Source organism: Scophthalmus maximus, chromosome 5 (genome assembly GCF_022379125.1).
Source record: "Scophthalmus maximus strain ysfricsl-2021 chromosome 5, ASM2237912v1, whole genome shotgun sequence".
Classification (NCBI taxonomy): Eukaryota; Metazoa; Chordata; class Actinopteri; order Pleuronectiformes; family Scophthalmidae; genus Scophthalmus; species Scophthalmus maximus.
In genome coordinates, this window is record NC_061519.1 from 23,118,296 (window position 1) to 23,260,899 (window position 142,604).

General features: G+C 43.6%; 8 protein-coding genes across 18 annotated transcripts in view; 1 reads left to right on the forward strand and 7 right to left on the reverse strand.

The window, feature by feature from the left end:
* Positions 1–2,505: 2,505 nt before the first annotated feature.
* On the reverse strand, positions 2,506–17,673 carry vapal (VAMP (vesicle-associated membrane protein)-associated protein A, like). Its single transcript, XM_035633001.2, has 6 exons — positions 17,504–17,673; positions 10,136–10,288; positions 8,301–8,404; positions 7,104–7,184; positions 4,430–4,636; positions 2,506–3,533 (listed from the first exon to the last, which is right to left on the reverse strand). The coding sequence occupies exons 1-6, from the start codon at positions 17,559–17,561 to the stop codon at positions 3,372–3,374; spliced, it is 765 nt and encodes a 254-aa protein (XP_035488894.2). The 5' UTR covers positions 17,562–17,673; the 3' UTR covers positions 2,506–3,371.
* A 1,558-nt stretch (positions 17,674–19,231) lies between these two features.
* rab31 (RAB31, member RAS oncogene family) lies at positions 19,232–27,091 on the reverse strand. Its single transcript, XM_035633002.2, has 7 exons — positions 26,867–27,091; positions 25,268–25,347; positions 24,410–24,491; positions 23,389–23,460; positions 22,891–22,997; positions 21,446–21,555; positions 19,232–20,954 (listed from the first exon to the last, which is right to left on the reverse strand). Exons 1-7 carry the CDS (start codon positions 26,900–26,902, stop codon positions 20,857–20,859), a joined length of 585 nt encoding a protein of 194 aa, XP_035488895.2. The 5' UTR covers positions 26,903–27,091; the 3' UTR covers positions 19,232–20,856.
* Positions 27,092–28,315: 1,224 nt separating this feature from the next.
* On the reverse strand, positions 28,316–37,240 carry ralbp1 (ralA binding protein 1). 2 transcript variants are annotated; one of them, XM_035632999.2, is made up of 10 exons: positions 37,120–37,240; positions 34,824–35,138; positions 33,446–33,886; positions 33,006–33,355; positions 32,367–32,528; positions 31,445–31,576; positions 31,060–31,170; positions 30,788–30,909; positions 30,581–30,701; positions 28,316–30,156 (listed from the first exon to the last, which is right to left on the reverse strand). In XM_035632999.2, exons 2-10 carry the CDS (start codon positions 35,080–35,082, stop codon positions 29,842–29,844), a joined length of 2,013 nt encoding a protein of 670 aa, XP_035488892.1. In that variant the 5' UTR covers positions 35,083–35,138; positions 37,120–37,240; the 3' UTR covers positions 28,316–29,841. The 2 variants fall into 2 exon arrangements, with proteins under 2 accessions (XP_035488892.1, XP_035488893.1); XM_035633000.2 differs by lacking the exon at positions 37,120–37,240 and adding an exon at positions 36,523–36,544.
* Positions 37,241–39,330: 2,090 nt separating this feature from the next.
* Positions 39,331–55,250, reverse strand: twsg1a (twisted gastrulation BMP signaling modulator 1a). 2 transcript variants are annotated; one of them, XM_035635763.2, is made up of 5 exons: positions 54,732–55,250; positions 53,162–53,326; positions 45,026–45,125; positions 40,586–40,846; positions 39,331–39,801 (listed from the first exon to the last, which is right to left on the reverse strand). In XM_035635763.2, the coding sequence occupies exons 2-5, from the start codon at positions 53,288–53,290 to the stop codon at positions 39,620–39,622; spliced, it is 672 nt and encodes a 223-aa protein (XP_035491656.2). In that variant the 5' UTR covers positions 53,291–53,326; positions 54,732–55,250; the 3' UTR covers positions 39,331–39,619. The 2 variants fall into 2 exon arrangements, with proteins under 2 accessions (XP_035491656.2, XP_035491657.2); XM_035635764.2 differs by lacking the exon at positions 54,732–55,250 and adding an exon at positions 54,432–54,587.
* A 1,437-nt stretch (positions 55,251–56,687) lies between these two features.
* Positions 56,688–87,618, reverse strand: ankrd12 (ankyrin repeat domain 12). 4 transcript variants are annotated; one of them, XM_035635754.2, is made up of 13 exons: positions 87,298–87,618; positions 70,890–71,003; positions 68,830–68,980; positions 67,235–67,306; positions 66,643–66,783; positions 65,485–65,688; positions 65,198–65,340; positions 64,932–65,079; positions 60,211–64,652; positions 59,407–59,505; positions 59,144–59,296; positions 58,953–59,048; positions 56,688–58,064 (listed from the first exon to the last, which is right to left on the reverse strand). In XM_035635754.2, the coding sequence occupies exons 2-13, from the start codon at positions 70,947–70,949 to the stop codon at positions 57,879–57,881; spliced, it is 5,895 nt and encodes a 1,964-aa protein (XP_035491647.2). In that variant the 5' UTR covers positions 70,950–71,003; positions 87,298–87,618; the 3' UTR covers positions 56,688–57,878. The 4 variants fall into 4 exon arrangements, with proteins under 4 accessions (XP_035491647.2, XP_035491648.2, XP_035491649.2 ...); XM_035635755.2 differs by having other exon boundaries at positions 59,153–59,296; positions 87,298–87,613; XM_035635756.2 differs by lacking the exon at positions 67,235–67,306 and having other exon boundaries at positions 87,298–87,615.
* Positions 87,619–89,027: 1,409 nt separating this feature from the next.
* Positions 89,028–94,492, reverse strand: ndufv2 (NADH:ubiquinone oxidoreductase core subunit V2). The gene is made up of 8 exons (XM_047331770.1): positions 94,338–94,492; positions 93,211–93,264; positions 92,046–92,108; positions 91,374–91,490; positions 91,046–91,214; positions 90,501–90,610; positions 89,318–89,394; positions 89,028–89,231 (listed from the first exon to the last, which is right to left on the reverse strand). Exons 1-8 carry the CDS (start codon positions 94,377–94,379, stop codon positions 89,138–89,140), a joined length of 726 nt encoding a protein of 241 aa, XP_047187726.1. The 5' UTR covers positions 94,380–94,492; the 3' UTR covers positions 89,028–89,137.
* acss2l (acyl-CoA synthetase short chain family member 2 like) lies at positions 93,245–108,042 on the forward strand. 3 transcript variants are annotated; one of them, XM_035635760.2, is made up of 19 exons: positions 93,245–93,350; positions 95,660–95,817; positions 95,969–96,164; positions 98,488–98,579; positions 98,996–99,099; positions 100,202–100,274; positions 100,464–100,539; positions 101,307–101,391; positions 102,438–102,575; positions 103,094–103,264; positions 103,373–103,506; positions 104,384–104,516; positions 104,713–104,769; positions 104,934–105,014; positions 105,615–105,723; positions 105,858–105,926; positions 106,076–106,252; positions 107,219–107,293; positions 107,388–108,042. In XM_035635760.2, exons 2-19 carry the CDS (start codon positions 95,694–95,696, stop codon positions 107,513–107,515), a joined length of 2,022 nt encoding a protein of 673 aa, XP_035491653.2. In that variant the 5' UTR covers positions 93,245–93,350; positions 95,660–95,693; the 3' UTR covers positions 107,516–108,042. The 3 variants fall into 3 exon arrangements, with proteins under 3 accessions (XP_035491653.2, XP_035491655.2, XP_047187724.1); XM_047331768.1 differs by lacking the exon at positions 93,245–93,350 and having other exon boundaries at positions 95,437–95,817; XM_035635762.2 differs by lacking the exons at positions 93,245–93,350; positions 107,219–107,293; positions 107,388–108,042 and adding an exon at positions 107,002–107,189 and having other exon boundaries at positions 95,338–95,817.
* Positions 108,043–116,419: 8,377 nt separating this feature from the next.
* Positions 116,420–142,604, reverse strand: part of LOC118310963 (microtubule cross-linking factor 1) — a 54,558-nt gene continuing 28,373 nt past the window's right edge. The window contains exons 6-17 of one of the 4 annotated variants that reach the window (XR_004793873.2): positions 140,183–140,329; positions 137,096–137,200; positions 136,082–136,303; positions 134,831–135,001; positions 132,164–132,331; positions 129,292–129,567; positions 127,431–127,784; positions 126,716–126,792; positions 124,537–126,124; positions 124,298–124,322; positions 122,518–122,575; positions 117,722–117,785 (exon numbers count right to left, since the gene is read on the reverse strand). Coding sequence is in view for 3 of the 4 variants with exons in the window: in XM_035634392.2 (XP_035490285.2) it covers positions 117,564–117,785; positions 124,537–126,124; positions 126,716–126,792; positions 127,431–127,784; positions 129,292–129,567; positions 132,164–132,331; positions 134,831–135,001; positions 136,082–136,303; positions 137,096–137,200; positions 140,183–140,329 (3,330 nt within the window). In the remaining variant the exon portion in view is untranslated. Of the gene's footprint in view, positions 117,786–122,517; positions 122,576–124,297; positions 124,323–124,536; positions 126,125–126,715; positions 126,793–127,430; positions 127,785–129,291; positions 129,568–132,163; positions 132,332–134,830; positions 135,002–136,081; positions 136,304–137,095; positions 137,201–140,182; positions 140,330–142,604 lie in introns of all 4 variants that reach the window. The other 3 variants (XM_035634398.2, XM_035634395.2, XM_035634392.2) reach the window with 3 other exon arrangements.

The following is a 142,604-nucleotide window of genomic DNA, read 5'->3' on the forward strand; positions in this document are numbered from 1 at the left end:
CCTCAGCAAACAAGTGAATTAAGTCTGGGCAGTCAGTATAAAATTTGATTGACGGGTAGATTCTGACAATTAGTAAGACTACACATTCCCTTGTCCCTGATTTCCAGATGCATGAGGCTCCCTCTAAATAAATCTTCCAGTGAGGAATCTGTGAAAAGGCTCTTTGCTCCCACAGGTGGTTTCTGAGTTTGACGGTTGAATAAATTGAAATCACCTCCATTGGGAAGAAGGTCATCACTCAGGATGCGGCCCAGTGTCGCCACCCCGTCCGCCCCCCGGTGGGATCACAGGCGTCTGAAGATGTCTTCACTGCTGAAGTGTAAATAAACTGTGATAACAGAGAAAAGACAAGCAGGCCACAGCAGCATAATCTATTTCTACAATGGAAACATTTAAGGGACAATATTTTCTGAGGGCCAGTTTGTTCAGTCAAAAAAATGTCTTTGTACCTAAATATGTGTGTAAGATTAAAGGTTTGAATCTTCAGGTGCTGTAACGTTCACGTTTCTTTATCGCCATCCATTTTGTACAATATACAATACTTAGGATTCAAAGGGGAACATATTAACTTGGTCCCTTTATGAGATTTTATGTTTCCCAATAGAGCATTTACATTTTTTTTTATGGAATTGGGGAGTAGATGAACGAGAAGCGGAAGACGGGGAAGCTGCCAAGGACAATCGGTCCTGAGCTGCAGACGACTTGAGCAGCTCTGCAGGAGCAGCTGAGGGCGAAATCCCCCTTCATAGGGGTATCACTTACAAATATCCAAAAATATATGTTCACGAGACCCGGGAAGTAAAATGACTTTACTTTCCGGGTGTCTACAACTCTACTTTGCATTGTTTACTCATTTCTAATGTTTTTTTTTTTCATCCAATATGCCACTGTATGTCACGACTGAGTTTACCATTGGTGGATTAGATTAAATCGGCCTGTTGTGATTATTAGCTCAAAAACTAGAAAAGAAAAAGAAAATTGGATGTAAATATTGGAAGAAATAATTAACGGACAAAATATAAGTTAGATGTGTACACATGTATATAAATAAATGTAAAATAAATACATTTCGAAGTGCAAGGGGAGGTAATTCGGGAAAGAGGGATTAAGGATTGTTGATGCACAGTGGTGGTTCATGCAATAAGAAATATCTGCTAATGAAAGTCTGATACAAAACAAACATGTCATTTCTTTTGTAATTATCAAATATATCTACTGCAGCTGCGAGACAATTTAAAATGACAAGACAAAATCAAAATGGTGTGTCCCCCGAATCCAAACACGCACGAACTCGGAGCAGGTTTCGAATGAACCTGTTGGTTTGGAATAGTAACGGATCAATAAATGTGTTCGTCTTTACCAATCTCCAAAGCAGTACACACACAGTATGATATTTGGATTTTGCACATGACTAATATGTGTGATTAATCACATGAAACAACAGAAAACGGCCTATAAATTAAAAAAGCTTTGTTTTTTTCCAGTTCAGTAAATGAGAAGTTTTTGATTTTGAGCTTGAAATTGTAGAAGTATGAACCAACCAACCTTAGATTTCATTTTGATGGAAGATCCCATAAATTCGTGATGGTAAAACTTTTTCTGTACTGTAATTTCTTATTACGTACTGGTCAAATCATAAGTAAACGTTCCGTGTACATCTGTGATAAGTTGACAGTCGCTGAGATTTCTCCCAGTTATCTTCTTGAGATTCAAGAATTCGTCTTCCAATTACAACTCCTCAGTTTCATTATATGCATTTGTCTGAGGCTGCTGCCGTACAGTCACAGTGAGCATGATGATGTCATGCTCGCTCTTTACGGCCCAGAAGGGAAAAAAGAAAAATCCAGTGGTCTTTTTTTCCCACACTGGCCTGTTCTCCAGGAGTCAGTTTGAATCACATTACTTCAGGCTTTAATAAAATGATTGCAGGCTTCGCTTTAGTGGGAAAATCTAGCATCTTGCATAAAAAAAATAAAAAAAGAGTTCTGTGTTTCACCCATCAGGCTGAAATGAATCGAGTTCAGGGGCCAAACGACCGGAGCAGATTTCGTGTCCTGCTGCACGTTGACGTAATGTACCGAAAACCTAATGAATAATAAATTAAATAAATTAAATTAAATCAAGCAGAATCGAGAACAGATTACAAACGTTCACCTCAGTTCATCTGGTCAGTGAAAAAAAAACAAGTGAAACAACAATTTTACACCGAAACAGAGAAGGAACTTGTTTTTGAATTCAGAAAACTTACCTCGATCCATAGCTCATCCCAAGACCTATTTTTTTTTTTTTGCTTGAGTTTAAAAAAAGATTAAGAATGCAGATGTTGAGAGACATTTACTCTTATTGTGACTCTTCGCAACTTTTAACTGAAAGTCTAATAAGAAAAATATTAAGAGTTTTGAATAATTGTGCTTGTCGCACAATCCCTTAACGTTCCTTTTCAAATCAACCATGAGTATTTGAGGTGTATTGAAGAGAGACTCAGGAAAAGACGGCTATCAAAACCACATTTTTTTCATTTTTATTTCTTCAATGCTTAATACCATGGAACAGGATTTTAAGAATGGAGACCTCATTTCAGTCAATATTTGCCTTAGAAGGAATATATGCTTTGTATTATAATAATAATCAAAATAATAATAATAATAATATAAAGTCTGCATCGGTGCTGTCAGGAAAGGGAGAGGACAGACATGGATTTCGGAGGAGGCACCTATAAATCCCCAGCTGGACCTGAACATTCCGCGACGAGAAGTAGAAATTACAAACTGAACAGATTGACTTCAGAGGCGATCCAGCGATAGGTGGCACACGGTCGTCGTGGTGGAAGATCTCTCCTTTTCTTTTTTGTTTAAAAGGATTTAAAACAACATTTACAAGACACCTAACATTCCATTCAATTCCTATTAAAAACAACAGAGAGAGAGAGAGAGAGAGAGAAGAAAATAATAAATCTAATCTTTTGACTGCCTCTGGCCCGTGGTTCGCTCTGGGTTCATCTTCCATGTCGACTGATAGTATAACATCTTTCATTGTCCCGCCACTCTACCTGTACAATCCAGCTATCGAAAAGAAAAAGAAAAAAGAAAAATCAGAAAACCAAAAAAGGAAGCAATCACTTTTTTTTTTGCCGCCTCTCTTTTCTCAGCTCTCTGCGTGTAACTAACCGTGTGAGATTGTAAAAAGGCGACGCCTTCAAAATGATGTTGTACAGATGTGTTCACTGTCGGCCACACTACCAATGATATGGCAAAGTCAACAGAAAGACTTCTGGGGGTTTTCCAGGCCTGTTTTGATTTTTTTTTTTTCCCCGGAGCCGGGGGCGAGGTGATACGGGCTGGCTGGCATGCGTCCCCCCCCCCAACACCAGTCTACAAGATGAACTTCCCTAAGAAGAATCCAATGAAGATGGCTGCTATGACGACGAGGAGGGAGGGCAGGGAGGTGGCGGAGGCTTCTCGGCCGAGGAGGCCGGTCGAGTTCGTTGTCATGTGGTCGGAGCGGGCGACCTTCCTCATTCTCAGACCGTCGTCCTGCAAGAGACAGAGACAATATGAGGAAAGGATTTCACAGATCACAGAGAGACGGTTCTGAAGTGCAGAACGTGCTCGCGGTTCATCGATGAGGATCTACTGAGATCAGATTGCTCAGAGTGCCTCCTCCACTGTTTTCCATTTATTCATTTCCCATTAATTTCATTATGATCCGGGGGAAAAGATGTAAATCCAGATGCATTAGTGATTCATCAGAAATACCATCAAGCTTTTCTCTTCCTTGGCAGGAAGTCAGACATGCACTGATGCCGGACATTTTCCTCCACTTTTTCGGAGGGGCTGGGTGTGGAACACAAACGACCGCAAATTTTGCTATGGGCATTTTCTGGAACTTTTCCTGCCAGCCCCCCCCAAGAAAAATTTCAAGAGTCAGGGGTGTCGGTTAGCTCACTTGGTGGCACCAGCGCCCCATGTTCGGAGGCTCGAGTCCTCCTGCAGCGGCCGTGGGTTCGACCCTTTGCTGCGTGTCGTCCCCACTCTCCCCCCTTTCACACTGAACACTATCCTGTCATTACATGCTTAAAAATGCCCCAAAAACATATCTTTAATAAAAAATGTCAGAGTCAGCCAGCGAGTGGGCCCTCTACCCAACCCTTGAATGTTCCAGAATTGCTGCTGCTGTTGTGAAAACATATGACTTGGACAATCTCCTGCTGCGATCTTCATATGTGAACGACAAAGTGAAATCTTTACAGGAAACATGGACAGGGATATAAATTCTAAACTCAAAAGATTTCTGTCCACAGTTATTCATTCTGCGATGCAATGTGGCCTCTTGCTTCTCACAACTGGTTTTTGGTTTGATCCGGGATGAAATGCATTAGAGTGAAAAGGAAGACAACATTTAATCACATTATTAAATATTATTTTCTGACCTTTAGTTGCCGGTTCTCCTCCACCAGCTTGCTCATCTCAGATTGCAGCCTCTTGCACTTCTCCTGCACTTTCTTCATCTCCGTGTCGTCCAGCCCGGCGGCGGCAGCGGCAGCAGCAGCAGCAGCAGCAGCAGGCACCGAGGCGGCCGTCGGGTCGGCCTTCGCCGAGTTCATCACCGGGGCCGCTTTGGTCGCCTCCACGTCATTCTGCCAGACACGGGACAGAGGGGGCGAGAGAGAGGGAGGCACTGAAGTGAAATCCAGCATGCCCCGAGCTAAGTAGGGAGGTTAGCCTCCAGACCGGAGCCCGTGCCAAAGGAAAGGCAGCGTTTGTCCCGAGGCCCGGAGTCTCACAGTGGAAGATCAAATTGAGACCCGGGAGGAAATGCGTCGCTGCAGAAGTCGTGCTTGATGTGGCTTTTGTTTTGCGGGGCAGACGACGTGACGTCACAGGGGAAACTCGGGGGCTTTGCGATGAAAGTACAACGACTGTATTGTACATGAAGGCTGACGATCAACACAAAGACAGGCTCCAAAACCCAAGGAACTCATTTCTAAACTGTATACAGCGATTAAGTCGCATGTGGTTTTTTAGACTAAATAAAATTAAGCGGTGAGAGCTACAGCAGACGTGTTGGATCAGAAGTAAACAAGACTGTTATGGTGGCAACATTCAGCACTAACACTAAACACTAACACCAATGTTCCTCTGCTGCTCTTAACTGAGCTGTTTTCAGACATGAACTCCGGAATCGAATTGTGCCAATCAGATGTGAAAATGTCCAGAACATTCAGACGAGGGGCGGCACCTGGTTAGAACGCCCCCGCGCTCGCTGGCCCGGAATCTTAAGCAGATTTTCCTACTGTATTCTCACATGGGCTAACTCGGGACATTTGCCGGGAATTTTACTAAGGGGGCTGGGAGGAGAAGTCTGGGGAAATTTGCGTTCCCACAAACAGCCCCCTCTGGAAGAGGTTCAGACAAATTCGTGGACTTCAGTCTGAAAGCAGATTATATTACCGACAGTGTGTTTTGCTATGTTTTCATCCAACCCCTGATTATTCTGTACTCGTGCCAAACCAATGCTTTGATACTTTACTTTGAGGGATATTGACATGTTTTACTTTGAGTCCTGTTCAGTCATTAAACAACAGAGAACTCAACTCAAAAATGGCAAAAGTAGAGTTACAATAATTTGTCAATCGGTCAAACTACTTTGATAACTGATTGTGTAAGTCAACCGGTCCAGGCAGACGTTTGCCTCGTGTCTAGTTCCTGTTGAAGGTTTCTTCAGGTTAAAACGTTTTTCCCCTCCACTGTAGCAAAGTGCTGACTCGTGGTGAGAACTGTTGGCGTTTCTCTCTATAATATTGTTAGATTTTGACCATAATCTGTTAAAGTGGTTTGAGATAATCCATGTTAAGATTTGGTGCTAGATGAATAAAATTGAACAGAATTGAACATTGATATTTTCATACTCAACGGGTAGAGGAAGTGGTCCACCGTGTTCTGCTTTATCGTTCAGTTTCCCGTCATTAAACTATAAGGTCACATACCTTACATGTTACACATCACATGCATTCAACACAGCAGAAAACACACTGTGCTGACTCAGCTGCCAGAGCCACTCTGTAGCAGCTTAGCTTGAGCTGAATCTGGCCGGTCCTGGTGGCATTTCCACCTGAACTGTGGAGGTTCTGCTGAGGAGTTTTCTATCCGATTACACCGAGGGCCCGTTAATACAGACTCCCTGTGCTCACGGTTAACTAGAACCTAACCTCATCCAATTTAATAGTCCCGCAATAAAGACCCTCTTTGTAAGAACGTAATGAATAGAATAAGGTATTTATTGAGCTCCTGTAGAGGGTCACTTTGAGGTCAAGTTGGTAAAACAAACATGTTCTTTTCTCTTGGGGAACAGTGGCCAGAGAACCTCAAACAAGATAAAGTCTAACGAGTCTTAGACAAGTTCAACATATGCAAGAGGGGTGGGCGATATAGCCTCAAAATTATCTCACGATATGTCAAGAAAATTTGCGATAAGGATACTTATGACGATGCAGGAAAAAAATTCTGAACAACATCATATTGGTGATTATGTCTAGATGTTCTCAGACATCTTTGGGCTTTTGTCGTTGTTGAGCGCAAGGAAACGTAAATGTGCGTCATAAACGTCATTGCGTTGCTATATCATTGATATCACTTTATTTTTAATCACGTTAAAATGTATACTGGTACTATTATTATAATATATATATAAATACAGTCCATTTACCATTGCACCGCAACAAGTTTCATAATGGTTTTCCTCCACACCAGCCTGGCAAACTAAAATATTACAGTACGACCCACAGTTGACAATTTATTCTAAAGGTGAGTAAGCGAGAGTAATACACATCCAGAAGAAAAACTTCTTAAGGTATGGTTAATGTATCAGTTCACGAGACAGGAATTGGTTGGCAGCTTTTCACTGGTCCTGCACTTTGTTCTAACTTCACATGATAGTAGTGGATTCTTTCCAATCTTTTGGCTTCCATGGGGAGGGTTTTCTACTCTGGCAATTCTTAAACGTTTTTCGTATTCGACACGAGTCCGTCGGCAAAACGAAACTTCAGGTTACGATTGAGGTTATGTGAAAATAAGCTGTTTTTAATGTGCAGCAGCACCTCTTACCACTTTATCATTTTCAGAAGGCAGCTCGAAGACACATCTCAGCTTGGAATCCATGAGATCATCAGGTTTTGCATCTTTCCACTGTCGGAGATGAGAAATGGGAATGTTATTCATCAACTCAAACTGCTAGCAGCTGGAATCCATCCACAAACACATGATTCATATTCAATGCAGCCATGAATCTATAGGAATTTCATGAACATAGAACATGCGCAGCTTTGTTCAGAAAACACTTATAACCTCAGACATAATTTCCTTCACAAACTGTCCAAAGTAAACATTTTTTTAGGTCACTGGTTTTAGGTTTTGTAGCTTTTTAAATACAGATAAAGAAATTTCCAAGAAGTCAGCTCCTTAACCCCCGAGACATTTGTCTCGTGATTTTATACACAATGAAAAAGGTGTTTTCAACTCAAAGACACAGATTTACTGTATGTCCTCAGTCATTAGTGAGAGATGTAACACAGAAGGCTCAGGAATGAACCTCGCTGCATCCAGTTCAACCATCAGACCTTTTTTCCTCGACACTTCCTGGATTTCTCCTCTCGTTCTAGACAAGCCAGTTCATGAACAAGCTGCAGGGTATGTGCACGTTTTATTGACTGACTGGGCCTCCGGTGCCCTCTGCTGGACGACTGGAGGACTCATGTCAATTTGTTGAATATTATACTTCAACAGGTTTCTCTAAGGGCTTCTTAAGTAACACAGCAGAATGTCAATAAACCTCAAACAGACCCTGATCAATTTCCAATATCTGCTGTGAATTGATATAAACTCATGGATTTCTTTCTATGAGACATCATCATTTATAAATGGGGCTATTTTTTATTCAACAAAATAAGACTAGAAAAGTAATATGTTTGTTTCAAATATCGAAAATAGAAAAATAAAACTCTTTTTTTTTAAATTTCTGTTACCTGAATCACTCTAAGGAGTGTTAATATTTACAGTAAAGTGTATTGAACAGGTTATTTTGCAGAAGGAATGACAGCTTATGGTTCTGAAAATGTATATACATGTGTGTGTGTGTGTGTATATATATATAAACTATGTAGTTGTTGGGGGCAGGGTGAGCAACCACAACAGATGACGTACAATAAAAAAAGACTGTGCCCCCCCCCCCCCCACACACACACACACACTTTAAATCTATTTTTTTTCAGTTAAAGTCAAGTTTTAAAAAAATGTTTTACTTACCAATGCATCCATGTCAGAAACAGCTGATGGCGCAAAAATCGTCTGCACCATGAATTTGTGTTTACTTTTCTCGTTGGGGTCATAGTCAAAGGGCTGCAGCATGACTGGGGATGAAAGAGGAAAAGATTTGTTCAAATGTGTGAGCCAAGGCCTCACTACGGTAGAAGAAACCGACTGAAACATTCAGAATATTGAACCACATAAATCTAGACTCACTGATGACACAGTGAGGGACCGATTAATCGGTGTGACGATTAATCAGGACGATATCTATCATTTTGAAAGGATCAACGTCGGCCAATGCCAATGCCTACAATTGGAACGAGCGTTTGACTTAAAGTATCCGTTTTTACGGCTTTCTCCCAATTAGGCCAATAACCAAAAATACAAGCAAGTTTAGGTAAAATTTAAGTTTGTGTGATTATTGGTGGAAAATTCTAAATAAGTAGAGTGCAGATGCACTTATTTTAAAAGGTTTTTTTCTGTGTTCATGTGAATAATATTCAAGTCTTTATTCATGTATACCAATTTTGTCAATTTTTTTTTATTACTACTCATTTTATTACATGCAAAACAATGACTTAATATCACATTATATAATCTGCCATTCTCTGCCCTGCTCTCTAAATATCAATACCTTGCATAGTTTCACGCTGTTGCTATGGGAAACAGTCACCATTTTTTTTGTAGCTATTTCGACAGACGATTCGTGCGAGGCAAACGTCCTAAATAACAAATCCATTATGAACCAAAAACCAAGTTACAGGAGCCAGATTGAGGCTTATTTGACCTTGAAAACCTAATTTGCCAGCAGCTACATTTACAAAATGTCCACAACTAATCAGAGTAACGCAATTAAGATGTTTAGCTTTGGCGCTTAAAGGGCTGGTTCGTAAATATACCTGTCTGAGACTATGGTCCGTCCATCTACACACTTGATTACATCAACACTTTAATCTATGATGTAGGTTCTACATTATTTTAAACTAACTTGACTTGGGGCAAAGTTAAGTCAAAGGACAACGATTACCTGGTCACCAATTCACCAGCCTGACGAGCTTTAACTGCATTACGGCTCAATCACTGCTTTGCATACACAGTTCATTAGGCAAATAACGCTCGAAAATAGTTTGGTTCGGTATGGACAGATGTTTCCTGTCAAGTCTATTTTGAGAGATAAAGACATCAACTTTACATCATCTTCCTTTTTTGGAATTGAGCCTCGTCTTGACCGTCTCTTTAAAAAGGAGGCGATGTGCAGCGTAAGTTTCCAGAAAGGTTGAAGTTGCTGAATTTGGGAGCATATTTTCGACATGTGTACTCAGGTTACTGGTGCTAAAATGACTGTAGCTCACCTAGCCAGCATACAACTTTGTCTTGAAGTTCAACAAATTGGCGGCAAATCTGTCTCTCTGTGGCCCAGTTGGGTTGTGATCGCTCGGGAGGCATAACCACGCGGCTGTTGTTGAATCATTGGCTATTTTTCAGCGTCACCTACATTTTATTTGCATTCAGGGAAAAGTGACATATTGCGAGTCCGGTCCGTCACGCAGTGCAGCAGCCCAGGTTCACGCGAGTGCTCGCGAGGCGGTCACTTAAGTGACGCGTTATTCTCTAAATTCAGTTTTAGTTTCCAACTCGATTCAATTATCAAATTAAGATCAGAGCTTCAATTTAGCGAAATGTCTGTTGAATTCCAAGCAAACTGCAACAACTTCCCCCACGTCACTCTTGATTCAACAACATATTTGTGTGGGCTAAGGCAAAGACTGTCCACTGACCTTACAGTAAAAAAAAGAGGAAATTATTAAGTTCAAATTTTTTTCTTAACTTACCCGAGATGAAGACAGTTGCTCCGGGATCAATGACGCCGCTGTTCGGTCGTACACAGTACCTGCGCGGCGCTGTCGTCTTCACTTTGAAACACACTCTTCTGTCAGAGGGATTCTTCAGTTTGAGGTTGGTGGTGACTACATCTGTGAAAGGACCTGATGGACAGAATGACAGAATTAAGTGCGTTATTTCTTCATTCCTACACTCCAAGAAACCAATAAATAACTACAATCACGCCTTGTGGCCGTATGCCTCCACCAAACAGTCAGAAAATATCTCCTCTTGTGTTGATAAGTTCTGGTGTCGAATAACAGTGTTATCGCAGAATATCTTTTTGTCGTTTGACCTTTTAGATATAAAAATGTCATCATTTAATCATTTCACCCCATTAGATTTTTATGTTAAATGTTTAGCAACCTTTAAAGTGACATTAAACTTTGACCACCAATACTTAAGTTCATCTTTGACTTCCAGTAAGTTCTTATGAGTGAGTTAATGCGATATCGCATTCACGAAAAAAATGCTGTGCAAGGACAGACGGATGGACGGACAACCGGAAAACTTTGTGCCTCCGGCCATGACTCTTGCAAGCGCGGACGCATAAAATTATAAAAGCAACAAACTAAAATTCCCAGAAGTGATTTTTCTATTAAACCCTTAAAGCATTTCTCTTTTAATGTGACATGTTTTTGTTTTGACTAATCAATGAAAAAATTACATTTTTCTGACAGCAAATCCTGCACGGATTCTAGCACCAGAACCGGGCTGAAGGTTTCATGCCGCTGCATACAATTGCAAAGTAACTACATTTTGTGTAAAGTACAGCTATGGAAGAAAATGCAATTTTTCGTGTGACACCCTTCGTTCTGCGAAGTTGTGATGCCACAGTACAAAAAGAACTAAAATGATTAGTAGAAAACACTGTCAAGGCTGAAACTCAATTTTGGTCGACGTAATTGAGAGTACTAATGCAATAGTGTGATGATCCTTGGCTTGAAGCTGGAGTCCAGTCAATGTTTTACTGTAAATGTTCAAAAAAGAGAATAGATGAGTGGGCCGTACAACACTAATATATTAGCTTTACCTTCCCTAATGCTCTACATGTGATTTAATTGTGACTTGCAATATGTCGAAATTATTTTGTTTATAAAAAATCATGCTTGAGCCAACGACGATCTTTGTTGGAGTATTACTGACTATTCAGCTACTGTCAACAAATTGGACATAGCTTAAGGAGATACGTGACCTCCTTCAAAGTGTCAAGTTTTGTGATATTAAAAAATATATCTTTCTTAATCCGTCCACCCTGATGGAAGGGTATTACTTCCCATAAACCCAAGACTAAGCATGAGACATTCACGGAGATTGGGATCGCCACAAACCTCCCTCGCTCCGTGCAAATGCCTTCCTTCAGCCACGGGCCAAACAACCTGAATCGATTAGGTTTTTCTCCAGACGGCTAATTTCATAAAGATGTCTCATGTTCATATTGGAAATTACGGCTTGCCGTGCCCGTGTCAATCGGGAGTTCAATAGTTAGCTCTCCATCTTGTGACAGAGCTGGCTTCATATTAGGTCCTTAACCATGGTCAGCACCATCCAGCTTTGATGAGCCATGTCATGTGGAGAACAACTGGAAGCCAAATCAAAGATTCCCCAAACTCAATCATCACAATTGGCATGGAGAAGAAAGAAAAAAAAACATCCCATGATATGCTGTTGGCTGATATCACAGCATGGGAGCTCCGGTGACGGCTACAGATTTTTTCCTGCCAATTGTCCATCAAGTATATCTGTCAAAGTCTCGAATTCTACTATGAAAATTGGGTTTGACGAAACTTGTCTCAAATGTCCAGTGGCATTTGCAAATAAGGGTGTTACGAAATCAGATTTCCACAAAACGGTTACTAGGGCCAAAACAATTCACAAGTACAATATAATCACTATATCTTTGGGAGGGTTTGAAAATTATAATAATCAAATTAATAAAACTATCAAGTTGGTTTAATGTATTTATAGCAAATTAATTATGCTCAAAATCCAGATAGACGATCTTGGTGATCAAACGTGGTCAGGGCGATTATAGATAGTGCAGTTTTCCCATTAATGTATTAAATTACTATTGTTATTCATGCAAACACACGCACCACTGTGACTGCATCGATTGAGAGTAGGTGCTCTGTTGAGGAAATCAGACAGATGGAACATACCAGTTACTTAGTCTGCTTCATTTCCATTTTTTCGTGGTTATAAATGAAAGTTTTGATCCAACTTCAAGCAAATGGACAGTCAACAAGAGAGAAAGACGAGTTTTTCTCTGCTAAAAGTGATGAAATAATATTAATATTTAAAACCTACCATGCTGGAGAGTTACTGCTTCACGTCATTAAGAAATATAAATGATTTTAAGAGGCACTCGGTTGATTCACACAATACTATAATACACGTATGATTAAAACAATATCAATAATTCCTTGTTTCAATTATATTTTTGGTAAGTCTCTGAATCGACAGAGCTCTAGTTTTCTATTTGCTGAACAGTGCACGTTTTTGAATCATGAAAACAGTTGGTGTAATAATTTTGGACTAAAATATTAATTTATACTTGCTTCATCTTAGACAGCCCCTATGTGCATTTGAAAACTTTGGGAAAACCGAATAATTTGTAATAAAATGTACGGTACTTAAAAAGAAATGCTTCCATGCTGAATAATTATCAGGTGTGTCTAGTGCCCCAACCTGTAGGACTACTACAAAAAATGTTTTAACTCTTTCACACAATAAATAAAAAAAAATTTAAAATGTCCCATTTCATTTCTATGCTATCTTTTTACAGCTCACTTGGAGCTCTGGGGTGTACAAAGCCTACATTCAGCCGTCCGCCACAACCAGTGCTCTGGAGAGATAAGAAGTAATGCATGACCAGATTGGAGTGGCTCCACCCAGCTAACATGTAGAATTATGGCAGTGACTGAGGCGTTGTTTTCAACATAGTTGCGTCACAAAGGCATTCCAATAAACCTGAAAAACCTCGCCGGTGGTGCTGTGTTTGAAACGTCTGATAATGCCACCAACTTTCATCTTCTTCGAACATGCTTGTTTTTTTTCTCAGACAATGAAGCTATATTTTTTTTATTACCGTCTTGTCTCTAATAAACTCGCAATATTATAAGCTTGTGGAAGGGTAATTTTTATCAGGAACATCATTACATAACTGATTTATCTACAGCCAGACCAGTGGGCTGATTTTATCTACAAATATAAAACTTAGTTGAACCTTTTGACCGGGTCAACGATGCGGCAGGATTTCTCCTGGTGCTGCCGATGGCCATTCTGACTATGACAGACAGGACTGTTTTGTGTGTGTGTGCGTGCGTGCGTGCGTGCGTGCGTGCGGCTGGACAATCAAGCAACGGCACTAAACGATGGCAAGCCAATTCAGTCTAGGTTATAGACGGGAAGCACTGCCAAGTAAACACAAATGTCACCAACTGGCAACGATGCTGATGCATAGTAAATGAAAGACTCTGTGCAGTAATGTCCGTCCAGTAATGATCTTTCACATATTTTCTACAAGTGAGGCAGTAAAAATACGTAAATGTGATTGGGTGTATATCAAAAGTACATGGCAGGCATTATAATTACAGCCTGTCCAAAGTCAGAGCTGGTAAAGTATGCCTCTTGACTTTGGACACGCCTGAAGCCTTTCTGTGTTCCTGTACCTGCTCATACAGTAGGATAAACAGGAAACTGCTCTTTAAATGACAAATACAAATGAGGAAACATCTTCTCTCACAAAGACTCAACAAAGAGAGTCACAGAATCAAGACAACTGAGAAATGACCCATACAAAAATATACCCCCCCCCCACACACACACACACACACACTGTGAGCTTGGGTTTGGGCGAATGGCATCATCAGCGTCGATGGGGTGGGGGAACTTCGGAGCTGATTTGCTTAATTTATTTATTATGTGATGAAGAACAGCACTGGTGTTTGATGTTTTCTACTGTAAGAAAAAGTTAACCTGATCATCCCAACCCTTCGGTGAGCATTGCAAAAACCAAGACCCAAACCGATAAAACACTGGAAAGCATCTTTGCACACATGTGCCTACACCCACATAGCCTGCATCTATCCATCTCTGAGTTGCCACCTTTGCTCAGGCCCAATAGCACCTTCTCTCTCTCTCTCTCTCTCTCTCTCATCTTGTTCCATGTATGCTGAGTTGAGGGTCCCCCAGGCCAGTCGTGTTCTAAAAATATCCGCAAAGGAAAGGAGGGCTGCCCCTTCAGTTTGCTGGAGGAATCCCAGCAGGCGCTCTAAAACAGACCAGCTCTCAGATACACGCAGACCAATTTAGCTCCATCTCTGTGACAGTAAAGGGGCTCTGGTCATCTTCCCTCTCCTCGTATTGCTTCTCAGAGACCAAAGGAGGAACCATTTCCTTTTCCCTCTTGTGTTCCCTGTTCAAACGGCCTGATCCCATCCATTTCAATTTAGCAGTTTTGGTTTCGATTTTATCAATCTCACATTTAATTTCATGCTGGATCAAACCAGGGGTGAACAATAAGTCTGTGCCAAGGGGCAAAACCCAAATTCTTTGCATAATACACTGTACTCAAGACTGCATACATGAGGTTAAACTGGGCACTATTGTACTAGAGCTTGCTAGGATAACTTGCTAGTTATGTTTCTGTTAAGCAGAGACCCATGGGTCATGCTGACAGGCATCAAGGTTGGTACAATCCCATTAAAATATGGTACTTAGTTTTAAACCGCTTTGAATTACAAGGACGCTTTCACACCTACCTGGTTTGGTCCGAACCAAAACCGCAGGTGTGAAAGGTTCAGACTGAACCATGGATGGGTTCGTTAGTAAAGTGAAAACACTATTTGGGATGGTTCAGACTTTCGGACCAATTACAGGAAGTTGAGGCAGCGGGTTAACAGAGGAATAAAAGAACCTAAAAGAAAAGGCTACAAGCCGTATTGTCAACACAGAGGTCAGACACACGCCCATCTACAAACCAATCAAAGTCAAGTGTAGGGAAAAGCAGCGGATGCAGGTGATAATGACAGGACGTCGGTACGTCGTGTAAAGTTATTTAGTGCGCTTGCAAAATTGCAATGTGAAACCAAAACTAACCGGATGAACAAAAAACATTGCTTCGGTTCGGATCTTGGTCATTGGTCATTGGGATTTCTTTCCTCATGCCTAACATTATAAATGTTTTGTTAATAACATTGCAATAGAATTAATGAAATAGTTGACTATTTTCATTTACTGCTTATCAGTATCAGCATTACATTAGTCATTACTTTGCAATTAAGCCTCGCATCCAAATCCAGAACGCAACCGGCTAAAAATGTAACCTGAAGAGGGAAATGAAGCCTGCGTGACGGACCGGTAATCACAATAAGTCAATTTCTTAATCAGGTAAAAAAAAAGGGGGGGGGGGGGGGGGGGGGGGGCAAAGGACAAACATTCGTATATATTTGGTTGGATTATCTCTTGATTGTAATTTAAAACCTCCTTGTATCGATAAAACATACCGACCGGGCCGACCGCTACACAGACATCCACTGTTAGCCATCCGACAACTGACGGGAGACGTGGACTGATAATAAGGCCGGTAACCTGTTGCACAAACTTCAAACTCGAGTGGATTATCAAGTCAGTACAACTTACTGCTACATTTAACTTGACCCAACTCAAAAAAAGGTTTATTCATTTACATTCTTCTTCCAATTCGTACATGCAAAAACTGTCTGCATATTGCTTGTGCGACTCTGTTCACCAGCGCAAGTCCTGCACGCAATAACACAGTCACAGTCCTAACAGAGGAAGAACAAAACACATTTTGATCAAGTTTTTACAAAGTAAGGATACTGTTTTACGGGTTTTTAAGCCTTAGCATTAAATGCCGTCTTGCTCCTGCTGATCTTCAACTGTTAAAGATGTGACAACACATTTTCACACGAGACACCTCATCAGCGAAACCATCTGAATGACTGCGCCCCAGAGCTGGGATTTGACCTGGTGACCTTCCCGACAACTCGGGTCAAGTCCGAGCCACAACTTTTCACCCACTCGTATACCTCGTCTTGGCCGAACAATCAGTGTCCTCGTGGAATCGGCAAGACAATGGGGCCCAGGGATTCTTGGTGCTAAACATTCTGTGACAGTGACAGTGACAACAGTGTCCCGGTGGCAGCACTGCCTGCAGGAGAGACGTGGATTAGCAACCAGGGCCTTTACAGTCAACGCAGAGAAGAATTCGAGAAGTCAAAATGAATAGTGGTGATGATAAATAGATCAGCCGCTGGGGCAGTCCACCAGTAGATCCACTCACCACACTGACGCACATTAGCATAAACTACCACCCGGTCATTTGACAACAGTCGCTTAACTACCAACACGAGCAACAGATGGAATCACATGAACAGACCCCCCCCCCCCCCCCCCAAAAAAAACAAAACACTTTGACTGACTACGCCTGTGAATGTTCTGGCGTGGTGGGGCCTGTCGAATTCCAAAAAAAAAACACCAAACAAAACAAGAGGAAGCGTTTAAGCTAAGACTGTTAGCTCTCAGACGTTAACTTTCGCGTTAGCATGCTAGCCGAGCTAACGTTAGCCAATGGTTACCTGACACATCGCTGGCACGTTATCGCCGCCAGGCAAAAGCAATCGATGGGGATCGAACGAGCGACTTCCTTTGGTTTTGATACTAATGTGGAGACAGTGAAACGATCGGGTCGTTCGAGACACGTCTACGCGGTTCATTTGGTATAAACCGCCAATAAGGAGTTCGGGGGATCGGAACCAACGTCGACGCCGATGTTGCTGGAAAAGAGTTGACGTTAGCGATACGATGGACGGTAGTTAGCCCGAGTTTGGCACCGCACCTGTCGGCTCGTTTGAGCAGCTCGACGCGGGCAAAGTGCCTCAAAGAGGAGTGTCGGGTCGGACGCTTTATTTGTCGCTAAGGGGGGGGGGAGTGAATGTCCTCCCGTTCAACGTCCGGGTTACGAGCGGTGAGCACAGAAGCTAACAGCCCCCAACAGCAGCAGCAACACCAGCGCGTCATTCTGCCGTAAGTGGCCACTTCAATTCCGCCTGTGCAACAACAGGCGGTCGCGTCGCCTCCCTCCGCCACTCGTCCGGGTGTTGTCACGGGGCGGCGAGGCCGTCGAGGGGGCACGCCGCGCCGGCTCATCCACGTCACCACGGCGCGGGGATCCGGCCGGGCCCTCCGGGTCTCCGTCTCCCCCTGGCTGGCTAACTTAAAATGGCGGTGAATGCTAGCTAGCTAGCCCGCTTAGCAGCGACGTTCGCTGGGGGGAACGCGGACTCGAGACCTACCTTTAAACTTGAGGTCGCACGGAGGGTCGAGGACGAGGATCTGGTCCAACTTTGACATTTTTGAAGCCGGTGGGGGGTTCACTTGATGTCGGTGTCGCGGACGGAGCTGACAAGACCTGGATCCCCTGCCACCACCGAGTCAAATGCTGACTGAGCTTCGCGAGCGAGCGAGCCTACAAGTACTTGAACGCGCGCGTGCACGGCGCCTGCGCGCGCCCCCGTGGCTCGGCCGCTGATATGATTATGGAGGAACAGTAAACTAGTTACACTGCGCAGGAAAAAAAACACCTTATGAAATGACACGAATCCCGATTTGACCCTGGTTCAATTCATTTTAACTGTCGTTTGGATCAACAGAACATAGACCCTGTGTTCACAGACTTTTATTCCAGCACGAATATGGGATATGGGGAACATAGTCTTGGAGTTGTGTTTTTATCAAAATTGCTTCCATGTTCTGTCTTTGTTTTAAGGAAGTAACACTGAGGCTGCACCTGACAATAATCTGCATTAATATCAATACATCTGACAATAATAATTTTCCTTAATAATCAAATGAGTTTGAGTGGGATATATTCATTATACTGATTGTAATGAGATTGGTGATTATAGGGTGATGGGTTGTGTATATATATATATATATATACCGAAGCGAGACTGTATAGTATGAGAGATCCATGGTCTCTCAATAAATGAACTACAAAATTTCCGTGTCATGCATGTCAGGCATAGAATATCTGAGATTTTATACAGCATTCATTTACTTGGAATTACTCTCAGCGCCATAAACCGGATTTACCACTTTAGTTTATTTGAATAGGTTTCCTTTTCTGTTCTTCCCTCCCACACTGTGTTTATGTTACCAGTGTTGAGCAGGTCAACTATAAAGATCAGTTTCATATTTTTCTAGATTCCAGTCAGTAACAATCAAACTGCCATGAGACGAAATGCCTCGAGAAAAAAACTGACAGTAATGAAGCAAAATGAAAATTGGTTTGATAAAACTTCAAAGACAAACAAATAAGAGGCCAGTTGACGAGACTCCTGATGTTTCATACAGTGTGTTTTTCTCACTTTGAACTATTTACAGTATGATCCACTGTACTTTCTTTGTTAAATCGATCTGTGACAAAAAAAATTCAGAGGTCGCCTTTTCTGTAAGCTGCTAAAGGGGTAATCTACAACAATGAATAGACACTGGGGAATGCCTCCATTCTGCATGTAATTTGTGCTATTTCCAGATTTTCCAAAGGTCAGGTTAACGACACGTACACAAATAGAACAAAACAAATTTGCTAAGTGTTTCTTATTTTGGGTTTTAAAGCTAAAAGGTCGTGGGAGAGTAATGTGACTTTTTTTTAACCTTTTACATAAGGGGTTAAAAGGAGTTTAGGGTGAGTGATAAAGAGCGAGGCAAACTTCTCGCATAATGACGTTTGCGGTGACTGGAGCAAAGGCATCTTATATACCTTTCTGTAATTTGTCACGTGGACTTCCCGTTTTTTCTGAGGCGTCACGGTGGGCGAGTGGAAATGCATATCCCTGTTTCTCATGATGTCAGAAAGTTTACCAAATCCTGACCTTTTGTTAAATGAGAACCCTCGTCTCTCGGCTCATCTTTCTGGTCTGTATCAACAAACGTTAAAATATTAAGAGAGGCCTTATTTGAACCCTGAAAAGGTCTCAAAACAGATTTCATCTTTCGAGGTAACAGAAACAAAACAGAAATATAGAATAATTACTACTTTATTACATTGATTAATATACAAAAGTTAATCTGGTCTACAGAGGATACAGGGAAGCATGACTAAGGTAAAAAGGATACGGATTGCTGCAGGTGACTGGTAGTTTCAGAGTGGACTTGTTATATGTACAGTTAAGTCTGTACAGATTTAGACGAGTAATTCATGCATGATTTTAGCAGTATGCACTTAGCCATGTCATATAGAAGTTTAGAAAAACTAAAAAAGGCACTTGTGCGGCAACACGTAAGGTACTCATTGGAAATGGCAACATGTAACTTCTAATTAACATTTCTTGACTCAATATGTCAAGTTTATCTCAATCAAAAGTTGTACTTTTTGTTAAACTGACAAAGAACAAATGAAAACAGTTTTTTTAAGGTATAGAAATGAGGAACTAGAATACTAATAACATACAAATCCATGTTGTACGTCCATTACAATCTTTCATCAAATACTACAGTTATGGTGTACTGTGAGTTTCAACATTAACAAAATAGCTCTTAAAATCTAATACTGTGGTCAATGTATGCAAAAGTGCGGTTATAAATTCCTCAAGTGGTCAAATCCAGAGAGCACTCTTGCCAAAGAAACAGCAGCAAAACACAACACGTAATCTCATTTTAGAGAATTAAGGACTATCTTCTTCATTAACATTAATCCACTCTTTTTTGCAGGACTTTGATTAGTAAAAACAACAAAACCTTCTTCTTTTTTAAACTTAAACAGCTGCACAACACTTATTTAAAAAACCTAACGGTATAAATTGAACCCCTCTTTTTCCAGGTAAAAATAATCTTTTTATGTTTGGCAGTTGTAAACAGTCATTTCCCTGTAGTGAAATCTCAGACGATACATTTCAGCATGTAGAAAACGGTCTTTTAACAAATCGCTCTGTAAACAATTCTAGCATTGGTCACAGTGTTTGAACAGGGAGGAATCATACTGCAAATACAATTAAGGCCTCTGAGCTGTTTGTTCTCTGCAGCAATGCAGTCGAACACAGCAAACGTGCGTATACACGTGACTGAGTGGAATGTAAAGCCGCCGCATTGGAGCTCTACAACAGAATACTTGTCTGAGGTTCGATCTTAACAACGTCTAAATCAAATATTCTAGAAAGACACGTGCAAACAAAAAAAGCTCCACGAGAAGGAAAAGTGTAATCTTGATTAAAACAAAATGTATAAAAAAAACCTTTCATTTGATGTGTGTTGTTGAAGAGTCACAGTAAAATGAAAATCTACAGAGCGGCCAGCTCTTGTGTTTAATTTTAAAGTTATTAAATGGGATAAAAATGCGCGTTTGTGTTAAACCACACAGACGGAAATCATAATGTAATTCAGGCCAATGACCACCTGAGGGGGACAAACTGAATATTTTCCTGCTTCCTTGCCTCAGCTGACCCGAAACTGCCACAACTAAAATAAAATAAAACGTCCATCATTGACCCATATAATACTGCTGGCAGGTTTCTGTTGCAGGTGAGCCACATGTGCAAGCTGACATCTGTCTGTCCACAGTCTCGTCTCTTGCCTGGAATTAAGACATTTGTGTGCGTTGTGGACACCGATGTCCCCAATGCTGAAAGGAAGTCACCTCGTCCGCCACCTAGCAGCATCTCCGGGTGGACAGGGCGGGCTGCCGGGTGAGTTTGAAGGACTCGTTGCTGTCCACCTCTGGGTTTTCCAAGGGCGGAATCTGTTTACCTAAACACACACACGCACGCACGCACGCAGAGAGTCATCAACATAGCAGCCGTGCTTCACGCTGTCGAGCAGTTCATAGTGTAAATAATAACATTGAAATTTATTCCATTCATTAAGAATTATAAGAAGTCATTTTATGAAGAAGGAGCAGAGAGGGTCTGATGGAAGATACTACTGAGCAGCAGTAACAGAAATGTGGGATCGAGCATTTTAAGAGTTTGAGCAACTACAGGCAAAAGTAAATACATCTCTGTTTCTGCATCTTCCTTAAGAGTCTGCCACTTTCCTGGAAGCCCATTACCAAACTTCTGGAGAATTATCCATACTTAGTTATTTGAAAACACTTCTTTGAAAGTATACAGGCCTTTTTTTCAGTCCCATGTTTGACAGCATTTCCTCACCAGAAGAGTTAAAACAGTAAATATTTTCTCTTATACGGTTTACTGACACACACGTGATACGGCCCCACAACACAAAGGAATGAAACCTACTGATTTTCTGAAAGAGCTCCTCAACATTGACAGCATTTCTGGCACTAGTCTCGATGAAAATAGCTGTGATCGATTCAGCGAACTCCTTCGCCTCCTTCATTGGAACTTCCCTGTGAAAGACGAGGATACAGAAATGAGTGTGGGGGTTCACAGAATGAGGGCGCAGACTTTAAGATGGAGAAGAGGAGTTCTTAAATCTAAATTTTGAAGTTCCTCAGTGATATAAAAGTTGTGTCACCTTCTGCAGGGAAAGAAATCATACAAAATAATATGTCCCAACAGGAGCCTGTGAACAAATCCACTGCTGTGCTTTTGATTTTACTCAGGGACAATATTGTTAAGAAGAAAAAAAATACACTACTTATGCCAGGTTCAGACTACACGGCTGTCAAAGTCGCCGGCTCGCTGTGCAGTTCGCTCTACACTAGGACTTGCTGTCTTGCAGCCGTGGTGAGTTCATATTACAGTCGTGTGCTTTGATTGGCTGTTGTAGTCGCCAATTCGTTCAGATATTTTTCCTGCTAGAAATCTTTTGAACTGCATCTTTGAAGATTTCACATAAAGCGATTGGCGACTGCAGGTTGCAGATCGAGCCAAGAATCGTGTCGTGTAAACTTGGCATTATGCAAAACAATCGAAGATGATCACCTCAAACAAATAATGTAATGTAAGCTGGTTGACTTATCAATGGACTTTTAGGTGTTGTGTTATACACTACAGTCAAAAGTTTTGTTGGTTGTTGTTTGTTTTTTACATTTTCTGTTTTATTGTGTTTGTGGTCTCACTGGTGCTTTTGAACGTGTGTGTGAATATTTTTTATCAACATTGTGTGAAGAACTAATTGAGTATCATATTTTTCTTAGTACAACAAATCATTTTTGCTCCTTTAGCCTCAGATGATTCGTGTCACCAGCCTTGTTGCACTCTCGTTATAGTCTCATAAACAACCACCATGACCTTGGACACGAGCTACATAACAGGTATAGCATGTCCACATGACACTGAACCTGGAGGAGTTATCTGTGTGGAAAGTCTAGAAGGAAGTGATGCAGTCATACAAAAGTCAAAACTGAGACTAAAGTGAATCTGTGGGAGCAAATAATAAAGCAACAAAGACAAAAAAAAAAAAGTTCAATCAAAATGTTTGATTTGGATTTGAAAAGGAGATAAAAACCAAAACTTGCCAGGGGATTTATTTGGATTGATGCATGATTTGAAATGCTCTGCCTGTCGTCTACTGCGAATTTAAACTACTATCTATCTCTGGTTTTCACCCTGCTGGGTTTGCCGTGTACATGTCGTTTAACTGAGGATGTTTTATGTTTGAAGGTTTGTTTTGCATTGAGAACGCATTTAACATCCGATCACTGAAGCTCCCTAAAAAACAGCTCTCTTTTGTTTTTTCTTACAGCTATGACAGAGCTAAGAGAAGAAAATCCTCCCACCTGATGTCTCCTAAATCATTCTTGTTTCCCGCTATGGCCACGACGATGTCCTCTGGGCCATGTTCCTTCAGCTCCTTCACCCACTTCTTCAGCGTCTGGAAAGAGTCCTGAACAACAAAGAGCACGTCGTCGTGGTCACATTCTGGGGAAAGGTGCGTTTTGTGCGTGTGCCCCACATTTTCTTCAAGTCAGTGACACATATTCATTGGTGTTTTTCAGACAAAGTTTCCATGAACAGACATGGAAAGAATGACATTTGTGGCTCGTGGAAGAAAAAGCATCCCGGAGTGATGGAAAAGTCATTGAATTTTTACGTCACACTTTTAATGTGAAAGCAGCCGCTACAGTTACAACCTTTTAATACAACAGGGAGAACAAAAAAAGGAGTGTTCTTTATTCATTGTCTGGGATTCTGTTAACAGCTCTGACACTTTAAACCTCTGACCATGTCACCACCGCAACAAAGTTTAAATCATTGTCATTCTGTGTTTTTCTTACCAGCTTAGTGATGTCGTAGACAATGACAGCAGCAGCCGACCCTCTGTAGTACATAGGAGCTAAAGAGTGAAACTGAAAAAAAGGGAAAAACAGTTTTTGTGATCAATTTATCACAATAAATCTTATTTCTACAGTCATGCAGCAGTGTCACTCAAGGTGCATTACGAATATTACCTGAACAACACTCCATGACCATTAAACCAATCATACGTGTGAAGCTGACTGACGAAATTAAAAATGCTGTGTTAACCCATAACACCGCGTCTGTACTGTACATACTTATGTGATGAGTGGCTGATTGAAAATGTTTCTTCTAACTGGAGGTTGCTTATAGATGCAACGTGTCACATTACAATCAGTCTTTATTATCTTCACGTTAACGAATCCTCCACAACGATTAATTTCATAAGCGATGAATCTGTCGATTATTTTCTCGATTAATCGATCAGTTTTTTGGTCCATAAAATGTCATAAAATGGTGAAAAATGTTGATCATGGTTCCCCATGGTTACCCAAAAGATGATGTTTTGTTTTGTTTACACAAAAGATATTTGGTTTACTGTCATAGTGGAGCAAAGAAACCAGAAAATATTCACATTTTAAAAACTGAAACCATAGAATTTTGACCTTTTTTTGTCCCACGGATGAAGAGCACATTGAACCCTGGTAACAGAGGTTTCAAGGTGTCTTTTTCACACACCAGCAGGAAATACTTGGCCCTTCTTTTTTTCCACACTGTAAGCAAGTCTAGCAAACCAACCTCCGTCCCACCATCATATGAATCACTATGAGGATATCACAGTCTCATGACCTTTAAACCCTGTGTGAATCATCCTGTCCATGTCATGAGGCCCCCTAACAGAGAGGCGATTGTGTCACTGTTAGCTTCCTGATGCAAAGTGTGACCGAAATACGTAACTTATTGTTGAAAACGTGACTCTGAGTCACGTGTGTGTGTGTGTGTGTAAATGCAGAGCTAAAGAGTAAGCAAAGGTGGAATTTCTGTCATGGATGCACTCACCCGTTCCTGTCCCGCTGTGTCCCAGATTAGAAACTTGTGCAGTTCGTTTCCACTTGGCACAGTCTTGGTCAGGAACGATGCTCTGTGGTGGAAAACACAGGAAACAAATCAGTACAGTCAGCAGGAGGCCAGTAACGCCGAGAACAAAGGTTGACCCCAAACACTAACCAGGCACATATATTCATGTAAATACAACAAGCGTCAAACTAGACTGATGGTGGGATTTACATTTATATGCAATTTCAGTTTTTAACATCTTTTCATGATGACTGTAAAATCTACCTCAGCTTAACGTTTCATTCTGAAGAATCTGATTTGACACAAATCTCATATTAGCAAATTACACTTTTTTTTACCTTTGAGTGTTCAACCTTGACTTTTGTCTCCTGTGCAGTATGATAATTTGTATTTCATATATGTTTACTTTTTTGCATTATACTGCTCCCTACAGGCCAGGTACAGGAGTTTTGTGTCCTTTGGGTTTTAGCGGAAAACAATAAGGCATGAACTGACTGTAAGGGTCAGTTTTAAAAAGAAAAAAAATTACATCATTGTATTAGAAACATACTTTTGTTTTGGGCTAAATGGACCAACGAAACTGAGACAAATTCTATTTGTCTGTTGTAAAAATTGAGTACCGTAATTCTTTTATCTGACAACAGCAAACAGCTTATCTTGATGTGTGACAGGTTTATCTTGTGACTATAATCAATATGTCCACTGACCAACTTGAATTAACATCAAACCTCTTTGTTTATTCATATTCAAATTGGTAAAAGAAACAAACCTAACTTCATGCGACTGATTTTTCTCCTGCTGTTGTAGTATTTCACGATGTGTACTGTGATGCTCTCTCACCCTATCGTGGGACTAATGTTGTGGTCAAAATGATCCTGAACGAACCGGCAAACAATACTGGATTTCCCCACGCCAGTGTCCTGTGCACAGAGGGTTACAACAAGTAAATCACAACACTCTGAACACACACAACACACACAACACACACACACACAACACACACACACACACACACACACACACACACACACACACACACACACACACACACACACACACACACACACACACACACACACACACACACACACACACACACACACACACACACAGAGACAGAGACAGAGACAGTGAGTGCTCACTATTGACCACTAATGATTAAACAACTGTCTGGTCACATGCCTGCACTCCATCAGATAGTTTCCTGTTAGTGCAAGAATTCTGCAACAAGCTCTGTATTTTATTTATCAGTCACTAACAAAACAAGTTAATCAACAAACAGGTTACAAGCTTTCAAACATTTGAAAACCCACACTTAACACACGTGTCCCAATATTCAAAAAAGAAAGAGGAGGGAAAAAACATGAATTAAACGAAACGTAAAACAGCACAAGAATAAGATACACAATAAAGACAATACAGAACAAACTACAAGCACTGTAATAAAGAAAACAAACAATTGAAGCGTGACATGAATGCAATAACTACCTATAATAGGATTTGTCAATTTTTTTTACTTCATCCACCAACAGCAGAATATTGTTTCCATTACAACTAATTTTCTATGATTGCATCCATAAATATTTTAGATTATACTGTTTTAAGATATCATACAAATAAAATGCACTTATTACTATTTTTATGGTGTCATCTTAGAAAAGCCCTGAATAAATGTGTCTCATCATTGCTCGCTGAAGGATTTTCTTATTTTTTAATATAAACTCAGAACTTAGTAGTACAACATCCTTATAAGTTTGATTGTACCGTATTTTATTTTTGACTAAATGTCATGTATGTTGCATGATGTTTTCTGTGACCACAGGCCAGAATGACAGCTCCTTCTTTTGCAAGCAGATAAATTAAAACATGGCTACAATCTACAACGTTTTAGACAAAGCAGGGGGGATATGACCAAACATTAATAAGTACAGTATGTGTTTATTAAAATGTGGTGGTGAGTTGGCACCGGTCTCGTTAGCACGGCGGTTTGTCCTGAGGGGCTCTGATTGGCTAACGCAGCAGGAAGTGAGCGGCTGGCTGGTAGCGGCTCGTCTGACGGTGACGTAATGGCTGATAAACTGTCATGTCAGGACCGTTAAAATAAAATGAGGATAAAACTCAACAAAAGACTGAATGTAGTCGTTCAAAGGGTAAAAATTAATAACTCAGACGCAGACGACACGATAAAAACGAGCCTAAATCGACGGCGCCACCGGTCGATTAGCTCGAGGCGTCTCGGTCAACAAGCTGAAAACCGACGTGAAGTTAGTTTGTTCCTCGTTTTCCGTTCGAACAAAAGGCGCGAGACAAAGTTTTAAAGAAGAAATAAGAGTAAGCGATGGTGTCACTCGACGACGACAACTTTAACATGTTGACATGTTGTTATCGTCAACATGTTTTTTTTGTTTTTTTGCGACGACAGAAACATCTGCATCTTACCCCCAAAAGACAAACTTTGAGCTCCCTTATTGCCATGGCGACTCCTCGTGGAGGTTTTCAGAGAGGTCCGGTCAGTGTCTTCTTCTCGTCATGCTTGAACCTCGAGTTTGTTTCATCCCTTCTTCGTCTCGGATAAAAGAAAAACTCAGATCAACCTTTCTAACAGACGTTCACTCACCGACCAGCGATCTCTCCCTCTGCACTGGTGTCAGGCTGTGGTAATGGAAAACAGAACTTCCGGTGGTGACTTTCAAAATAAAACTCGCATTGCGCTCAACACTCAAAGACCATTCAGATGTATTTATTTGTCACTTCCATAATACACGTTTCAGCAAAATCAGGGTGCAGATCAGTGTGCCGGTCACATTTTAAAACAAACATAAGAAATATTGAAGCACATTATCCATGTAACATAAAAACAATAAGTTAAAAACAACAACAAAAAGCTACAAGAAGTGAAGTTTTCTAAAGTGCTGTACCAAGTTTCAAATTTCAACAAATTTCAGGTGCTTTTACTTAACTTGTATTTCTATTTTATGATACTTAATACTTACACACTGCACTTAATCTAAAGCCCTCCAATTAAGTATGGCTTGTGTTTTATAATATACATTTTTTTTATCATTATTATTTTTCTTACTTTATTTAACATCATTCACCTTTAACTATCTTGGTAATATTTGTTTTGTTTAGTACCTTGTAATTTCATTTTTTACATAATTCACTTTTAACATCTTATGTTTTGCCGCCCACCTGTAAAGCACTTTGATTTGTTTGAAAGTTGCTGTATAAATAAAGTTTGATTGATTGATTAGATTTTTTTTTAATACTGATGCACGTGTAAGCATTTTATTATTGTTGTCTTTATACGGTCATGTTGTCTAACTTTAACCATTTCCTATATTAGTTGAAACTCAATCCTTTAAAAACATTTCACAATTTTTTAATAAATTAATTAATAATAATTGATTTAGTCTCTCTGTAAAAACTAATCATACCAATTAACTACAGAAATAAATAATGTAGGGTAAAAAAAAATTATATTCACACTGAGTATGTGTAATATATTGAGTAGTGATACGGTATAAAGCTTTAATTTTATTTTGAAACATTAGCTTATTTCCGGTGTTTACTGCCTGTGTTTGTCCCACTTGATGGATACTTTCCTAATCGGAAACCAGTTGAAGCAAAGAAGAAGAAAAGGGGTCGGGTGGTTCCACTATCTCATAAACACGGAGTCCTTCACTGTCAGTTAAATCCACAGTTCACTTCCTCAAGACGGATTCAAAACCTTTATTAAGCAACTAAGCCTGATTAGGTTGTGGGAGGGGAAAATATTCAGAGAATGTGTAATGGAAAATGGGAGGCACTAAATCTGGACTACACATCCAGTTAAACATAGTTGAGTAAAAAGGTCCAACGTTAGGCTTTGTGTCAAAGACAGAGACGTAGGTTCAAGATGGTTTATTCGGATTGACACTTTATTCTTCACAGCATTATTCTGTCTGCAACCAAAAAAAGCTACAAAAGCTTGGGAACGATATGAAAATAAAAGTGTGAGAAGAAGCTTCTCACCCTAATCGAGCGCTTTTATCTTTTTCAGTCACAGGATTAAATAAACACGCTTTGAATCATGAGTCCGGGGGGTGAGATCGCTTCGGCTTTGACTCTGACCAAAAGCAGACGCAGTCGCACTAACAAACTTCATACGGATCGTTAATTTAAAAAAAGGACATGACAAAACATAAGAGCTGAAGGTACAGTAAGTTTGCAATTTTACAATAATGTACAGATGCGGCGAGTGAGTCAGCCCATGCTGTTGACAAATACTTGACAACCGTCATGGATCTGCTGCGAAATTAAATGATTGAGTAACGTTGTGTTCACTTTTACTGCCGACTGATGTCATAAATAATAACTCCACGCAACAATAGTTTAAACAAGAAAAACACGCACACACAATCAAATACACAGCAAAACTAAATACATTTCCTGTGTTTGTGTGTGTGTGTCGGCACACAAATTGGAGACAAAAAAGATTTATTATCCCATCGTTACGCTGGAGAAATGCCCTTTCCCACGTTTCCTCGTCTGGAGCATTAAGCGGAAGTGATGACGGTAAAGATATTTTTCACTACGGAGCAAAGTGTTGCCTCCAACTGGTAAGTTTACGTTTTGCAAATGTGACAAATATAGTTTTTCTGCGTATTTGTTTGCCGTCCCGTGTTTTTTTTCACCCACTGGTCACAGCTGTGACGTACAACACCGCCGCCCCTGCTGCTCCAAAAAAAGAAAGCATCTACAATATATTTATACATATATTCATATATTACTAAAAAGCACTAATTTTTTAAAAAGAAAAAAGAAATCTCTTGAATAGTCATTTGTATTCTTCAGAATACTACTTAAATATATAATATATAGATAGACCAATCATAAATTCTTCATTATTCAAAGATCATTTTTTTGTATTAGTGGTTCTCTGGGGGGGAAACATGTCCAGTCTGGCATCTTCAGGTTTGGCACAGTGGTCTCTGTCCTAACATCGGAGATTTTGCATTTAGGTAAGGGACGAAACAAGTTACAGATTAATTCGTAAGACTTTAGCTGTAAAAAAAAACAATAAAAAAAAAAAACTTTCTGTAATCTACTCTATCTTCCCCTCATACAGGCTTGGCACTGTGGATTTGAAAATATACTTCCCCTCCTCGTCTCTCACACTCGTAGCCGTCTGTCCGCTGCAGCAGCTGCTCTATTTCTATTTTGTGTTTGTGTTTAGTGCGGGGGGGGGGCAAACAATGTAATGGATTTGTGCCGAGAGTCATTGGACCTACAAAATATTTTTTTACATGGCTGCCACTTTGTGAACACTGTTACTTAATGAATGCACTGATCCAGCAATGTGAAGTCTCCAGTGGATTAACAAGCGACACTAACCGAGACAACTGACCAGTGGCAGATTTGTCGCCGACCTGTCACATGCTGGAGTCTCTCTTGTCTTTGTTCGGTGAGGGCTTCAAAGGATCCTTCGCTGCCTTGCCCTCGGTCAAGGGAGCCGTGTCGGCGGCGGCGGTGGCAGCGGCCACCACCGCATTTACAGAGCGCTTGGTTTGCTCCTCGCTGCGATGCTCCGGGCTCGGCTGTGCGGGCGGCGCCTGCTCGGCCGGCGGCGGCTGGACAGCCGGTTCCTGCTGCAGTTTTTGGCTGTGCAGGAGGCGAAGCTGGACACGGAGTTCCAAGATGGCTTCCTGCTCCTCGTGGATGGCCTGATTCAGGTGGGTGTTTTTGTTCTGTGGGGCAGAAAAATACACAGACAGTGATTAAGTAATTTACCAGTAACTGTAACATAAATAATGTGCTGACATTCTTAAATGCATCATAACTGAAATACCCACTAGAGATCTATGTGTTTTGAGTTATTTGTACAGGTTAAAAACAAGGGAAATGAATAAAAGGAATAGAACCCACTGAGGCGACAGGACAAGATTTTAATGCTGCGTAATTAAAAATATTACTCTATATTGATGAACATTTAAAAACATCCGCAGAAGGAAAACCACACCTGAAGTGTCATTTATTTATCAACCAAAATCATATTCTTCAGCTGTGTTTCTAGATCTGGTTTCGAGATTATTTTTTTTCCCTCTGTCATAGCTCAACACTACGATGATCATGACACATAACGGCCGGGGATCACCGAGGGGGTTTTCTCACCTCCAGTTCCTCGTTTTGCTTCTGCAGATCTTCCAAAATCATCTGCAGCTCTTCCTCATCTTCACTCTCGCTTTCGCTGTCTGATGAGTATTCCTCCGTCTCACTGCGACCCTGCTGCCGACTGAGGAAAAAACATGAGGATTATACGGGATGGTATGTAATATACAGTATAGTTCATACTCAAGATGATCCTCAGCCTTCTCTCACCTCTGTATGTCCGCGATCTCCGCTCGCAGTCTCTCGATTTCTTCTTTCTCGGTAGCGATCTGTCTACGAAGCACCTGCTCCAGGGAGATCAGCTCCTCCTGCTCGGTCAGGATCTCGTTTTCCTGATTATGAAGAAGAAAATACCAAAATTATTCCCCCTCAGATTGGTATATGAGAAGATTAATGAAGAGTCAAACGTCTATAGGATCGTTTTGCTGGTCTGAGCACATCCTTCGCGAATGTGTATTGTTGGGTTTATTTGAATAACTCACCTGAGCCAAGAGGAGGTTGATGACTTCCTCCTCATTTTCTGTCATTTCCTCTTTGGAAACATCTTCCTTGGACAGGCTCGCTATCTCCTGAGCTATTTTAGTCTCACACTCCTAAAAGGCAAGCAGAGGAAAAGACGGAGGAATACAGCACAGTGGTCAGACATGATGCAAACAATACAAACAGTCCAACAAAAAAGTCCATCTGTTAATCCTTGTACAGTGAGGTGCTAATTCAACTGTGTGGACATTTTTGCGGCTGTGGTTAGTGCTGTTGTTAGTTAGTTTGTGGTATTACACAGGGACCTGCTGTTGACACGTTGTTATGATTTAAATCCGTCCTTAATAAGAAATTTTATAAGGAAAAGAAAATCCTGACACAACCCACCTGACGTTTGGCCTCCCTCAGTTTGCGTTTCAGAGCTGTAAGGATTCGCTGAACTTCCCAGAGTCGCTCCTCTTTGGACAAGTCCTTCACGCCCGCCTGCAGGTCCCTGTGCAGGCAGTTCAGCAGGAACTCCTTAAAAAACAAAAAACAGACGCATTCATGTTACGGGGTGAAACAGTCAAACATGTTTAAACTCCTCCATCTTTAAAAGAGTGGAAAAAATTACAGTTTTCAGAGGCAAAACAAACCATGTGATCCCTGACAAACATCCTACATTACTGGAGTCAACGTCTTTTAATATGCAAATCATCAATTTAATATTTTCACTTAATACTCATATTCAAAACATGTAATCTATACAGTATGTTTTCTTACGAGAGGCACAGAGTCACAAGTCCCGGTGGTATTTAATTTCCTCCAACAAAGATGTAAAGTAAAGTAAAGAACATCTACACCAGTGTAAGCGAAATTTGTTTGTGATGCATGTACTGTACTGGCATATAAACTAAACTAGGTATAAACGTCTGGAACACATGGTGACAACATATCACGTTCTAGCAAACTGAGGCAAAGATAAAGGTTTGTTCTGCTGACGAGACACTGTACAGAAGCTTACTTTGCTAAATTCTTGTTTCTACCATGCAACACTTCAATCCCTGCTTACAGTCATAACAATTTAATAACATCTGCCTACTTAAATGATGATATGCAAAAACCCCAAACTCCAAATGTTCACATATTTTCTGCAGATTTTCTGGCTACTTAAATGACGATATGCAAAAACCCCAAACTCCAAATTTTCACATATTTTCTGCAGGTTTTCAGTAAATGTTTACATATTACGAACGGATACAAAAAGCAGTAGGACCTGAGTAAATGACTGTTTGGGTCCCCAAAATGTCAAAATATTCTTTTAGCCAACCTGACGTCGGATCTCCTCCTTGACGTTCTCCTGGGTCTCGGGCAGCGCCGGCATGGTCGCCATGTTGGACCAGCGGAGGGGACGCACTGCCGGCTTCAGCACCACGTTGCCAAACAGCTCCGTCACGTGTGTGAAGAACATGTAAAGAACTCGGTTCCCGATCTAAACACAAAGTGAAAGACTTAAAGCACCCACTGCATCCGTCGTGTCAATTGTCTGTTTTTATTTATTTTATAAAGTTAGTTATTTTAAACCGACTCTGGTCTAAAACCTGTTTATTTAACATCCTTGTGGCTGCTGCTGTTGTTTATGGTTCAAAATAAGCGGAGCAGCTACAGACTAGATTTTGTTTCCTGTGGGAATAAATTAGCTTCACTAAACTAGGCCAGAGTTTCTGGGATGAACTGACTGTTTGGTCCAATAAAAACCTGATTGGTTTGCTGCTCAGGGAAGGTTTCTTATCTATTAGGAACAGCTGAGTCCGAGCCTAATTCACCAGTTTTCTATTTGATTATTAGTTTGCCTGTTGCTGCTCTCTGCTACATTTCCTCATCTTTTTTTCCCCCTCCACATTTCCTTCTTTTGTTATCTTTTTCCATTCATCTCAAAATTCCCATTTATCTGTCCTCCCTCTCTGACCTGTACGGTCGGGTTGAGGACAATGGAGATGTTCTGAATGTTCATCTTGGTGTCGGCCTCCCGGGCAATGACGTGGTCCATGTGCGTGACAAGCCAGGAGAGGAGGAGCCGGCTCTCAGGCGGCACCTCGGACAGCAGCCTCTGGAACTCCGTCATCTTCTCGGCCTCCACCTGCCGACCGCAGGCGTCCTCGAAGCGCTGGGCCAGGTCTCGGCCCAGCACGTTCTCCGGCAGCTCGCGGAGGTACTGCTTCAGCAGACTGGCGACCGTGTGAGGGTCGTACTCCTCCAAACAGGGGCACTCCTCGCGGTCGTACGCTGCTTTCAGTTCGTCCACCTTGGACTTCATACCTTCATCAATCACACAAACTAATTAGATAAACAAAAATTCAATTTTTTTTGTGTGCAAATTTCAAAATTTGTATATCACAAACTCTATACCTGACACCCGGTAGATTCCCTCACACTTCATTCCGTAGTTCTCGATGTAGTCCACGCACTCTCTGAAGATGGCCGGCAGCTGGATGCCGTCATACAGAGCCGTCCTCTTCACAGCCTCCGTCAGGGGAGCTCCGAAGATCGGCCTGAAGGTGGGGACCTCCACTGGGACAGGCTCTGCCTCCGTTGTCGTCGGCTTCTTCTTCTTCTTCTTCTCTTTCCACTGTTTCACAACGTCGGCGGCCGTCAGGTCCTTGGATTTCTTGTCCTTGGCCTTGTCCTCCTTGGGGCCCTTTTCCTTCTCCTTCACCTTGAAGTCCTTCTCTTTCTTCTTGGAGAAGCTTGGCTTCTTGAACACGTGGATTCCTTTGGAGCGCTTCATCTTTGACGGGCTCTCTGCCTCGTCCGCTGAACTGTCCTCCTGGAAGGCGGCGTAGCCTTCCGCTGCGAGAACAAAGGAGGAGCGAGAAGAGGCAAGAAATAGGGTTAGATCTGAGAGGGGAGAGACACCCCCCTGTTTTCTTATCCTCCTCTCACAACAGAGCTGTGATAGTAGTGAAATAGAAACAGGAAGAGAGATGTGTGAGAGAGCGAAGATAGAGTAGGGGGAGAGTGGGGACTTAGAAAAGAGGTCAACACACCGATTTAGCATCGCTCCCTCTGCACCTTACGGCTCTCCTCTCCACATCCAGCTAAATTTAAATATTTTCCCTCAGAGCATACAACTACAGGATAATGTCCAAGACTTTTTCTTCTTCCATCCTCTTAATTTTCTCTACTCTGGGTTTCCCCCAGAATGGGCACCATGTATCACACACCTCTCCGCTTCTCTCTGGGTGTGCCCTGAAACTGTCCATCTCTTCCCCTCTCTCTCACCATAGCCTGGCGTAGGAGCTAAATACAGGCATGGAAAAATCCTGATACAGAGTGGAAAAAACATTTTCATTAAAGGAGGTTTTCTCCCTGCGACAGGCGACAACAGGATGGAAACGTGGGAACCATCAAGGCATGTTGTTCTCAGCTGCTCTGTTGTAAACAGTGTCACTGTCCTTTGTGAATTAAACCTAAAAATGTAGATTTACCTGGACACTAAAGGCTAAAAAATATTTTTTCCCAAATGTTGCCTGTGAATAAATGACTACTCTTTAGCATAAGCATATATATTGTCACATAATACAATTTTTTTACCTCATAAGTAAAGCATTCCTAAAGTTTGAATCTACAGAAGCCAAAGATATTTATACACATAAGATTATATAACATTTCCTAAAGCCAATATTGTATTTCAATGTCCTGTAAATTATCATTTGTCCTTTTATTGATATTTAAAAAGGGTCAACAATAAACCTTCAAGTTCACATCACAGGCTCATGTGTCTTACTCCTTTTCTCCTTCTTCTTGAACTTGTTCTTCTTCTTGCCGTGCTCCTTGTCGTCGTCAGAGACGTAGACGTCGGGCACCTCGTGGTGGTGATGATGATGGCCATCGTGGGGCGGCGACGGCTCGCCGGTGCGGTACAAGCCGGGGAACTTGGTGGGGCTGATCTCCTCTGAGCTGGGGGTGCGCGCCACGCCCCCCGGGTGCTCCGCCCGGCGCTGCTCGGCGGGGCTGCTGCTGGGCGGCAGGAAGCACTCGGTCATGGCTGCCGTGACCTGGTCACTCGTCCGGCTGCCTGCACATCACCTCTCCGTCACACCTGTGGTTGAATGAAACATGAGATACTGACACAAACCAACATTTCTGAGCTCTCAGGTGATCTTCTGCTTTGATCACAGCAAGACATCTTTTTATAGGTAACCAGGTCTGTGAGTTCATCAGCAGCTTGTATTCTTGTTGTATTCCATTTAATTTTTATGTTAAATTTATAATTATCATATTCTTCTTCTGTTTATTCTCCTGTCTGAACAGAGCCACTGCAGCAGTTCCGTCCACCCACCAGATGGCGCTCACACATCCTCACAAGTCCAAACTTCTGACATCTATATTCAACAAAAAAACAGCAACTACAGTCGACTGTGATTTATAAGAAACAAACCCTCATGAGAGAAGATCAGTAGATATTTGTTCATCTGCTGAGCTGGGTGGCCACACAACCATTTGTCATTTGGAAATTTTAAATAAAACATTTTTTATTCATTCAAATTCAGACTTATTTAAGATACAAGCTTCTTGTAAGTATCTCGCCATATCTTTCACCATCACATTTAATTTGAGATTATTTATTTAATTTAATTGCTACTTTCTTTCTTTCTACTGATGATGTGTCTTATAGATTTGCAAAAGGATATGAGTATATTAGGAGAAAAATTAAAAGAGCATACTTGTAATTATTATCTGTATTATCAATATACCTGTCCATGAATTCCTTGATGTATTATTGATTTATGTTATAGAAGATGGATGGTTGACCACAGAGCCACAAAAAATTAAATCTACCAAAAAAACAAAATGTAAAAAATGTCAAAGACGGTGAGTTTTAAATCACAAACGGTGGGATTACATACAATCTGACTGAACTTTAACTGGACCACTCTCTGTTCATGAAAGAAAGCTGGATGGAAATCTGCACAACTATGCATTATCATATTTTTCCTCTAAGGTGAAGACCATGTAAAAGCCATCAAGAAGACTGTATCATAAACAAACCTTAAATGGCATTAAATTGTGATTTATGGCTCATATTTAAAGTAGTATAGCCTCTGTGCTCCTACTCCATTTAAATATAGTTTACATTGTATTCTACTGTGTCACATTCAGGTGTTTATCACATGGGAAAAGGTGAAAGGATCAGTTTACACCTGACATCACACAGAGCCTGGTGAGCCGACTGATAACACTGTATGATGGTGATCTCTGGGCGTGGCGGCCATTTGTAGGCATTTTTTGACTGGATGAAGAGCCGACTGAGATCTGTGTGCAGGACAGGCATTAACCTTCTTCTTTATAATAATCGATGCTGCTGTTATATGTAGAATAGGGTCAGAGAAAACACGGAACTGCCCCCAGCTATCCGGGTGAACATGACACAAATAGAGTAGATGGGTGTGTTGTGTTTAAAAAGGGGATTAACTTGAATTTACCTTGGTGTTTACGATGACGTGTTTTCGCAAACTGACACTGAACGCCTCCCTTTACATGTTGACACTGGGAACAACATTGACAGTTTTTGACTCTGAATACCAAGAAGATGGATGTGGTAACTGCTGCATTACAACAACAACAACAACAAACACAAGTCTCTACTGAAGTCTGAAAATAAACATATTACGAACGTCTGTCTGTCTGTTTCTTAATCTTCCTTCGCTGTGGGCAGATCAGATTAGCGACTTCACTGCTCTGCTCAGTTTCCAAAATGAAAACTAATCACACACACAACAACTCACATAACATCAAGCTCAGGCTGCTGTCTGTAATATAGAATTGAGGTATTATTGTTTAGGTTTAACCAGAAGAAGAAGATCTGCTCTGAATGGAAAGGGCCCATGTTCTAAACGTAACTCCAGCCAGCTGCCGACCCAGCTAAGCTAGCTGATTAGCCCGCCTGTCCGTCACCATTGAGAGCCGCCGTGTCTTCCGGAGCGAACCAACCCGGCGACCATAGCAAACCACAAGGCGCTAAACTCTCTTTTCCCAACGTCGTCGAACGAACGAAACATGAAAAAGACAAGAAACTTTACCAGGCAACTATCCCCGTTCGGCCAATTTCAGAGAAGAGCTTCCGGCTGCCTGTATACTAAATAAACCCATCTGCGCTTGCGCGGCAGCACGCGTTGCATGCCGGGGATTGAAGTCCTCTCGCAAACCAGACTGCTCCACAATATGCCGGAAACAAGTGACCTTCATATCCCTCAGAAGTTTCGCAAATAAAGTACTGAAACCGTATAACACATTTTTTTTAATGTCTGTTTGTTTTAGTCCAAATAACCGATTACCGACAACCTCACCGATGAGGTGAGTTGCAGCTCATTAATCGCTAAAACAAAAAAAATCTTCTCATTGAATCTTTTTTGGCGGTTGGAAAACAAACAAATTTGAGCATTACCGCCACCAACTGGTGTGGCGTGTGAATCAACAGCGCTATCATTTACTACATCAAAATAATAATAAAAACAAAACAAAAAAATCTCTCATATCTACTCAATTACGTTAGTTTGTCTAAGAAATTGAAAAAGCATTTAATAACACTCATTTGGGTCTCCTTATAGAAATAAAACGAAAAACACCCAGCTACTTCCTCATTGTATGGAGGTCACGTGTTTCCGGTCTAGCTGTGGAGCTCCACAGCTCCAGTGGTCTGCAGACAGACAGACAGATCCTTCTCCTCGAAAGGCCTTTTGACCACAAATGTATAGTCTACTGGGGGTTCCCTCGGCCAAGGATGATCTGGAATTCACTAAGGATGTTTAGGCTGTGGTGATCGTTTTGATCTCAACCTCGAGCCCCCCCCCGCTGCTGTACAAGAGAAACTGTCAAACAATCTCTGGAAAAGTCTCCATATACATCTAAATTTGGTGAAACCGCTTGTTATTCTGACTCATGTGTACTTTCCCAAAACGCTGTGGTTGGACCCGGAGGGACTTGGTGGTCATCCTCAAACACATGCAACACATTAGTCATCTGCAGTCGTGGAGAGTGACTAGGTTCCTCAAGTAGACCATTTTAAGATGTCCTTTTGAGTATATTTTTCCATTTTGTGCAGCATTACACTTATATTTATTTCACGGCTATGTGCACATGAAATTCACCACATTGTGAGGGATTACAACCCGAGTGGTGTCCAACCTTTTGTGGCTTGTGACCCATTACAGAAAATTAGTGTGTATTATGGGGTCCTATTTCAGACGTCTCTCGAGTTGTCCCACCAAACAAAGATTTCTCGTCTAAACCCAGTCGCGTGTGTCATTTCAATAACTGTTTGAAACCCAGAATTAAACATTCAAAATTAAATAAAAACCTAACATTTATTTGTGTATCAGAACTTTTTCTTCTTTCCTCTCCCATTAAATAATCTCACGTCCTCTGCGATTGATCTGGACTAAACTATCCGATGGAAAATGAAGAAGTTAAAACTCCACCTTGAGCACCTGCAACATTAAACTGCTGCTTTCTCCCTGAGGCATCAGCATCGACAAATCAGATAACGTCTGATAGAATCAGCCACAGGAAAAAGGAATACTTTTATTTTGACATGAGAAGTAGGTTTTCTTTGTGCATGCAGGTTATTTCATGCGCGACGTTTCCATGTAAAGGAGTGTTTTTCCATTACCGCGTTAATACTTTTGACTTAATTAAAAGGATCTGAATACAGTGCTTGTTCCACCACTGGTCCCTCTGATCTTTGTTGGCTCCGTCTTGCTCCAAACCCACAGCTGCAGTGGCAAAATGAGGTCATGATTAAAAAAATCATTGGGGGGAAAAAAAACACGAAAACAAACCCCCAGACAAACAAGCTCTCATTGTGCGTCTGGCACATTAGTCTGCGCAAACGGCTGTTGCATGCCAATTGGGAACAGAATCAGTGATATGGCACCCTGCTGCCCTTTGAAAAAAACGCACTGGCCATCACAAAGACTATTTGTGTGCGGCGGGCGAGAGATTGGCATCGAGAAAATGTTCCTCTTTCCCCCCTTCGCTTGCATGAGACGGTCAGTGAGCACCGGGACACCTGTGGACCTGAGGGGTATAATGACAACTTTGTTTCCCCAGGAAATGATGTGTTTCCTGAGTCAGGCAACACTGGGCTAAGATTAGAGCGGGAGACGGGCAACGGAGAAGACAAACATTTACTCTTCCACTCGTGCTTTACACTTTTTTTTTTTTCATACATAACATAATATATAAAGAGAAGATATTCAAAATATGAATCCTAGTTCTCTGACACAAAGCAGTCCACGTCACCAAACTTTTCTTTATTTGGCATGAGACCGGGATGTAGCAGATCACGATTGTAAAAATACATTACTCATATACACCTCTAGTAAAAAAAACACTATTGAAAACATATCTAAAAATATACAGTGAAATATAACAGCAGAATAAAAACAATTTGCAGGGGGTGGGAGGGAGGGTTGTAGGGGGGGTATTTTACAAGATAACACATGATAGTCCTAGCTTTCCTCCGCCCTCAGTCCTCTGGTGTCGCACAGACATTTGGTACCAACGTGTGCCCCAGGGGCTTCAGAAGAGACAGTTCATGCACTTCACGGCCTTGCTGCCGTAGTCCACGCACTCGGGTCCGATGCATTGGCAGCAGGCGTTGTGGAACCAGCGGTACTTGGATCCTCCCATTGACTCGCAGTAAAATTTGCACTGGCGGATGGACACGCAGTCGTCGAAGTACACGACGGTGCACATGTTCTCTGCAACCAAAAAAAGGGGCACAGAGACGTGAGTCACAGAATCCAGTGAATGTGGTTTGTGGAAACAAGCGCCATCTCTCCCAAGTAATTACCTTTAAGCCTCAAGGTTCCTACTTTTACTTCAGGGGTGAAAAGAATTTGCTGCAAATAAGTGCGACCATATGTTTTGGTGGGTTTAATGAGTTAATTGCTCGACTCTGCTTGAAACGCTCCTATTATTATGAGCCTTTATAGCAAATCGGGCTGGTTTAGAGAGGGAGAGAGGGAGAGAGAGAGAGAGAGAAAGAGCCAAAACAGACGCACATGAAAATAGAAAATGGCAGCAAAAAAACCCCCCACTTTCAACCCAAGTTACAGTTCCCTTCTTCTGGCAGCAATGTTGCTCTGAAACGAAGAAAATCTGATCCAAGCTGAATTGGTCTCAGCTCCAAACTTCGTAGTCTGCTATGGGACGGGCCTGATTTTATTAAAATTTGACTGGACCAGAGAGGACCAGAAAACTGTGGATGTGACGCAATGACACAACCGATGTGAGGCAGCAGATTATCGAAGAGCAAGTGACAAAGACATATCACCGATACATTAACGCGTGTTTTAAAGTTGTTGCTACTTAGTTGAAAGTGTAATAATGCCTCATTAGAGGCTGTCATGTGTGTTGTGCGTATTAAATCTGAATCTGCAGTGAAACGAGTGACAAAAGGTGTCAAATACATGTTGCGGGGTAAAAAGTTTAATGTTTTAGACCGGGAATTTTTTCACAATTAACTGACAAGTCTGACGTTACCTTGGGTGTCGTAGCTGGCGTGGATGCTGTTGCCGGGCACGGACACGTTCTGGGGCTGGTTGTCGAGGGACTCCAGGAAGGACACCAGGTTCTCGTGGTGGGAGAGCTCCTCGGCGACGGGGAAGGACACGACCATCATGTTGATCGGCGCGTCGCCCTCCGTGAGGGCGCGGAACAGCGACGGGATCGGGCGGTGGAGCTCCTCCACGGTGCTCTTGGACGTGGCCGGAGAGTCGCTGTAGTTCTTGGGGTTACACATCCCTGACAAAACAAAGACACGGAGGGGGAGGACGTTGAAGAGTCAGTAAGTCCAGAGTGTTAAAAAACTATTTCAGCCAATCGCATGGTTTTGTTTTTGTTGAGCAGGTCTTGGTATTCATCAAATATGTTGAGATTTCAAATACAATGCAGGGGAATAAAATGTGGTTTGTTATGTCATTTAAAAATTTCAAAAAGCAACATCTATATTTCCAGAAATTATGTCACTATTAACACAGGATTCCTATCTAACATATTTCAACAGAACTGAATACTGACATAGTAATTTCACAAACCAAACCAAACCACACTAACCAAGCATTAGGTTACAACCAAAAATATTTTCGAAGTAGAGAAACTTTCAAATCTCTATTAGATTATTTAAAATTAAGATTTATTTTATTTTTTATTATTTTATTATATACAAAAATATGTATATTTGCTTTGCAAATGGCCTCCTCCTGTGCAATTCTGGTGAGAAACACTCAAATTTAAGATATTTAGTCTGAAAAATATGAGACCCAACAAGTGTAATATGTATGTCATTAGTACAAACTAAAAAAGATGTTGTATGGACATAATTGTAAACTTCCACTTCTTCTCAAGTTCAGCAGACTGACCCTTGAAGCGCAGTGGAAAAGCCGGGGGGGTTTATTTGTGAATCATAATTTTACTCAAAATACACATGTTTAACAGTCAAATTGTTCCCCCATGTGATTTGTGGTCACGAGGGCAGTTCTGTGAAACCACACCACAGTCGACGAGTACCCTGACTCCATCAGGGGTCTCTTTTAACACCTCATTTCATTTCCAACTACGGTAGTAATGACTTGACAAAGTCCCCACATCCTCAGATATTATCTCCCTAACCCGTTAAATGAGTCCAAATGAATTACAGCTAATGGTTAAATCATCTAACGAGGAACGGAGTCCGACGGAGGAGTTGGATTACAAACCGATGCTGAACGCCGAGCCGGAGCAGCTGTTTCCGATAAAGCCGTCCACACGGGTCCTCCCTCCGCGTCCTCCCGCCCTCCCTCCATCTAGCAAAATACAAACTGTCCTCTCTCCCCCCGCCGCTCCTCCGCCGGGCTGCCCTAACCACTCGCGGATACACACTTCAAAGTCGCCAGCGTTTGGCGCAGATAACATGTTTAGAGTGGAAACTTACTCAAAATGGTCCTAAGGTTAGCGCTGTACGAAGAGGAAAAATATATATACTTGCTCCGAGCTACAGGGGAGTCAGCAGGGCTTTTGTCAAAAAAGAAACTGTCGGGGAGGACAAACTCCACTGCGTTAACATCTGCGGAGCAGGAGCAGTGAGTTAAACGCTCAGTGTCAGATGCTTGTATTTGTGTTCCACATGAAAGGGCTTTAATAAAGCCTCCTTGTCGGCTCACACAGCAATATCTGTCCGTCATAGCTGATCTGAGAGCAGGCTGGTGTGCAGGAGGAGTATGTGGTGCCAAACCCCCACCAGCCCTCCTCCTTTATCGCAGTCAGAGGGGCCCTGTTCAGACCTGGTATCAACATCTGTCTGTAAGGTGATCTGGTAACAAGCGGACAGCTCACCTCGTATCTGTCTGAGGTGATCTGGCAACAGGCTCTTAGGACGGGTGTGAACGCACCCGAGACACATTTCGAGATCCGATCGCTCGGACCACCTTGGGGGGGGGAGGGGGAGGTCCGGGACGCATGGGGCCGCATTCTTTCGGCAGAGCGGACTACCCAGCTGAGCAGACGTCCTCCGAACCCCAAGACCGTTTCACAATAAACCGAAAAACACTTTCACACACGACTACACTGCATATTGATATACATTGTGTTATATATATATATACACACACACACACATATATATATATATATATATAGTGTAAGACAAAACATGGCTAAGGAGAAATGTGAACCAACCAGGAAAAGTTGTGAGAATTTTTGTACAACACATGAAACTAAAAAGTAGTTGTCCTGGACTATATGGAAATATAAAAAGCGCAAATTCCCTTGGGGCGTTCCTGAGTTATCCGGCTTATGAGAATGGAACTGACGGACAGAAAACCCCAAAACACGCTGCCTCATTAAAGTTCCTGCCCTCCTCACCCTTTGATCCTCCGGAAGACCTCGTCACTCCCCGTCCGCGTGTAGGTGCTACTTAGCCGGGACCATATTCCTTTAATTCCCCGCGCCCTCGATGAGCCGCCTCCCGGCCTCTGCTTGGCATCAACCGCCACATCGTCACCTCCTCAGAGACGCGTGTCTGTATCTGGAGTCACTCACCTCACGCTCATCTTGTATCAGAGCGCCGGCGGCCCCCGAACCAACCGGTTGCTCTTTTAAAACCGTGCGCGTCTCTCAGACTGCCTAGTTGATGGAAGACGCAATCTCGTTTTCTCTCGCCGGCCGCTCACAGAGAGAAAGTGCTCGGCGGTGACGCGACAAGAGAGAACATGACCAGACCCATGAAAACTATAGACAGTAGTGATATGTTATTGATCACTGACATCATACCAAAGATTCTGCGTGTCGGCTTTTCTGACTCCATCGTCTCATTGGTAAATTCTTTATCCGTTCATTCGGCAACACTTTAACTTCCCCTAGATGAAGCATTTATAAGCAGCATATTAAAAAAAACGTATAAGGTGTATAACACACAAGGTTTCCAGAAGTGGAGGCTACTTGTAATCGTGTAAAATAAGTCTGTACGGGTGAGGTCATCATTTTTAAAACAAAAACTTCAAATGTGTTTATAGCTGTGTGCAAATGTATTATCGATTATAAACAAGCTCCTATTCCCATAGAGCTGAGAATGTTTTAAAAAAAGGGCTTCTGTTCATTTTTATGTATATTTATGAGCAATTGGTGGCTGGTTAGATACAATAACGAATTTTAATCTCATCTAATTCAGGGTTATGAGATATGGTTGATATATGAAATGGATGTTAACAAAGGAGATTGGCACCTTTGTACTTGGCATGAACTTTTAGTTCTTGTTTTCAGTGATGTTGTCATTGTGGATGGACGCGATCCACTGGCTGCAAATCAATTTTGGGACAATAAGCCTTGAACAGAACCTGTCACTACGTATCCTTAAAAAAAATAAAAAAAATAAATATATATATATATATATTTTAATTTATATATATATATATATATATATATATATATTTAATGCTGAACAAATGAATCTAGAAATTTGACTTTAGGTCACAGTTACCGAATGAGAAAACAATACCTTGAAATTGAACGTGGATACTAAATGAACTGAGATCGCACGTTCTGCAAACAGGCGCCGGCTCACGTTGCTGCTCATTGTTTGGCCCCGCCCATTTCTGAATCAATTAAAACAACCATCGACCTTTCGCCGCTCACTGCTAACTCTGACCGCTCAACCCCAAAAACATTCCTCTCTTTTAACTCCCAGGGAGTCGCTCTGGTCTTTGCCATCCTAACCGCCAACCGGCGGATTCTCATGGCCTCGGTGAAGTCGGCCCAACCACCTTCTCGTGCGCACTCGCACGAGAGGGTTTAATGTGCTGCCTTGCATCTTGAAAAGATTAGATACACACACAACAAAGCAAGGCAGAGAAATGTAATTTTATTTCAGGGGCCCGCGTATTTCTCTCTGGTCTCATGCCCCGCGTGCTTTCTGCTTTAAATCAATACTCGCTGGCACCGATGTCTTTTACAGATGTTCAGCTCAGCAGTCGTCACCGGTCACGTGACCTGCTGAACCCTATACTGTGTATGAAGGCGGACGACGTCACAGCGCCACAAAAGTGAGGTCAAAACATCTGGATCGGCCCCTGGTGGCTGGCTACGGTGTAGGTCATAAACCCCGCCTCCTCCATTCTAGCGGATGGGACATTGGCCAAACTAAAAAAATGTTTTCCCAATGATTGTTCCTGTCATTTTATTTAGTTCTTATCACACTGATGCATGTCCAAGTTTGGTCAAGTTTGGTTTTAAGAATTTGATCGTATAAAAAAAAGGGGGAAACACGATTCACGATTGACATCTGAGACTGATTCACGATTGACATCTGAGACTGAGTCACGATTGGTCGAGCGCGAGTCACTGTGGAACAGGGGCGTGTTTACGTTTTTTCAAGCGCAAAACAATACAGACTTATCTCACTGTCAGCTCGGAAAAATGTGTTGCCGACAAATGAGTGGCTGCACTCACCCACGCAGTCGCAGCACTCTTCCCAGAGGTTCCCCAGGCACAGCATGCACTCCTTACAGCAGGAGCAGTTCCCGTCGGTCGGACGACACTGGCACAGCTCCTGCAGGACGACAGCACAGAGACGCGTCAGCAAAAAACACAAAGACATAACAACACAGGGATCATCATCGCCGATCCTCAACGCAAAATATAGTGAATAATACCATATGCAGTTTGATAGCCTGAAAATTTGATTCAATCATTTTTGTTTCGCTTCAATTTTTGTTTTAATTGTTGATTAACACAGGAGTTTTGGCAGCAGCACAAAAGTGTAAAGGCAGGAGGACAAGTACATGAAATATGATACTTTCTTGGTATATTCTAGCACATTTAAGCTCTAGACCAGGGAATGAATTTGTTTGATTGACAATGGCCACGAATTTAAAAAAAAATCTAGTTTTTCCTTTAAATATTCTTTTTGTCCTTCCCTAATATGTATATTATTATAGCTGTGGTACAATGATTTGAAGCAATTTGAAAATGACTCTAAAGTTACCACACAACAAATTCAGGAACACCACACCAATAAGTTATATGTATATATATATATATAACTGTTGTTGGAATGGGGTTTTTTTTGTCTGTGAGGCCCCAGGTGTAAAAAGCATGAATTTTCATATTATATTATGTATGTGTGTGTGTATATATAAACCATAATGAGTAAATGAACAATAGGTTGAATACAAGGAAGTAAAAAAATTGTTTCCACAATCTTTTTAATTTAAGTTTTCTCATATACCCTTTCATTAAAATTGTAATCTGTAATCGTGTTGCATTAAAATCACACGGAATAATTATGAAATAAAAGACCCAGATCGGACAGGTGCATCACACATGTAGGCAGAAGACAACATGTAGACTAAACTGTACAAACCAGAGACCTGCCATTAAAACAGCAGGTTTTCTCACACATACAGTAACTATTACACACAAGCCATATTTACACGACAGAGCAACTGTACGCAGCGCCGGTGGTATTTCTCCAAGTATGTCATCGCGTCCACAGAACAGACTCTGTGATAACTCCGCAAAAGAAAAAAAAATACAGTAGACCTCCACTGCACCTCCATCCGTGGCAGGTTCTGACATGTTAACGTTCTAACACATGAATTATTATCTTTCTTTTACGCTGCAGCAGAAGAAGAAGCTCCTGAATGAATGAGCAGGTAGCAAGTCTTTGGAGACCAACGGAAGATTCAAGTCTTTCAGACGATCAGGCTGTCCGGAGCTGTTCTGTTCATGTGTTATCGTTCCTTATCGTTTCACCAGGTCAAAACCAGGTCATGTCTGCAGGGAGTCAAGTGTCACGTGTGCAGCCATGACACACCCGGTACAGCCATTGGCTGGATTAACGTCCTGAGGGGCCCCGGGGCACGAATCTGTGTCTGGGCCCCATTGACCCAACAATGAATCCAGATAACTGTGACCGCAAATCTGGAACTACATTTTGACTCCAGGAGCCTGCTCATGATAAAAGCTACAGTACGGAGGAGTCATCATAGATACTGCAGTTATACTTCAGTGGTGTAAGTGTGTACTACTACGTTTTAGTTTCTAAAAAACTGGGTCTCAAACTGAAACGGTCCTCGTCCAGACGAGCAGTTTCGACTCCGTACCAGTAACAATCTTTGTCTACTCTGCGGTCGGTTGCTGAGTTGCAGAAAATATTAATACGGGAAACATTTATGGTAAAAACCTAAGACGAGGGACTTCTTTTCTTGGACCTACGACAAGGTAGAACTGTCTCTGACACTTAAGGTTTACGAGAAAGACTACATCATTGTTTTTCCTAGCGTCTCCGTTTCTGCCCGTCCATACGACAACGCATCGCCAGAGTTTTCAATCTAAAATGGGACGAGCAGCATTTCCAAACTTCTCCATTTTAGGTGGACGACAGGCGTAACCGTAGCAGCAGAGATGCGTGTTTTAATGTATTTATATTTTTATTATTATATATATCTAGGTGTATGAAGTGTGTATGTATCCCGTGTTCCAGTGGTCTTTTATACTGAAAAGTGTAAATATAAGTGTCACTTGCTTTTTGTAGAAGGACAACTACATTCTTTTCTTTCTGCAAACATCCAAACGCACAGACCTCCGACAACTCCTTCACAAGACGAAACACTACCAAGAAAGAAAACAAGGCCTCATTCCTCGGCTCAGGATCAACTCGTCTCGGGGGGACGGAGAGAGACGGAGAGAGACGGAGAGAGACGGAGAGAGACGAGAGAGACGGAGAGAGACGGAGAGAGACGAGAGAGACGGAGAGAGACGGAGAGACGAGAGAGACGGAGAGGAGACGGAGAGAGACGAGAGAGACGGAGAGAGACGGAGAGAGACGGAGAGAGACGAGAGAGACGAGAGAGACGGAGAGAGACGAGAGAGAGACGGAGAGAGACGGAGAGGAGACGAGAGAGACGGAGAGAGACGAGAGAGACGGAGAGAGACGAGAGAGACGAGAGAGACGGAGAGAGACGAGAGAGACGGAGAGAGACGAGAGAGACGGAGAGAGACGGAGAGAGACGAGAGAGACGAGAGAGATGGAGAGAGACGAGAGAGACGGAGAGAGACGAGAGAGACGGAGAGAGACGAGAGAGAGACGAGAGAGACGGAGAGAGACGGAGAGAGACGGAGAGAGACGAGAGAGACGGAGAGAGACGAGAGAGACGGAGAGAGACGAGAGAGAGACGAGAGAGACGAGAGAGATGGAGAGAGACGAGAGAGACGGAGAGAGACGAGAGAGACGGAGAGAGACGAGAGAGAGACGAGAGAGACGAGAGAGACGGAGAGAGACGGAGAGAGAGAGAGACGAGAGAGACGGAGAGAGACGGAGAGAGACGGAGAGAGAGAGAGACGGAGAGAGACGAGAGAGACGAGAGAGACGGAGAGAGAGAGAGACGGAGAGAGACGAGAGAGACGAGAGAGACGGAGAGAGAGAGACGAGAATTTGAAAAGTGGGTGAGACTGCCAGAGGAGTTCCTCTCTCTCTCTGCACAGGGAGCACATTCCTCCGAGTCAAGGTCACCACGACTGGGGGGGGCGGTGGGGGAGCAACGGGAGGAGGGAGGGAAAAGAAAACACCTGGAGAACAGAACATGGCCACCCCCCCCGAGCCAACTGCACTTTCCCCCCGTCCATTCCTCCCTTGTTTTTCCCCCTCTTACTTTTTAAACTCTCGCCCCCCCCCCCCCCCCCCACATTACACTCATCTTTGATATCTCTGCGGACGTCTTCTCCTGCACACAAACAGTCTCGGCGACGACGGGAGACTCTCGGTGACTCACCGGGGAGGGATTTGCAAAACCGCGCGCGGCTCGACTTAATCACCGGCCTCCCGATCCCCCGAACCTCCGATCGGCGTCTGATCCCGGGAGTAATTATGACTCTCAGAGGTGGAATTATATCGAGCTAAACGGACGCCCGCGGGACAGAAGGAGAACGGGCGTGTCTCGTATTTCACACAGAAAAAAAGAAAAGAAGAAGAAGAAAAGCTTCTTCTTTTTTTGAAACCATCTCATGGAAACAGAATAGGTGTCACATGGAGCAGAGAGGCTGTTCGCCTAGCCTAGCCTAGCCTAGCTTGTCCTAGCATAGCATAGGCTAGCATAGCCGGTGAATACTGCCAATTGTCTGTGATTTGTATGTTTTTGTGAAAGCACGTTGTGAAGCTACTTCTGGAAGGTGCCATATAAATAACATTATTATTATTATTAGTATTAACTGTTACCATGTCCAAAGTTTAGCTTAGCTTAGCATAAATGCTGGAAACAGAGGGGGAAGCTAGCCTGGCTCCATCCAAAGTTAATAAGTTGATATACTCTGCCAACCAACACTTCCTGAAATTCACTTTTTAAAAACTATATTTGTTTAATCAACAATCGTGAACATAGAAATAACACATCGACCTTTAGCCTCTTCTCAGTCGACTTCCTGTGTCGCGTACGTTGGATGGATAAACTGTTGCTAGGTCAAGAAATATTTTGTATTCACATATAATTTTTTACAAATCTGCTTGTGTATCGATTAAAATATGTAAGTTATGATTAAAAAGACACATTGTATTGACCACAAAGACAAAGAACTAATCTATAACACACTGTGGCACAAATTGACCACACAGAGGCGTTTCCTCTGAATCTGTGGGTTTTGGGGTCTTACGTGGAAAGAGTGGGGGTCCTTTCACGTGTCATTCAACTTGTGCCAGACCCGCTGTCGGCCTTTATGCTACGCTAAGCTAACGGTCCCGTGGCGCTAGCTTCATGTTTGTGGGTTTAGCAGTGATGCTCGGTGCATTTCCCATGAAATGGCCAACTTTTCCTTTTCATTTTGAGCGAAACCGAGTGGAAAACTTCTCTTCTTACTTCTTCAGCCGGTCGCCCCCTTAAACTGAATAAATCAACTAAACTAAATTGCACCAGAGGCAAAACCTCAAGTTGCATCCAGAAAAGACGCAAAGGGCCTTCTTCTTGACTTTGCGGCGCCAAATAGAAATGAACGGCGACCTAATCATTTGTTCCAAGCCGCTTGCCGCTCTCCTCCACCTCGCGTGGCCCTGAACTCCACGTGTTTGTCGGTGTGCGAACGGAAGCGTCCCCGGGACACTCGTACTTCCTGACACTTGACAGAATGAACGGCCAATAAAAACGACGCGACGGACAAACTGCGACAACCTTCCGCCGCCGCCTCGAAAACAACTTCCTCGGTCAGATGGATGGGGGCGGCTCTTGTTAGGCTTCTCTCTCTGTCTCTCTGTCTCTCGCTACTTAAAGAAGGAAACCGCTGTCATCAGTCAAATCTCGGCAGCCCAAAGAGACAAAAGCCACTCTGCAGAGGAAGTGGAACATGCGACCGCCGCCGCCGCCGCCGCCGCCGCTGCGTTCTCCATTCGAATGTGCCGCCCCGCCCTGCGGAGCGGCCTCGGTCTGGACACAGAGGATCTCTGCACACTTCACTGTACATTGTACAGACCCCCCCCCTCGCACACCTCCTCCTGACCTTCGCCTCCCCTCCCTCCCTCCCCCTCTTCCTCTCATGTTCTCCTCACCCCTCGGGGGTTTCGGGGGAATTCAGACAAATGACCCGAGATGGCAGCAGAGCGTAAAAGGAGCGAGTGTCGGACGGCAGACCCCACCAATCACGAGCCAACGCGGTGCTTGCAACAAACGAGAGGCGGACAGGAAGTTTCTCCTTCACGGCACACGCACCATCACTCTCGCCGCTGACAGCTAGCGGGCCGGTGTCGGCGGGGTCGCGGAAGCGGCGGAGCCCGTTGTCCCGGGCAGTGATTCATCGGGGGGGCGAAACAAGCCACCCGGAAGTGGAGAAGAAGGACGCCGAGCCGCAGATGTGCCGCTGATAGCAGGATGTTTGAATTGTCTTTTCTTTTCTTTTTTTAAACTGAAATTGAAGCCAGAAGGGACAGATGTTTGTCGTTTGCCAGCAACAAGTTTGTGTCGTCCCCCCCCCTCCCCAAAAATAAGGCAGAAAATAAAGACTCACTAATAGGATTCACTGTGAAAATCCCCCCTGAAGAGAAACTGTAGTTCTCGCACAGACTTAAAGTCTTTTAGGTAAACTTGAAATCTCTGTCTTTTTCTTCAATCTCCAGGTTCAGGATGTCAAATTTGCAGGTTTGTTTGGACAGATGGACTGATCGATCCGCAGATGGATTGACGATTCAATAAACATTCGCTGCAGCTCTGGTTCTGTTGCGTGTCGTCTTTGGGCAACGGGTCCTGCGATAATCCAGATGCATTGTGGTCTCAGCATCAGTTTTCACTCTTCAGACAAAGGTTTCCAAAAATATAAAAATGACAAATTCTTTTGTAACTCTTACTATCTGGTCCCCTGCCTCCGGGTCTTTGGTTGCTTTCGATGGTCAGTTATGTTTAACTGAATAAATAGTGATTAAAAAAAAGTACATTTATGTTTGTGCTCACGAATGAGGTCGTTCATTTGTCAACGGCTGCTGCACAATGAGTTTCTCTTGAAGAGTTTACTTTGTCCAACTTGGACGAAAACAAACTGCATAACCAACTCACTATACAACTGTCAAAGGAGTCACCAAAAGACCCAGGTTCCCTACATCCAAATTGTCTTCTGGTAACTGAATTAAATGCAAATTTATGCCATCAGTCCAATAGTATATAAGTATATAGAATTTACAATCACGCAATTCACGCAACCGATTATCAGAATCGCTGCAGATACATTTTCTGCCAATCGACAAGTTGTTTCAGCTCTACTTCAAATTTGACATCGTTTCCAACATCCAAACTAAACACAAAGTCAACGTCCTGCGCCGAGACTCTCCGAGACTCTCCGGCCTGTTTAAAATGTGGTCGACCTCGACTACCTGCAAAACAGCGACTTGAGGTCACACACACACACACACACACACACACACCCCCACCCCCACCCACCCACCCACCCACCCACACACACACACACACACACACACAAACACACACACACACACACACACACACACACACACACACACACACACACACACACACACACACACACACACACACACACACACACACACACACACACACACACACACACACACACACACACACACACACACACACACACACACACGACAGGCAGCCTCTTTGCTCAAATTTAACTTGACAGGTGGTGGAAAAACCGGCCAACACCTTCGGGGGGGGGGGGGGGTACCACCCCTCACCCCCCGTCACCCCCCGGGCTTCGGACGCGAGGGAAAATGTGACGATAGCAGGTCAAAAAAACAGAACAAGTCTGAAGGGTTATGGTGAAAATAATTCAAAACCTTGCAGAGCCAGACACATAGCGACGAGCCGGCGTCAGGTGGACACGAGAGCAGGTGAGTGTAGGAAACAGGACGGCCACTGGGGATGAATTCACATCGTCCGCAGTGGCTTATCGATGGAATGTATCTGCATTCTTCACCACACAGATTCCATCTTTGTTCCTCGGCTCCAAACGTCCACCTCCTTTCTGAACACGGGCAGATTTTTTTCATTTGACTTCGGCTACTGCTGAACGTTTGCTCTCAGCGTTTGTACAAAACTGGCACACACGCTTAACCAAGTCCGAGCAGCTGAGACTTTTCTCCCCCGCCCTCCAGGTTGCAGTTCCCGGCTCGAGCCGTGTCCTCGGTAGTTTCATGCTGATTTAAAAAGCTTCTTTTTTATTTGTAAAACAAGATTCTGACTGCTCCGCTTCTGTTCTTAGCCTGAACTTGGACTTGGAGCCGTAAACGCCGCTTCATTCGTGTTCTCGTCGGGGAGAAATAACAGTCTGTGTTTACACAAAGCAGCTGCAGCGGCGCTGCGGGACGAGAAGCCCCCGAGCTCGGAGGAGTTCACGTCGAACTGTGCTGTTTTAATCTGCAGAGAAGACGAACGTCATCACACCCGCATGGGCCGAGCTCAGAAAGCGTCAGAGGTTAAAACAGTATGTCTGCGAACGCAGAATATAAATCCACAGGGAACACGGGGAGTCTGTTGTATCCTTTTTTTTGGTTTCGAAGGTGCGCTCCACATTTCCATGTAGTTCAATCACCGTTGGACACCAGAGGACAGGACTCCATTAATCATATTCCAACTTTGAAGGTATCAAAAATGAACACTGGGTTCATTTATAGATCCGACGGGTAAGAAATAAGCTTCAGCTCAGACTTCAAGTCAGAAAACGGGCGTAGCCGCGTGTCAGTAAGAGAAGGAAGGGTGGATTCAACATTCATCGCCCGGAGTATTTACAGTAGCACTTTAGTAATTTCTCAATTAATCGACTTGTTGTTTGGTCCGTAAAATGTCCGAAAAATGTCGTCCGTGTTTCCCAAAACGCCAAGATGATGTTTTGCTTTGTTCACACACCGAAGATATTCAGTTTACTGCCACAGACGAGCAAAGAAACCAGAACATATTCACATTCAAGAAGCTGAAATCAAAGAATTATGACTTTTTTCCCCCGTAAAAAAACTACTAGAACCGATTAATAGATTTTCAAAATAGTTGGCAATTAATTTAGTGTTTGAAGACTAATGGATTAACGGTTGCGGCTCTTAATTCAAAGCGTGAAACCCTCGGCAGAAGTCCCTCTTACCTGAATGAGGCACTTGCTGACGTCGCTGGCGCAGAGGGCCTTGTTGCAGCCGGAGCTCAGGGACAGTCCCGACAGGAGGAGGACGAACGCGGCGGCGGCGGCGGGGAGGATCAGCTGACCGGGCCTCATCCTGACGGCTCACCAGCACCAACACTGGAGAAACACCTACATCAACATCGCAGAAGGACAGGGGGTTTGTCAGAGACCAGGGGGTCGGGGGGGGGTGGGGGTCAAAGACAAATAAACAAAATCCTCATCACTGAAATTCCACAGAAGGAGAAAGTCCAGAGCAGCAAATGATAAACAGAGGGTCAAAAATACAACAAAAAGAGAAAGGATACTATTGTTAGGCCTGTCACGATAACTACTTTTTGTTTGCGTGATGTATTGTCCCAGACATTATGCGATAGATGATATTTTTGTCATTTTCAGAAGCCCTATTTTTGATACTGAATCATGTGAGCTCGCGGTTTGGGCCTATTGGTCGGTCCTCCTACGCGCTTTGTGTTGCTGCCGAGAGAAATGTGATCCAGAGAGTTTCGACTTGTGTTAAGACAAAAATACTAAGAAGTCCACATTTTCTGACACGTTAAAGACCAAACCAGTAAAATGATTATTCATACCACGAGCGAAACAGCTGAGAGGACAGAAGCAGCGAGACCAATGTCAACAAACACGCCCGCAGACACAATGGCTGTTATTGAGGTCAATATAAAAAATGATTGAGTTCATATTCATGTATCGCACGATAGGTCGAAAATGTAATTATCGTGACAGGCCTGCTAGTTGTACCAGGGGCTTCAGGGTGCAGCAACAAGTAGATGGGACAAATGTCTAAAAGTCACTTTGGTGAAGATAAAGACTTGAATTCTGAGAAAAGAATTCTGCTCCTCTTTAACTCCAGCTCCTCTTTTCTTCAGTTTGAGCAACTTTCAGAGTAAAACAAAAACCTAAGAGGTGACACTCACACGCCAAGTCTACAAAAGGTCTGTTTAACAGGAAAAAAAAAACAGTAGAAGGAAAGGCGTTGTGCACGAAAAGGAAAACCAACGGCTTTGTCACAGGGGGGAGAGAAGAAATCAGCAGCTTTTCATATGTTAACATCAGATTTCTGAAAGGGGTCAGACTCATATTTCATTCAAGGCCAGAACTGCTCTCTCTCTCTCTCTCTCTCTCTCTCTCTCTCTCTCTCTATCTCACACACACACACACACACACACAGTCAGACACACACAACACACACACATCTGGCAACATCAGCTTCCCTCACCTATATATGTCCAAAACGCAAATACACGTCCTCTGCTCCCCGCTCCTCCACCACCTCACCACTCGCTCGCTGCGCATTCAACCTCCGCGGAGAAAAGCATGTGAGGAACATGAGCGCGCTCGGTCGTGAACGCGTCACTTCACCTTCTCATCGCTAACTCCCAGACTAAAAAGCTCGAACGCAGCCACACCGAGATGCGCGCGCACACGCGCGCGCACACGCACGCGCGCACACACACACACACACACACACACACAAAGCCAAACAAGCGCTGGGGGGGGGGGGGGGGAACAAACTTACCACAAAAGAGGCTGCAAACGAGTTCACGACTTTGTCTTTTTTTCCACCGGGAGGGGGGGCGAGGTTGTTTTCTCTTTGAACTTCTCCAGGATGGTGTGTGTATGTGTGTGTGTGTGTGTGTGTGTGTTGCTGCTGCCGCCGCTCAAGTGTCCACAGTGTCCAGAGGGCGTCAGTGTCTCCGCAGCACAAAGCGACAGGCGGTCGGGCGCCTTAAAGGCACACGCTCCATTTTTTCTATCCGGGACGTCGTCTGCGGAGGAAAGAGAAAACACACACACACACACACACACACACACCGGGGGCCTCGGGTCACACGCACTCGTTGACTGACTGTCCTGACGGAAGAAGGGGGGATGATCGTGCGATACCGAAACCATAAATACCCCCGTGCAGAATAGCGTTTACAGCCGCTTCCCGAGGAGTTCTGTGCGTAAAAGTCCCGTGCGTAAAATCTTCTCCGCCTTTTATTTCCCCCTATAAGCCAAGATTCCGGCCCATCGGTAGCCAAGCCCATGTGGGATCTGTAAGTAGCCCCCCCCCCCCCCCCCTCTCTCTATTAAACAGCCCCTTTGTCTGCGGCCTTTATCTGCGGCCTCGTGAGTGCGCTCATTAGGTGAGAAAAGGCCGATTCGGAAGCTGCGCGGCCGAGCGGCCTCCCCGCGGGGACGCGTCCCCCCACATGCGCCCGTTGGGAGCCCACAGGAGAAACCGATTCAACTCCACAGGTGTGTTTACACGTGTCCTCGCAGGAGCTCGCCACAAAGCCACAACAGTTCCCCCCCCCCCCCCACTTCCAGCCCGCTCGGCAGGGAAGGTCGCTCGGCAGCAGGAGGAGCGAGGAGGAGCGGAAAACACCTTCAGATCGAGGCGGGCACTCTTGAGAAGTCTCGGTTAGCCAAGTATTTGCAGCAAAAGGTACTTAAAAGTATGAAAGGTTAAATAACTGGCGCCCTTGCGCGGCAAAATGACATCATTCACATGTGGAGTTATTGACTTTACATACTGTTGTGTATGAGATCACTTTATTTTATTTCATAGGGGAAGTTTTAAAGTAAAAAAAAAAGGACCTGTGCTATGAAGTAAATGGAGCAGAGCTGAAATCCTCCCAAGTGTATTATTAATTATACTAAGAATAATTACCTCAATTCCACTGCTACATTTGACCTGTATTGTATCAGACGTGATGTTGAATCCAAAATGTCAAAAGTAACATTCTAAAGTTTTGTTTTCCTTTTGTCATATCATCTGGGCAATAAACATCTTTACCTTAAGTGCATCCGTCCCAAGACAAACTCTCCATCAGTCACTTCTCATTCGACCGACTGACTGATGTTGCTGCCCTGCCAAAGTTTGTGTGCACATGGAGCTGGATTAATAAAGAAAAATCATAACACTACTTACACTAGTGCATCAGGGCAGTTAGCACAATGTTTGCACTGTTGGGTGGTTGTGTCCGGCGACATCTGCTGGTTGACAATGGTAGTGCTTCAAGAGACTGAGCAGTGTAGTTGGTCCAAATCTGCAAGAAATCATTTGTAATTTTTTTGTAAAGCTGCAATTCAATTATTTTTTTAAATACAAATTAAGTTTATCACATGGTTGAGAAAAGTAAAAATGCCTTTTACATGTTTTCCTTGCTCAAAGTTGATTTATGATCTACATCTAATATTTCTGTCAGTGTTTTAATGGTTTATTTTATTATTTAAAATTATTAAAAATAAGGAAAAATGTCTCAAACTAGGGTGATGGGATTGAATCAGTCACCGTGTCCGACCAACTATGAAAAAAATATTTAGTTTACAGATAAATCCAGAGAAACTGGAATCTGTGAATATTTGCTTGACTACTTAACAAGTCACATCAACTATCAAAACTGATGCCCTATTGCCACTCGACTAGCTGATCGATCAACTTATTATCTACTTTCCTTATAAATGACCCCCAAAAACCAGAGCGTTTTAATTTCACAACAAATAAAATTTATTCAATTATATATTACAAATATGTACAGGTCATGTAACAAGTAAATATTAAAATAGACATTTTTTTAGAACTATCGTTCAAAAAGGCATTATGTTGAAAAAATAGGATTTGTTGTGATCTCACATTGAAACTGTAAAAGTATGTTTGTTTGTTTTTTTCTTTCCTCCTCGGAAGCCACGACGGACTTTAGTGTGCGCGAGACACGACGGACGACACACGTGAGGAGTGAGGCCGCAAAGGAAAAAAGGACAGAACACGATGGCGCAAAAAGAAAAAGAAGCTGGAACACACTTCAGTAAACCTCACAATTTAGTCCACAGAACAGCTCTTCAGGGGAGAAAAAGTACAAATAACGCAACGCATGCACAGCATTTAATTGCCAAAGTCAAAAAACACCAGCTGTGGCATCGGAACTCCAGATGAGGGAAGGAAGAAAAGACGGCAACGAAAAGCCAAAAAACACAACGAAAAGCCAAGAAACACATGCTTAAAAGTTTTTTTAAGCCAACGACAACGAGAAGAAGAAGAAGAAGAACGATAACGTCACGGACGAGAAGAGGACACGCGATATAAAAACCAACTTTGGTCCATTAAAACAGGAGACGGAACGAGTTTTACAATCAAAATATCTATTCTTTTTTGTTTTTTACAAGTTTGAAACAATAATTACATGGCTATTTACAAAATGCACATTTTTCCTTATGTATAAAATAAGTTAAAAAAATTAAGAGCACAATCTGTACACAAAGTATGAACACGCACTTTGAAGAACAACTGAAATCTTTCAGCTGCGTGATGATGAGGAGCGGCAGCAGGTCGTCGTCATCCACACCGACGCTTCTTGCTGCAGCTCCTGGCCCAGCATTTGGTCTCTGCTCCCTGGGCTTCATCTGTGGCCAGGACCCCCTCCCCCCCTCCCTTCTTCCTCCTGGTCAGGCCACGCCCCCCCCCTTTTGGACTCTCAAGAGCTCTGGAGTAACATCGTCTCTTTTCCTAAGTGCTCCTTTGTTTTGTTTTACCGCCACATTCTAAGTGCTTTCACATTTTTTCCTTCCTCGTCCTTGAATGTGTGGGCTTGCCGCCTTTTGTGTGTGTGCCGTGCGATATGGCCGCCGCCGCCGTCGCCGCTTTGGCAAAGTAATGCCCCCGCTCCTACAGGTTCGTTCATATCGGGGTGAGGTCGAAGTCGTCGTTGACCTCCACCAGTGGGATGTAGAACTCGGGGATCTCGAAGATGCTGGTGGACTTGTAGGTGGCCGGGTCCAGCTCCTGCAGTTTGAGCTGCCACTCCAGACGCTGCACGGCGTTCAGGGCCGCCGCCTCGTGCTGCTGCCTCATCAGAAGACATGTCTGTGGAGGGGGGGAAACAAACCAGAAGATCTCACTCAGATCACGAATGTGCATTTCTAAGAAAGAACTGGTTGAGGAAAGAGAAACAAACGTAAATGTTTTGTGGTTTTAACAGAATCATAATTGTCCGAACTGCTTGTCACTCAAAGTCAAACTGATCTTTTGACCTGTAAAAACAATCCTCACCCCGAACTGACTCTCATAGTTATTGTTAACAGAGGGGCCAATTTTAATCAGGTGAAATTGGCCGATCACAGATGTGAATTTTTTTTAACTGAAGGTCATGCAGAAAATGAAATAGTCACCAGTTGTTTTGGCAGTTCTGATTGAGATATGACTTATTAGGTCCAGTGCGTCAGATTTCGGAGGCTCCATCAGCAGGAATTGAACATAATATTAATAATTATGTTTGTATAAACTAATGCTACATTTATATGCTCCACTTTTTCCTTTTTTCTTTTTAAATGGTGGTTTAAAACAAAAATGATCCATGTCCAGAATCTACATTAGGAGACGGTTCTCTTTCCGAGAAGTCAGCCATGTTGCACCGTCATTTTACAGTAGCCCAGAAAGGACAAATCAAACACTGGTTCTTAAGAGGAACTTTCATGTTTTTTTACCTGAAAGTCACCGCAGGTTCACCTACACACTTGGTAGTGGAGGTTGAGGTTCAGGGGCATTCAGTCGGTTGCAAAATGTAACCTCACCTCCAGATTTCACTAAATCCTTCTCACTGAACCTTTAAACACTTACTCACAAAATAATCGACTAATCTAATAATTGATCTGAATCTGAAAACTTGGTTTGGCATTCACTGGTCAACTTTGAAGAACATATTAAATATATGGAAAAGGAGCAGAGGAAAACATAACAGCAGGGTTTTTTTACCTTCAGTTTATCAAACTTGTCGTCAACATCTTGTAACCAGGACATAAACTGTCGGGCGTTGAATCGATCTCTCACCGACGTCTTACCATCTTCGTTCTGTGAACCAAAAACACACACACACACTCATTAGACACTGTGGCTTCTACACATTAAAACTTCATGTAAAAGTAAATAAAAGGAGTGTGACCCACATGACTGACCTGGACATCCTGGGGCATGTTGTACACTTCAGCATCCAGTAGAACTGTACAGGCACTGAAAGGCAGCGTCTGATTGGCCAGTGTTCTCGCCGCCCGGTAATGGACTCGCAAGACTTCCTGCTCGTTGGACACAATCAGCTTTTCCTGAGAGACGAACATAAAAAGACAAAATCAACATTCCAAATATGAATATATATAAAAGGGTTATCGACTAATCACGACATGGTAGATCTTTAAAGACAAAAGGGTCTTACCCTCTCGATGCTGTGTTGTAGTCTCAGCTTCATGCGGACGACTTCTTGTTGTTTGAACATCTCCTTCAGCTGCTCAGGTAACGACGGAGGCGGAGTTATCTGCACGGTGATGGGAAACAGTTCAAAACACTTTATTGACACTGGAGTCTGATGTCGAGATGATGAGTCACTGCGAGGAACTTTTCTATAACTGAACATGAACTCAAAACTGTGTAAACAACGTCTTATGGCATCGAGTGACTCAAAACAAAAGGCCGGGAGTCATGTTGGCAACATGCAGAGCTGTTGTTCTTAAAGTAGTATAAGTTTTAAACGACTAAAACTCAAAAATTGCTAATTTCTTGAGAGAAAAGCTGCAGCCGACAGATTTTATATCTTATCTTAAAAAGCTTTGATCCAAATACTTGAGATCCTGATTCAGAACTAAAAAAAGCTGTTCATGTTAAAATATTGAAATGATTTGAATTAATGTTTAATTGGAAGATCGTCCTAAAATAAAAAAAAATCAACTGAATCGTGATTTGCAGTTTTGTTTTCTTTCTTTTTTGAAAATGTTTCCCTCGTCTTTGCCAGACAGATTTATTTGATTGTTTTGATTATTATTATTTGTATTTTGTATTCTAATATTTGAATGTTTCTGCGGGTGTGGTTTTCACAGCTTCTGCCGCAGCCACACATGTTCTTTTTGTGTCTTATATTGTCTATATGTGAAATAAAACTAAAATTTAACAGCATGAGAGAAGAGTAGGTCGTTTTGGTTCATTAACCATCCAAACAAGAATTTCAAAAGATGTTGAGACTCACAGTGGGTATACAGAGCTTGCTGAGCGGGTTCCCGTCTAGGAGGTAGGATCCGTTGAAGGTCACGTATTCGTCGTAATACTGCGGCGGCTGCGGGGTGACGCTGCACAGCACTTTGCGCTTCTCCTCGATCTTCCTCCGGATGTGCAGGAACTCGTAGTACGGGTTGGCTCGCTCCGTCTGGTACGGTTGGATCTCCTCCAGCTTCACCGAGTCCACGATCGCAGCCAGAGACTGATGCTGCTGCTGCTGCTGCTGGCCCCGCTCCTTCTCCTGCGGGGACGCGGAGCACGGCTGCGAGGAGGTCGACATCTTGGGCATCTTTCTCTTGCGTGGGTGGGCGACGTGGACGTCCGCCTCCTCGTCGGACGATCGAACCTTGATCTTTGCCCCCGAGGAATCCGACTCCCGGTCTCCTGACTGTGGCGACGAGCTGCCCGAGCTGCTGCTGCTGACGTCGGACTGAGATCCCGACTGGATGGAGCTTTGACTCTGCTCTTCACCGGACGAAGACGACTCGGGCTTCTCGTCGGCCGGCGTCACCTCCATCGGCTCGGACAAGCACTCTGCTCTGGATTCGGACGAGGCCTCGCTGCTCTCAGCTGGCGATTGTTCGTCTGTAGCAGAAACACCAGCAGCGACGCCGTTGTTGTTCTGTGGGACGTCGGCCGTCTCTTCTGACTTCTGTACAGGGCTCGCACACGGCACGCTGTTTCTTCTCTCCGATTGAACATCGACACGCGGGCTCGCGGCGCCGCTGGAAGGTTTTGATTTGGTACAGTCGTGGTCGTTTATCTCCATGTCCTCTTGAGAATATTTAGACTCGGTGTTCGTCCCGATGAAACCCGGCAGAGACTCCCCTGTGGCGGCGGCGGAGCTGGGAATGTGAGAGCTGGTGGACGGCACAGGACTTTCTGTCCCTTCTGTTCTGAAGCCTTCGGGAACGATTTCCATGCTCTCTGGTTCTGGTCCGTCAGTGGTGCTCTCGTGAACTTTCTCTCTGTCGTCAGAAACCTGTGCGGTGCTGCCGGGTTCTGTTTGCTGCTGGGTCTCCGCACCAGAGGACAGGAGTGGTTCTCTCTGCTGGGTGTTTGCCAGTGCCGATGTTTCAGCGGATACAGAAGCTGCAGGTACCGACGGTGGATCAGGATGATCGCTGCTACATTCTGTCTGTGAATGTTCCGTCAGACACTGGACTTCCTTCGCCGTAGAAGAGTCAGAGGGAAGAGTTTTCTGCTCCGTTGAGCCAGTTTGAGAGCCACTACACTGCGAGAGGCTGGTAGAATGTAGATGCAGGTTTTTATTCAGAGGATCCTTGTTTGACATTTGTGGTGTCAAGCAGCAAGGAGTCTCTCTCGCGTCTCTCTCCACGAATGAATCAGCCACTGAATTCACGTATTGTTGACTATTTTCTCTCTCCTCCGTCTCTGCCGAGGCCTCGCTCGTCTTCGCCTCCTCGGAGGGCAGACTGGGTTTTGGCAGATGTTCGACGGCTTGACCTTCGGTCGACGAGGAGTTTGCGTCCTCGTCCAGGATGGCCCTGAGGTAGGGGGATTCGTGTCTGCCGGACAGCGGCGTCCGACTGCTCTGCAGCACATCTGGAAGACTGTTGCACTCCTTATCGTGAACAGACGGCGATCTGGTGGCCTGGATGACGAGGGAAGACTGGAGGAACGCGGGTTGAGAGTCGGAGGCTTCCAGGTTCATGTCGGAGTCGTACTCGCCGTGTCTGGGCGTCAGCGTCAGCGTCGTTGCCTGGCACGAATCCTCCGAGCTGGCGACAGAGACCAGGGACACGGACCTGGACATGAGGCCACAGCGTTCGCTCTCCGGTCGGGGCGATCTGGTCAGACAATTCTCCACCGCCGACATGACCTTCGCGCCGATGGAGGGCAGACTTTTGCCGTCGAGCGACACCGTGCGAGGGCCGGCGGCGTCCTTCGGGGGTTTATCTCGGCCATGGACGTCAGACACTTCGGAGCTTTTCGAGCGCATGAGCTCTTTACTCAAACTCGGGTCGGCCTTCGTTCTGTCTTTGGGCCTGGGCTTCCCAGCCTCTGCCGGAGGTCGCTGTTTGAGTCTCTCTCGCTCTTTCTGTTTGATCTTCTCAAGGTGTTTCCGGTGCCACTGCTCAATCTCCTGGTCCTTCAGGCTGAGCATGCGCTCAAAGCTGGTCTGCATCAGGTCATCGTTCACCAGCCTCTTCTCTTTCGGCTTGGCGTCTCGCGTGGCCGGCGAGGCTTTCGACTTGGCCTTGTCCGCGTCCATTTCGCCGGGTTTGACCTTGTTGACCTTGGCCTGCTGGGAGCGCTCTTTGTGCCGCTCTTTGTCCCGGTGTCTCTCCGAGTCCCTGTCGCGGTCTCTGCGCTCGCGATCCTTCTCCGGCGTCCTCACGACCTCCTCCTTGGATTTCGTAGATAAGGACTTGCCGCTCTCCGACAGGTAGCTCTTCTTCTCCTCTAAGAGTGATTTCAGATTGGAGCTCGAGGAGAGAGCCCCATCTTTTACTTTATCCCTCTTCTTCCGGTCACAGTCTTTTTCTTTGGAGCGATCGGATTTATGATCAGTGGTCTTCTCCAGAGGTTTTCCTCTCTTGTCCGAGTTTGTGCGATCCTTTTCTCTGTGGTCCCCGGCGCTGTACTCTCTGTCCTGCCTCTCCCGGTCGGAGCGTTTATCAAACTTATCTTTATTTTTTCGTCCGTCGTCATGCTTTTTTATCGTCGATAGAGATTTCAGTTTCTCATTCTCTTTGTAGCTTTTATCTCCGGGCGAGTGGGAAGGAACTCCTGTTCTTTCTTTATCCTTCCAACGATCCACGGAATTCTGTGCTTCGGCTCTGTCCGAGTGTTCCGCTTTCAACTTTTTTTCCTTGTCAGGATGCCTCTTTTCCATTTTTTCGGACTCCCTCTCCCTTCCCAGGAGCCTCTTGTCAGTTTTTTCGCGTGAGCCCTTTTCAGAAGGCTCCAGCTGTTCCTGATCAGCTGTGATCCCACTTATGGGTTTCTCCTCCGTCTCGTCTTTCACGCTGCTGCTCTGCAGCGACTCCTCAGGAATCCGCCCTGAGCCGTGGCCGTCCGCCCTCTCGTCACGCTCGCTCAGCTTTGAATCCTTTACCTTCTCCTCTTTGCTGGCCGCAGCCTCCTTCCGCTCTCTTTTCACGGCTTTGTCTCGCTCCTCTCTCGGCCTCTTCTCTTTACTGCTGGAGTGTTTCTCCTTTGCGTTTCTCTCTTCTTTGACAGCGGGGGAGTCGGAGGTCTTCTGCAGCGAGCCGGTGTCTTCACCTTCCCTTTTCACTGGCAGCTGTTCGTCCGTCTCATCGCTTTTGAAAAAGTTCTCTTTCCAGAACTCCCTGTCAAATTCCAAATTCCTGTGGCTGTCTTTCCTGGCCTCCTTCTGCCTGTGGCGGCTCCGCTCCGCCTCATACTCCCTCCTGTGTTTGTCTTTCTCCTTGTGTTTGAGTTTATGCTTCTTCACTACCTTGACGTCTAAGTCGGTCTTCCGTAAGGCACCTTCAGAGCCGTCCATGCTGTTTCCTATGCTGCCGTCTTTGTACGGGCTCGAGTGACCGTCGTCGCCGTCGACGCTCGACTCTTTCTGTTGATGCTTGCTCTTCTCTTTGTGCTTGCACCCCTTGGTGCTGGAGCCTTCGGTGCAGTAGTCTGCGTCTGCGTAGTGGTTGAACTTGACGCCGTCCACCGGACAAGAGGCGTCGCTGATGGACACGCACGTCTTAGTATTTTCTTGTTTGAGCGGCGTCTGTTTATCTGTCAGGCTGTGGTTCACTTTGGGAGATTTGATAGACGACAAGTGGAAGAGGTGGACGGACGAGTCGTCTTTGGGACTGAAGGACATCTTGAAGGAGTCTTCCTCGCGACCCTTCTCTGTGCTCTCCGACACGGTCGCGAGGGAGAGGACCAACGTTTTACTGTTCTCTTTACCGTCCTCTTGGTTTTCCTTGTTTTTATTCTGGCTCTTACTCTTCCTCTTGACTTTACCCTTGTCCTTCTGCTCGGCACTGTCCTTCTTGGATCTCGTGTCCACCTTCAGGCTCTCCGAGCTCTGAGAGCAGGTGGGCGAGTTCTTCTTTTCCGGGAGGCTTTCCATTTCGTCGCTGGATGTATCCGAACTGCATTGGACGCGAGCGGTCTTCTGCTTTTTCGACTTGGAGGAGGAATCCCCCTTACCGCTCTGCTTTGCGGCCACGTGATTCCTATCTCCATCCTCTTTCTCCCGCTGCCGTAGGTCCCGCCGGAGGATGTGTCTTTCGTTCAGGGCTTTGCTGAGATCCTCCTCCTCTTCCTCGTCCTTGAACTCGTACTCGTCCAGCCCCGTCACGGACGAGGAAGCCTTCGTGGCCGGTTTGCCGTCCGAGTCCTTCTCAGTGTCCGAGTCTTCCATGACGTCATCGACACTAGAAGGATTCACCGATGGTGGGTCTTCGGACTCTGTTGAGAGGAAAGAACGAATTTTAAGATCATAAATTGAAATTTCACAGTTATTTAAGATTTTAGTCTATGTGGAAAAACCAAATATGTCAAACTGATTGTGACATCTTGAGTGGTGCATATAAAGCTGCCAACACCAAGACTGAATATTGGTCCTTGGGTTAAGCTCTTTACACACTGCTGACATTTTATTTTTAAAAACCCCATCTGGTTCATCTATAGTGAGAAAATATGCACATCATGCTGCGCGGTGTAGCGGAGAGAGCGTTCTGTGCAAACCTGAAGAGCTGTCGTCCGGGGCCGACAGTGGAACCTCTCCCTTTAGTAGCTGCTCCAGCTCCTGGGAGTCGGCCACGTCGACCGGCCGCTCGCCGCGCTTGTTGGCCTGGAAGGCGTTTCCTCCGTGACACAGCAGCAGCTTCACAATCTACACAAAAAATAACACACAAATTGATGATGACAATCTCTATGGGGGGTAAAAAAGAATTGTAAAGACAAACATCACATTTTTTGTGGCAGGACAATCCTACAGTTTAAGCCCTTACGTCTTTATGCCCACTGCTGGACGCATCGTGAAGTGGCGTGTCGTCATCCAGACCCTGCGTGTTCACCTCTGCACCCGCAGCTATTAAGACCTTGGCCACGTCGTAGTAACCGAGATTACAGGCTTCGTGGAGAGGAGTCCAACCTGGTGAGAGCAAAGAACGATCACAGGTTGTTTAAGGAGATCAGGCAGATGGTAAAAAATTTAACTAGACATTAAAAAACCCACCACAGAACGTCGGTTATCTCCAGAGGAGATATTCATTCCGACTTCCCTGTGACAACATACCTGCAAAGTCTTTGACGTTGACATCAGCCCCCAGGCTAATGAGCTCTTTAACTTGCTTGGCGTCTCCACGGATGGCGGCCATGTGAAGGGGCGTCTCCCCTCGCTCGTTCCTCTTGTTGACCTTGTCCTTCTGTCGGGACGAGGCGCTGCTGGGGACCTTTTTCTGCACAGGGGTCGTTTGAGAGGGGTGGCTGGGCGTAGAGTCTGGGGGCACGGGGCAGAGAGAGAGGAGAACTTAAATTGATGCTTAATGCAAAAACTAACCAGGCACCAAAGCAAAGCACCAGATTAGTCAATTAAAACTCAAGTGTTCGGCAATGCACTTCATACGTTTACTCTCAAGAGCAACAAGCAATGTTGACTCTGGTTTTGCTTCCATTTCTATCACTTCTTTTCTTCCATTGAAGTTAGCATGCTAACCAGCTAGCCATAGGACCAGTTTTATGCATGTATCGATGTGTTTCTGTAGGCATTAATTAAAAAAAGGGAGAAGTTCAACATTGTGGGAAATGTGCTTATTTGCCTTCTTGCCGAGTTAGATAAGAAGATCGAATACCAAACTGCTTATCAACTCTGCATTTGGGTCAATATGTATCTGCAAAACCGCACTATTAGACCAGTGGAGTTATGGAGCTGACACAATAATAACACACAAACAGGGGAGGAGACGGTTCAAACGTCTGCAAGAAAGACGAGGAAACCGTGGCAAAGACGGACCAAAAGGATTGACGATGTGGGAAAGGCTCAGATGTCTAAAGCTGGATAAACAGCAGACATCTGTTGCGTGATACGCAGATGACTGGTGCTGACAAAGACGGGAAACACAAAACCCATTTCCACCCTGATAAACACAGAGTACAAAAAAAAGTCAAAGTGTCCATTACTCTCAGACTGTTCCTCTCTGATGAGGCTCAATGACATCGTTGTTAATAAAAAAAAACGAATGCCCTCCCTGTAATCACTCGTGTCTGTGCTGATGCATTCTCGTCTTAAAGCGCACTCGTAAATAGCATTAGAAAATATCACCCATTTGCCCTTCTTCTCTAACAACCTTGAAATATTAACAGAGCAAAAAAAAAAAACATGACTCATCCGACAGCGGATTTTGCTCCGAGCCATGTTTGAGGATGTGGTTTAAAGGAGGACAGGCAAACGAACCTGGACTGTTGGCAGTCATCTGCATAAGGAGAGCCATCTGTTTGCGCTCTGACAGCGGATACCCAAACAAAAGGTTGGGAGCCTGGGACTTCTTGCCCCCAGCCTCCTTTTTCACCTTCTTCTTGTCTGGCCCATCTTTATCTGCAAGAAGAAACAAGGACAGATTTTTAGAGGAGAGTCCACAGAAGGTCATTCATTACTCACAGCAATACATAAGAGAGTGACATTGTTTTCCTCCTCCCCTTGTATCTGTCCAACACGCAGAGGAACAGATGACAAGCATTAGGGTGAAAAAATAGGGACGGAATAAAAAAAAAAAACTGCATTCTCTTAAGCCAGCCCAAGTGCAGACGGCTCTCCTCAGCCCCAACCCCTCCCCCCGTCTCCGTCGGTCAGTTATGACCAAACACAAACATGCGTGAGCTTTAACCGAGGGGTGGGGGGCAGATGCATGGCGAATACACCCACACGTGCTTGTGTGTGTGTGCGTGCATGTTCACGGCAGCATAGTAGTGCAGAGTGGGTGACGTCACGTAACTCGAGGACGACACGGGAGAGGGGGGCGGAGGACGGAGGGGGCTGCAGCGATTACCTGCGTATATCCTGCAGGGAGGCACTAATCTCTCTCCCCAGGTCTCACTCGACTGGCCTGGGTCTGAGTCATCTACAGTGCAAAGCAGAGAGGATGGGAAGGGGGGAGAGAGGAGGGAGGGGTGGGGATGAAGTCGGAAGGGTGGGAAAGCACTGCATTAGCGCTCTCTCTCTCTCTCTCTCTCTCTCACCCACCCTCCGCATCGCACATGTACTCAAACACAGACAGGAACAAATGCAGACTCTCACTCCACGCACAGATTATGAGTCATGGCAGCACAGGAGACAGCAGAGGAGGAGATCCAGTTCGAGGTGGTCAGCGGAGTCATTTGCTTCCCTTCTTCCTCCCCGGCTGCTCAACACAGGACCTGAGGGAAAGGCACAGCCGCCCTCTCCCTGCTTGTTTAGGTTTGAAACGTGCAACATAAATTATGCTCAAGTGAAATTCAAAATGAAGGGGTTTGTGTCTTGTTGTTCGAATGGCCCAGGAGAGACCACACAATGAAAATCATCACATTGAGCTTTTGCTCTGCAGAGGAGATGAAGGCAAATGTGCGGCCCGTCAAAAGCAGCGCTGGGCTCAATTCACTGTAATTACGACAGGACGATGACAATCAACTGTTCTCGAGTCTCGAATGTGATGTAAACACACGGTTGAACATTTAACTAAATGACGGAGACAGAACCGTCTATTTACACAGGAGGTAAAGATTGAGACACTATGTCTCCAAATGTGAAGCTGAGCATCGATGGAAGTTTTTTTATCTTGCACATCACCACAGTCGTCATTCCACCTCCAGTTACAACTGCATAGACAAGACCAGGTATTATAGTAGAAGCCTGCAATTGTATTTATGTCAACAATTTTCATAAAAACGTCCAAAATAAAAACATTTTAGTTCGTTCCTCACATAGTCTGTGACTCTCATCTCCAAAAACAAATTGTTCTAATGTAAAACAAATAAATACTGTATTGTGTAGGTGACATTTCTTATGTTGACAAGCCAATTTTTTTATCAAACTGTGGCTGAATACAAAAGACAATGGCGGCCTGCTACAGTCCAGGTAATTAAAGGGTAATAAGGTGTTTTAATAGTATTGGACAACAAAGGTACAAAGGAAGAAGCATATCCGTCTTTGGATACATAAACAACACTTGTTTGTATGATGAATTTATTGAAGAACTTTGACTTTTCATGGGATCGTGGAAAGAATATCAATAGCCCAAATCGGCCTGGGGCTCCAATATTTCTTTCCCTTAAATGCCAACAGCCAAACCTCACACAACAACCTGCGGAATTATTTTCCTCTATCTAGAAAAATCCCACAGATCTCAGTCTCATTAAAAAAAAGAAGAAAAAAAAAAGATTTATTTCTTGTTATTCAAAGCAACAGACCACAACGTCATCAGCACGATCAGGTTTGCATCTTATTGCCAAACAACTGTGAACCCTTTGACTTATGGACAAATCGGTAAAGATATGATTCAACGACGGGCCACCAGGGGGCACTGTGGGGACATGGCAGCCAGCCAGCAGCATGGCTGTTGGAAGAGGAGGAGGAGGAGGAGGAAGGGGGAGCAGCAACAGTCCTTACCAGTGTCTGAGTCTCGCTCCTCTGTCCGGGGCGGACTGGTGGTGAAGGACAGCTTGCGCTTCATGGAAGACTTGGCTTTCCCTTCCTTCCCCAGCAATTCACTCCGGTCCAGCTTTGGAGTTTTGGTGAAAGGGGACAACTTATCTTTGCTCTGTTGAGACAACGAGGAAATAGAATATGAGAAAAAAACATGAGACATGGAATACAGCAAAGGTGTGGCCGTGTGTGTGTGTGTGTGTGGTACTGTATATGTAAACAATACGGTCATGGCAGAGGCAGCCTCATTTGAAAAACTCTCTGCACAAGGGTTGAGATTAGCATGTGGGCAGTATTTCAGTTGAGTGAAGATTTGCCAAAACATGACAATAACATTAAGTTCATATTATTATATTATGGGGTGTGTATAGTCTCTAAAATGTTGTGTTATTCATGCAGGCAGCAGGTTTGTCTGCATGACTCACTGAAATATTATTCCCAAGAAGACAGAGTCTCTGCCAAGTAAAGAATAAAAAAAGTTTTTTTTAAAACCCAGCAAGGATAAGGGTTCTCAGTTTATACAAAATTAAAATATAGAAAAGAAAGATGTTTTTTTAAAACAGTACAATGTTTGATGCGGTGTGAGTATTTTCACAGTAGTGCAAGTCACATTCCCAAAACAATGTTAAAAAATAGGACTGGAAAATGTAGAAAATCCTCCATCTAGAAAAGCTGGAATCACTAACAGGAAACTGCTTCTTGAACCGGTTCTTTGAACTTCGGTGTCGTCCCACGAACCGGCCCGAGTTTCCACCAGTTTTTAGCAGGACCATTGTAATCACCAAAGGACAACATAACGGAAGTAAACAGAGGTACCAAGATGGCGGGCCGCATCAATTACCACCAAGCATTTGTTCTGCTATTGCAGCTATTTTTTTAACCTTCAAAAAACCAAGCATGGATTAGATTCTCACGGTAAGAAGATGAAGAAAAACGTTAAGTGCAAGAAAAAAAAGTTTTTATTTGGTCGAAATGTCCGAACAGTTCAAAATTTGGTGGGCAAACCATAACAGAGCCTGTTACCTGTTGGTTGAAGCCAAGGGCTATAACTGGACGTTAGCGTTAGCAAAAATAGTGAATGATCATTTGTCCTTCAATGAACCAATCGATTCATTAACAAATCGTCACATCTCCAAATGAAAATGAGCATTGCAGCTCTAATTTCGTTCTGATGTTTACAATACAAAAACAAACATGGAAAATAAAGCTAACGTTTGAGGCCTGACACAAATGCTGTGGCTTCATTGAACAGAAGATGATCAATTCTCATGACTTCTGTTTTCACTTTAGCTAAAATGGGCTATCTGAAATATACAGGAAATTATTACAATGTTGGTATAAGTGGTGAGAAACAAAATACTCCACTGCGTGACTATGCGTCGTACGCCACAGTGACAGCACAGCGCTGCATCAGGCTTCAACAGAACGACACCAGAAGTATCCGTGTTATCAGACGACTGTCTTTCAGTTCCAGTTACTGGGCTCGTGCACTCTGATATGCAGACAAAGCCCTTTTTTCTCGGTGACATTACTTATAGAGAGCTGCACTTTTAAGTGCAGGAAAATACATTTGTGGCAGAAGGAACATTTTCTGCAGTGTGGCGCTTCTTTGATCTCGGTGAAGCAATGTACCAGCTGTGTGAAGCCGGAGAGTGTCTGGCGATGTTGAAAGTACAGGACAGTGAGGACGATAGGCTTTAAAGTAAGAGCAGATGTTAAATGTCTCTCTCGTTTGTGGAGAAATGATAATTAGTAGAGGTAGCTTAACAATGTGTTAACATTTAAGAAGCTGAAATCAGAGAATTTTGACAACTCGAACCGATTAATCCGTTATCAAAATAGTTGGCGATTACTAATTGATTAATCGATTATCTGTTACAGGTCTAATCTGATGTTTGCCTAGCATGATAGCATCCGTGTTGACATGTCTGTGTATGGCTGTCAAAAGGCAGTGGCAGGGAATAGTGTAGCTAGGATGTGTGATACAGTCTTTTAAGTGCTACGGTGCATTTGTGCCCACGTACCTTCTTCCCCGCCTGCTTATCCACCATGGCTCCATCTCTGTCACTCCCAGGTTTGGCCATGGTGCAGCACCTGACTAGCTGCGACAGCTACAGCACAGTGGGGCCATCATGCACCTGGAGACAAGACGACACAACAGACATAAGAAGGAGTTCTACTCTGCCACATCGCAGTCTGAGTGGATAGCTTGTAAACAGGTAGCGTTGTGCACCAGACACCGGGGAGACATTTTGAATATACAGGTACAGTAGAAATAACAATCCTCCAGGCTCTTTACAAGCTAAACTTTCAAGTTGAGAAAGGTCACTTGACCCCAGAGGAGTGACAGTGTGTCAAACCGTGCTGCTACAAAGTGTTTGTTTCAGGATGTAGGTTGAGTGGATCAGTAATCAGGGATTTTTTATTGAAATTTCCATCCAGCAACAGCAGGAAACAACTACACAAGGCAGCATGAATCACAACTTTGGGGACTCCGAGTTTCTGAGAGGAAAACCTCCCCACCCCTTCATGTTGTCACTCCGGCCCACTCATCAGCGTTACCAAGCTCCCTTCTTAAGTGGTCCGTGTCAGTGTAGTAACATATGCAGTGGGGGCTGGAGAAAGTATAACACTCGTGCGCTGAACATGCGCATGAAGACGACATCATGGCATGTGTCAGTTGTCACGATAAGATTTACAGTCATAAGAACTTCTTCTCAAGTATTTTCAATGAACTTTCCCTTCTGTTTCTTCTTAAAAACATACACTCTCATGAATAATATCTGATTAAACAACCGACATAGAATCTCTTTGTCCTTTTTAAATCCCCCGCACACAGTATACTCTATATTAAGAAACTTTCAAGTTATTACGCAGCCACCAAAACAAAGGGGACAGCCCCTTACTCAACAGTCATCCAATTCCAACTTAACTGTAATTCATATTGTAGCTTCATATCTACCAAGAAGAGAAGTGGCACTAATGCTTCTTTTGAACCATTGTTTTTCAACCAATTTAAAAATATGTGAAGACTTACTTTGATTAATTGAAATTTAAGTCGACATCATGTGATTGTGACAGATATTACTGTTGCCATTGAAGAGAACAAGATACCCGATGTTCCAATTTGAAAATGCCCCCGATACTGCTGAAATACTGCCAGATGCCGGACAGGGGCGAATACGCAAATCTAGGTACACATCTGAAACCACGTCTTTAAAGTTAGTTTATTAGTTTCACCCACATAAAACTGCAAATTTTCTCTTCTCAGAAATCACTTTTCCTTCACCGCTCCTAAACAAGGTGTTGCGCTGCAATGGCAAATATTGTTTTTTAGACCGCCGACGAAGATGTCATTTTTCGGTAATTTTCTGGATTGCAATTTGGCAATGTTTCATGTTCACAAGTAAATGGCGACATGTACCGTATTATTGTGCTATGATGTTACTGTGAAAGATAAATCCTAAAGATATTTTATTTTTTAAAACTGTGGCTGCAGTTTTTTTCAAAGGAATTTACTACAGTGATCACTACTGTATGTGCAGTGTTAGCAATGGGGTTGGCATGCTAAACAAACCAAGATGTAAACAGTGCCTTGGAAATTAAAAATAAAAACACAAATGTGAATGGCAGCTGATCACAGAGAAGATCAAAAAGGACAGACGTAATGTTGCAAGCAGTCACCAGAGTAAAAACTAAATATGGAGCTTATAACTGGAGAATCAAACATGCCAGTCCCATAAACATCACAATCAGCAGTTACACATTACACCGCCATGACAACTACAATTAATCCATGGCCCATGTATGAAGCAAAAACTGAAAAACATACCACCACCGTGGCTTAATGGATCATAACAGACCACAGGTCTTCAATTACAAGATGTCATAGTGATCGCAGGCACCGTCTGGCATTTCATACTCATCACTTTCACATGGACCAGTTTGTGGCCTTGTGAGGATTTATTTCAAAGCCACAAGTCTTACAAGTTTAAGAAGTTAATGTGCTCCGAGTCAGAAGCATAAACAGAGTGACTGCTCTGTTAGGGAAACTGAAATTACTGCCTCAAAGTTGTGTGCTTCTGCCAACCAGCTAAGTTGCAGTTAACATCCATCTCTCTGCTCAGACCCGTATGGCATAATTTTTTTTACCCTATAAAAGACATTTGCGTGGAATTGTGTCATAATTAGCACATGAATTCTGGAGCTATGACCTGAAACTTGTTTTGTTGGGTCACAATGACCGTGACCACCAAATGCTAATCAGTTCATCCCAGAGTCGAAGTCAAGAGCCAAATCACCCACTGGTTTGTGAACTGCCGTTTTGAAACTTCCGAGCTTAGCATTTTGACATGCGCCATTTTCTTTTTTTTGCAGCCAGGCGTAAGATCGTGGGGAAGGTCTGGCTAAGAGCTCGTCCACTGATTCACCGATTTGACGGTACAAGCTGTCAATCACACTGCATCCACGCTCCAATACATACAGTGCTTAATCATCTATTTTACTCTAAATGAGATTGAGACCAGGAAAATATTTACTGACGTTATAAATCAAGTGTGAAGTGGAGTCATTTTCTCATAGACTTCTTTTTGCTACCAGTGGAGTCGCCCTCTGCTGGTGATTCCAGAGAATATAGGTTTAAGTCACTTCCGCATTGGCTTCATTTTTCCGGGCCCGGTGACTATGTCCATTTTTATATACAGTCTGTGGTCCAAATAGTTATCTATGCCAGACATTTTGAAATGACCTCCAGGCGTTTCTGGGGATATTGCGTTCAATAGAATGGGATGGAGGTGAGTGACCTTGACCTTTGACCACCAAAACCTAAATAGTTCATCACCTTCAAGGCATTCCTGAGGGATTATGTATACGAGAATGGGATGGATGGATGTATAGACATCTCAAAAAACCATACTGCTTCCGGCGATTGCTTCTAAAATGCCTGAAGCCCTGCCATTTTTCATGTAGTGACTACCCATGCAATTTATCATGCTTTGGGGATTCAAATATATATAAACACTACAACCCTTTAAAATTATTTAATCTCATTAGATGTTTTCTGCACTTAATCACCATGAATAAGAGCCATAAAAAAAGGAATTCAAACATTTTCTTTCTTCGGATAGTTTTACAACCTCTGCTGATCCCGAGTAACAGCACTGTGTTCACTTCACAAGTGTCGTTTTTTCCAGCAGCCCACAGCCCTGCTGCACAGCTGAGGCCGGAGAGAAGTCCATCATTAGTCAGCAGTTAGCTGCGTGTGCAGCAGCATTGTCATTCAGCCAGCTGAAAGGCAGCACCGAGCAGCCCACAGTGAACACGGTGCTGTAAAGAGGCTGGTGTATCGAGGGTATTAAAGCAGTATGGACGGCCCGGGACCAGACCAGAAAACAATCGCTGACAGGACTCCAATCTGGCCCGGAGACGAGGCGAGGAGGGTGTGACTATAATTACAGAGGTATTTGGGCACTCGCCAGACCGGCATTCACATTCACTGCGTTTCATGAGCAGCTCAGGGCCGCGTAAGCCTCTGCCATTATCCTTGGGCTGTTTCAAGTCTCGCTCGAACCCCCTGCCTCGATGACTACTAACGTTCACAGAGACTAAAACCCAGATTAGTTTGGCACGGGATCCTTTAGAGTGAAAAATGAGTGATAACAGCCATTACCTAACCCGTTGAATTCCAATGAAGCAGACTCACAACTGTAAAAAGGTGAAGAAATGCACAACAGAGAGATAAAGAAACTAGAGTCAGTCGGGACGGTCGGTTCCCTCCGTCTACGCAACAGCGATGTGGTAAATAATTCAGCAGCCATGGGGAAGACACTGGAAAGAAAAAATTTAATATACAAGGACTGCCACCAATTATTATTTTCATTATCGATTCATCTGCAAATTATATTCTCAACTGATAGAATAATGACCTTGTATTAAAAATGTCAGAAAATACTGACATTTTTGGGTTTTCAAGAGCGCAAGGTGACATCTAGACTAGAGATGTCTTAATTTATCCAAACAACATAGAGGTATTCAGTCAATGAAATTAATTAATTTAAAATAAAAACAAAAAAGGAAAGAATTCTTACATCGTAAAAGCTAAAAACTTTTTTTTCTTCCAAAAATCCAACTGAAACAACTAATCTATTATCAGAACAGTAACTGTCAATCAACTAATCGATGTAATAGTGAGGTTGAACAGATAAATTACTTGAATTGTTGGTTAAAATAAAAACTAATCTCCGACTATTTTGACAATTGATGAGTACATTTTTCAAACAGACTTCATTTTGGGTTTTGAATTTTTTTTCATAGTGTTTTTAGAGAAAAGCAGATAATTAAAGACACCACACTAGGGTGACTTGGGATGGAAAATATAGTTTTAAATTTTCAGTCAGTTAAGTTAAGTCAAGTGTGCTGGCTGCATTGCTGCATCCTTCTGAGGAGCAGATGTCTCTGTATTTATTTATAACCTGGTGTTCCTGCACTTTAACTCCACTGGTTCCTGGCTAACAACAACAACAATCATTCCCTGTAGTGCTGGACCATGTTGGCCCTGACAGCAGAGTGGCTGCTTCTGTTGTGTGCCCTTGCATAAGTATATGCGTTTGGGGGTTTGAGGAGTGGGGTGGGGGCTGGCGTGGTGAAGTGGGGTGAAGCATGTGCTGCTGCTGCTGGTGGTGGTGGAGCCGAGAGGGACGAAGAGCAGACACGCGGTACAGTAACCTGATCCAGTGACTGCAGGATGGGACAGGGAGGGAAGGATGCTAAGAATAGCAGCAAGCCCGACACGCTGGGTACACCACCACTGCCGCTGCCGCCGCCACCAGCAGCAGCAGAGGCTGCAGCGTTACCCCACAACAGCTTCCAGAGTCAGAGCGCTGCCTGGCTCTCACATGCATGTGATTTCTCCGTGGTCTCACATGTGGCTGCTCAGACAAAGGGACCTACTGGAAAAACAAGCTCTGAATGCACCAAAAGGTCAAAGTTACCACTTTTGAATTGATACATCAAGAATATCTGAAATCTAACATCATTCTGGAGTCAGTTTTTCCCAACAAATTTCCTGTCACACGCTCAAGGAGACACACTACGCTCGCTGCGACAGTAAACAGCCGGTCACGTGGTTGTGGTCCTGTATGGCGTCAGGCTAAATGATGGGGGAGGTCTCTCTCTCTCTCTCTCTCCTCTCAGCTGCGCATCTACTCCAAACCTTCAACTCCTCCTCCTCCTCCCTAATGAGCAGCAGGACAAAGCCATGCGCAAAGGCCCCGATCATAGAGGAGACGGGCAGAGGAGGCAACAATAACCTGCAAAAAGCCAGCCATCTTCAGTGATCTCTCACACACAGGGTACAGACTCGCACGTTTATATTATGTGCTGCCAACACACACACACACCTCACTGAATCTGTTATGTGCCCTAGAAATGTCCAGTCCAATTATTTTCCCGTTGACAAAACAAGAGAGAACCTCTATTCCCCAACATGTCAGTATTTCAATTTATTGTTAAAATAATGATCAAATTGATCAGTTCCCCTTTTTGAGGATAAATCAATCATTCAATTTATTCTATATATTGAAAATACATATGTGCTGGTTCGGGTAATTCATAATGTATAAAATTAACATTGGGTCTGTGACTAAGAAGAAAATAAATGGAATTTCACAACATTATATCGAAGATCTTAAAATAAAATACAGGATGAATAAGTGATGTAATAAAGTCATGATACAATATGAACTACAAATGTGGTCCTTATTCAATTGTGCTCTTTGGCCTCTCTGACCAAACGGCGCACTGAATTCAAGGGCAACATTTTCAGCACAAACTGAGTGCTGTTCTCTTCCTCCTCCAGTCACTGGTTTGTCAGAACTCGAGGCATATTTCAACATGGACAAACAAACACCAAGTGACACTGGATGCCTCCAGGCATCCGTTCACCTCTCTCTACCCTGACCCCAGACATTCAAAACACGCCTCCTCCAACCAGAGTGTCTGGCCTTCGTTCCAGTTGTTGTTGTGTTGTATAAATCAGCCGGTGATCTGGTTCCACTTCTTCCCCATAGGAAAGACATGGGCTACTTAAATGTTCTGATTTTGTTAATTATGCTGGATAGCAAAACTGTCAGCTTGGTTATTTTAATAGTCATTACCTGTGAACGTGGGCAAAATACATTTTCTGTCCCCTTAACTGTTTATTAACTTTACTAAACTAATTGATAAAAGGTCAAATCCTGTTAGATTGGTAAAAGAAAATACTGACCGAACGCCAAAATTTCCAGCTACATTCATAATAATCCACGTATTTAGCTGTTGTAAGACCCAGACATAATGTACCCTTGTGTACCAAATGTGTATTATTACGTAATATTGAGTGCTGAGCCCTTTCACAGCCTCATCCATCACTTAAAAGCTTCTATAAAAAACCGGAGTAGCCCTAAATTTACAATGGAGATGGCTGAGGGCACGGCTCGCACACAAATCAAAACACTCATAAAATATCCAAATGTTTGTATTCGAGAGGCGTAAATCGGGTTAAGTTTACTGGCAGCAGTTGAAGGCTCAACCCCGGGACTCGATGAAACACGCCCATTAAACTGGTCCGAGGGTCTGGGAGCCTTAAGAAGGCGACCGCCACCGCTCTGAATGTAGGTTAATGATCAGATACCCAAGCAGCAGGCAAGAACAATGAAGCCTTTACTGCCGATTATGGGTTAAAAAGGAGGGGGGGGGGGGGGGGGGGGGGGGGCAGGGAATGAGGGAGGGATTGGAGCAAAGGTTAGGACCTAGGCGTGGATCTTGTTCTTTTTCCACCACAGCGTCAAAGCTCACATGACTGAACCAAACACTGGGAAACTGTTGCTGCTCAAACTTTCAAGGAAAACCTCAGTATCCAATACAGAAGCAGTGAGGATTGAAAATCTGATTCATGATCGCTGCAGAAGACAGGCGTGCTTCTCCTTTTGGTAAGTTTTTGGTTACTTTCTTAGTATTATGCAAACATGATGTACTGACACAAAAATACAGATATTTTGATGCTTATATTTTGTACAAGTTAGTTAAACTGCCTCCTCGTCTTTGGGCCCATTTTTCTCCCTTCAAACAACACCAACCCCCTTTTTTTGTTCCGGTCAACAGAGGACAAGTTGTGGCAGTGTTTAAAGCTCCTAGAGACGGAGGAACCCCCCCCACATGACAAAACCCCAAAAACAAAACGCCAGCAGCACACAAGGTATCACAACCACAAGGAATCCCCATCCACCGGCTTCCACATGAGCAAGCCAGAGTCTGAAAAATGAACCAAGAGGAGGGGAAACGTTGTGTCCATTTTCATTATGACATTCAAGACATGACTCCTTCTACACCTGCCAAATCCCATTAGACCTGATGAGATGTCGATCCGATCACGAGCCCGACACATGGCTGCCGCCAAAGCCACAGCTTTGCGGTGCCAGAGAAGAGCAGTGGCAAGGGCCGGCGAGTAAAGGTTGACACGGCGTCTCCACACTGGGAGGAAACATGCGGACCACTGAGCAAACACAGTCTTTGAACTCCAGTCATGGAGTTTCATTTAGGTGTATTCCCTACTGGGGTTTTATCTGTCATACTGTCAAGGTAACACACTCAGCAGGTTAACTACGACTTCCCTATTGTGCACATGAATAATACAAAAAGCAATACTCCCTTTGCACAATGGTTTACTGACCCAAAAGATAATTTTCCAATAAAACTGTGTATTCTTAGTAAAAACACAGGATCATCCCACCTTTGCTGCTGCATTACTCAGACAATTTAGTGAATTTAGTTTTAATGATTTTTAATGGCTGCAACCAATGATTATTTTAAAGGTCCCATATTTTTACATTCATATCTGTCCCATTTACGAGTGTCTTTTAAAAACTTCTGTAGTGGCGTTATTTAACATAATAGTGATGATTTTCTGGGAGCCTCTTTCCATCTCACCCACACTTTTGCCACGAGGGAGGAAGTTACTGTCCCCCTGATCATCAGCAAACACTCTGATTGGCTAAGCACAGATGAACTCACAAGGCGGCCTGGGTTAAACATGGCTGCTGGATCTATAAGACCTTATCAGTAAAATGTATCTACACGAAATCCAGGAACTTTGCTTTGCTCAAAGGACTGGATAATATTTACATTTATATCTACAGCTACATTCACATTTGTATACTATCACACACCATTGCTGCCTCACTCCGCTAGTTTACCATTAGCCTGCATCATGCAGCTAAATCACAAGTGGTATCTAAAAAGGTCAGACCACCCGAATGGCAAAGTCCTTGCTCTTCAACACAACTCCCTACAAACTGTTCTGTCCTTAACTGTTCCTGACATAACTTTAATACCCTCTCACAGACAGTTCAGCTGCTGCTCGTCAAATGCTGATTGTCCGGCTTTGACGCAGAAAAGGCATCAAATTTTCTGCCATCTTGTTGTGGGGGAGCGAGGGACCAATGGCAGCAGAGGGCGACTTCATTTAGTCATTTTATTTTACACGTCAACAAAACTCGACTGAAACCTAACCCTAACTTTTCATTTGGATTTTTTATAGTCCCTAAGGTGTCATCTTTACAGTGCCCGTTTCGTCCAACGGTGTGTTAAAGGTGCTTTTTTTTGTCACTTCTGACTGAATATTCATATTCAATTCTCTCTGTTGATTTGGATTATTAAGCACTGCATTTTAAAATGTGAGGCTGTGTGCGGATAAAAAAATGATAGTCAAAGAAGGCAATTTAACACTACGTTGAGCAAACGCTGAATCAGGAGTTTGAGATTTTATCTTCTTTTTGCCATTTTACAGAACCTGCATTTTAAACAGGAGACACTGAATGGAATTTAAAAGCTGCTATTGGTATTACAACACTATTACAGAATATGGACAGGAGGTCTGACATGTTTAATACTTGTGTACTTAAGTGTATGGAATCAATAAATATTTTGGATGGAAAAAGAAACTTCCTAAGCGTGCCATCGTGCGTTGCCAAACCTTTTTTACATCAGGAGGGTCGTCAGCCTTCAGAAAGCATGGTCACTTACGGAACCAGAGTAAACAGGATGTGATTGCTTTCTTTGGCATCAGTAAAGTGAAAGCAGCTCAACAATAAAGAAAGCAAACCACACACCCATTCAAAAAGGTCTTTTCCCCCCCCAAACTATCAACAGACACTGCTGTCTTTCTCATTGGTCATTCATAAATGGAAATTACAAGGGTTCCTTTTTAATCAAAACCTTGAACATTGATGTTTTAAAAACCCAGCTTTGCCTTCCGTCTTCTGCGGCGTCACGCCGTCCTGCAGAGAAGGTCACAGACTCTCAAATGTGCCACTCTTGGTTGGATTATCAAATCAACATCAGCCGTTACACACGGATATACTGCACCCAAACGTACCAAACAAAACAACGCTCTGTCTGCACACATTCAGCTGCTGGCAAAGGCGAGCACATGTTGTGTAATCAGGAGGCTCCACCCTCTCTCCACACACAGATACACAGACATGCACAAACGCACACTCGCTGGGCTTCTGGGAGACGCAGATACTCGGCTGGCGGGGCCGACTGCAGATAGGCTCAGGCTCAGGTAGAGGCACTTCATATTACACAAGGCACTAGTGCCTTTTTTCCACAGTCTGGTTTGAACTGCAACATAATATAGGAGGTCGGCAACATGAAGCCAAAATGATACGAAACAGAATATTAAACTGTCTGGAACACTGGACATTGATTTTCCTCTGCCTTCCATTTAATACAAATGCTCTAAATTTCACTCGGCATTCGAGGATGATTCATCAGATCTCGGCTTTTGTCGACTTCTTTAAAAAAAACAAAAAAACTAGCCTCAATGATCATTAACAGAAAAACTGACAGCGGTCTTTTCTTTGCTAAGGGGAAAGAGTAGTAAAACAAAAACCATGACCGTTTTAGGGGGTTTCCCTGAATGTACGACCCTGCCCCGATCCCTCACAACAAAAAAAGAGGAACTGCGTTCATAACGTTTACAGTCAATTTCACTGCTTCACTTGGACTCAGAATTATGAACAGATGGTATAAAATTAGAGACAAAGAGAGACAAAATTCCAAACATCTCATAAACAGCTAAAGTCCCGAGCACAAAGGTGAGGGGTGAAGGGCACGCAAGGTTTTAGTCCAGCATTATGAACCATAACTTGTAAAACTGTATAAATATTTCTATCTTTTCATACAGAATAACTCCTAAATTGTTCCCATTCCACTGATCTGCATTTATTCCACATCACGTCCTCCATCATATTCAAGGTCACTATTCAATTCTGCCACTTACTTTACTACACCTACAAGTTACTTATATCAGCAAAGAGCATGCATGACGTACAAGATTCTTGACAGGGATATATCCAGTCTGCTGGTATCTTTGGTACAACTCTAAGAATATGAATTCCGTATGGATACAAAAGCAAGTTAATGACATCGCTATGATTTAAATAAAAAATAAGAACCCTTATCGATCCATCCTGTAAACTAAAACTAAAATCAATCACAATGAAAAATGCACCACTGCAGCATATTGGGAATACTTTTAAGTCCTTACATAATTGTTCCTTCTGTACAGCACCTTGGTCAATACCCTATTCTCTAACTAAGAGGCTTATAGTCTGTCTGGAGAGGCCATAGCATCCATTGTATGGTTTCCCAGTTAAACATACAGTCAAACCCTCTCTGTGCTAAAGTTTACAAAGCAAGGAAATCTTAACATAACACAAATCATTTAGCAAAAGTGCTAAAGGTTGTGAAGACGGTGTTAATATGGTACATACTTCAAAATCAATCTATCCTCTAGAGGCTGGATTTCTCTCTCTCTCTCTCTGCTCGTATGAACATCTGAGTCGTCTGAACGTGTAAAATTGATGTGACTGCAGACCCTCCCTCGTCTTGATTTTCACAATCTGGCAGAAATTAAAAGGGAAATCAGATTTTCTGCATCCAGGCCTGTCACTCAATACATCTGAGCGTGATCAGAGGACGAATGCTGGCACCGACTGTTGCCGAGACACACGGAAAGAGTCATATTTTTAACTCACCAAATCGACTCACTAGCTAAATGTCAGGATTTTCTTCAGACCAGCACAATAGTAGAAATGGAATAAACACTTATTCAATCAATTTGTTTATAAACACTTACTGATTAATCTGCTTTGTTTTACAACTATAGGAAATATTTTTTTAATGTTGAGAGAACAGATACAATGCTCTCAGAATTACTACAACCAGCCACTCAAAAAACTGTTAATGTAAGAAAGCAAATGGCTCTTAGTTTTTCATAAAGCTGTAACTGATCATGTAATGCTTCCAGTTTTTACTTGAATAGATTTGTCAATCAACTAAAAATGACTGAATTATTAATGTCTGCGCTGCACCACAGATTATACAAAATCATAGTGCATCATAAGACTCAAGTTAGTTAGCAAGAAGAAACCCTGACCCAGTGTCTAACAAGTGTTAAGTGAGTCACTTTGGAAAAGAATCCATCACATTACAGTTGGGTATAATTTTACATGGGTTTAAAAATCTCAATGTCCCTCGTGCATCTACATAATCTCATTCATTATTAACATTTACGGGGGCATTTGTATCGATAGGGCGATCCTTCCATCAAACTTAATGCTCATAATTTCTCTCGCAAACAAATCCAACATCCGAGAGGATGGGTCATAGAGAAAGACAAAGTTGCGGAGGACTATAGAACAATAACAAGATCAGAATGATTCAGTTATGTTAACAGTCAGAAATGATGATCAAGAGGAAAAGACGTTACTCTGACAAAAATTTTGCTTAACGGGTCAACAGGTTGTGGGAATATTTTGAGCTTGAGATGATACTTGCCCACTGGTTTATGAAACCGACGGTCATCAGTCAAGGTCTGCCAATGTTTGGACACTGGTGTTTAACTCGTCCTATACATGTGGTGTGCATGGAGATTTAATGGTGGCATTAGTCAGTTGGCCATGACAGTCAAAGGCACATACTAAGCAGTGGTTTTAGCACCATATGGCACTGCTAGTTGTAATATCACTTTAAAATACAATATGACGAAGCTATCAAGGCAATTAAGACCAAACAGAAAATCCCTGATGCTCAGAAGGGGGGAAAAAATGTTTTCTATAATGGCAGATAGTGGCAGCCTCCCATATTAAATGGACAAAGCTTCTATGTTTGGTCACAGTCTCCATCTGGCTAAATGTGACCCGTGTATCCTACTGCTGAAAGATAAGACGGTCGGTCAACAGAAAAATAAAAGCCGACTATTTTGATCAAAAAGCTTTTGAAATTGTTCAAGAAAAAATCTTTCCAGTTCCAGCTTCTAAAATGTGAAGATTCAGCGTTATCTTTTGTCTTTGTGGACATAAATCTTAATATTTTTATGTTTTGGATTGTTGGTCCTTGAAAATATGCAAGTCATTGTAGGATACTGGAAAATATGATATGTATTTTTCATTGTTTTTATGGTATTATATCCAACCAAATGTGTGTTACAACAACATTCAACGCTGTAACATTGCACTGTAATACCACTCTATGTAAGTGCAGTGGTTGGTTCAACCCTGAAGTCCTGTGACATTCGTCACTGATGCCCCCGAGGAGCAGTGGATGTGTCATACAGAAGAAGTAGTCAAAGTACGGTAAGTAGAATGAGCCGACGCAGAGTGTGACAGGGATAAATATTCTCCTTTTCTGAAAAAACAAATGTGTTGACACTTCAGAAAAAGGAAAAGAGTAGGGCTGCCTCTAAACATCAATGATTCAAATCATCAGTAATAAACCTCCCGAGTCAAACGTAATTTTGCCATTGAAGAGGGAGTGACGCAGGATAACAGGGCAGGCTTTAAGCCTTATCCAACAGAGACCCGTCATTAAATTATCCAACTACGACTTTAACTATTATTGAAACAAATTGGGGTCATGGATTCGCAGGGCGGAGAGATACGTTTGTGTTCACTACCCCAACGCTCTCAGCTCTGGTGCTGAAAGAAGCAATGTTGCCTGAACTACTATTGAACAACGCTTTGGTAAAACATCCTCTAAACAATTACAATGGAAGCTCAATCAAATGCTTGATACATTAATATATAAAGTGTGTGTATAGGATTTTATTACCATTGCAAAGATGTAACCATAAATATAGTTAACAGAGCTACATCATATTTTCTTTTTGATACACTGGTGTTTTCTGAGGTCACCTCTGAGAAACTGAAATCAACCCGTTTCACATTTTACAGTTATGATATTTCATAGATTTATGTAAGCGTGAATGAAGCGAGGGTCTTGGCGGAGGTCTGCGCGCTCTCATGCCCGTTTTCCGGAGAATTTGGTGAAAATCTGATACATAAAGAGGTAAAAGATGTATCACAATATAAGTACGGCAATAGAGTTAAAAAGAGTTTTTATCACACAAATGATGTAACATACTATTCATTCACTACATTCTGAAGAGCTTTTAGTTCCATACAGAGGCTTATATTAAGGTTTAAAAACGTAGCCTTATATACACAGAAGGCTACACTAACACACGTGCCATCTTTTCAATGTCACACACCGTAAAATTGGCAGAAGAGTAAACCACCAGAGGCAAGAAAAGAAAACACTTCACTGACAACAAAAAAAGGTACTGCAATGCTCATGCTCAAGTACCTGTAACGCAGTGAAAATATCTGTTGATATACAGCAACAGCAATTTTTGTCCTAACCCAATATCGCAGTACAACCTTTAGTCCTGTGGCATGTCTCATTCATTCTGAACCAAATCACCACCTGCTCCATGGTCTGTTGCCAAGTACACTTTTGGGATCTTTACAAACTCTTTTTCTATTGGAATCGTAAGCTGGGTATTTGGATATTAGTACAAACTCATCATGGACAACAAAGACTACCTACTGACAGTAACCCAGAATGTTTGGTTAAGTTAGTGCATCTGATTACACTGGCAAATCAACAAAAAAGCTTGCTCATCCCACTAAATGGAATTCACTACGAACCGGCTGTGCATCCATCAACCTTGGCATCAGACACCAAAAACAAAATTATGCTAATAAGAGAAGAATAAGACGTCTGATACTGGTTTTAAGGAGGAAAAATTCTGATAAAGATATTGGCTTGTCATATATATATATATATATATATATATATATATACACACACACACACATACATATATATAAATCACCTAGCAAGGCAGTGGACAATGTATCAACATGACTTCTACAGCACTTTGTAAGTGAAGTAAATGTGTATTTTCTCATCATCAAGGGACGATTTTGATGGGCAGTGTGTCCTGTGCCTTAGATTAATGTCAAAACATGGTGTGTCATGGAAGACTATAAGTTTACAGGTTTTCATTCAACCCAAAGTACAACACAACAGGCAATTTATCGTTTAGATCTGGGTTTTGTTCTGATAACGGCTCAAATGAAAGAAGCAGTTTTTAGTTTCAGCTGCTTAACTGAGAGAATAGTGTTGCTAATTAGACAGAAAAAGCAAACCAACAAAAAAAAAACTTGCTCGCTGTCCCTTCAAATTCTAATATATGGTCCAGGAAGAGCATGAGTCAAGATTTCATTGTTGCTTTTTTGTGATTATCAGAAAACTGTTTTGACTCAATGAAATAACCACTCACTGATCATATCAGTTCTTCCGAACAAAGAAACCCTCTTGAATGAGAGGAGGAGGTCTCCAAGAATCTACAACCAAGTCCAGCTTTGCTCGATTCAAAGCCCTTGGATAACTGGTCAGGGGTATTTTTATTCTTATATTCTTTTACATGAGCCTTTTCACCGGTGGCATAATTATTATGCGATTATAAGTGTTCGTGCACAAAAAGGTGAACTTTGCATTTGTGATAGCAAAAGAGGAGAAAAAAATGTCATGTTGAGATCACAAAATAATGATTTTGCAAATAGAGAACAGCTGCTGCCTTCCAGTTCTAACCAACAACAAGACATGGGTGCACATGTTTAGGCCTTCTCTCCTTTGTCTTAAACAAGAAATTACCTGTGTGTAGATTAGGTGAATACTGTTTAAATAATCCACATTTCTGCTCCCTTACTATTAACACAGTCATATTTATAACCAGATGTATTGTAGCTACATGGCATTTCTCCATCCTCTCCTTTATACTATACACACACACACACACACACACACACACACACACACACACACACACACACATACGTGGAAGCTGACTAGCATTTAATATACTGGTAATATTGTATTAGGATGCATTTTCTATTTGGTGTACGTCTCTAAAAACAATTGGCACTTTAACTAGGGGCATTTTAAAAAAATTCTACACTGGCATTTCCTCGTCGCATGGAGAGACATGTAAAAAAAAAAAAACAGGCTGCTTTTGTATTAGGCAACACACCCCCTAAGATGTCACTGTCCCTGGCTGGGAGGAGCACACGCAGCCACGCTAGTTCCTCGGGAGCATTAGCAGTATAAAAAAAAATAATAATCAGATATGCTCTATTATGTTATTCTGGATTTTTTTTTTTTAAACAACAGCTGTTCTGTATGAAGCTGAGCTGTGTGTGTATATAAACGGTGTCGTTGGCTCGGATGGTCGCAGACACCACCAGCACCAGCACCACCAGCACCACCCACCTCACGGCAGGCGACAATATGATGGAGAATGTTCAACTTGGCCCACGGCTAACACCAACGTATACGCAATGATTCATCTGGGGTTGTGGATGCTTTTGGTTCCGCGCGTAAATGCGCGTGTGTGCCCAATATGGAGAGAGAGAGAGAGAGAGAGAGAGAGAGAGAGAGAGAGAGAGAGAGAGAGAGAAAACACACAAGTTCGTGCGTTCCGTGTTTCAATGGCAACACACACACACACACACACACACACACACACACAATACGAGCGCTCGGTACAAGCCCGAGACAAAAGCCCACTGCAGCCCCTCCGCTGCCCTCACAACGTCCCCCTCCCTCCCTCCCTCCCTCCCTCCTCCTCCCCGGCGCTTAATCTTGCTAGGCTAGCTCGCTCCCAGCCCCTGCACAGCCTCCCCCCGACTGGCTGGGGCTACAAGGAGCCCGCTCCGCTTCGCCCATTTTCCAACCCTCTCTCTCCGGGCTCTCGCCTTCTGAAAAGGCGGAGGGCTAATTAAAGGCAGCTACGGAACGAAATGTCTCCACTTGGCGCAGGGTTGGTTGGGGGGGGGGGGGGACAGAAAGTCAGTGTGTACGCACGTGGCGCAGAAACTATAGCGAACACATAACATTCCCTTTTCTTTTTTACGTCAAGTTAGCTCGACGCTAGCCCCCCGCCGCTCGCCGTAGCCAGATGGCTAACCCGGATCCCCTAACCCCTCATGTTCCGACGCGATTCAAAAAGACAGAAAAAAAAACCCCATACCTCGTTCGGCGCCTTACCTTTAAACTGGGGGTTTCCGCGTCGCCGCCGACTCATTCGCGTCCGGCTATGAGTGAAAACTGCGCAATTGTGAACAGTTTCTTTGGCTAGATAGTGGACGCTTGCCGTCGCCTACGGCAGTGTGACGTTCATCTCCGCTTTTGAAAACATCCCAGCCGTTCGTTCGTCGTCCGTCCTCTCCGAGAAGAGCCTAGCAAAACACGCGAGGGGCGCTCCCATTGGCCGAGGACCCGACACGTGACCCCTCCCCGACACCCAACGAGCTTATAAGGTCTCCGTCTGCCGGGTAGGCTGTAAAGATGGGGTATGTGTCAAACGACCTGTTTTTTTTTCTTATCATTTGACGAGTAAATCCGCGCCTATGACGTAAGAATATTCCCGGTTGGGTGATTTGATTCAGATTGTGGCGTGTGTAAGCGTTTTAATTGCATTTTGCCGTGTGAATGTGGGCTGAAGGGACCGGGAGAGGGACGACGGCAATGGGCGCTTGACGTCATCCTTTTCCGCTGTTGTGCTGCGGTCAGTGCGAACTTTCTCGAAGATCACGACCGGGCTGAACGGAGGAGTGGCGGTTCGCTTCCTCCCCCTCGTCCGTGCGTGGCCACGCCACCGTTTTTGGCGACGGTTCGAGTTAATAACATGGTCGCGTTGACTCGAAACCCTCTCCTCTCCGCGCCTCGGCCCGCCAATTCTTTGTGTAGGCCTCGAATGCTTTGTGGCGCAGTGACATTTGCATCGTGGTGGGTGCTACGCGCATGCGTGGCGGCGCACGATATTACATGTTGCAGTCAGGCTGCTTGAAAGTCGCGAGGGGGAAGTGGGGGAGGGGGGAACCGGCGAGACACGGAAACGCCACCGGGGCGGGATGGAAGTGACAGGAGCAGTTGTTAGGAAGGGAGCTGAGGTTCAGGGCCCAGAGTCTGACCGGTTTAACTTTAAAAGATGCCAGGAGGGAAGGCATGTGTGGCTGCTACATGATGACTTCCGTTCTACCATTTATTCACAGCCTCCATTCAATCGTTATCCACATTTTTAATTATGAGCCGGGGCCATGTGAAGTGTCAATATCGTCATTTAAATCAAGACGAGCGGAAACACAAATTACAGTTTTCAATTATAAAAATGAAACTAATTAAATACAACTGAACGTATCTTAATTTGTTCTTAGATATTCAAGTGTTCGTGAGTTCAGCTATTGTATGATCAGAGCTGCAGAAATTTGTCAAATAATCTATCGACAGAACAGTAATTGGCAACTCTGTTCCTCAGTTAGCATCTTGAATATGATGACGTGCAGCTGGTTGAATAAAATGAGATATGCATTATCTTGAGCGCTGGAAATTTTAGTTGGCACCTTTTACTGTTTTTACCTATCAAGGAAGAAAATAATCCTGAAAGTTTTGTTAGTTGCAATCCACTTAATTATCAAATTATTGTTGTAATCTGTGATTATATGTAACACTTCTAACTGCATTTGGATATATCCTTATATTTGTGCTCAAGGTTACAAAAGATGGAGAGAAATAAGATTAGATTTTAAGAGAAATCCATAAAATAACAATATGATAATGTAGTTTCAAGCCTGTGTATCGCTTTATCAAGTTGTATTGTCAAGTGTGCCTGAGAGAATCTGTGCTTGTTCTCATAGGGCAAAACATAAATGTATAATCTGTCTACAGTTCTGTCCCCTTGTTGAAATTCCATTAAATGACATACTGACACCTACAGCACAGGTATATGAACAATTTATTTACACAACATGTTTGCGTTGAACATAATATCAGCTTCAGGGACAAGTTGCTTTTTGACAAAAAAAGCAGTTGGCAGCTGAGAATGTGTCTACAGGTCCGGCCTCACGCCGAAGCCTGGTCCTGTAGGAGGCTCAGTCAGAGAAGTCAAACCCCCGGCAGGCTCACAGGAGAAACGACCGTTCCTGTAATCAAAGAGAAAGAACATACAGCTTAATGTGCAGCCAGCGTACAGATAATTGCGTCGTTGAAATGAACAATATATTTGTACCTGGGTCCTGGTGCTGGGACTCGGCCTGCTTTTAGTTCGTCGATTATATTCTCAATGTCCTTAGGTGTTAGGTCCTCCTTGAATTGAGAACAAAGCAGGATATGAGAGGGAGGGGGGGGGGAGCAGCATAGTGCACAATTTTTTAATTGCTACTGGTCTTGTGCTGGATTATTACATTTTTCATGTCACATCCTTTAACCTGTATGAAGACACTACCACAGAGGAAGGGGGAAATTTAAGAGGAAAGACTAACAGTAAAAAATATTCATTTTTTAAAGAATATTACAGCAATTGTACTGTAAAAGGGCAGACTACTTGATGCTGTTAATAATTTATTACAAAAACTACAGATACAACAATAGTTTCACTTTGACAGAATTTCAATCTAGTCGGCACTAATGAGGTTAAAATTGGCAAATGACACAGGCCTTTAATTTGTATTTAACCGATGCAACCAAAGTGTGGCTAGGTAGCGCTTTGAATTATTAATGGATGTAGACTCGATCCACCAACACTTGTATCAGGAAGGAGCTCGGTTATTGCATTATTTTGTATCTGATTATCCACTTGTGTTTCAGTGCATAAAGACTAAAATCAGACATTCAAATCTTAAAGCAGTCTGACTTAAGACTAATGTTTCCTCCGGGCCACTCCCGAGCTTCGACCTTCAGGTTTAAAGAAAACCATTAACAAGCCGACACGATCAAGTGCTCGTTTATAAACTGCACCATCTATCAAACAAAACTAACGGCAAGAGTTTGTCTACGTGATCATTTTTCACACAAACTGCTAAACTCAGTATGCCCATACTTTTGCTATTGATGTTGTACCTTTTCTTCCACTAATGATTACACCTCAGCAATTTGTGGTGTTAAGAGCAAATTGCTCCTTTCTCAGTCACATCTACTTCAATTGGGTCATTTACTTGCGCTCGCCTTGCAATAAGTGAGTTTCCAAGGAACAACTGAGTGCAGAAATAGTTTAAGATAGCGTTTTACCACAAATTACAAACAACTCCTACAGTTAAATTTATTTTCAAACAGCTTGTGGATGATTATTTCCGGCCACATGTTAATTTAAAATGGATTATTTTTCTGTCATAGTTACTATCGCCTGCCTGTTAATTTCTATCAAGCGTGTGCATATGTAATTTAGTTCTAATGTTCAGTAAGGATGCACTCACATAATAGTTGTCGTTGATCTGGACCATTGGAGCGTTCACACAGGCACCTAGGCACTCCACTTCTATTAGTGTGAACATCTTGTCTGGAGTCGTCTCTCCAACCTTGATACCTGCGGAGACACAAATGAAATGCTATATATGCTGCTAATCTTCCTGACAAGCAGCAGATTGTATTACTGAACTTATGCAGTGCAACTTGACAATACACAGCTGTAACACTATATCAGTTATGGGGGGAGAAAGGGAGCGCTCACTGTCTGGTTGACTGACTGAACCAACAAATAAGTGCATGCTTTATTAAATGTCAGACAGACTGACGTATATTAGCAGCTGCCCGGCTTGATTTCGGTCATTCAGCTTCTGTTTTCTTATGCTGCTACAGCTTGTTGTTGTTTGAACAGCACTGGCAACTGTATATTTACACGGATGTTCCCAATTTCTGCTTTACTCAAATATATACACAATAAAAAAGAAATTGTATTCACATGCGTTTTCATGTCTTCATTGGATGTGCTGATGTGAAATGTTCAAATTCGCTCTCTTACCCAGTTTGTGTTGGAGAGCCTCCAGGATGCTGTCTGAGTTGCAGAGCATGCAGGGTGTTGTTGTGCAGATCTGAATGAAGTATTTTCCCACAGGCTGACGCAGGAACATGGTATAGAATGTCGCCACTTCATACACTCTCATCGGAGGGACTTCCAGCACCTCAGCGACCTGAGCAACAACAAGTACAAACATTTAATGAGGCTCAATTACACGACACAAAAAACCCAGTGCTGTATGGCCCTTAATAAAAATGTTATCCCTCTAATCTTTCAAAGGATCATCACATCAACAACCGCTGTAAAATAAATTCCAGCAAAATCACTGTGCCTTGTTCATGACTGAGATGGGGAGCCATCCATATTGCCTCTGGGCTAAATCCAGCACGGGGATGGTGGCTGCTTGCTTGTGTCCTTCAGGGTACATTGAAATGATCGCCTCAATCCTCTACACAGAAGAAAATAGACATTTTTAATATGTGAATTTGCTCTCAGCTTAAAATAGCCATATCATTGCATTCCTCATTTGGACGCATCATTTCTTTACAGTTAAGAGAAATTAAAACTGACTGTTCATATAAAAGCAGATATTAGCAAGAGATCAGCTTGAAAATTAAGTAACATTAAAGAATCCTTGTTTTATGTTGTTGATGATAATAATGAGGTACTCATACTTTACTGTCTACTATAGTGACAAGTACTTATTTACCAAATGTATGGATAGACATCTCAGTATCATGTTTTAGCCCTTTTGGAAGAAAATCATCTGACTGAACCTAGTAAAACAGAAACTGGATTGAAGGATGAAAGACTAATACAACTGTCTTATTAGAAACATAAAACTGTCATCACTGTATGAATATATATGTTAAGATAAGTATCGGAAATATGTGTCCAAGACTCATAAAGGAACATCTCAATCAGCAAATCAGTGAAGACTTTCAATTAAAAACACATTTGTGCGTCCCCTGCCTCTACTGCTCAGCCCAGATGTCAGTCTTACCTTTTTGTTCTCCTCAGTGAACTCAAAAGGAATATCAGGGTTGTTGTCAGGAGTATCTCGGTGCTGAAACAGAAAGACCACAGAGTTATAATTATATGCACTAAACATAATCATCCCTATTCATCTTTGAACAACACTCATCAGCCAAAATTCTGTAAATTCTGTTCACAGGCTAACAAAAAATGTGACGATGCTATTAGAGATGGGTTTTTTTTTTTTATCTCAACGAGTACCACTTTCATGTGAGTAACAGGCTTATGAACACTATCTAATAGTATCTGATAAAATATGAATAACCCATGTGAGCCCAGAGGGGAAACCGGTACTACTATCAGTCCATTGGAAAGACTCAACACAGATAAGAGTTATTTCTGCTTCTGCACACACTGCCCCCTTGTGAGCTGCTAGCATCGGCTGAGTGATGAAGAAAAAGAAAAACCCTAAATTCAATGATGTTTGATGTTAAATATGTCCAAAACATTACTGGTTTAAAAAAGGAGTGACTCAAACACGATTTGTTTTCTAATCCTTTCAAAGGCCAAAAATAGTTTTACTACCAAGAGACTGAAACCATGGCGTGTTTCCATTACATGAGAATATCACGTGCTGTTTTTGTTGCACGGCATGGCTTTAACAAGCTCTAAAGGCAGCGCCAATGACAAATTAGCAGCTTCTGGAAAACGGATACCTTTGGGAATATTTTTTTTAAAGCAAGAATGGAAAGCAGGGATATATTTCTAAACGAATTTCCACATTAGATTTACTAGTTAATTAATTTTGAAACAAAAACAGTTGATAAAACTCTGCTGACATAAATTTGGGTTGGTGGAATATTTATTTAAAATTGGTTATGTGTGTAAATTCTGGGGTAAAACTCCAGTTATTAAATCCAACTGCATAAGATCCAGCATTAGTTCTCTTTTCCCATTTGAAATAAATTAACTTGCTGGATTGACTGCACTGATATAAGACTATAAATATTTTTATACAGTAGTTACAGGTGACCTCATTAGCTGCGGATTCATTTTAACCCACAATATCAATTTCAACACTAAAAGCCAATCTAACAGACATTGAACTCTGACTACACAGCGCTGCTGGCTGCTCTGGATGCAACGTTTTTAGTTTTGGTTTTTGGCGGAAAAAAACAACAAGTTTAACTCACCACAAAGATGCCACCTGCTCCAGCGCGTGCGGCAGAACGATGCAGACTCCTGACCTGCAAACACAAGAGAGAAAGAAGGCATGTCACATATCTGGGGGAGTGTGAATGATACTTCCAACATCCCAAGATACTTTTTGCAGGTATGTCTTGTTTCAGCAACAGCCTGAAATTCAACTTCAGTGTATAAAGTCCTTAATATTACTTAAATAAAGCAAAAAGATATTTTCAGCATTATGTATGTCATTTCTCACACCTATTCTTTGCCTGAGAAGTTAAAACTTGCCAGCACTTCGCTTGTGTTAAATCATTGTTGTTGAAATATATTTTCAACTGATGTTGTCGTTGTTTTATCTTTCTTGTTTTTGTCTTTTGTTCTGTGCTGTTTTAATTATATGTATATTGCAAAACACTCTGTAACCTTGTTTAGATAAGCGCTATAGAAAAAGATTTGCTCATATTATCTTACTGTAATAAGCTTAAAACATTACAACAAGAGATTCCATCACCTATATATAACTAATCATATATAACTAATGATTTGTGTTGGCTACAAAAGTATATATTCAAATATATTATCCTAAAAGTGACACAAATGAGTCCATTTTCATTATGGTTTCCACAGGTCAGGGAATACCTGCTGTAGATTATTAGTAGTATTAATTTACACGTGGCATTCAATATAACTATAGGATAACCAGAAAAGAATGTGAGACTATTGTCAACCTCCTTTCCGAATGCCGGGTTTTACTACATTCAGTAAATGCATCACATGCTATGACATTTTGCACAGCTATAACATCAACCGGGTCATATTTAAAAACATAGCTGTCACATAGCAACCGATGTTAGATAAACATAACAGCATAATAACGCTAATTACAATAGAAAGACACTCTAGCACAGAGATTCTTCTTTGCATAACTCATTTGTCCCACAATCGTTGTGTAAACGTCCAGCAGCAGAACGCTAAACCAGCTAGCATGCTAGCGTTACCCAACGTCAAGTTAGCTTAGCGGCCTGCTCCGCCGCCGCTTGCCCTTGTGAGGAGTCACGGCGTTTTCTCTCCAAATTGTCAAAGACCGCGTGTAAACGTTTGCCCAGAATCATAAAGAATAACCCAACAATACCGTCTGCGACACGGCAGAGCGAACAGCGGCGGACAGAAACATCTTGGAGCCTGAAGTTTGGTCCCGGCGACTCAGCAGATGGAGGACGGGACGAGGGCGGCCGACATCAACACAAACGTCCTCACGCTCGATTGAGGCGGTCTGATGACGTCGTCAGGAGGCGCTGCGTCACTCAATCGATCCCAGAGTGTTTTTTCAGATCGATTAACAAATGGTGCCAAGAGCCATTTGGACATCATTTCCTCTGAGCTCTGCTATGTAACCTGAAGGATAGTTCACGTTGCATGTTTGACAAGGAACAAAAGTATATCCAAAAAGAGCAAATATATGTAATGATACGTTATAACATATAATAATTATCGATAGATAGTTACTTTATTTATCCCAAGCTGGGAAATTCCAGTGTAACAGCAGCACGTTTCACACAGCACATATAGAGAATAAGAATAGCAAATATAAAGAATTTACATGAATCTTAAAAGTGGAAATAGTGGAGTAGTACAATTGGTTACCAGTAGTGTGCAGAGGTGCATGGTAACATGAAGGTGCAAATGTGCCGGGATTTATGTTTTAATTTAGATTAAACAGAGTCCAGAGTCTATCTGTCAGACAGCGGTGATGTGTTTGTTTATCACTTACAAACAATTCAACATAGAGCTTCTCGGTATTGTACAAAAAAAACGTAAGGTGAAATAGATGCTGAAAAACAAAATACAGCAGACTGCAGTCAGGAGAAGGCATATGATGGATAAATGATAAAATATGGATTCTCTATCCACACTTTAGTAAATAGTAAAATTGTACAAAATAAAAGATCTTCGAAGATTGAGGCCTTATAACTATTTGTAATAGCCATAGTGTTCTTGTATTTCTTTTTCCCCCCTTATTATTATTATTGTTAGTTTGAACTGTCAAACTCAAGAAAGTTTGTTTATTTTTTCATCCTTCCACCCGTCACCCTATCTGTCAAATCTAACCTCCCTCTGCTCAGGCCTGAATGCCAAGCTTTCAACACAGTACACAACTCCTCCTCTTCCACCTTGTATCTCAGAAAAATAACACAAATCAACAGGCCAGGGAGTGCTCGTCCAATGAAAAAGTGGGAGTGCCGCACCCTGCGAGCCGGTTGGCTGGCCTGGCACTAAGCAGACTGGGTAGAGCCCTGGTCTCAGGGATTAGGGGTGGGTCTTTGTGTGTGTGTGCATGATGAACTGTGCAGCCTCAGTGCAGGAGGCCTTGTAGTGTTGTCACCTTAACCCAGGAGGGATCCAGACAGATCAGCAGCGACTCCAGATTAACCCATTTTTCTGACTCACCCTCAGATGATATAGGCCCGTCTACGTCAATCCTTCTGCAATGGTTGTTCCTGAATCTCGGGACAAGATGTACTACCCCTCTGGTGACCTGCAGAGGGATGCTCATGTGCCTGATTTAGACTCTTATCTGGAACTGTACAGGAAGTCTCTTGAGAATCCAGAAGGTAGGTCAGACACGTCTGTGGATTCAGTGCCGTGCTTGCAGTGGTTCCCTTGCATTTCGGCTCCCTCTGAGCCTATCTGTGTGTATCTCTCAGTGTTTATCTGCCCTGCCTGGAGCCTGTAGTACTGACTTAAACCATCATTCAATTTCAGTTTTCTGGCAAGAGGTCGCCGATGAGTTCTTTTGGAAGAAGCCAGCAACAGGGCCAATGCTGCAGTACAACTTCGACGTGACCAAAGGGAACATATATGTCAAATGCATGGAAGGGGCCAAAACCAACATATGCTATAACGTCCTGGACAGGCATGTGAGGGAGAGGAGCCTCGGTGAAAAGGTTGCCTATTACTGGTAAGCAAGCAACGCGTGCCCGCGAGTGAATGATGGCTTTGATGGGATATACTGCCCCCGAGTTATGTCAGGTATTCCGGTCAATAACAACTGCTGCGTGTCCCCTGCTGCAACCCCAGCGCACCAGAACAAACCACAGTCAGTGCAACACAAAGTCTCTCTGTTGCCAGAATTAAAAAATGGTGCAAGTTGCATGTTGCAAAATGTCCTGATTTGGAGCCAACACATTTTGCATTCTATGAATACAGCATTGTAAGACATTGTAAGAGTCCTGTAAAACTCATAAAGCAAATTTATAGTGTTGTGTTATTGCAAAAAGGCTACGTCAGTTCCATATTTTGGATGCATACTCATAGATTTAAATAAATTAATCTCATCCTCAGCATTTCACCACAAAGGCTTCTAACGTCATGTTTTATTTTTTTCGAAATTTGCTTTGCAAACAAAAAGTAATTGTTCTACCAGCTCTGCAGTAACGGGGGTTCAATAGAATCAGGCACAGTACAGAGACCAGCCACCACCCACACAAGTGTCTTCACGGTGTTTGCACTACCTCAGGGCACTTATGTAATGTATCTGCAAGCACATCATGTGAGGGGGTGTCTCAGGGCTGATAAACACTTATATGACTATACTGCACATGTTATGCAAACAGCAGCATGTCAGATGGTCTTCGGAATTAGACATCAAATGTACTTTCTTTTGTTTGACCTCACCCTTAACCACCATTTATAATGCATCAACATTAAAAAGTCATCACGTCCACATTGTTCGCCTACTAGACAACCGTTTCTTGAGAAAGATGCGTTTATAGTTTTAGCTTTTGTTTTTTTTTATTCATCAGTATTGATTTTACATTGGATCTGATTATAATCATCTGGTTTAATGTACAAGAATTCAATGTATTCTATACACGTATGGCTTCCTACATAAAATCCTGCAAACTAGTGCTCCTAGCAGTTCAAACAGAATCAAACGTGCTCATGGTTTTCTGTTATTTAATGATGATGAGAGATTCTCACGAAAAAGATATCAACGGTGATGATTAGGCAGTACAGTCATTTATCAGCTGATAAGTTGTGCAATAGTAGGTTTCTGACATAACAGATAAATGCATTTCATAATTTATTAAGATTAAAACAGCAGAAATAATCTGCAGCATCATCATGTTAGGTAGATATGTGTTGTAGTCCAGTTTACTGGTTTATATTGTAAATAGATAAGTAGTATTTTGAAAAGACAATCAGAGTGATGTGTTCAGCGTTCCTTGGTCTCAATTGGATCATAAGCAGGAGCTTTCTGAATGAGCAGCAGCTGTCAAAAAGCTTTTTGAGAAAGACCTTGTAAAATCCTATTACAGGACTTCAGCCTATTGGAGATAAAGGCGTGGATGAGGATTTCTAAATCTGGTTTGTTCATGAATTCTCTAATTCATGCTGTATTTCAAGCTCATACTTGTCAATTTATTTTATCCCCCCAATGTGTTTAATTGGAGCCAAAAGGGGGGGATAAAAAGTTGATTAAAAGAAGTCCAAGGATTTGACCCTGGGGGAATTCTGCAGGTGAATTTTTGTTTGCTCTGACACAAACAGTAATGGCCAAAGCATACAAAGTCTCAGTCAATACGTCAACCAGGTCAGAGCGGGTCAGCAAAGCAATCCAAGCAATTTTTTTTAAAAACTGAATAGAAATACACTGCTCAACAGAATTTAGGAATAATAAAATGAGGACAATAATTTTTTAAGTTTATATACGAATGAAGTGATTTAAAACATTCATAACGGCAGTCTTGCGGATTCTGTGTGACCAAAATCAAATTAGGAAAAAAATATTTGTTGTAAATCACCTTTTTTCAATAAAAATTTTAATTTTAGATGTAATTTTTATTTAACTTCTCTGATAGTGTCTATTGTAATATGAATGTCTATTATGAATATGAAAAGAATAACATAAGAATGAATAAGACAACGTTAGTTATCACAACCTGAGGCGCATTGAGATCTGTACAGGGCTCTTTCACATTCGGCAATGTTGTTTTAGTGTTTTGGCTTCAGTCTCACACCAGAAGCTTGCTAACTGCTTCCCATTGAAAAATTGTGCCCCATAGCTTCCAAAAAAAACTGACCCGGCCGACATCCGAACCCAATATAGACACAGGTATTCTCCCCAGGGAACTCAATGACTTCATGCGTATACAGGAAAGAAAGTGCGAAAAACAATAAAGCAACAGGTGCAGAAGGAGCCTCACACGACCTGATGCAGGGTTTGACATCACAGTGACAGGTTGATGGTGTGTTTCTCTTCCCGTGTCTCGTCTTCCCAGGGAGGGAAACTCACCGGACCAACACATGACCATCACCTACTCCCAGCTGCTGAGCCACGTCTGCCGCTGCGCCAATGTCCTCAGGCAAATGGGTGAGAGCCGGAAGTCTCCTTCGGCTGCCGATTATTGATCGATTTTTATCTAAAGGACTCAATCGTCGGAAAGCACTGTTAGCAGCACAACACATACTGAAATCTGTGACTTAGACTAAGCGTGAACATATGTTAAGGAATACGGATTTAACATATTTCATTCCTATATTGTACAAGTGTGAAAATATACATAGAATAAAGTTGACGCCGGCTTATATTTTATATACGATGTCTCAATATTGGCATTATTATTCGGCCCCATAGCCAAAATGTCCCAAGCCACCAGATTCGGCTGTTTAGAGTTTGTCCCATGTACTTATTGCAAATCAATGGCACAGTAGAGTGTCTGGCTCATATCCAACGTGGCGACACTCGAAGCTCTAAAGGCCACATTTTTGTTTCCGTCCTGGATCGAGGTGTGAAAAAGGGCGACAGGGTGTCCATCTACCTTCCCATGATCCCAGAGCTCGTCTACACTATGCTGGCCTGCGCCAGGATAGGCGCCGTTCACTCCATTGTGGTAAGTGGCATGATGAGGCACAACTTTCCCTAGCTCTTTCATTTATCTATTTGTTGCAAATTTATTGTAAGTCCAGCGCGATTCGGGGCTGAAATGAGCTCGTTTGTTTGCCGTGTTTATCAGCGGAGGCCGAGCTCGCGCCTCCGTCAGTCCGGACTGAACTCCGCTCCTGCAGTTAGCAGCTGTCACCTGTGTGAACGACACAGCAGCTCCTGCGCTCAGTATGTGGGTCAGACATTCCCCTGGCTGTATCCAGCTCGGCAAGTCTTCGGAGTCAGGGCACTATTTTAGCCATTCGACCTTCCCTGTATATGCAGGAGGTCGGGAGCCGTGTTAAAAATATCTCCAGGCTGCTCCAAGGTTGGTTCCAAGTTTTAGCAGACGGGTGTAAGCGGCCTTTGTCTGTGCGTAGTCTTTGTTGTATATTTTCTAGCTCTGTGGGGGTTTTTTTTAATCATGAACACTTAGTCACATATTTGGGATAGTGTCAGCTTTTCACATTCTCACGCGACTCCAAATATTAATCACGGGACCAGACTCCTCGGTGACTTGGTTCATTAATGCTGTCATGAACACAGACTTGGTGCACTCTGAACTATTCACCTTGGCCAGAACGTCAGCGTCTGGTGGGAGCTGCAGCAAGTGACAATTGTATGTAAAAAGGGCAATTTTTAATGTCTGGTTCATTATATTGAACTGAAGTGAAGTGACCCCTCCACACACGGTGATGAGAGGTGAGAGGTCAGAGGTCAGAGGGCGCTTCAAGCACTGTCACTGTGTCTGTTTGCACTTTGAAGCGAACCTTTGTGGAAGAGCAGCCGTTGTGGCCAAAAGTGACCACTTAGAAATAATGATGAAAGCTAAAATATATCATCTGACTGTAGCGGTTTTGCATCATTTCGATTCTCTTTCTAGTTGTTTTTGCGCCAAACCCCTCTTTGCATTTCCGTAGTTTTGTGTTTGCAATACAAAAACCCTGACAATATGAGCCAAGCTGTAATGAAAAACGAGGATTCCCCTTCAGAAGGACATACGTTCCAGCACAGCACCTCCTCCTTTCAGCTCCTCCTCTCTCTCTCTCTGTCTGTCTTTGATTGTTCAGTTTGCAGGTTTCTCCTCAGAGTCTCTGTGCGAGAGGATCATCGACACCCAGAGCAGCGTCCTGGTGACAGCAGGTAGGTCCAGTCTGACCTTTGACCAGAGTGTTTGGAAAAACCAGCAGCACCCAGGTTGTGATGTGTTCTTGTGCTCAGGGAGTGTAAAGATTAATTTTTCAAGTCGTTTTAAACGCCTTCTCCCTGCTGGTTGATTAACCTCATCTTCTATTTATCATCTGTCTCCCTCTCTGCTTTTGTGATACACAGATGGTGTTTACAGAGGAGAGAAGCTGATCAACCTGAAACAGATTGTGGACGAGGCTCTGGAGAAGTGCAGGGAAAAGTAGGTCCTGTTCACAAAGCCAACGGCTTCAGCAACCGCCCTTGTTTACACTAGCGGCGTCTGCCTGCTGGTAATGGGACTCGACCCCTGCCATAGCAGTCACTGTGTGACACACACACACACACACACACACACACACGTACACACACAGCGGTGCCCTATCAGCTGTTACCAGGGACGTGTAGGAAACACACCGCCTGGTTTTCCACTTTACGGTGGTTGCCGGGCAACATAGTGTGCCCAGGTTCATCAGGGAAGCCCCAGGCTGTTTGTCACCCGTGGCAACGGGAGCCTGGGAGGGATGTGAGCTGAGAAACAAAGCATGCTGGGAATGGTAATCTAGGGGGGGAGACAGTATCGAGGGTTCACACATGTTCATTGGCATCATTTCAAAATAAAAAAATGAATCCAATAAATATTGTTTCATTTTACTACCTAAAATTTCAATGAGACATAGTTTGCTTTTTCGATTTTTCTCTATCCTCTAGTGTGTTATAGGTTGTTTTGCGTATGTGAAAGGTCTGCAAAGTTCAAAAGCCATAAGTTCTCGGTAAAGGGAACTCCTCTCCCCGACTGAAAACACTGTTCCTGGTTCCGTTAGCTGGTGACATCACCATTTTATTGAAAAATATTTGTTTGGGAATGTTTCACACGAATATGGCAGGCCCCCAGATATCAACACAGATATCGGTCTTCAACTTTTGGACAGAGGGTTAACACAGGCAATGACATGAGCTTTTATGCCTTTTTACTACCTCTGCTCACAGAGCGTCGTCCAGCGTCACCAAGTGCCTCGTCGTCAAGCATCCCGCGCTGAGGACAAAGAGTGGAGCTGCATGCAACAAACTACAGGTAAAAAAAAACCTACCATAGTATCACCGATCATTTTGGCTTGCAGCTGTATTATGAAAGCGAAGCTGTGACAGTATTTTTAAACGGCCTATGTCAAAACAAATTAGATGAAAAGGAATTAGGAAAATGAACATACACTTTGTTATTTTTATTTTATTTTGTATGTAGACATTCATGTTGTCGAAATTAGATGGGAAAACTCCACAAGCGTTAAAAGACAATTATTTCACCTTTCAAATATTATTATGACAAGAATTTTTCCGCCACATTAAAATCGGCAACTAGTAGGCATCCGTGAAATAAAAAGTGAAGTCTATTGACAAAAAAGACGCACTTCATAAGTGTTTGTGCAATTACTCTCCGGGCCAGAAGGGAGGCACAAACGTTGCCGCACTGCGGTTTAATTTGAAATCCTCCGTACATTCAAAACGTACCGAGATAAAAATCTTAGAATATCTCAAAATGATCAACATCTACAAAGTGTCTCTTTACTAGAAAATGTTTCTGTCTGCAGGAAGGCATTGGGCAAAGTTGACATTTTGTAAATATACATCATTTATACGGAAAATATACTTGAAATTCTTCAATTAAAATGAATGACTTATCAAAACATTCTATGTTATAACTTATTAAACCTGTATGTTTAAGAACAGGGAACAGTGGCGGCTGCAATACACGAGGTTTGGAGTCAGATGTGGCCCTTTCTTAGGGCTGCTACTGTAAACTCAAAGTCATACACCCTTTAATAATCACTTAAATCTCTAACAAGGGGAAAACAGTCTACAGTTGAGCTTTTAAGACTCCAAGGTTTCTCAGTTGCAGGCATCCATAAGTCCTCAACCCACAGAGGATCAGTTAATTCATCATTCGAGGCTCAAACAACAACAAAAAAGTCCAAAAAACATTCGGAATATGCCTCCGAGGGGCTCACTGATTTACAGTCGGTTCATCTGTGACATGGTGTATTCGCTGCCTGTGCTTCTGGTGAGCAGATGCAACGATGAACGGGATTTCAAGTGTCGGGTTTGTTGTGGCTGTGCGTTCAGACCCCCTGGGACTCGGAGTGTGATGTGTGGTGGGACGAGGCGATGAGGGGCTCGCCCGAGGAGTGTGAACCCGAGTGGCTGGACGCCGAGGACCCGCTGTTCATCCTCTACACCAGCGGCTCCACGGGCAAACCCAAAGTAAGACGCGGCAGGAAGAATGGCACGCAGGTCATTTCATCAAAACGTCCCAGCCGTCCATTTCCCGCTCTGACGAGAACTGTCAGGATGTTACTCGATTTGCTGAGAAGTGATGGTGCTGGTGCTGAAAGGCATGAACACAATCATAGACAGTTGTGCTCTCTGAAAGCAACACAATTGCATTTGTGCTTTTTGTGTCATTTCTATGTTATTATTACATAAAACACGCCACTCAAGTATCATAAAAGGATTTCTCTGTTTTTGACACACACACACACACACACACACACACACGTGTTTCCATCCATGCAACCTGCCTTTTGTCCTCACTCAAAGGAAGACGATTCCTCACTTTATGATTTACTGTATGTCACCACAAAACACACACACACACACACACACACACACACACACCTGCATACATGTCCCTTTAGCCTGCATGGAAAGCCCCCCCCCCCCGCCCCTTATTTTCGCTGTCTGCTGTCTCCTTCACGTCCCCGTCCTTGTGTCCCGTACAGGGTGTCCTCCACACTGTCGCTGGGTACATGCTCTACACGTCGCTGACCTTCAAGTACGTTTTTGACCATCACCATGGCGACGTGTACTGGTGCACGGCCGACATCGGCTGGATTACCGGCCACTCCTACATCACCTACGGCCCCCTTGCGAACGGCGCCACGAGTGTTCTAGTGAGTCGGAGAGAGACTCCCCTCCTTGCATTTCATTGGCGCAGAGGACACCATCGAGAGCCGAGAGCGTCCTAAAGGTTTATGGCGTGTTTTTTTGTTTGTTCCCAGTTTGAAGGTGTCCCTGTCCACCCGCACGTCGGCCGGTTCTGGGAGATAATTGAGAAGTACAAAGTGACCAAGTTCTACACGGCTCCCACGGCCATCCGCCTGCTGATGAAGTACGGACGCGAGCCGCTGCAGAAGTAAGAGCCTGCTCTGTCTGGGGAAATCCCAGCAGCTCGGAATCTTCCGCCGCCCCGAAAGGCGCCGGAGGTGTCAGACTTTCCAAAGACACAGCGCCACCGCAGAGATGGCCCTGGGGTGGCGGGCCGCGAGCCTCCCTCGGAGGGCGTTCAGTGAACGGGAGAGGAGAAAACGGCACAATAGTTATCGAAAGAAGATCGATGGGCCGAATGTTGAGTGATTTGGCTGAAGAGAAGGTGTCAGGACAGACATGCTGTGTAGTCTGGCGTTGTGTCGAGCAGCAGCATTCGACCGTCTCTGCTCAGTTGTTACGTGTCGGGCGTTGCGGGGAGACTCGCAGTCTCAGGCCTTTGAAAGACCTCTTCTCGGGGCGCTTCCTTGCGTCACGGCCTTCCAGCCTTCAAAGACTCCGCTGCTTGTGTAACAGTTTACCCCCCCCCCCCAAAAAAAAAGAGTAAGACTAATGATTTAGCTGTGTGAATTTGCAGGAATCACTTAGAGTTTCTCTGTCAAAGCGAGATCCTGCGAACGCCTTGATTTTGTTTTGAGACGCCAACGCCGACTTCACAAAGTGTCACCTGTGACCCAGCAGGAGAAACCACGCGAGCCTCGTCTCGTCACAGCAGAAACGCGAATATTGCCATGTTGACTGACAAGTTCCCGTCAGCACTCCTTTTCAACACTAGAAACGAAAAGGAAAACTCTGAAAACCCTTGTGCCCTTCAGGTTCATGTTCACACACTGCTGATGATACATCGTCATGATAACGGAACATACGGGAAATCTGAGGCGGGGGGGGGGGGGGGGGGGGGGGGGGGGGGGGGGGGGGGGGGGGTGGATTTTTTAAAATGTATTTCTCTCACTTGCCTCCGCCAGGTACGACCTGTCCAGCCTGAGGATTGTGGGCACGGTGGGGGAGCCGATCAACCCCGAGGCCTGGCAGTGGTACCACGAGGCGGTCGGTCAGGGCCGGTGTCCCGTGGTCGACACGTTCTGGCAGACAGAGACGGTGATGACCTTCATATGGTTATAAACAGAAATAAAGTGAACCTGTTGCCAGTAGGCAGTGGCCCACTTCGCCAGCCTTGGTTATATACTACTCATATCTATCTATCTATCTATATAGATAGATCTATATCTATATAGATAGATATGGCACTGTCAGACCAGTCGTCAGTATCATGGACGTCTCTGTCTCTCTGCAGGGAGGTCATGTTTTGACGCCTCTTCCTGCTGCCACGCCGCTGAAGCCTGGTTCTGCTGTAAGTGAAAACACGTCCCTCCAACACTCATGCGTCATGTCTGTGTGACGCTCAAACGCTTGTTTGAACGATCATGCTCCTGCCGGCGAGGAAGAGCGGATCCTGAGTCAGTTTTTTTTCTTTCTTAATGACACGTTGCCTCTCATCCGCATCTCCTGCCTCAGACCTTTCCTTTCTTCGGGGTGGAGCCGGCCATCCTCAACGAACACGGAGAGGAGCTGGAAGGTGAGGCCGAGGGTTATCTGGTAAGTCTGGTTTCAGTTCAACTTTGTATTTATACAGCAGACAGTTCCCCGCGCAGATCGTCAGACACACACACACACACACACACACACACACACACACGAGAAAGGAAGATGAATACTGTTCATCACGAAATGGAGAGAAAAACCCATTCACAGTCTATAAGCTTAACAAGCTGAATGTTGAATTGTTCTTAAATACGTTAATAAATAATTCATTTCCCCTCATTTTGTTATCACAAGATATTATTTTATCTTTTTGATTCAATTCATTAGTTTTCTTGCTTTAGTGTTTTTATTAGTTTTTAAAAAAAAACTGTATAAAAATAGTAGCATTGCCATATTTGTTAAACATGGGTAGTTTTAGTAAATTTTTATCCGCTTTATCTATCAATTTAACTCTTTTTTAAATCTTGTTTATTATTCCATTACTCCATTTACGTGACGTAGCCGAGTGAAAGGTCAAATTAATTGTAGTTCTGAATGATTTTTATCTTGTTGCTTTGTTTTGAAAGGTGAAAACGAAGTTTATGGTTCTTAATGGCAGCAGTCACAGTAATAATTCTTTCTCTCATGTGTATTTTATCTGTGTCGTTTTCACAGGTGTTCAGGAGGCCCTGGCCTGGAATCATGCGCACTCTGTACGAAAACCACGAGCGCTTCGAAAACACCTACTTCAAGAAATTCCCAGGCTTCTACGTGACCGGCGATGGTGAGACGCGCGCGAGCCATCGCTCCATCAAAAAAATGTCGATCACTCACTTCCACGCCCAGGCGCCGATGATTTTAAAACTCTCCTTCGGGGGGTTACGCAACTCGTTTCCTCCCGTTTCTGCCTTCTGTCAGGCTGCAGGCGGGATAGAGACGGCTACTACTGGATCACGGGCAGAATCGACGACATGCTGAACGTGTCAGGTGAGGTGCCTGTCTGATGAGGAGGCCGCTTCTCAACACCTCCAGAGAGGTCAATCAACTCTGGAGAAACTTGTTCTTTCTATCGTCTTGCATTGTCACCATTTCACGACTGATGGATGATATTTTTTCGCGGTCTCTTTCCCCCGAAGGACACCTGATGAGCACGGCGGAGGTGGAGGCGGCGCTGACGGAGCACCCGGCCGTGGCCGAGGCCGCGGTGGTGAGTCGGCCGCACGAGGTGAAGGGCGAGTGTCTCTACTGCTTCGTCAGCCTCAAAGACTGCGGGGAGTTCAACCGCGCGGTGGTGGAGGAGCTCAAGGGACTGGGTGAGGCCCAATCTCATTTTGTGTGCTCTGTTTCATCTTTTGTATGGGATCTGAGATTTTTGGATCCAAAATCAAATTGCCACTGTCTTGATAACAGAGCAGCTGCTGATGCTGAAGTACATTTGATTCCAGAGTGCATCATGCAGCTTCAAAACTAAATGTACTTCTCCTCAGAAACAAATGGCCAAAAATAGATAAGAAGACCAACTGCTTTGTAAAAGCTCAAAAGTCAAAATGCCTCCGTTAGAAGTACAAAGACCCCGTCTTCCTCAGTGTTCAAACTATCACACAGACAAGCGATTGCAGCAGCCAGTCAGTTTTCTTAATTGATCGATGAATTGTTTTGTCTATAAAATTAAAGTAAATTGTGAAAACTGGCCCACAGAGTAGTGTGACGCTTCCAGGTGTCTTGTTTCGTCTAACAGTCCAAAATCCAAAGACTTTCTGTTAATGTGCCATTTAAAAAAGCACCAAATCCTCACATTTGAACGCTAGAATATTTATCTGCTCAAGAAAATTACTAAATCTATAATTCGAGGAGCGAAAGCTCTTCACGCGTCGATGAAATAATGTCACTGGTGATGTAAATTAAAATATGTATACACTCCGAAGGACATAACACGAAAAAAGGTTTCCCACCAAGAAAAGCCGGAAAAATAAAGAAAATAAGACCATGGGGGAAAATCAAATGACAGAGGAGAAAATGAAAAAGAAGAACACTCATTTTAAGCATCGGTTGGTTTTTAAAGGTCAGTCTTCAGCTTCCTGCTGGATTCACGTCAGAAGAAGAAAAGATGCAGCGGCGACAATTATCATCAGTGCACAGATTGGCTGACACACTCGTACAGGAAGCAGGGGAGATGTGGAGTTCAATTTGAGTCCAGTCGAGCTGTACGCCGCACTGATTTACTCCCCCCCCCCCCCCCCCCCCCCCCCCCCCCCCCCCCCGTCTCCTCCTTTTATCAGTGAGAGAGAAAATTGGTCCGATCGCCACGCCGGACTTCATCCAGAACGCCCCGGCGCTGCCGAAAACTCGCTCAGGTAAACAGGCCAACGCCCTCATCCTTCGGTCCCCCTCCTCCTCCTCCTTCTTCTCTCCTCCTCACGCGTCTCCCTCCTCTCGCGACTCTCTCAGGCAAGATCATGAGGCGCATCCTCCGGCAGATCGCCCGCAACGACAAAGACCTGGGCGACCTCTCCACCCTGGCCGACCCGAAGGTGGTGGAGGTGCTGTTCAGCCAGAGGTGTGCAGCTGCGTCCTGAACCAACACACCTCCACCCCTCTCTCTCTCTCTCTCTCTCTCTCTCTGTGTCTGTCTCTCTCTCTCTCTCTCTCTCTCTCTCTCTCTGTGTCTGTCTCTCTCTCTCTCTCTCTCTCTCTCTCTCTCTCTCTCTCTCTCTCTCTCTTCTAACTATGCAACTGTACCGATGGAGACGAACTTCAGCAGCCAGGTGTTTGTCTGTGTGAACTCTGGCCGGGATCAGAAAAGGAAAAACTGCCGACAGTGAGATGTTAATAAAAAAACAACAACAATATCTTGTTTTATTTGTTGTCGGTTTGTTGTTTGGGCCAAAAATATCAAACAAACCAGACGCAGAGTTGAATATCTTTTGCACATATTTTCTATCTTGTTGTTTTATGGCTCACATCGCGGGAGGGTGACGCCAATCTTTCTTCTCTCTCTCTTTTTTTGATCGTGAAATAGAAAAAGTCAGCTCTGCACAACCTGACTGACGACTGATGTATATTGTTTGCCAATCTGTGACCCGATAATAAAATGTTGAATCCATTTTTTTGTTGCTTTTGTCTTATTATTATTATTATTTTTTTTTTTACCTTCAAGCTCAGCCGCTGTTTCGACGCCCTCGCGTGGCAGGAATCGTCCTCTGCAGCTTCCCTCTGCGTTTTTGTACTCACTCTCCTAATGATGCACGGATCACGATGTGATCGGTGCAGCGGGGAGCAGAGAGGGCGAGGGAAGAGAGAAGAAGCGAGTTGTTTTATCTATCTGTCTGTGTGTGTGTGTGTGTGTGTGTGTGTGTGTGTGTGTGTGTGTGTGTGTCGAGGAGGAGAAAAGAGCCCAGATACACGGCGATGATGGGCAACGTTACATCATCGCCCCCAGCAGCAGAGGAGAGGTTACCATGGCAACCCCTTCAATCCCACGCCACCACCCAACCCTCCTCCTCCTCCTCCGTCTCCCCCTGGTCACAGCAGCGTCCTGCAGATGTTTCGTGACCTGCCAACACTGACCAGGAGAAAAATGTGTTTAGCTGCCAAACGTAGTTTTGTTTTTAATGTTTCTGATCTGTTGTTTTTAGGTCATTTTTTTTATTTCTGAAGGCCCCAGAAAAGTTTTTCAAATGAAATAATTTGAGAAGGTCAAATCAGAAAGCCCTTTATTTATTATTTTGTTTTTTTTGTTGATTTATCACAATAATTTATTGGCATCAGAAATCAGCCTGACACACATTCACAGCGGTTTTGTGTTTTGAGGTGAATTGATGTTGACCTTTAACATCAGAGGCCAGAGATGAGGAGCTGGTCACCAGAGCAGTCTGTCACAGTGGAGGTCGACAGGCAGCGGTAGATCAGGATGCAAGCAACAGACGGATGAGTTATTAATTAACTGCTCCGGCATTGTGCAGAGATCTTAAAATTCTTAAAATTTCTGTTGCATTTCTGCATAAACTCAATCCTTCACTTTAATTTGATCTCTAGATAGATGACATGTGTTTGTTATAATACAATAAGGTAACAATAAGGTTACTCCTCGATCAATAACAGGTCTTTACTTCCATCAGAGAAAATTAACTGTGGGTTTATCTTTGACGATTCTTGGACCATCACCCTCAAGTGTAGAGCAACGTACAGTGTCTGATGTACAGTAGAGGCAAAGCAAACTGTACATAGGTTCAAAAAATACTGCAAGGGTGCATGGGAGCATACAGAGCGCCGGGATTAAAAAAAAAGTTTTGTTAATTTAAATTCTGAATTAGAAATACTTTACAAAACCCCTTGAGGAAATTAGGTTTCCTTACAGTTGCTACGGCCAACAATAGAAATCTATACAGACCGAGAGAAAATTACTTTCACTATTTTTAAGATAAAATAAAGGTAAAGAGTATTTCTTTAAAAAAATGAAAAGGAATGAGAAGTATGTAAAATATGCACAATACTGTTTACACAAGAGATGAAACATAGGTCTAAAACAACAAGTATAAAAAATACTTATTTTATGAAAGTACATTTATATATACATACAGGTTTCTTGTTTCTTGAGGCGGAATTCAAGTAAATATAGTGTCACACTGAGAGACATAAGATGTTTCTTTTATGAATGTTGATGTAAAAGTCAAAGAAGAGAGAGAGAGAGAGAGAGAGAGAGAGAGAATAGAGAGAGAGAGAGAGAGAGAGAGAGAGAGAGAGAGACTCAGATGTGGCGTTACCCAGAAGTTTGAGCATTGTACATCCCAGAATGTGTAGAGGCAGAGGCCTGCTGTGAGTGACACAAAGGTGTGTGTGTGTGTGTGTGTGTGTGTGTGTGTGTGTGTGTGTGTGTGTGTGTGTGTGGCAGTGCCATGAAGACGAGTGGGCACGTCCAAAGCAAATTACGCAGACAAAGGACAAAAAACAGTGAGACACCAGATGAACGGCGTCTTTTTGTTTTTGCTCCTGAAGAGACAGATGGTACTGAACTGAACTGAACATGCAGTCGATAACTTTATTTAGCAGATTAGGATTAATGCTGCAAAAGTATGGTCAAATAAATGATGATAAGACTTTACTGGAAGGCCTCCTAGTGGAGAGCATTAGCCTCATCTTTCTCAGCTAAAGTGATGTACACATCACCATTATCATCCAATGATGCAATCAATTATTTTGTAATAAAAAGTACATTTTAAAGATTAGATTAAACTATCAAAGTGTATATAAAAATAAAATCACCTCACACTGTGTAAAATAATAGAGCCCATAATAGGGACATCTTTCTGCAGAACCAGAACTTCAACTTTGGATGTTTTAAGAAAATGTTGTTGATAATATTTATATAAGCAGAATTTGATTTCAGCAATTTTTCAACTGTTGCAGCAATATGATCCCAATACTCCCAACCAGCACAATAAATAACGTAAATCCTGCGATATTCTTCTCGTCATCTCACGTTCTTCAAATGCTTTTCTTTGCTTGGACGTCCTCGGTCGTGGTCCCTCGCCAGCCGGAGCGACGAGGGCCCTGCTGCTGGTCCAGTTCAGAGGTCAAACGCTCGTCACACTCCCCAACACAGTGGGACTGTCTGTGTGCTCGTATACAATAGTGCATTTCTTGTGGAGCTAAGACCCCCCCCCCCCCTTTTTAAATAATACAACATCGGAACACCCGGCCTCTGCCACACTGTTTCCCCAGCTAGACCACTTCTGGTCTGACAGGAGCCAGTTCTCTTCTTCACATGAATAATGATGCAACAGACAGAGAGGAGAAGTAAAAGGGCCTCTTGGCAAAGCTTCTCGCTCAATATGAACTCTCCTCAGAGCCAAACTTTTCCCCCCCCTTTCTTTCCCTCTGAGCCGAGCGAGGGGGCTTTTTGTATCGTTGGCATGACAACCTCCCGGCGAATGGCACAGCCAGGCCCATTGTGTCGCTCATTGTCTGTGTGAGGCCTTTTGCACAACACAGCAGCAGCCGGCATCATGTGCAATTTGGGCTCCTTTGACAGACTGCACAGACGAACGAGGCGGCGCGGAGCCTCGGAAAGGTCAGCTCGGTCGGCGGGACACGGAGTGAGAGAAGCTTACAAAATTAATAAATGCATCTTTATCTGTGTCGGACCTATGGCAGGTGGACAAGGACACATTCATTCATTGAGTCGAGTGTTTCCCTGGTATTTGGGTGCAGATTCTTATTAAATAAAGGAATATTTTGTAAAGGGTGGAAAAGTGGAAACTAACGGTTAATTGATGTGATTTAATATTTCCATTATAGTAATAAGCCATAGAAATAGTTACATTTGGGGTTTAAAAGTTGTGGAAAAATGTAATTCGACAGGTTTCACTTGCTGTATGTATGGCTGAATGTTAGAGTTAAATAAAAGAATCAGGAAAAAAAAAGTTATTCCTTCCAGAGGTGTTTGTTAGAGCCGGTCGTGCAAAAAGTGGATTTACAGTACAGACAACCACAGGAAGTAAAGTACGCAGAGACACACGAGAGGATGACCTTCACAGTAAAACAGGAAATTCAAAGACTATAAATCCAAAACACAAGGATTCAAAGAATAAATCAAAAGTCCACGGCTGATAGTTATATGTATATATATATATATATATATATATATATATATATATATATATACAAAAGTCCTGTATGAGTTCTTGACACAGGCAGAATCTAAAGCCTTTAAACTTTATCTTATTTCAATCTGAAAACTTTTAAGACATTGGAAGGTAAACGTTTCCTTAGAAATCAAGGACGCACCAAGAAACTGAAGAGCTGCGTTTTGGAAGTTTAATAAACTTATGATCTAAATTCTTCTTTGAGGCAAATTATGGAAATCCAGATTTTATCTGCAGAAACGTGATTTCATTTTTTTTTTAACTTTCAAAAAATAATTTCATAAGGTTCTCGACGTGATAAAGTTTCCGGCCAGTGACCACATCTGTTTGTGTCCCAGCAAAATGGAATTTTGGTTTTCAGTTGCACCAAAAGTCTCATTTGGTTTCATGGGACACGTTTCTCCTCTTTGGTGATTTGATGGAGTCGGTTCATTTCGATATCGGTTGCAAATCAAATCTTCACAAACATCTTTATCTTTGGACTCACCATGCGCGTGGAACACATCCGTCTTCCTCGGTGTGGGGTGTGATGTCCTCGAGACTTCAGAACCTTTACGTTGATCCACGCCGGGCTCTTGGATCCGACTGTCAGCTGAGTCGTCGGACGGCAGCCGCAGAAATCATCCCCAACACAAGTCGAGGGGCTCGTCTGGTGTCTGGGAGCACGACGGGGGGAAGCTGCTCCGAATAATCCGACAGAGATGCACAGACACTTTTGCATTATTCATCGCAGCCGGAGAGAAGAAGCACGTCCCTTTTCAATCACAGTCACACGTCGGAGGCAATGTTCAACCTCTGCATCGCTTAAAGAGACGGATTAATACTGAGGACAGGTTACAACTCAATTCACTCCCAAAACAAAACTCACCTGGACTATTTGTCGCCTCTGTTCCGGTGTAAGACTTTGTGATATTCGTTTTTTTTGCGGTCACTGGTGTTTTCCTGTCAAAGACACAACAGTCACATTGGATCACAGCCTGTCCGATGGCTCCGTCTGATTCACTGCTCTCATCAGTGAAGTGGACTGTTTGACAAGAGACTTCAGATAAATGTGATGGGATGAACTGTGAGGCGACGTCGGATGTGAAGCTCAAATGTAACAATATGACTTGTGCAATATTGAACGGTACTCGGATGCATTTTTTCAATGCAGGGGCAACATGACAAAGGAGTGTTGGTGTTAAATTGAAAGTGTTGCTGGGAGTTTAACAAAGACGTACGTCAGCCCTTGATCCTTCATGAAGACCACGACGTCTCTTTGGGGCCAATGTCTCTTCTGAAATAGATATTTGTGGCATGAGAATTCTAAAACTGGTGACTGTGCCACAAAAGATGGAGATAAAGAAAATCATTTTGTCTCAGTTTCAGTAGTATTTTCTTTAAAAAATATATACTTTTTGTGTTAATACAGAGCACTGATAGATTTCAGTGGCGCATTTTCTGTTCTTTGACACAATTTTCTCGACATTAAAAAAAAAAGTATTTTCCTTCCAACAAATGAAAACGACTAGAATTATCTACAGTAGATAGTCTGTATCTAGACATCTACTGTACTCATCTACAGTAGATAGTCTGTATCTAGACATCTACTGTACTCATCTACAGTCTGTATCTAGACATCTACTGTACTCATTTACAGTACATAGTGTATCTAGATATTCACTGTACTCATCTACAGTACATAGACTGTATCTAGATATCCACTGTACTCATCTACAGTACATAGACTGTATCTAGATATCCACTGTATCTACAGTAGATAGTCTGCATCTAGATATCCACTTTACTCATCTACAGTACATAGTCTGCATCTAGATATCCACTTTACTCATCTACAGTACATAGACTGTATCTAGATATCCACTGTATCTACAGTACATAGTCTGTATCTAGACATCTACTGTACTCATCTACAGTACATAGACTGTATCTAGACATCTACTGTACTCATCTACAGTACATAGACTGTATCTAGATATCCACTGTATCTACAGTAGATAGTCTGCATCTAGATATCCACTTTACTCATCTACAGTACATAGTCTGTATCTAGATATCCACTGTATCTACAGTAGATAGTCTGCATCTAGATATCCACTTTACTCATCTACAGTACATAGACTGTATCTAGACATCTACTGTACTCATCTACAGTACATAGACTGTATCTAGACATCTACTGTACTCATCTACAGTACATAGACTGTATCTAGATATCCACTGTATCTACAGTACATAGTCTGTATCTAGACATCTACTGTACTCATCTACAGTACATAGACTGTATCTAGACATCTACTGTACTCATCTACAGTACATAGACTGTATCTAGATATCCACTGTATCTACAGTACATAGTCTGTATCTAGACATCTACTGTACTCATCTACAGTACATAGACTGTATCTAGACATCTACTGTACTCATCTACAGTACATAGACTGTATCTAGATATCCACTGTATCTACAGTAGATAGTCTGCATCTAGATATCCACTTTACTCATCTACAGTACATAGTCTGTATCTAGATATCCACTGTATCTACAGTACATAGTCTGTATCTAGACATCTACTGTACTCATCTACAGTACATAGTCTGTATCTAGATATCCACTGTACTCATCTACAGTACATAGTCTGTATCTAGATATCCACTGTATCTACAGTACATAGTCTGTATCTAGACATCTACTGTACTCATCTACAGTACATAGACTGTATCTAGACATCTACTGTACTCATCTACAGTACATAGACTGTATCTAGATATCCACTGTATCTACAGTACATAGTCTGTATCTAGACATCTACTGTACTCATCTACAGTACATAGTCTGTATCTAGATATCCACTGTATCTACAGTACATAGTCTGTATCTAGACATCTACTGTACTCATCTACAGTACATAGACTGTATCTAGATATCCACTGTATCTACAGTACATAGTCTGTATCTAGACATCTACTGCACCTGCATGTGACTTCTGTTGCACAGAGGCCTCGGCGCTCGTCGGTCGACATCAGTACATCGAAGCAGAGTCCAGTGTTTATTGAGTGTGTCGTGTCCGCGTGTCTTTTCAGGGCCGGTGTAAATTATTCAGCAGTGTGACGGGTTTTCTCTCAGGGGCAGATGGAAGCAAAGAGCCGAGCATCTCCCTCCTCCGACCTGCTCTGCAGCCATCGGGGGCTCCCAGCGAGCAGTCGGGCCCCGTGAATTATTCATGGCCCTCTGTGACTCTGTGAGAGGTACACACAGAGGCCCTCGGCTCTCTGGTGCGGCCTCTTTATCGCTCCCTCGTCGCCGCCCTCCGACTCATATCGCACAGATTTAATCCTCCACTTTCTGTATCAATGAAAAGATGAAGAACTAGTCCAACAACCAGGAGTAAGATGGTTGATTGTTCATCAGGTGGCAGCAACATCACACTCAAGAGGTTCCTGCACCTACAACATTGTAACTTCAACATGTATTTTTAAAGGGCCAGTTCACCTAAATGACAGTACTTATCATGTAGATATTCCAAGTTGATTAAAACTTAAATCTGCTCTGGTTTCTTGACAGTTTCCATCTTTTGCTTCCCAGTATGAGCAGCTGTTGGAAATACAACTCTTCAAGGTCAAAACCAAACCGACCTCTGCTGGAAGCAGTGGTTGCTCATTTTAACGCACTGATTTCATGTACAGTGATGAAATATATTGGAAAAAGATTGAGAGAAACTTATCTACTGAGGTTTTTTTCCGCATGTAGTTGAGAAAGATGGATGAAACACATTGAGTTAATGTTGTAGTCATGGACAAACCTAAATAAAAGGTTGGAGGAAGATCCTAGTTTTGGTTGAAAGTAAATAAAAATGTTATAGTGTAAAATGTTGTTGTGAATATTTTCTGTATTAAACCAGACCAGGACAAAGTGAGACCAAGTGTCTGAACATAACCATAGATAAAGTTTAATAAAGCTGCATTCGCTGCAAGCGGATATTATACTGCAGCATCAGATACTGTGGTGGTGGGAAAGAAATGTAGTTGTCTGTGAACATTTCACCTTGTTGACGTCTTGCCCCAAAAAAACATAAATTAATAAATTCTCACTACTTTCATAGAAAACATTTGTCTCCAACAAAAACATTTGCCTTGGCAAAATCAGTTGTTGAGTATATGAATGTAATTTTCAGGGGACAAGTTGGTTCATATCGTTGTCTGGTTTGGACTGTTGTTCGTTAGACCACAAACTAACAATTCTCCACCAATTCTTTTTTTTTTTTTACTACTTTCTGAAATTATTTGATTAACTGAAAAAAATATTAAATAGATAAATTATGAAGAAAGAACCCTTTAAATAATCTGGTCCTGGGTTCTATTTCTTCATCTTGCGTGACAAGCTGGGAAACACGAGTAAGGTGCCACATGTATGATGCATGATGCAATAGGATTTGACTTCTGGGGACGACACAATCTTCTTATTCACATTCACTGTGTGTGTCTGTGTGTCTGCCACCCCTGACCCACTGTAATCCCGTGGTCTGCACTGTAATCCCCCCCCCACACACAAATCTAATGAAAGAGCGTATAATCTATCATGAGCTGTATCTAACCCTTATCATGGACAGATAGATATAAAACATGACCAGCCAGATGCAGATGCAGATGCAGATGCAGTCTCTCTCTCACACACACACACACACACACACACACACACACACACACACACACACACACACACACACACACACACACACACACACACACACACACACACACACACACACACACACACACACACACACACACACACACACACACACACACACACACACACACACCCCGGAGAAGGTCGTCTTGTAAATACACATTCATGTTTATTACCATTTACTATTTACATGAGACTATAGATCATTAGACTTCTGGACATAAGACTTTTCATTTAAAACATTCATATCTTTTTTTTTTTCGCCCACAATCCCCTTTTTTCTTGTCAAAAGAAAAAAACTTATTCATATCCAATAGTAACAACTATACAAAGACAATCCGGTTGATACAATAATTTACTTACAAACTTTTTGTTTTGTGTTTTTAAACTTTTGTCATTGCAAATCATGTGACAAACAAAAAACAACCAGCTCAAGATTTCACCCGCACACGGTTTTGTTTTTCTTCTTCTTCCCGCCGCAGCGGAGCCGAGTGATCACAAATGACTGGAGCTCTTATGTACATGCTAGTGTTGAAAAGGCATGCAAAAATATTTGACCGATGTTTGTACAACTGCCTTCCAAATATGCATAAGGTTATTCAGTGTGTCGTCACCCGACTTCTTCAAATCTACAGGGCCGAACATTCAACCCGACGTAGAAAGAAACGAGGGCTTCTGGCATCGGAAATGACATCATGTGTCTCCGCTTCAGACCCGATGAAGCAGAAGGTGTTTGTTTTTTTTATTGTATCTGTTTGTTTGTGTTTTCTTCTTTTTTTTCCTCCTTTAAACAAAACAGGAAGAAAAAAAAAAATCAAGAAATAAAAAGAACGTCCGCTCCCATTCGAAGAGTTTGAGCGTGAATTGATGGTAAAGACGTGAAAGAAAGTTGTAAACGTGAGAAAAAAACGGTGTAAACTTCGTACAAAATCCGACAGATGACCTACAGTTACTCAATGTTATGTATATGTATATACGTATTAAATACGTATATACATATACACACACACACACACATGTGGGATGCTGATTAACTCAAGTGTGTGCAGGCACCTCATATGGAAATGTGTCTATTGAAGAGACTACAGTACATTCCAGGTTCTTCCACAGAGAAGTTCTGGTTACTCGATGGTCAGCTGGTGCTACTGGGTGGATCCCAACCCCCCTCCCTCCCCAGCGTCAGGCTCCGACTCTGAGGGAGTCCCGGGATCTGTGGGGGGGGGGCTTCTGAGGTACTGGGTCTTTTTAGGCTGAGGTGGACGAGGGGCGAGAGGAGGTAGAGCGGACGGACTCACGCCAGCTCCTCGCCCTCCAGGATGGCCTTCCGCTGTGCCGGCGGCGGGAAGGTGGACCTCCTCCTCCTGGAGCCCTCGCGCCACTTGGGGGAGGAGGAGGAGGAGGAGGAGGAGGGAGAGCGGGCGGCCCAGCGCGACGGGGGCCTGCGGTTGGCCGGGCGGGCCGGCCTCAGGAAGCAGGAGTCCAGGGGCGGGGCCACGGGAGAGCGCGGCAGGTCCTGCCAACGACAAGGGGCGAAGTCAGTAGGACAGTGCGGAGGGCCGCTGAGCGCGAGAGGAGGAACACACATTCACAAGTGGGGGGACGTGGACGAGAGAGAAGAGGGTGAATGTTCCGCTTTCAACTCGGCACAAAAAAAAGAGACGCGGCACAAGGTCAGATGGAACTCCAGGTGCACGCGGCTCAGAGCGGAAGCGGTGAAATGTGTCAACGAAAACAGGTTGGGATGTTGAATTTGAGATGTAATTCACGTGGTTTGTTCCCTGTCCCTTTGACCTCGAAAAGAAACCCAACTCACAGCTTTTTTTCGGGCCGTATCTAGTGGTGGTGTTGTATGGAAGTGTTCCTAATCTTTGCACATCAATTGGCTGCTCATTGAAATTGGCATCACTGAATTACTGTCTCCACTGAGGCTGCTCCTGCATCAGCGCCTGTGTTGTCGACGGGTCCAGGATGCGGTGCAGTGGAACACGTCCCTGCGGGAGAAGTGGTGCTTTGTTGACATGAATTCTTATGCGGCGAAAATCAAAGAAAATCAAAAATCAACTTCTTGCGGGAGGAAAGAAAAATCGACAACCGAAACCCACGGCCTCCTAATACACACTTCCACTCGTCGGCCTCCACTGAGGCTCAGGTGAGCACGGTATGACAAACAGATTAATATATATATAAAAGATAAACAGGGGCAGTGTATTCGATGAATACACAATTAACGAATGAATATTAATAAACCAGACTGAGTAATACCTCCACCGCTCTCTCTCTCTCACACATTAAAAACTGCTCCATCGGCTGCTGACTCACTGTCACGCCTCCTCACCGAGACACCCGATGGAGCCGCCGTTAATGAAATGAAGTTTTGACTTCCACGACAGGTACAAATTTCATCCGCCGCGAAACACGAGCTGTCGTCCGTCTCCCGCTGCGGACCAGATTCACCTCGTCCCCCTGCAACTCGCCGCTCAATCACTCAGACAGGATCCACTGGTGCCCAAGTGTTTTCACTGACAACCTGCACCAACACCGCGGGACACTAATGAAACGACACAACTTACATGCAAACCTTATTTGTATGAGGCTGAGCAATCCCCCCCCCGCCGATCTGCTGCGTCACCCAGAACTTGCCTTCCCATCTCCATCTGACCTACGCATCTTCCATCTGTCGTGTGCATTGGCGGAGATGTGACTCAAAATGCCGAAAGTTGTGCTCTCAACTCGCAATGGTGAATGAATGGAGAGCCTTCACTGACACTAAAGAGAGGTTTGTTTTTTCGTTCTCGGGATGAAAAAGAAAGAAAAAAGGCGTGAGGCGGAAGGGCGAAAAAGAAGAGACGAGGTGTCTGCGAGGAAGCGTCTCCCATCACACCGCTGATGCCTGATTTATAAATAGTTCCCCTCCAGGCGTTGGATTTCGGCTAAAGGGTTGAGTCCGCGGGGGCAAACAATCTGCTGAAAATACGTCAATGCTCCGTGGTGGCGTGAGAGGATGAGAGATGAGGGAAAAGAAATGAGTCCGATGGATGGATGACTGATGTGTCAGACAACCTGCAGGAAGTCGTCATGAGCGCGACAGGAAAACAAGTCAGAGAGATGGATGGGACGTCTGCATTAATAAATCATTGGTTAATGAATACGACGGGTGGATAGTGAACACACACACGCACGCACGCACGCACGCATGCACACGCACACACACACACACACACACACACACTCTCACACTCACACACTCACACACACACACTCTCTCACACTCACACACACACACACACACACACACACTCTCTCACACTCACACTCACACACACACTCACACACACACACACACACGCACGCACACGCACACGCACGCACGCGCACACGCACACGCACACAAACACACACACACACACTCTCTCACGCACGCACGCACGCACGCACACACACACACACACACACACACACACACACACACACACACACACACGCACACACACACACGCACACACGCACACGCACACGCACACACACGAACCGGGAATACAGACAAGTCCTCGTTTGATTGGGCGGCTTGTGGGTTAATACGAGGTTTCCCTGTGCGATGCCTGACACATCAAATCACACAACGCCACACAGCTCATGCGACCAGGAAGTCAGCGACCAGGAGAGGCGACTGAAAACAGCAACACATTCTCGTCGACCCCCGACTTCTCAGCAGACGCTTAAAGGAAAAATCCACCTTGCAACACTTGTAAGAGGGAGATTCTACTTTGAAAAGTAACCAAAAAATGTAGAAAGCGTTAAGATTTGATGAGAATAAGAAGTCGATGGACCAGTTTCTCTTTTATTCCCCCCACAAACCCTCCTTTGCCTAATATGCAGTTTGTTTTTTTTCTAAAATAGAAGTTGTTTTTAATAATATAATAATTATTTCTTGCATTTTATCCCCAAACAGCTCCTGGAGCGTATTACACAGTGCGGATTTAACCGCACAAAAGTGTGTCCCGAGGCGGATTTTTCCCTTTAAGCGTGCAACATATAGCAGAATATTCGATTACATATCATCGCCACAAATCGCACACAACCAATCGGAGGTGAAATGGCACAGGAGATGTTGTCTGATGCGTGTTAGCGGCCGTCTTCATCAATTTATCTTGTAAAAGTCTGGTTAGTTTGAGAGGAGATGGCGACGGGAAACTGTAAAAAAAAGAATAAAGTGAAACATCACAGCTCATCCATCCAGTCGCACACATGTCGACAGGAAAGAGGAGGACCTGGCAGAAACACAGAGTTAGAATGATGCACGCTGAGGCCGCGCGCAGCCCAACGGGACGACAATGGACCTGTCCCGAGGAACGCGTGAAACGTCCCAAAGGAGTCGTCTTTTCTCTGGTTTTTTGTGTGTCGTGTTCACCGGTCCACACAAAAATGAAATTCTATTAGTAATCAAGACAAACTCTGGTGACTCTTTAAGCTGCTTCCAGACATGCACTGAAGTCAGGATGTAAGTGAGAAAGCAAATGTCCGCAATTGTTGCATTGTCCGGAACTTTTCCCCGCAGGCCCACTAGTAAAAAATTATTTTTTTCCCCAGAGAATGTCCGAGGATACAGCAGTTATCATCATCTGTACCCTGACGCCGCGTAATGTTCCGGAAATGTTCCCGCTGGTGTGAACGTGTGCGACTCGGACAATCTCCCGCCGCGTTTGTCATTTCGCGGCGGGAAAACAATTTCCTGACGCTCGTCGTCTGTAAACAGCTTTTGAGTCACATGAGGTGAATTTGTGGGTTTGCTTTTAAAGGACCATACCAGTGGTTTTACAGGATCTGATCAATGTCCATTAACCTGGACTTGTAATGATGACATAAAGGTCAGGTGCTGTGTTTGACTTTAGCATTTAAATGCTGCGTTTAAGTCCAACCGGGTTACGGGTAGGGGTCAGGGAAAGGGGTTTGTCGTGGTCGCAGACTCAAGTGAACACCAACAAAAACCCAAAATGACATCAAAATGAAGAACATATTGATTTCCAAAACAAATAATCACCTACATCTTTATCGTGTACGGTGGGTACCTCTCGCTTTTTTTCTGCCACATTTAAATATCTGCTACTGCCTCTCTATCTCTCATCGCGTTGTGAGCCTGCAACACGGCCGCGACCACAGTGCACGTTTGGGAGCTCACGTACCATTGGCGTCTACTGTTTACGACCATTCCTGTGCAAATCACAGTTTCTGCTTCAGCGACAGACAGTCAACACCAAGGACGCAACAGTCTCACTGAATAAAGTTACTGGAACATGGACACTGGGTGAGGCCTCCGCGTTTGCATACAGTTTGACCAGAGTCGTAGTTTGTGGCTGTGTGTTCAGAAAAGCCAATTAAAATGAGTAGACCAACTTCACACAACGTATAAGGACAATAAAAAAAAAAAAGAAGAAAAGAAAAAACACAGCGGCTGCCCAGATTTCCTTTCTTTTTAAAAATCCATTCCAGTATTCACTGTATTTGAGCAGCGACAAGTGAATGATTTAGGACATAGCGGAGACGCTGAACTGTCAACCAAAATGTTTGTTTCCATCCACATGTTTTTGTGTGCTTCTTAAATTTCCGCTTAAAAAAATCATGACGCACATGAAGCTTCTGACCAAAATGTCCACTGCAGAGATGAAAAATTACGATAGAGGAAAACATCAGATCTATATTGGACATAATTAATAATTAATTCAATTCTCTTTTACACGTAATTTCTGTTTGCCGTTTGACTGATGCTCATTTAATTTCTGTCATGGTGTTGCACCTTCTTCTTCTGCTGCAGTGATTTAATGGAACCTGACTGAAGTTAATTTTTTTACTCTGTGCTGGTGTGCAAATATAATTCCACTTAAAATAATAATTTAATAAGAAATGTATGGCATGGCAAATGGTGTTGGAAAAACCATGGTCAATGGTTGATTTATGGTTTGATAGATTAAAACATGCAGAAATTACCAGTATGGTCCTTCAAAAAAACAAATGGTCGATATAAAAAAAGATAAGCATGCACACATTGACACAAGAAAAACGCACACGGCGACTTTGGACACCACCCCGATGGCTTCACACACTGTCACTCTGCTGTCCTGTGTGAGGCATGCATTAATGAACAAGGTGAGGGGACGGAGGGGGTCTGCGGGGCGTGAGGTGAGGGGTTCCGTGTGGTTGGTGAACCCGCTGCCGAAGGTCGTAGAGGAGGAGGAAGAGGAGGAACTTACATCGCGGAGACAAGCAGAGTTAGAGTCCCCAAGGAGTTGTTAGTATGACAGTGTGGTTCTGGATCAGAGCACAGCGGAACGGGGAGGAGGAGGGAGAGGGAGGGGGGGGAGGAGGAGGGAAGATAGAGCGGGAAACGTTAATCGGTATAACCGGGCGAAGAGGAAGAGGAGATACACGATAAGTCTGGCATGTGAAAACAGGGCAAGAGAGGTTGACCAGGAGAAATGAGGCGGCTGGTTTCAGCGTGCGGACCGAGACGGGGGGGGGGCAGTGAGCACACACACCCATTCACGTTAGACCCTGGCAAAAATAAAATCAAAGATCTGAGGGGGAAGTTGACCTTGGGTGTAGAGACACACGGGGCGGTCAGGTATTGTTGGAGATCATCAAACATTCAATATGAAAAGCCAAATTATGTCGAGATGCACTTTGAATTCAATTTGTCTACTGGTGGAGATTTTGCTGTATCATCTGTACAGACGCAGCGATGTCTTCAATATTTCTTATTGCATTACGCTGTTGTGGGCAATGCAGGAGTGTTTTATAGTAAAGTTGATATTATTTACCTGAACATGATGAAGTACCTTGTCCTTGCTTAGTCAATTAATATCTCTCATATATTTTTTTTATGGTTTTCAATTTGGATTAAGTAAACAAGATACAATGTGTTGATTAATGAGCTTCAGAGGTGCGAGGTGGATTTTGTTTCCTTCAGACACAGTCAGACTTGCAGTGTTTATTCTATAAGCTAAGCTAACTGTCTGACTTTATATATAACCAACAGATACATGATCGTAAATAGAATATACCGATTGGTTAGAAACCAAATTAAAAGATTTTTTCAAAATTGATGCAACTTAATATGAAACATTTGCTACATATTCCTACTGGAATATTAAATTAGGCCTAATTCATATCACCCATCTCTAAATCTTATCTTTTAATTAATTTCACCAATTGTAATAGGCCTATACAATTTTTTGGGGGGGGATCTTTCCTCACACGTTGTGTGTGATTTGGGGTGTACCTATCCATTCAAAGCAACAATAGAATATGACCCAATACTGACAGCTTGCATGCTGTTCCATCACCATCCTTTAGTTTTTTCTGTGCACAACCTGTGTCCATCGTCCACAGAAGTGAACGACTGCGCGGCGCACACACGACCCCATCGGACTCTAATCTTACTGTCTTGTTCTGCAGATCAGTGAACAGCAGCTGGTGAAACTTTTGATGTCAGCGCACGTACTAATCAGCATATGCGGGATTATGTTGCTTGCTGCACATGTAATGGTTTGAAACGTACAGTTTACATTGTTTTAACGTCCGGCTTAAATACAGCATGGGCCTACTTCTCCGAAGTATTAGTCTTCCTGTGGAGAGCAGAATAAAAGGCATGGATGTATTTTGTTTTGCGCTTCCATCATTTACAACATGACCAGAAAGTTGGTTTGTCATTTATTTTTCCCACAGGTCAGCTGAATGGGTGGTCAAGATCGGGTCAGAGTGCTGATTTCATCAAAAATCTAAATCATTATTTTAGTAAAGGGGAGATCAAATCGACCCACTTAAAACTCTGGTTGAACTATGATTCCATTTCAACTGATTCACTTGTGCAGTGATAGTCATGAATCTTGATTCGTTTGGGCCTCAAAAGAAGAAGAAGAAGAAGAAGAAGAAGAAGGAGAAGAAGAAAAAGAAGAAGGAGAAGAAGAAAAAGACAAGTATCTATTTGCAAAATTCTGTATAACTGAGGAGAGTTGAATATTTTAACATTACCATTGCATCAGTCAGTGCTTTCGATCTGAGAAAAAAGCATGAACATTTCAGTGATTACAAAATAATGCAGCCGATTTCTTGCTTAGCTTTTTTTTTCTGATCAATCAAACATCCGTTAGGGTTTGTCGTTAACAAGGAAAATAGGAGGCGAAAGTCATAAATGCCATTGTGTCATACAACATGGCCCCCAGATCAAACTATATGATGAAACGATGTATCCATTGCGTCTGTATATTTACCTCCATACATCCAGACTGTCCCCTGTCCGAGTCGGCCGGCCTGCTGTTGTCCCTGCTGTGGCTGCTCTGTCCTCCAGCCTGCAGCCTCCTCTCCTCTTTGAAGTTCTGCTCCTGCAGCTTCTTATTGAGGATGCGCGCCGCGTTTTCAGCCAGCGTGTAGCCTGGCGGCGCCGACAGGTCCTGCCGAATGCTCACCACCTCCAGGTTCTTGTCCCCCTGCGTCTCCACTATCAGCTGCACGGGGCTGGGCGAACGCCCTCGGGCCGCCCGCAAGCCCTCCTGCACAGTCCTGGGCTCCGTGGCGAGGGCCCCGTGAGCAGGGCTGGGCTCAGTGGTGGAGGGCGGCGTGGGGCGGGAGCGACTGGGAGATTTGTTGAACTTCTGCATGCATTCAAAGCCCACGGGAGTGTGGTCGATGATGTTGAAGAGGCTGGAGAGCCCGTCGTTGATGGTGGTGTGGACAGGGCTGTCACGGGTGGTGGTGGAGCGGGCCCATGCCGACTCGCTATTGCCCTTCTGGGGTGTGGTGGGAGTGGGGGCGCGGCTGGTATTGGGCAGTTCGGTTTTATTGGAGGCGGAGAGTTTGCGCTGAAGTTTGGGTGAGCCGTACTTTGGCGAGCAGCAGGGTCGCTCGAACTTGCTCTGGACCACCGGGGAGTACTGAGAGTACTGAACCTTCCTGATGCTGCGTGACGGAGAGGATATGGGCGTGCCGCCACCTTTCGGGGTGAGGCAGCGGTGGGGGCTGCTGGTCAGGTTCCGCAGCAGGTCCGTCTGCAGGCCCACACTGATGGTCTGGGTGGTCTGAGTGCCCCGTGTGGTGTATCCATTGGTCTGGCAGGCGGTGTCGCGGACCACGGGCCCAGGCGGAGAGCGGATGGCGTTTCTCACAGAGATGGCCACCTCCTTCATGTCGTCACTCAGGTTCCTGGAGAGCTGCAGCTCCAGGGAGGAGGCGTAGCCAACTGTGGGGCAGATAGGAGATTGACTAGGAGAAGTCCTCAGGCCTCCACTATCCAGAAGCCCACACGGCCACCTCCCACTACTGAACACCTCATCTGGCCCGCTGGCTCCCACCCCCGCCTCTCCTCCACCCCTAGCTTTGGTCCCCTTGGTGTACAGGAAGTCCGGGTCTTGGGCAGTAGGGTGCTCAGCTGCCCCAAGTCTGGTGGGACTGTGGAGGATGTGCAACCCATAGTCCTCCACGGCCATCCCTGCAGACCCTGCTCCGTTGCCCTTCAGCGGGGACTTGTGGCAGTGCTCAGGGCTGCTCAGGGTGCTGGTGGTCAGTGTGGCGCTGGTGGTGAGGAACCAGGAAGCTGGCTGGAATGGATCGGGAACGGCCTCCCCTCCCCGGGCCCCGGAGGTTTTGTCAGTCCACGCGTCCCGGGCAGGACCTGGGCCAGAGGTGGACGATGGGAAGTCCCAGCCCTTGTTGTTGAACTCCTCGATGTACTTGAGGTCGTCCGGAGACAAAGGCGGAGTGACGTCGTCTTCGCCCTCATCCCCGTGGCGAGTTTTGTCTGGGAGGAACGGCGAGCTGTCCATTAGCCTCTGGAAGTCACTCATGGAGCACACTGACTTGGCTCTGGAAAACACACACACACACACACACACACACACACACACACACACACACACACACACACACACACACACACACACACACACACACACACACACACACACACACACACACACACACACACACACACACACACACACACACACACACACACACACACACACACACACACACACACACACACACAGTGAGGTCATTAAAAAAGCAAATCACAAAAAAACTATCTCATGATCTCATGCATTACCACTGCAGATTGCACATGTATACGTTTTTTTGGACAGCGACTAATTGCCTTTCAGTGTCTTAATTATTTAGCAGCACAATGAGCTGGATCCTTTCTTCGCCACATGAGAACATTTTACAGGGAAGTCATCAGAGGAGACCCCACTGTTAGTTCAAGTTACAGTTAATAGAATCAAGAGCCGATTCCCCAAAAGGATCGATGAGTATGTATGAGCAACAACAACGCAGCAGGAGGCGGGGTTATCTGCCAGTCACACAAGTTCTTGGTGATGGATTTAAGCTTTGAACAGTTTCTCCTTTAAAAGACTCTGTGAACTCTATTTGACTTGAAGCGTTTGCACACAGGCTCACCTGAGCAGACTCCCACCGCTCATCTCGTCCTCTGGGTACGCAGGATCGCCTTCTCTCTCCGAAATCTCGTTCAGGGCCTGGAACACGACAGAGACAATAGTTCAGTTCATGTGGAGAAGGGGCTCAGCGTAAAATGATTTATGTGCAGCAGGGGGATAAATATTACTTGTTTATTCTAAAATGAGTGAATGTCATTTGAATACTGGGAAACCTATAAAAATCTACATCAAAGGAAAGAAAGAAACAAACAGATTTTATATTGTGCCTCAGTTTTGAATATACTTTAGATAAAACTCAACGCTTCTAACAAATGTTACAGGATTTAACTTTTGAACATGGTTGTTGGTTACTTCGGTCTACTTTGGTGAAGCTAGTGCAATAAGGGGGGGGGGGGGGGGGATGGGACATGAAAGTCTGTACCAAAATTTCATGGCCATCCAGCCAAAAGACATTTCAGTCAAAACCCCAAAAATGTCACCCTCATTGTGACACTGGTCATCACAGTCCTCAGGATTCATCCTCTGGGAACCACGAATGTCTGTTTACAATGATTTTTAAGGCAATCCATGTGATGACTGTTGAGATGTTTCAGTCTGATTGACCAATCAACAATATTTTCAGCTCTAGTTCGAACCATGCTCTTATTTACATCACACCTAAAGACTGGTGTGTGTGTGTGTGTGTGTGTGTGTGTGTGTGTGTGTGTGTGTGTTACCTCCTTCATGCAGGGGAACCTCTTCTGACTCTCCAGTCCAGAGGGTGGAGGGACCTCCAGGCCGCTGAGCGGATCCAGAGACAACGCGTCCAGGAACAGGTTCTCCGTCGGACCCCTCAGCCTCATCGCGGCCCCCCCCTGCTCCTCCAGCACGGCCTCGGAGTCCGAGTGGGAGCGCGCGGGATGGCCCAGGACGGGGGCGGTCGTACGGGGGGAGCGGGGGGAACGTGGAGAGCGCGGCGACCGGGGGACGTTGCAGGGACTGTCCTGAGGAGAGAGCATGCCCCTGTGACCCGAGCTGCCGTCCTTGACATCGATGCCCTCGCCGCGCCTGCCGTTCAGCTCTCTCTGCATCTGCACGGAGAATAGAACATAAAGCGATCAGTCGGTCAGGTGGAGGAAATCCCCATAGACTTTTTTTTCCCATCACTAGGTGGAAGGATGGGACATGGGCCAAATGACATTTTGGCACAGATCTGGACAAAGGGGCTTTTTTATCACTTTATTTATCATTTCAAGAATCTTTCTTTCTTCAATTGCTTTGCTGTTATTTAACTGACATGTATTCTTCAAGTGTTCTCCTCGACACTCGCCAACGCACCTGCAACATTTGACGTTGGGCCCCCTGCTCCAGGTTGGAGGTCAAAGGAGTGCAGACACATTATATTTTCATTTTCACCCTTCCACTCTGAGCAGTTGAGTTTGTGACCTGTGCTTTATAGTTTGCTGCAACATCACTGAATAATGTATCTCTGCTTCCTGCTCTGTGTCTCTATCCCGCGGTGCTGGCAAACTTGAGCTGTATTCACAGAACGTTCCTGTTGTTATCGTCCCAGCCCCTGCTTTATACGTTATTACTCTCACACTGGAATCACATTAGCCGGTGCACATTCCCACGTCCTGCGCTGAGCAACAGACACAAAGGAGGTGAGATGCTGCAGTTCATCTAATCAAAATCTCACAAAGGAAATCAATTATTCAGTAATCCTCAGTATTTACTGTATCTTTCCCCGACAATTCTACAGTATCAAACAACAGAGGAGAGAATCGCCCGGGGGGCTTTGTCACAGTTTCCTCTTACATCTATTTGGAAACACACACACACACACACACACACACACACACACACACACACACACACACACACACACACACACACACACACACACACACACACACACACACACACACACACACACACACACACACACACACACACACACACACACACACACACACACACACACACACACACACAATTGAGGGTTCTGATCTTAAAGTTGTGATATGTTTTAGGGCTGAAAACTAAGGATTACTTTTATTATCCTTTGTTTTGTTGATCATCATTATAAATGAACAGTTCATTGTTTGTATGTAACGATTGATCTGTAGTCAACAGCTTTTGTTAAATCAAAGTTCATTCTTGATCTTGGCAACAGCCGTTGACAAAATAGTCTCATCCCAAGGTCCATTTAGTAGACGATCTGGAGCTTTTGGTCACATGACACAATGATATCATCCTCACGAAATGCAGCTGGCTCGTTCTTACGAAACTTCCATAGTTCTCAGCACTTTTGGGAGGTCTCGTCCACATTGACGCAGACGTTGAGGCTGAAAATGTGTTCTTGGTCTTGGAAACAGATGTGTGACACGATGGGGTTTCATTAATAACGACTGAACGGCTGATGTGTTGAGATGGATCGGTGGGCTTCTGATTTCCATGTGTAAAAATTTGAACCTTTTTAAAACCAAACTGCACAAGAACTTTTTAAAGGGTGCCAGGCCAAAAAAAAAATTAAAACATCTCAATTTCAACATCTGCAATTCCATGACAACGTGAGGAAGACCTTGCTGCCCTCACCCTCTCCATCTTGCGGTGGAGCTCTCTCATGCTGCCGTTCCACTCCTGCCGCTCCCAGTCGAAGCGCTCCAGGAGCTCGGCCCTCTCGCGGCCCCACCTCTTCTCCCCGTGCTGCAGCTTCCAGCGCAGGTCCAGCGAGGCGCTGTGGCTCTCGGCCAGCAGGCGCCGGTGCTCCTCGCGCTCCTGCTTCAGGCCCCACTCGGGGTCTCCGGCCGGGTCCCCCTCGCCTCCCCGTGCGTCGCCTCGCACCGTCGCGCCTCGTGCGTCCTCCTCCAACTGGTCAAAGAGAAAAGGCAAAGGCATGTCAGGTCCATCAGTCATTATTTAAGACACAGGGTATAATCTGGCTCCGGTTAAATGGCAACTCTACCCAAATTACAAAACAGCAAATAGGCTACGTAGTTTTGCGGAGGGGCTGGGTGTGAGAACGCAAATGCCAGCAAACGATGGAGGTCCCCACCGACCCTGGGTCGGCGGTTCGATCCCAGAAGAAGAAACAACAATGCTAATATATACTGTATGAATTACAGTGTGACACACTGTGGGATGACAAGAAGGTGCCACAAAGATCCAAAGACACACGATAGTAACTTGAGTAAAGGCAGCCCTCCCAAACTGGCCGAGGATTCAGATGCACTGCGAAAGTCTTCAAAGCCGCAAAAATGGCAAAAGGAAGAAAGCCGCTCTGGTCGCTTTCGCTTTTCTTCCCAGTCAGAACTGAGCTCTGCAATCTTCAGACGGACTTTGGTCAGGACAGAAGCCGTGTGAAGAGCAGGTCGCTGCCTCCACACATGGGCTCACGTTACTCCCGTTCACAAATGTTTGTCTTGTTTTACATTGGGGTTTCTAAAAGCGTCTGACGGAAGGAGACATTGTCAATATAGACAGTTATTGAGGAGAGTCCGAACCACAGCGTTTAAAAACACGAGGCAACCAGAGCAACGGTATTAATATCTGGTGTTTTGAGATTCATGAAACAAAAAAACAAAACAATCACTATTTCTGCCTGCATATAAATACACAGGTGCAGGGAATTTCCCAGTTCTGCTCCGCTCCACTGGGCTGCGTACACAACCGACGCGGGGCACGTTTCTGAGGTGTTGACCAGCTCAACTTGGTCTTATCGGAAGAAAACAAAGTAAGTTAGTTCTCGTCGAGGCCCCGAGCGACCTCCGCTCTGGGACACGGATATGAACCATGAAAAAGCCCAGACAGATTTTTTTTTAAAAAGCACGAGATTTTTATACGATAATCTTCCTCCTGTAGCTCGGGCACCTTAATTGGTTCCCAAAGCTGCAGCTTCCTCATTTTTTTTAGAAGATAAATCAAAGAGGAGCCGCTGACTCCGACAGAGCTCTTCAGAACAGTGTCCAAATCACACTCAGTACATCTTTATCCACACGAGGTCGAACTGGGGTTTTGGAATAATGGGCGTTTAACAACAGATATCACTCAGTCATGTCCGTCAGTTCATTAACTACAGTAGTTTCAACTAATGTAGTCTGAGACAACGAGCTTGCAACAAGATACAAGTTTACTTTTGCTGATTTTAGAGAGTCGTATGATGAGAGGTTTAATGAGTGTAATCAGAATTGTTTCCAATATTTTGCCCACACCACTTACAGTATATCATTGAGGCTCGATTGTAGTAACACCTCACCCCCCAGGGGGCTTAGGGGAAACTGGGGTGGCTACAAAAGGTCGTTTTACTGGGATTGTCAAATTTCTCTGCGAACAAAAACACGTGGCATCAGGATCATTTGACAAAGGTGCAGTAAGGACGTAAAAATCCAACACATTGAGGTTTACACAGAGTTTCTACCATCACTGAATGGATGAGCTTTGTTTCCCTGACTTTAAGACCCACTGAGGCGTTGTGTGAGAATCACTCATTGATTCCACGAAGACTTTTGTGTTGCCAGATAACATTGCATTCATTCGCTGAGATTCCGATAACAGCTCCCGAGTAGAAAAAAAACCCCCCCATGCTCATTTGTCGAGTAAGAAATTTGAACCTTGACCTTCAACGTCAAACGTGGTAATTTCACCATTTTAACCCACAATTACCACAACCGAGAGTCAAAATGCAACAATGTTAAAAACTGCTGTGCAATGTTTGGGCATCTAATAAACCTTTTAATCTGGTACCCGTACTGGCCTCAATGTACTACATGTGATCAGTTCTACCCCTTGTAACTTTTTTTTAATATTTGATGGTGGGCTGTTTTGCGTGTGTTGAGTTTTTTTTAAACTTGGGAAATTTGTGGACATTTGTAATATTAAAGGCTGTCACTGTCGTAAAAGACAATATTTTTGATATTGACCAAAAAAAACAAAATACAGCGGCTTCTGTACCAAAATGACTGGTGTCAGCTTTCAGGTGCGCGTATCATCTGAGACGAAGACAGTTTGTTCCAAGTATGAGAAGTATTTACGAGTATCCCATTAGGGAACGTGAGGGAGCGCTGTCTTCAGAAGGGAAATGCTTTGATTGACACTGAACAATCAGCAATTAGTTTGCACCAGAAAATAAATTGTGTATCCACATTACATTGTGCCAAGGAGGTGATTCATCTGCATTTTTCTTGGATGATGACCCTCCTCCAATTTAATGGTTGAAGGGAGAGATTATGAATTTAATTTAGTTTGAGCTATAATTCGTGTTATTATCAGATTTTCAAAATGGCACTTTCTGGCCCAAAAGGGGGAGCTGACATTACAGGTTTCGACCCCTGTGTGCGAGTTCATCCGTGGAAGAGGCAACAACGTGTTTGCTGTGGTCCCGCTGCTCATTGGAGGCACCGCCGGGTTTTCATGCACCAGATTGTGTCCCGTCCCGTTGAAGGTGGGAGCGCTGGGACGCCATCTGTACCTGGGCCACCTGGCACTTCATCTCCGCCCACTTGACCTCCCAGGCAGCTTTGTCATTGGCGTAGGACTGCTGCAGTTGCCATCGCCGCGTCTCCTCCTCGCGCAGCTCCTCCCGAAACTCCTCCAGCAGCGTCCGCAGGGCCTGCAGCACCCGGCGGTTCTCCCCGAACTGCACGGAACAGGATTCAGACAAAAGACATGCAGGGAAGGTTAATCAACACACGTTCTTTGCTTATCTCGAAAATCTGTGATGAACTTGTCTTTGGGTTTTCCTTTAATCTGTGTGTGTGTGTGTCCTTTGTTTCTCTTTAAAGCACTTAGGAATGAACCTTCATTGTAAGTGCTTTATAAATCAATTTGACTTGATCTTCTCCGTCCCGATTCCCCATCTGTCTCCCGCTCTGCTTGTCCTTTCCCCTCTTTCTCCTCGCGACCCCCGGCACAGAAGAAGCTATGCACGCAATTTAAAAAGAAATCCCTCTAACTGAACGTACTACCGGACGACAATTCCGATTTGTTTCGGTCCAACGATTTGGATTTTTTTTGTTAGGGCTGCGGGCTACAGGAGCAGCGACGTCCAGCGGGTGAGGGAGAAAAGATCAGCGCGTCTTCCCCGACGCGTCTGCTCGGAGAAGGTGCGTGGAGGGGTTGTGAGTCTTCAGGTCTTGGCAGGAGGCAGTGGAGCACAAAGGAGCCTGCGAGAGAAAAACCTCCCCTTCGGCGTACGGGCAGCTACAGCGCCGCCGACTCCGCCGGCCTCGTGCTGAGAACACGATATGTGCTCAGGTGCTGAAAGGTCGGGATCACACCAGTCCAGTATTTACAGGACAGACAGGGACCCCACAAGCAGTATTATTATTTTTTCAAGGCAGAAAAAAAAACAGTACCTTATTATTCTTTTAAAGTTTTACTTTTCTGTATCTGAACGAACACAAATCTGAACAAATCCCCAAAGATGGAGGTTACCTTTTAAAATGAATGTTGTGTTTTATAGCTTGGCAGCCAGCTACAGTAGCTTACATCTCTGTGAAGTCTTAGCACTTTGAGATTGCTTGTAGCAATGAAAAGCGCTCTATAAATGAAATGTATTATTATTATTATTAATATTATTAAGTAACAATTCAGTTTACAATCAGTGTTTCGTAATAAAATGCACGGTGTGGCCTAACAGACATGGTGGATGTCTGGCTGGCGGTCTCGCTTTTCTCTTGCTGCATCACAAAATCCCCTTTCATTTGGAACAACGGCAGTTTTGCATGAATGCTGACGAGTACCGAGGAGAAGTCCCGACACAAGTGATAAAAGTTCACGATCACTATGGGGAAAAAAACCATCTCATCCACTGTATTTACAGTATTTATACAGTTCAGCACTTGAGCAGTATCCGAATTTGGCAGCGGCAGCAGGATGAATGAACCAGGATTTTCCCTCTCCAGGTCACTTCACTGTAAACCTTCAGTGAACCCCTCCACCACTTAACATACTATCATCTCACTTGCAGGACTTATAATCCGTGCCCGCTCTGCTCCGCCGTAGTAACCATGTGTGTATGTGCTTACTAAAGCAAATCTGCATCTCCACTCTCATGCATGAGAGTGGAGATGCAGATTTGCTTTAGTATGTCGGATCACTGTGCAAACCGTTTCTTTACGAGACGGAGTCAGAGCACTTAGGGCTGCTTAATAATGCATCCCAACCCCCCAAAATTGCTTACATTCTTCCTTTACTTTAGCGGAGAGCAAAGTGGTTCGACGGCGAAGGTACCGACAGCAGATCTCGTCACGCGCTGTGTGTGGCCGCAGAAAAACAGACACACAGCCCCTATTGTCTCTATCCAGAGTAGCCGAGGCCGTGGACCTTGCTTGAACAATAAGCAGGAAACTGGGTGTGCTCGAAAAAAATAATTACCGCCTCTGGTCGAAATAGTTATCTGGGTCAGAATTCTCATCTGCATACCGAGCCAAACGGCTCTAATGAACGACTGCCAAACATTCATTTGTGCGCCATGAAAATGAGTGAGAGAAATAATCAAAGCCGTGGCGACAGGAGACGTCCAGACCCAGTCAACACATCAATTAACTAAAGGAGACAGAAATTACAACTAGACCTTCTTTCTTTACACTACAACTTTACAGTTGCTTTGTTCATAATATGTGAATACTGTATATGCACGTACTGTATATATGTCTGTATAGCATATTATTTGTTAGTATAGTCGAGCGTTCTACCTTGCTACTGTTACTGCGGGGTGTTTCTATTATATTCTACACATTTTTTAAATTCTATTTAATATAAATGTTTGTCTTACTTATACATATTCTGTTTGTGTTGTATGGAGGAGCTACTGTGCTACTGCATTGAGCTAGGATATCCTGAATTCTAAAATTATGGTAAATGGTTTGATCAACAGCGTTTGCTACAGCAAAATTTGCTATTGCAGAAAAAAATGGAGTTTAAAACAAGGCAGCAAAAAGATGATAATATCTGTCTGAAGATCACGACAAGGCTGCTGAATAAAAAAAATGTGCTTTGTTCAGTTTATGGTCAGAAATATATTTCACTGTTTCTTTTCTCCAACCAAGAGCAGTCGCAGAAGTCTGTTTTTTTTCAGTTACGTACTCTTTCACCTGAAAGACCACGTGTGAATGGTGGAAATCATTTTTGGTACCTGTCTCTGATGCTGCAGGTGCTGATCAGGTGACGGCAGAGGGATGATGGGCCCGGGGTCCGGCTCGTCCCCCAGAGTTTGCGGTAAACACATTCGGTCATCTCGATCTGACTCGCCCTCGGCCTGCTCCATTATCACGCCCAGCTCCGGGATGCCCTCCAGCTTCTCAAACTGGAACAGATGAGCCACACGCAGAAAAATATGTTGTTTTTTTGGTTTTTCTGTACCAACACTTTCTTTCTTTTTCAGGCTCGCAGTCACTGAGTCACGATTCCAGTATTCAATGGATAAAAGGCAGATAAAATAACGCAACAGTAAGTGTAAGAGTTAAGAGATATTAAATTCAGCTAAATTACACAATATGATTACATAAAAAGTGCTTAACCCGAGATTAAATAAAGTCTGTGGCACACAAAAAAAAGTGTTTTAAATTTTTGTAGCCACATAGCGGAGCAAATTGATGTGTATTATGTTTAACGACGACCATAAAAGTAGTTTGTTTGGAATGGCCAGAAGAAAAGATCGGTAATTAAAAGACACTCGGTCTCCATCAACAGACAAATTAAGGTCAAACTGCCTTGTGATCTCTGGGGGAGGTGGAGCAGCGTTGAGTTGTGAATGCTTATCATGTGAACCCAAACACAAAACGAAAGCAGCAAAACGTGATTCTCACACATCCATCCATCCATCCATCCATCCATCCATCCATCCATCCATCCCTCCCTCCCTCCCTCCCTCCCTCCCTCCCTCCCTCCCTCCATCCATCCATCTATCCCTCCCTCCCTCCCTCTATCTATCTATCTATCCCTCCCTCCCTCCCTCCCATCCATCCATCCATCTATCCATCTATCCATCTATCCATCTATCCCTCCCTCCCTCCCATCCATTCATCTATCCATCCATCCATTCATTCATCCATCCATCTATCCATCCCTCCCTCCCTCCATCCATCTATCTATCTATCTATCTATCCATCCATCCATCTATCCATCCATCCATCTATCTATCCATTTAGCTATCTATCCATCTATCTTTATATCTATCTATCTATCTATCTATCTATCCATCTATCTATGCATCCCTCCCTCCCTCCATCCCTCCATCTATCCATCCATCTATCCATCCATCCATCTATCCATCCATCCATCTATCTATCCATTTAGCTATCTATCTATCTATCTATCTATCTATCTATCTATCTATCTATCCATCTATCCATGTAATGATCAATCCATCAGACCCCTGACTCACCTCTGGGTGCACCGCCTCGTCTGCGGACTCGTCCTGGCGGCTGAGCCTCCAGTGCGTGAGGATCCAGCGCAGCTTCATGTAGAAGATGATGGTGTTGCGTCTGAACAGGCGAACCTCCTGCTGCAGCATGGCCCTCTCCTGGGTCCAGTGCACCTCGTGACCCTGGAGTCCCTGCAGCTCCAGGCCCCCGCGCTGGGCCTCCAGACGCAAGAGGTCCTCCTCCTGGTTGGGGGAAAAACGGATTTGAGGAGGAAACAGGGAAACACGTTGGACATGAGTTTCAATTGAAAACTGTCATATTCTGATGCTCTCGTCACGTAAGTCGCCTTAATTCATTTTGAATGCTGTCTCTCTTTAGCGTAGGATTATTGGTTTTAACGTAGCTTTTATTATTTTAAACTCTTATATGATACAATAAAAAAAGGAAATGTAATTTAACCATCGAATTACACATGTTTACTTTCATTATCGATAAATCGTTGGTCCATTAAATGGCAGAAAACAGTTAGAAAATATCCCAGAGAGCAATTAACAATGTTTTAATTAGAAGGCAAAGAAAAACCAGGCAAATATTTTCATTTCAGAAGCTGGAATCAGAGAAATGTCAGTTAATCGAAATTGTTGAAGATGATCTTCTGCTTCTTCTTATGATTTCAGCACTAAATGATACTGTACGTTATGTGAGTGTCACATTTTATTTACTTTAATTTGAAAACATCACCTTATCAGAGTAGATTTATCACGTTTTGAAACTCATTGTGACGTGAAGGATGTCAGGTTGGCCTGCTGCAAGAACCAATTTTTGCATGTCAGATTGACTATAGCCCAATTTCAATTTCTCTCTAAAAATACATTTTTAGAGGTATTAATATTAAAGTGAAAATACCAAAACTTTCTTCCCGCCCAACTTAAGATAAGTCAGCAGAGCCAGCGAAGAGTGATATACCGCCTGGGCATAATATTCATAATCTCATGAAATTAAAAACATGGCGTGACCGACTGGCTTCACTGTACCTGAGGCAGAGAGACGACGGCAGCCTCCCGCTCCTCCGACGCAGATCTCAGCCTCCGCTCATGATCCAGACGGAACTGGGTGTCAGGAGCGGGCGTGTCCCGGAGCTGAACCCACAGATCACAGGTTACTTTACCAAACACTCTGGGCTGAATCACACCATCAACATCTCGCTGAAACACAAACAGGGGGTTTGTGTGCGAGACGATTACGCTTGATTATATTTCTCCCCTATTTATTTTTCTCCACACAAAAGACGAGTTCTGACTCTCACTCGAGTCCAGAATCCGTTATAACTCATTATCATTAGAATTTAATGTCGCTCATTTCGAGGCTCAAAATCCTAAAGGATTGTTCTTACATTAGGATTAATTATGCTTAAAAATGCATCTAAAAAAAACTTTTTTGAAAAGTCAAACACAACAATTGAAATGAGACGCTAACGTACTGTACATCAGGTTGGATGTTCTGTTTCCCCGCAGGTGAAAAAAAATGCTCGAAGGGAAATGAGATGCTCGTGTTTTATGGTTTTGAATGTAATGATACTTATTCAGTCGTCAACTTGTATACAAGACGACCCTCGAAAGGTCTTTCTTTCTAGAAAAGAATAAAATCAATTCAAAAAAATTCCAGACAGTGTCACAATTTTGGAAACCGCAGCAGTTTATAACCTGATTTCTTTTCTCTGCCCTGTCCTGTTGCTTCCCTGCATCCTCCAACGGTAAGTTGAGCTGTTGAGTGTGTGCGCTGACCCTGCATCTCAGCCCCGACAGCCCAATGTCAAATGCAAATCACACAGGCCGACAGTGTGGCGCTAATCCTGCCATATCCAAGCTGCTCTCCCCCATCCCATCCATTCATTTCACCCCACAGATTACACTGCGGCAGAAAGCAGAGGGGCGAAAAAAATCGACACGACTGTAATACTGTAATAGTTATGTGTCACATCGGCGCCCGCCAGCGCTCCGCATTACATAACGGCGGGTCAATTTCTCTATGAAAAACAGGAGCGTGAGGCAGCGATTATGAATCACAGTGTCCTGCCATCACACAGCTGATGTATTAAACAGCCCCGTCACTGAAGGGCTCAGCCGCCGCCGCCGCAGCAGCAGCAGTGTTTCCACTCGCCCCGGTGATTGTGCTCTTCAAATTTTCTCAGCGCGTGTCAGTGTGCGAGTTCCGCGCGCGTAAACCTCAGCTTCACGTGCGTTTCATTTGCCGAGTCATGACAGCACAAGCGGGCCGCACGGTGGTGTAGTGGTTAGCACCTTCGCCACACAGTAAGAAGGTTCTGGGTTCGAATCCCGGTTCAACCAGGGCCTTTCTGGTTGAACCGGGGTTCTGGGTTCGAATCCCGGTTCAACCAGGGCCTTTCTGTGTGGAGTTTGCATGTTCTCCCCGTGTATGTGTGGGTTCTCTCCGGGTTCTCCGGCTTCCTTCCACAGTCCAGAGACATGCAGAATGGCGTTAGGTTCATTGGAGACTATAAATTGACCGTAGGTGTGAATGTGAGAGTGAATCTGTATGTGGCCCTGTGATAGGCTGGCGACCTGTAGACGTTGAATGAATGAATGACAGCACGAGCAGGCTTGTGGTGAACCCGGTGCCATGTGACCCACTGGTCGAGAAGTCCGCAACTATTGTGACGGTCAAAAATAATCACTGTGCTCATTTATTTAATTTTTTTTAAGGGAAAAAGTGAAATATTTTCCGTTTCCAGCCTCTCGAATGTGAGAATATCATTATTTTTTTTTGTCTCACACACACACAAGATGAGGTGGATGTCTTGAGTTTTGACCTTGGCTGTGGCACTTTATAGATAAAGCTGTTCGTCTTTAAATTGAAAAAAATAAAGGGCAGTTTAATTAATAAGGAAAATGGTCATTAGTTGCAGCCCGGAATGAATAAGCCTCAGAGGTCACGGCAATGTGCTGTCAGACTGTCTACGAGCGAATCATTTTTTCAGAACACGACATACAATTGATAAACCGAGATGCGTTAAATGAGAGAAACCGTCCAGCTTGGTAACAGTACAGTCTACGTTTGCTCTTAAAAGAAGTAAATCAATCCACAAAATGTCCCAGGGGCGTATGGTTCAAATCGCAAAAGCCAAAGGAAAACGCTGAATTAGAGTTGAACAGAAAAACATCAGTGGCTGTGGAGGTGGAGGTTCAGTCAGTGCGAGGTTAGAGTGAGCGAATGACATGGTGAAAATCGTGTTCGCCATCAGAAGGTGACCGCGGCTGGACTGAGCCGGCCTTCTGATCACAACAAACGCTTCATTCAATTTTGTGGGAACATTCAGTCCCCTTTACTTTAAAAATGAGACAAATCTATAGTGGGGAAGATATTCAAAAGGGACCTTGGGATTTTGGTCGAGATGTGTGATCATAATTTTCAGAATTGAATTTGAAAAAGTATACATTCAGGTGCATTTTTATCTTTTTTTTTTAAATTTTGTTTTCTGTCGTCAGGAAGTTATCTATGAAGTCATACTCCTCACATTTGACCTTCACGTGTAAATGTTATCAATTGCGTTGCTGTTGAGCAATAGTTGTGGTTATTGCCAATCGGCAAACAAACATTGCAACAATAATACCCTTAGTATACCACTGTATTCTTTCCACTGTATCAGTTACTGGCCAGATTTAACGGTTCCACATCAATCACAGCCTCTTCGTCAACGACATTATGAAATCCAGTCTGATGCTATCAGTGACATTCAGACCTCAGTGATGGGAAACTGACTTTAGCCTCAGACCTGATCATTTGATCGGTGTCGCATGCGTCAGGAGCATGTGTCGCATGCGTCAGGAGCATGTTGAAAATGACATGCTCCGGTTAGTTTCGAGTCCGTTCACCCTGTGGAGCCGCATTCCACAGCTGCTCGCCCTGGGAAGAAAACGTGTTGTTGCTCTAAAGTAAAGACAGGTGATAAGATTTTGCTTTGAGGTAGGAATCATACAAGAAGTAGTGTCAAAAGTTGTCAACGCTTTAGGCTCGACACAGTGGGCCCATATACAGTACACGGGGCGGCTCACGGTGGGGCCAGGGTGAAAGGGGGGATGGAGGAGGGAGGAGGCACTGACCTCTGCTCTTAAAGCCAGGGGCCTGTGGTACCTAGTGAGTCCCGTGGCTCCCCTGCTCTGGGCCGGGCCCCCGCCCTGGCTCTGGCTCTGGGGCTCCACGCCTCGCTCCTGTCCTAGACGCCACTCCAGCTCATCCCTCTGAACGCACTGTGAGTGACGTGGGGTGGGGAAAGGGCAACGAAAGGGGTGAGGGGGGGTGAGTGTGGACGATGGGTGTGAGGGGGTTAAGGGGAACGGGGTGACAGGCACAGGACACAGGGGTGCAGGGCGTAGTGGTGGTTGCATTGGGGTGGGGTGGGGGGGTGGGGGATGTGTGAGGTGGATTGTGGACAAAAAACAGACAGAAGACAGCGAACAGGGGCGAGGCGACGGGGAGAGAAAGTGGATGGGGGAGAACAAAAATAAAAGAGAAAATGGGTAAAGAATATAAGCCGAGGGGGGGGGGGAAATGAACCAACAGACTACGACGACACACGATTCTAGAGTACGAAGAAAAGCGCAAAGAGGAAGACCAACTTAAAGATGACGGCGTATGAGAGAGATGAGAAGAGAACGAGAATGAGGATGAACAAAATCATGGGCTGAAACATCTGGCGGGAGCACAGAGAGGAACAGAGAGAGAGGGAGTCGGGGGGAGGAAAAGAATGCAAAACACTCGTTATGAAGCGCATGCAATGAAGGATACATGAGTCCAAACCAACAGCTGAGAGATACCGCGGCAAAACTGCAGAGCGAGAGCCAAAGGTTTTCAACACATGCTCGTGCACAGCGTCAACGGAGGAACGTTGAATATTGAACCCCCCCCCCCCAGACATTACAGCATTTGAAATACACCGGAGGCATTTATAGTAGGAAGCTTCGTAGTAGCGCCATGACAGAGGCTCCGCTTTGCAGCAGTGCCCATATTTCATTTCTTGGTGTGAGGATATTTCTTCCTCGCCAGCAGGAACATTCGAGATGTTTTCATGTAATTTTGACTTCTGTTTCTTGAGAAAAACTGTCATTTAGAGCTTTGGGTACATGAAAAGCGCTTTATAAATCAAATATATTATTATTATTATTTTATATCATATGTTTGACACTTCAATTGCATCATAACTTAGGTATGTAAAAAAAATATCTACAGCATAATTCTTTGGTTTGTGTGAATATGACAATTTTTTGTCATCATTATTAATCTGATATTATTATCAACAGAAAATATTTTAAACTCTTTACAAGATAATTACGAGATGAAACAATGTTGTAACTATGAGACAGAATTTGTCATTACAATACACAAGGATCCATGTTGCATGAAAATTCTTTACAAGATAGTTACATGAAAAATAAATGAAACAAAAACAATATATATATATATATATATATATATATATATATATATAGTAATTACAAAAACAGATCTTGTTAATCAAGATAAACATAGTTACAAGACAATAATATATAACTATGAGGTTCAACAAGCTAATTTCCACAAAATTGTTGTCATAGAGATCTTGTGTTTACAAGATAAATAAGTGAAAACTATGAGTAGTCCCAATTACGAGTTATGGAAGTCATATTCCTGAAAAAAATATCCAATCTTTGGTTAGATTATTTTTCAGATAAAGATCTTGCAATTTACAAGATGAAAAAATATTCTTATTGCAAGATAAACATCTCACATTACAAGATGCTAGAAGCGATTCAGAAGTCAAAATTACAAGAGAACATCTCCATTTTTTTTCTCTTGTGAATGCGCCTACACACAAAGGATATCTTCCTTTATTACAATGTATTTAGTATATTTACACCTACTGTATATCCCATTCTCTGCTGCCGCGGTGATTTAAAACCGGAACAATCTTTGTTCAACTGTTTAGTTTTCAACAGTACTCAGTAGACAAAGGCCTTATTGCTCTAAACAGGTGTAAGTTGTTTGCACAACGCTTCGCTTTGACTAGACCACCCAGCTTCACCCGGCCTAACCAGTGAGTCGGACGGGCACAGAAGCAAAGCAGAAACAAGTCGTTGGATAGAATGAGTATGGAGGCAGCTTCAGTCAATTATCTCCACAAAGCAGCTTGCTTGGGTTCCTGAAGTGAGATGTTTGACGGAGCTGTTTGTTTAGTTTCCATACGGCATTCTGGCTGACTAGAAAAAGTCATCATCCAAGATGTCTGCCTGATCATGCAGCACAGAGATAATGAAGCTGCTTGGGGAGAGTACACAATGTGTTGACTTACACTAAGCCGCCATAAAACAAAGACATAAAGCAGGATGCCAGCCAGCGAGATTCTTACACAGGCAGCTCACACAGCACCATGCAACTCTCGTTCAGACTCTTTGTTTTAGTCTGTTCACACATTTTTATGGTTCGCTTCCTTGGCAACACCATGGAATATCCAATCCCATGTGTCATTGTGTGAGTGTGTGATCTTGA

Coding starts and splice junctions, on each gene's coding strand:
- vapal (XM_035633001.2), bottom strand. CDS start 17,561: ATGTCAAAGTTGGACCAGATCCTCGTCCTCGACCCTCCGTGCGACCTC. Junction 10,289..17,503: donor GTGCGACCTCAAGTTTAAAG/GTAGGTCTCGAG, acceptor TCTGTCCATCAG/GTCCTTTCACAGATGTAGTC. Junction 8,405..10,135: donor AGCAACTGTCTTCATCTCGG/GTAAGTTAAGAA, acceptor TTTCATCCCCAG/TCATGCTGCAGCCCTTTGAC.
- rab31 (XM_035633002.2), bottom strand. CDS start 26,902: ATGGCAATAAGGGAGCTCAAAGTTTGTCTTTTGGGG. Junction 23,461..24,409: donor ACACAGCGGGACAGGAACGG/GTGAGTGCATCC, acceptor CCTTTTTTTCAG/TTTCACTCTTTAGCTCCTAT. Junction 20,955..21,445: donor GGAGCTCTTTCAGAAAATCA/GTAGGTTTCATT, acceptor GTGTGTGTTTAG/GTAAACAGATTCCGCCCTTG.
- ralbp1 (XM_035632999.2), bottom strand. CDS start 35,082: ATGACCGAGTGCTTCCTGCCGCCCAGCAGCAGCCCCGCCGAGCAGCGC. Junction 32,529..33,005: donor TCCTCAACCCGACCGTACAG/GTCAGAGAGGGA, acceptor CTTTGTGTTTAG/ATCGGGAACCGAGTTCTTTA. Junction 31,577..32,366: donor AGGAGGAGATCCGACGTCAG/GTTGGCTAAAAG, acceptor TTGTTTTTTAAG/GAGTTCCTGCTGAACTGCCT.
- twsg1a (XM_035635763.2), bottom strand. CDS start 53,290: ATGAGGCCCGGTCAGCTGATCCTCCCCGCCGCCGCCGCCGCGTTCGTC. Junction 40,847..45,025: donor AGAGTGCTGCGACTGCGTGG/GTGAGTGCAGCC, acceptor TTGTTTTGTCAG/GGATGTGTAACCCCAAGAAC. Junction 39,802..40,585: donor CGCCAGCTACGACACCCAAG/GTAACGTCAGAC, acceptor TTTTGGTTGCAG/AGAACATGTGCACCGTCGTG.
- ankrd12 (XM_035635754.2), bottom strand. CDS start 70,949: ATGGCCAAACCTGGGAGTGACAGAGATGGAGCCATGGTGGATAAGCAG. Junction 65,080..65,197: donor CCAGCAGTGGGCATAAAGAC/GTAAGGGCTTAA, acceptor TTTTTTGTGTAG/ATTGTGAAGCTGCTGCTGTG. Junction 58,065..58,952: donor ACAAGTTTGATAAACTGAAG/GTAAAAAAACCC, acceptor CCCCCTCCACAG/ACATGTCTTCTGATGAGGCA.
- ndufv2 (XM_047331770.1), bottom strand. CDS start 94,379: ATGTTTCTGTCCGCCGCTGTTCGCTCTGCCGTGTCGCAGACG. Junction 89,395..90,500: donor AGATCAACGACAACTATTAT/GTGAGTGCATCC, acceptor TCTCAATTCAAG/GAGGACCTAACACCTAAGGA. Junction 89,232..89,317: donor GTCCCAGCACCAGGACCCAG/GTACAAATATAT, acceptor CTTTGATTACAG/GAACGGTCGTTTCTCCTGTG.
- acss2l (XM_035635760.2), top strand. CDS start 95,694: ATGGTTGTTCCTGAATCTCGGGACAAGATGTACTACCCCTCTGGTGAC. Junction 96,165..98,487: donor GAAAAGGTTGCCTATTACTG/GTAAGCAAGCAA, acceptor TCGTCTTCCCAG/GGAGGGAAACTCACCGGACC. Junction 100,540..101,306: donor CTGGAGAAGTGCAGGGAAAA/GTAGGTCCTGTT, acceptor CTCTGCTCACAG/AGCGTCGTCCAGCGTCACCA.